We start from the raw sequence: 132,696 nt of genomic DNA, 5'->3' as shown, positions 1-132,696 counted from the left end.
GTGTGTGTGTGTGTGTGTGTGTGTGTGTGTGTGTGTAAGTCCATCATGGCTCCCTTCGTTTCCTTGCTCTCCCGTTTTGTGATGGGGTTTTTCGATGCTCGGAGAAAAATCAACCGAAAACCCCCTAACAAGGCTACGTTGTATCGAACCGAACGACGAAATAGGAAATAATAAAACACATTGCCAAAACACGCTTCAGTGGGTGTAAAAGAAACGGACGGAGTCAAACGCTGAGCATGAATTATGATTATCCAAAGTCATCGAACGGGGAGACGCGCCGGGTGCGGAAAGGCGCAGGCACACCAAATGTCCACAAAATGGGCCAACGGGGCATTTTACCCCAACCTTCGGCAAAGAGCAAAAAAAAGAAGGCGGAAAGGGAAAGAAAAACCGTTCGACAAGGCAATAAAGATAACGATAAGCACATAAATTACCTTTGCCAAGGGATCGCCACACGCACATACTCACACACGCATGGGAGGACAGGAATCGGGCGAAGCGATAAAGTAACGCATCGTTGGAATTGGAAAATCAGTTGCGTTGCGTTTTTCCGCCCAGTCAGGAAGATCAGGGTGATGCAGATGGCAAGGAAAGCGGCTAGGCTGGAAAGGCATGCAGGGGGGAAAAAGTTCGTTCCGATTGATAACGCACTGCCAGTGCCGGTCCGTCCGCTCAGCTCAACGGTTCGTCAGTGGTTTGACAGTTTCGGCACGGTAAAACTATCCTGCTTTTCCCTCGTGCCGTTACACCCCAAACCTGCTCCAATCTCTATCGAACCGGGGCACTAAATCTTGACATCCACGGCTACCACGGAGGGGAAGGACGGGGTAAACTTTCTTGCCCGATAAGGCCTGCCACCACACAGTGTCATTTGTTCGACGTGTGGTCACCTTTTCTGTTTTTTTTATTGTATCTCACACAACACTTGCTTCATCCTAAATTGCTCTACTTTAGAAAATAATGTGTCAACAGTTTTAGCTAAGGAGGATACGTTTATTTATTAAGGGGTTGACTTCTTGAAAGGTTGATTGAACTAGTACTGCATTACAATTACAGGCAATGTGTCCAGCATTAGCTCTGCCTGCAAGCCAACTCAATCAAAATCATCCAAAATTTCAATATTTTATGAATCTAGTAGCAATTGTGCATTTTTCTTCACAAAATCCCGACACTAATAAAGCATCCTGCGTTAACCAGCGGGCAAAAACAATCACAAACAATTAAAAACATTCTTCGCGAGCAAATCAGTATGTCAACATCCCATGCCCCAATCGAGCCGCGGTCGACCTTCGAACGAAGATTGGAAGATCGTAAATGACCTCTTGTGTCGATTAGCAAAGACAACAAAAAGGCTAGGCGGGAGATGACGTGCGCGAAATATCGCGCGCAATAGGGAATGCCGCCACCGAGCGAGAAACAGGCACGAAGCCCACCCAACAGCAGCAAACGGAAAAGCGTGGCGGAAAAAAGCCGTTGCTAAAATAAATACACACACACACAGCGCTCCGCCAGGACAGAAACAAAGGAAAGGATGGGGGCAAGTAATTAATAAAGCAAAGAAACGGTACGTGATTCCCGTGACAGCCGGAGGACTTAATTGAGAGTGTTTGAGCTTACGTGGAAGGTACTGCGGGCAAGTAGCGCGCTGGAGTGCGATGGAAAACCAATTAAACAGGAATCAAATGAGCATCATCACCACCGGGGACTAGGGGGTGGAACAAAGCACAAAAAAAACCTTCCGCTTGGCGTGACGGTAAGTTGGCGAAAAGTCGCGCCAAGTCACTGTTTTCTTAAGCGGGTTTGTATTCTTTTTTTTTTTTGCTTTCCTTCCGTTTTCCCGTTCGAGTGTGTTTTTTTCCCCAGTTCCGGACACTTCGACGAGTCCGCGACCTCGAACGCCAGCTTATCGGTTGATGGCAGCTCCCTCAACACAAGGAGCTGTGTGTGTGTGTGTGTTTGGGAATGTCCTTTCGGTCGGAAGTGTCCTTTGTGTTGCTTTGTGTTTTCTTATTGTATTTTTGTTGTTGCTTCCTTCCGTGATCGAAAATGACGGGCAGAGAGTTTTAATTACTAACAATACAGAGCGCAGCGGGAGAAGTCTGTGTGAGTGTGTAATGCTACACAAAATAGAAACACAATTTCCTGTTTCTAGCCGTGATTCGATCTAAATTGGTGTGATTTACATTGCACTAGGAGTGTTTTTAATGTTGCAACACTTTAAAAATGAAAAGCAAAGAAACACAATGACCAGTGTCAATAGGGAGTTGGTTACGTTTATATCTGTAATTGGCTGGACATTATTAGAGATGGACTCACGGTGTCGTGGTAAATGCTCATCCTTGTACAGGGGAAGTAATGAATTCGAATCTCGTCGTCAATTATTTCCATATTTCCATATTAGACATTTTTCCATATTAGTAACAGTAGTTGGGAAGGACACACGAAAGTTTTAGCAAGCGAACCGAACGTTGTACCTAATGTAACCTGCTGTCGCAATAAGGATGGAGATCTGGTTAGTAACCAACCGGTGGGTTCAGTACTTTGACGAATTACTCAACGACCAGTTTAACGAAAGGGTAGAGGTCCCACTAGCAGACAGAGTCATGCAATTGCCATTTAGCACAGACGATTCATCAAACTGTTACCCTAGTATGGGTAGTATGCGTCGATGCCCTGTGATCACGTTATCATCTACCCCATATACAGGCTAGACCACAACAACTACAGGGGTATCACGTCGTTGAATGCCTGATAAAACAAAATATTATCCATGATCCTTCAGGATTGTCTTTAGATCATCCCTCACGTTGAAGAGATAGATAGTCGGAAACTATTAAAGAGAATTCCGAAAAGGAAAATCAACCACTGATCAGATCTTCACCATGCGGCAGATCTGGGAGAAGATGGCAGAATACAGACACGACACATACCATCTCTTCACTGACTTCAAAGCTGTAAATGGTAGTACAACCAGAGTAAAATTAAACGACACTATGTGAGCTCTTGAGAAATCCCGCCAACGTCGCTTGTCAGGTGAAGGTGGATGGAAAACTCTCAGGGTCTTTTGCTACCACCAAAGATTTGCGTCAGAGAGGCGGGCTTGCCTATCTCCTATTCAACTTGGTGCTAGAGAGGGTCATTCATCTCCTATGTAGCAGAAGCTTATCAAGGGATCGAGCAGGCGGCAGAGAACCTCGGATTGCAGATAAAGGAGGCAAGGACCAAACTGATAGTGGTAACATCAGCAGCTCTACCAATAAATAATCCAAATTGACGTAAGCGTGACATACAGATAGGTGAAAGCTTTATTCAAGTCGTCCAAAAATTTACACATCTCGGGTTATTATTATTATTTGTATGATTATTATTATTAAATCTTTATTCAATGGACAATTACAGTTCTGATGAATTGTCTTAGGTGTAAACTTAACTTAGGATACAAACATAACTCGACTATATCCTGGCGCAAATGTTTAGATGTTGTTTAAAGACCGACTTTAGAGACGTATTAAAATCGAAAAATTGGTAGACGTCGTTAAAAGCCCTGCACATACACCTTATAGGGTCTCCTGAGCCACAGTTCGTTCGACGACGAGGTACATTAAGCAGTGGTCGCGGTCGTAGAGGGGTCGTTGGAGCATAGCTGTCCAGTCGTTGGAGTAGGGATGGACAGCCCATGATCCCTGTTAGAAGACCTCCAACAAACATTTGCTGCGCTATACGAGGCCTGTCACTGAGATTTTTCAACCCAAGAAGCTTTAGACGTGCTTTATAGGATGGATATTGACTGTCTGGTTGCCATGGGAGAAGAAGCAAAGCAAAACGGGCGAGTCTACGCTGTATTGACTCGATGCAGTCAGATAAGCGCTGAGAAGATGGCTTCCAAACAAGCTGCGCATATTCAATCACCAAACGGACTATACTGCAATACACAGCCTTTACACACATTGGGTCCCTAAAACCTCTAACCACTCGTTGAACCAATCCTAGAAGCTTGTTGCAAGGGTTTATATTTTGCTCTGCGTGTTGGTTAAAGGTCAGTTTCGCGTCAAGGATGATTCCAAGATCCCTAATGAGATCAACGGTTTCAATATAAATTCCGTCGATGTTGTAGCTGTCGATGTGTACCGAGAAGGCTCGCGAGCTCTACTAAACGATAGGACTTGGCAATTTTCGACACTTAACTGCAGATGATTGCGTGTGCACCAACGGTGAAAGTTTTTTATACGCTGCTGAAGTTCTTCGATTAACAGCAACGACAACAGCATGGAAGCTAAGTTGCGCGCAAGGATGCTGGTTGTCAACCGGTCATTCTACAGCCTGAAAAATGAACCTGTCCTCCAAGAACCTGTCACGACGGATGATGCTGTTGCACTGTTCAAATCTGACGTAAACTATCCAAATCTGAAGAAACTTTCTTAGCCTCGTTCGAGAGGAAGAGACGCAGAAGTATGATTTTACTCGTCCAAGGCCGCAAAGCGATTGTAGTATCGGATAAGTCAGTAAGTAAGTAAGTAAATATGTAGTTGAGCTAGATAAGAATTTATATATCCAAACCATTTCGATCAAACAACTCAAATTGGTTAGCACCAGACAAAAAGAAAAGAACTAAGAAGAAATACCCATTACTTTCCCCTCGCTTAAATCTGTATTTCCCAAGCGCGCATTTGTTGGTTCAAAAATTAGACACTGAATCACGTGGTTGTGTTAGAATTTAATTAAAGCTTTATCAATCGTGCGATTGAAAACTCTGATAGCACTGCTCTCATCACAAGACAGGGGAAACCCATCTTCGATTAACAACAAATCCTTCCCATTCCACCACCAATCCAACCACTCCTAAATTCAATCGCAATTGCGATCGACATTTATCTCCTACCCCCGGCGCCGATGAAATCGCGCGTGCATTCACCGAGCGCGCCGGGGACGGTGTGCATAGATTTCCCTGTGCATTATTGCTACTACCTGCACCACCACGGTTTCGAGTATGCGAACAGTTGTTACATTACTCCTCTCCTCTCTTCCACCACACACACACCTCGACGCTCTGTAACGCTCCGTTACAAGCGATTAAGTTCGATTGATGCGTCGGCGGAATGCCTAGAAGGGGGTGGTTGTTGCTGCTGTTGCTGCTGCAGCAAAGCAGATCGAAGGAGATTGCTGCAATCCCTCTCAAGATTGGGAAAAAAACCTTTCCGTGTGCCCTGTCGGGCTCATTACGGCCAGCTGGCAGGCAAGAGTAATTCTGGACGGGACCAAATCCGCTCTCCATGCCCATGCCAACCTGTCAATTTGCTAATGAATCTGTTTTGCTCAATTCCATCATTTGCTGAGAAGAAAAAGGAAAAAAAATATATGAGGGTGCCACTTCCCTCACCCCCGCTCTGTAGAAAAAAAAACTCACTCTATCTTGAGGCGGAGAAAAATCTCTGCAGAACGGTAAGTGAGTGTGTGTGTGCGTCGGAGATCCAATCCGGGGGCCGATATGCTCACGTAGATTGTAAATTTATTACTTTCCATATTTTCTTGCTCCGCTCCGTCCCCGCCGGCAGCATTATGTTAGCGCTGTAGGGAGGAAAATAACGCTGCCAGGTGGGGGAACGGGAAGAGAAGATTGTTCATCCAATCCCACCCACGGAAGAAAGGCAAAAAAAATCCCGGTACAGCACGCGCGAACGCACGCACGATTCGCGTAAATCTTCCCGTCGGTCGCCTCCTTTAACCTACGCCTTGGCGCCTCCCCCCCTACCCATGCTTTGGAGCGTGTTCACGACAACCGCGCGCTTGACACCGAAGGCATGCATCACTGCATACGAGCCACGGAGTAGCGGGTGTGTGTGTGTATCTTTCCACCCTCAGATAGATTTTTGTCTGTTTTTTTTTGCTACTCGATTGCCCTTTTCCCAGCTTTTTGCCTGTGGGTAGTGGAGCTCTTCCCTCCGTGGCCGTGTTTCGGGCGCTTCGTTTAGTTTCGTTCGGTGCTGCCGCGACAACCAAGGCAAGGCAATGACGGTGCCCAGTCCTGCCAGCAAAGCCGCAGAGAGGTTATGATTGTCACCCGTACCGTTATGATCGTTTTCATCGTTCAATCGAAACTGTGCGCAAGAGCACAGGCACGTGGTTCGTGCGTACGGTACAGCGGAACAGCAATAGCCATTTTTCCAATAGCCAATTTCCCGTCAACCCGGCCAGCGGCCGGAAACTTTTCGATTACAGTGTGCGAGCGGAGCAGGCGGAGAAGGGAAAGCGGTTCTATCTGTCAACGACAAGTCGACAACCGTCAAGGTTCCGGAGGATTAGCGCCGTCCCTGGTACCAGCGGTGCGAGGGCGACGGTGGTGAAAGTTTTTCGCAAATGGCAGTGAAAGGGATCAAATTTGGCGAAATGGATTGCTGGAAAGTGGTGCCCCCTCGCCATACCACGCCATCGTTTCGAGAGAGATCGGCCCGGCGGGACGGCTTAAATTGAATTAAACTGACGAACTGAGCTGGCGGTTCCGGTTGGTGCAGGATTGCCCCCGATCCGGGCCGGGCAGTGCGGGCAACCGTAGGGTAAGTGTGCCGTAAAGTAAGCAAACAGAGGGAGAGGAAAAACTCGCACACACGGCATGCAGGCGGCGGGAAGGGGGGGGGGAGAGCAGGTTGTATTCATGAGTGTAACGACGTCATCAACCTCAACCGTAGCAGTCGTAGCGGCGACGGTGCAGAAGTGGGGTTGAAAGATAAACAAAACAACACCCCCCACCCCCACCTGGAAGCGATTGGAGACGCAGTGGAGGAGGTCTCCATTATTAAGTGAATTAAATGAGAAGCCGCGAGATGCGCAGCCCTCAACCATCGCCGATTACCCGGCTAGTCGGGATTTTTTTTTATTATTTTGCCACTGGGTCTTTCGTCTTGAGCACCTGGTGTTGAGGAAGGGTGGGCGTGGACGGGACCATTATAGGTACATCAAAGCATCGGTGTTAAAGCGCCGTGAGAAACGGTTCCACGTGTTCCTCCATTGGAAACATTGTAAATCCATCCATCAATCAATCGACGCTAAATCTTTCGCTTCCGGCTCGGGCTGGAGGATTTTCCATCTTTCCAACCGGTTCGGGACGGTTGCTTGGGATGGTGAAAGGTGCTGCCAGACAGGATGGTTAGGAGGGCGTGAGTTGTAGTAGATATTATGCATAGTTTTAATTTCATTACGCTTCCGCAACCTTTTAAGTGGTACTTTTTCGCACAATTCAAATATTTTGACATTTAAATATTCGTTTATATTTTTAATGATAATGGATGAGTTTGAGTTATCTCCACTAAATGTAGCAAAAACAGTTGCTGATTTACAGTAGTACAGTGTTTAACTTTGTATTGTGCTCGTTTTGCGTGTGCCATGCACCAGCTATGGAAAACTCGTTGCAGTATTGATGGTTCGTGAAAAAAATGGGGTAAAAGTACCTAAGTGGTGGTACCTCCAGTAGTTGTTTTAGCGCACTAAAATATGTTTTAAATAATAAAAGGCATTTCTTTATTTATGATAACATGAAATGTTTTCTGATTTTTTGCAAAGGGTGTAAAAGTTAATTATTAAAGGAATTCATTATTTAACAGTTACAATGTCTGCACTATTCCGGAACCCTTAGCCTTAAGAAACTCGTGTTTTTTTTAAAGATATGAACACAAAACTACGATATTGCTGATTTTCTACCTTAACTCTTAACCTTTTGATTTGCTCAGATTAATTGTCTTTTGATCCGTTTTTTTTCTTAATTTTTCGTATGTTTTTACTATGATGCCCTTGTACGAACAAAAAACAAGCATGTTTCTACAGTGGTTCTATTCATTCAATCAGTAAAAACAAGCACAAAATCAGGAAATTTGTTACTACTCGTACTCGTTTTCATGAAAATATGTTCTGAAAATAAAATGAATGTTAATCATTGACAAAGAAATAGACAGATACTCGCATATCTAGCAGAGTGAAAAATTGACTTCATATCAAGCAGGCCAAGGGGTCGACTACAGTTTTATACAAAAATTAATTCAATATTTTCATATTTGAAAACAATACATTTCTGATGGTTGAATAACGTAAAAATACGATAATATAACAGTAAAATCCTAGTTATAAATATGAAACAAGCTTTAACACTCAGTTCCATTCAGTTATATATAGTTTTTTTGTGTTTCTTTGACTACCACCATATGACGTACGACAACTATGGGAATCATACTACCATAATGGGTGCAACGGAACAGTCAGCAATGATTGTGTTTGGGAAGATAATACATATTTCATTTATCTTATGTTAAAATATTTAAATTATTTACTTCATCGACAATTTATTTAAAACCAATTCGTTCAACTACTAATTGCAAGACTATTGGTACATTTACCCCAACCACTATATATTTTAACAGACCATACTTGATCTGAACTCATGCTGTGCTTTTTTCATAGATGAACTCAGATTTATTTGTTTAATGAGATAGGCTCTATAACAAGAAACAGGTTCCTTGTGCATTTTCAGGCCCACAATAGTTTTTGGAACAGTTGCAGGAATAAGAAGCTTTAGGAACCTGAACTAGCACAGGAATATGTTCGGAATCAGGGCCCGAATAGGAACACCCGAATATTTTAGAACACGATTATTTTAAAATTAGTCCCTAGACTGGACTTCTAATTCTTCTAAAGGTATGCAAGGAATCAATCGTACAATAATTTGGTTCAGTTTGATTAGTTAAATTACGGTTTTCTACTGAAATGTGCAAACATTTCAACGCCATAAAGCATTTGAATGTTGAATGAATATAGCCTCAATACATGTCCTTGTTACCTTGTTTGATTTTTGTCGTGACCGTGTGATTATTCAGTGACATAACATATTAAATAAGAAATCCATCTTTTAAAACATTTTAAATGTGGAATAATATGCATCAATTACTTATTGATAGACCCATAGCAGGATAGTTAATCAGACGTAATCTCCGTTCATAGGGAACTTGAACCCAAGAAAGGTATGGTGATAAATCACACGAGTGAACAATTGTGCCACGGGGTCCTCAAGGCCACATATTGAAATACACTCACATTTAATCAGTAAATGTTTATTTATTATATTAGAATTAATTATTTCCATGGGTTTCACAATGTGTTGTTTCTTAAATACGGAAGGAAGAAACCCCGGAATAGGAAAGAAATAAGCTCATAAATGCATTTAACAGACCAAAGCAACGGCAGCCGATTGCAAAACAAGAGGTAAATCAATTGATTTCAGGATCGTTACCTTTCTAAACATACGTTTCGGGTTGGAACGGATTACGTTATGCACCCAGGGTTTTTGCTAACCGGGAGTTGATAAGCAAGATTAAAAATAGTCACGAAACTTTTAATTGTAGTTGATAATTTGAAAAGCTTGACATTTGCCAGTGTTAGTAACTGCCAAGGGGTAAACAATATACAAACAAATAAATATTAAATAATAAACCACAAACCAAAACTGATGATTAACACTCGTTGTCATTACTACAGTAACTACAACTACCAATAGGAAAAGAATAACACCAACGCAACACAATTAAAATGTGTTACATTGTTCCAAAACTACCGCAACGGAACGGCTCCCGCTAAACGACACTTTTAATCAACCGCATGTATGTATACACACTTACACTCCCGCTCCAAAAACACTCACAGCAAAGCAACGCGTTTACTTAATTCACTTTTATTACGCAGCACACATCATAAAACTCGTGCACGGGCAAAATGCTCCGCACGCTGCACAACCGTATCCCACCCGATAAAAGAAAAGAAGTTTCAACCTCTAACCCTCACCCACATGCATCCCACCGTGAGCACCAGTGTGCCAGGCTTGTAAGCGCATGATTAAATCATTGCCACCCATTTTCGCCCCGCACCGATGAAAGCTGCGCTTGGCAGTGGCAACTGCGCCCGGCCTATGCAAAGCAAAGGATCGGCATTGCTTTCCCCTTTGCAGGAAGGGAGAAGGCCGGAGGTATATGCTCTTGAATGAAGAATGAAGAACAGCCACCAAACAACAAGAAGCAGAAAAAGAAGAAAAAAGCCACAGGAAAAACTTAAGAGATGGTGCGTAATTACAGCAAAGGGCCGCCAGCAGGAACCCGCACCGAGCGGAGGAAACGGCCTGCGCGCCGTCCATGTCTCTCGCGGCTAGAAGAGCGCTTGGTTCCACTTGGGCCGGGAAAATGTAATTACGATACACCTGCTTTTTTCCCTCGCCCGCCAGCGTCGGTCGCCCTCCGGGGCGGGAGTTTTTCTCACCCACCGCCGCACAGTGACAGGCCGCACCACTCATCATCTCACTCACCTTACTCTTCATTTCATTAGTGGTCCACTTTGCCGAACAAGAGCCGCCATAAAGGGACGGCGTGCTGCGTGTGACTGGATCGCGCTGCGAAAAAGGGAAGGATTCGTCTTTTTTCTGTTCTTTTTTTTTGCTTGTATCTCCCGCTCCTGCTGTTTTGCTTCCCCTGCCACCGTCTCGCTGCCCTTTATTAGGGCACAGTGGTGGTGCCACGGAGCGGCACAGGGACTCTCCCTGGCAGCAAATTAATATTAATAGCCCGGGCACATGTCGGCACTCCCGGGGCGACGGCAGCCACGGCGCTGAGGACGAACGGGCGTCAATGAACGCACCGAGAAGGTGATAATTGAATTAATTTTCAATTTATGCTGCACTTAGCAGCAAATGTGCGAGTACACACTCACACCAACACTTCCCTTTGTGTGTGCGTGTGTGTGTGTGGTTCATCATCATGAGTCATTAAATGGCGACGAATCGTAATGATACAGGCAAGCAGTACCGCCATCATCAGGGTTGTATATTGGCAACACATACTACACATCGCAAACTATAAAATGAATATTCAATCACGAAAAGTGAGTGCATGTGAGCGGCAGAGCGACTATTTGTGACGATAATCGATTTATTGCGCACGGTGGTGGGGTTTTATTATTATTTGTACTTCGAGGCGCAGCCGATCGCTGTAAACTACCGGGCTACCGGCCGATGGCCGTGTGCTTCTGGCGAGTGCAATAAGCATAAAACCCTCGCCCGAACAACCATTCCCGGCTCCGGACCAGCAGCTGGAGCAACATCTGGACCAGTGCTGTCTGGGGAGAGGATGGCCGACATTTCCACACCATTGATTTATCGCAGTTCAAAATTACCGCTTAAAGAGGAGCCAAAAATATATTAACAACAAACGCAAATAAAAATAAAAACAACGCACCCATAGATGAGGTTAGGAAAATGATCGACCAGGCACATCCGATTGGGTTTTGGAAGAGTCGTAGGCCAGCCCCCCCTCTGGCAGCAGATTTATCATTCCGTGCGTGCAGGCACCCTTTTTCATTTTTTTTTTTTACATTTGCTCATAAATTATTCCACCTCGAATCGGGCAGAGCAATCCAACTAGCTGGGGTTTGGAGCAATCTTCGAACTTTGGCAACTGACGGCCGCTGCCCGACAAACGCACCCGCCGGGCCAGCACTGCAAGAAGAAGCGAGCCTTTAAAACAACCCCAAGGGGATGGCGAAAGGAGGCTGCGTGGAAGTGGAGTGATAGCAGAGAAACTTTTTGTACCCGGCACAGTTGACTTACACGCCTGTTACACGCAGCTTCATGCCGTTGTCATCTTCACGGTTCGGTTGGTTGCGCGCTCCTGCACCGCTGTCCGACTCCCGTGCCGCGTTTCGGGGTTGTCATCTTTTGACAGCTCCACGCTGCCTGATGCCTGGGCTATCGTCCACCCACCCATCCGCCCGCTGCGCCCATTGTTTTCGGCCGCGGCCGTAACGCGGTGGAAAGGCGGCACCGGGGAATGCTTGAACTTGACAGGGACAGGAAACGCTGTCATTAGCTGGAAGCAGGGTTCGCCGCGACGTTGAAAACGGAATCCAAGTGCAACACCGGTGTGTACGTCCGGTACACTCGCCTATCTCTCCGCAGCAGTTGTCGGTTGCCAAAAAGGCGGAAGCGGGGTAAGGCAAAACAAAAAACAAGTAAAAACAAATAATACGCTCGCTTGCAACACGTTCGCTTGGAATGGGTTTTCTGGGGGAGAGGGGGGGATATCTTTGTTTTTATACTATGCTTGCTACAACTAACCTCCCCCACCACCTTTGAAGATCATCCCTCACAAACTGGTGTTCGCTCTTTCTCTCTTTTTGTTGTCTTGCTCACTCTCTATTACTTTCTTTCTTTGTCGTTCTTCTCTCTGCAGCGATAAAACGTTGTAAGAAAATGCCACAAACAAAATGTACACGGAAAGAACCAGCAATTCATTATCAAACGACACACACACACAATGAACGAGAGCGCGCGTAGAGCAATCCGGCTCGAAGGACCAAAACCTTGCTTCCAGCGCAGTAACAAGCGCACAGCGTGGTGCTGCAAACTAGTGTTGGGCCATACGACTCCACTAACGGAGCGACCGGGAGTCGGGTGCGGCTAGGCCAGAATCGATTCCGACCCGTGGGTGCAACGAGTTCGGTACGTGCATACGATAGGTTCATACGAGTTCGGTGTGTTCATACGAGTTCAATAGATTTAAAACTAGGTTTGTGGAACCCATCAATTAGACGGAAAAAATTTTGAAGTGAACTATGAATAATACCTTTAATTTAATCTGTTTACACCTATCACCATTTTTATTATTTTTATTGATTCAATTTTAGTGTTTAATGTTAAAAAAGGTATGTCATCCTATGTTTGCATCTCTTAGTAAGGGGTTTAATCTCCCTTCCTGTCAGATTTCAACCATCCTTAAGTATGGCTGTATACACTGGAATGCAACGAATATTTTTAATATGGGCGATGCTATGTTTGGAGGTAAAAACGTTTGCCGTAAATTATGTTGTAAAATTTAAAAACAGTGCAAAAATTTGCTCAGTCCTCACGATAAATCCTTTTAGAAGTTAGATCTGGCGATGCGTGTTGTACGACTCTTATGGACCGATATGGGAATTTCTGAGTGAACCACCTATTATTATAACAACAATCTTGATTATTGATATAACCAAAGCTTCATCAAACGGAATTGCTAACCAACTCTCATTTCCTCGTGCTCTTCGAAACTCAAACCGGTATCGTTGCAAAATGTGGCATCGAAAAGATATCGATTCTTGTGTTGGTGAAACAATAACGACTTTCATAATAGATAAGCAATGCACAAACCATTTTCTATCAATACCAACATTTTATATAAGACACATAATTTTGATGAGTTTAATTTTATTCATGATTTTAACTAATCCTAATACATTTTCTTCTTAAGCAATACGGTCTTCTCGGACCGTTTCTTCTGAAAAAAAAAACATTTTCTTATTCACAAATCATTGGAGGATGTTTTCAGAAATAGTAACATTGCATAACATAAGACTCCCTGCATTGAATGTAATGGTAAGACCAGAATTAAAACACTTGAATGCAACAAAACGTGCGAAGCTTATAAGTCTATTCGTAAATTATATAGAACTAATAGAAAATAAACAGATACTCCTGTAATGCGATGATCGTACAACTGTACCTCGAGTACCGTCGCGGTAGGTCAGTGTTTCGCTGACATGTATCGAGGTAGAATAACACTTTGTTCGAAGCGGACTTTTCGACACTTGATCGTCCAGGCGATCATAGAAACCTTTAGGAGGTTTCCCTTACTGGAAACGTTGGAGTTTAGAGGCCTTACCTTGAGTAGGGGGACTTAACTAAACTCTTTAAATGAGAAGTCGATAGATGTTGGATGGGCATAGTCCTATCCTGACAGTCCGAACGAATCTGACTTGCCATGGTCGGAATGGGTTTTATTTATACTCCAATGAAGTTAAGGGTTTCGCACATTTGGTTCCGGGTTTTATGTTGCGAAGTTATTGTTTTCACTCAGCTAGTTACGTTTGTCTTTTGTTAACAAGAACGATGGTTCTTGTCACTAAGTTCCTGTTTTGGGTTTAATGCATATACTGTTCCTGCTTTGGGTTACATACTGTTCCTGCTTATGTTGTACGTTTCGGTTGGTTCTGAAAAGTGTGTCACAATTGTTTTTATATGAACGGTGTGGCCTGAGCTCTTCCGGGTGTGTATGGTATGATCTGATTTACTGAATGTGTTGCAATGGTGTGGTTTGGCTTTTCAAAGTGTGTTACAATGTGTCTATAGCTGATAGTGTGTATTATAATAAGTTGTGTATAGTAGATATGCTACACTCCAAGTATCAGATAAACTTGGATTGAAATCTTTGATCGATTAATAAGTAGATAAGAACAATCTTTTGCATTGTTTTAATAAAAAAGTCATTGCAACTGAACTTGTATGAGCTCGTATGACCCTACCGAGGTTGTATGAACCTATTGGACTCGTTGCACCTACGGGTCGGAATTGCTTATGATTTGCTGAACCTACTGAAGCTACCGAGCTTACTGAAGCCAAAATAACGACCCGGAGCGCTCCGGGTCGCGTTTGGATGTCTCCGATCCGGCAGGTTCAGGTCGACCCGCCCATCACTACTGCAAACTGTCCCGCCGTTATTGATAAGCGCACCCTCCCCGTCGTTCGTCCGCTCCCGCGAGCTTACGGAAGGCATCTTCACCCTCCTCTCCCTCCACACTTACCCCGTGCCCACTCACTATGCCATGCAAAACTATCGGCATATCAGTAGGCATGAATGTTTTGATTGTCGTAACTGTGCAGGGTTGCCAATCCTGCAACACCCTTCAAAGGGCCAGCCAGACGGGGACTATAATTTAATTGATACACCAATGAACACACACACACACGCGCGCCCGCGCTAAGACAGCGATCTGCCAATCCTCTCCCCTTGGCTTGGCAGGGGCCAAGTGCTTCCGGCTGCCATGTTCGCTTCCACCATTTTCTGTTCACGCTTCACGGCGCGCGCAAAAGCGTGTGCATGCGGGATGCATTCGTTTCGCCCAGTTCGAACCGGTTACCTTACCCGGTGCGTGCTGAAGATGGACGTTTGGCGCGTTTCCGGTCGTCCGGTCGGATGTGCCTGTGAGTGCGACGGTGGTCGCGTGGCCCTGATAGGTCACTGAAGAGCACTGTGCGAAATCTCTGCACCGAGGGCATTGAGTGCCGCGGTGAAGTATGCGCTGATGGGTACAGGAAATTCTTGATAAATTGACGTCATTCCGAGAGTTGAACAATTCAAGCCAAAAGAATGTGGCTTGAAAACATTAAAAAAAAAAAACAAAGCTATGAAAGAAACTGTTTGACCGAACCGTTCGTAAGTGGACCCATTTTCCACCCATTTTACGATCACTTACCACTTGACTTTCTGGGTAATAAAAGTGCAGGCGCGGCCCAAAGCAAGTGCGCTTGTGTCACGGTAACGTACTGAAATTAATCACGTACCCTTTACAGCCGGCTCTAATAAGTTGAAAACAGTTAAATTTTCCAACGCCGATGCGTGAAATGAGAAAACGGACACGCACAGCATACGAAACCTTTTTTAAAATTAATAGGAAAAGCGCGGTGGGAAAATTCGGCCCGCACGAAATCGAACGCTTCGGCACCCCCAGCAAAGCGGATCGTAAAACTCGTGCACGGTTGAGTCATCCGGTCGCTTGCATGACTTATCGCTTGTTGCACTGTGAGGCAGCGTTTTTGTGACGTAATAATCGGTGCACAGCTCAAGAGCAGGGTAGCGGAGACACTACAATCCAGTGCACTGTTTCGGTGCAGAAGCAGAGGAAGGAAAACGGACGCGACAGAACGAAAACACAAATTGGGGGCGGGCCCCGAGAACAAAATCTTTCGGAGACGCGATGACGGCGCCGGGTGGAATGATGGAAAAGCCTCAGTAACACCCCCGATTGCTGGCTTCCCCGCCGTAGCCGAACCAAAACAAGCGTGCATTGTTGTCCCTGTGGCCTGGCATTTTACAATTTAACCGAATTGTGGACACTTTTACCACCGATCCCGGCCGGCGAGCCGGGAAGCTGTTGCGCTGTCGGCAGTAAATGTTAAAATTATTACTACCTACCGCTAACGTGTAGGTCGCCCGGGGTCGGATGACGCACGGGCGGGCGGGGTTTGAACAACTACATAAAAATATGATTGCAACGCGAGCGGGCGAGTGTGCGCGCGACTGGCGAACCGTAACGATGCTGCCGTGACACTCCAGCAGTTTGGGCAGCTACCACACGCAAACGACAAATCCCTTGCAGGCAGGCGGACGATTGCGCCACCACCATCACCACCACCGCGAGCTCAAGAAGCGGCATTAGGGCACCCGGGCACCCGAAGCACGGCCCGCGCATAAAACCCCAATTTTCAGCCAAATAAAACACGAACTCGATTTTCGATTTTGGACGCAGGCAGCAATGGCGAAGCAATCGAACGCGCGCGCCGCGGCCAGTATTTTAAAATTAGATTTTATTACGCTGGATGTAATGCGTAACGGCCGCGGTGCGGCACAGGGGGGGAAAGTGGAAAGGGCAGGCAACAAGGGCCAGCAAATTAAAACACAGGTTATCACGTACGACACTTTGTGAGCGGAAAGTAAAACATACACCAACTATGCCCCATCCCTTTTCCGTTTGATCGCTTGCACTTGGCCATAAATTAGACGACAAACCGGAGCAACGTTTGGACCCGAAATTATGACTTGTCAGACGGGGCAGGATGGAAGAGATAGATAGAGAGAGAGAGAGAGAGAGAGAGAGGGAGAGAGTGAGAGAGAGCAAACGAGGTGCGAGCAACAAGTGAATGGCGGAGCGACAGCTAAGTGAAAAGCGAAGTAGACGAGTTGACGTTAACTCGTTTGCGATGGGGGACCGGGCAGCCACAAGTTTGACAGCTGCGCTGTGTTTATTGTTTCGTTCCCCGTGGGACTAGTACAAAGTCAGACAGGCTGAGAGAGAGAGAAAATCATAGCAGGAATGTAAACAACGTTATCGATTTTCGATCGCGGCACTATAACGCGAAATGACATTCTTTAAATTCTTCCACGCTACTGCTGCTACTAGATCGTAACTTGCTTCACGCATACACACACAACAATCAAAGCAAAACACTACAAACAAAGTGTCACTATTACGGTTGTATGTTTACATGCGCGGGCGGACTGCTCATTTGACGCGGAATTTACGGGCCCGCAAGGATTAATGTGCATGTGTAAGCGATGGTTTATGTACCTGACAGACATTTAACGGTTATAGCTTGAAATGAAAGTATTTATACTAAAACGGAGTGGTTCCATTTGGACCTTTTTTTTTCAATGAAACAAAAAAAAGAAAAAAACATAAGAAAAGCAAGATCACACGAAAGCAAGATCCTCATAGCTATTTCACTGCTGCAAATCTCGCACCGTAGCTCTCGTAGCTGCCGGTCTTAATTGTCTTCTAACGTTCGCCTTCGCCAACTCGTTTAACATCTAACAACATAGAGACGAACAACAACAACAACAACAACAACAACAGCAACTAAAGATTATGAATGATCTTAATCCAAACTCCTACCCCCCCGAGACAGACATACCCAAGGTACTGCGGTGAGTAAAACAAAGCTACCGGCGACTTGGTGGACTGGACTGGAGCGCAAGTAGTAGCGAGCCGTCCTGCACGGGCACTGTTTCAAAATTAGCTCGAAACGGCTCGAAACTGTAAACAGGAAATGCACCTTGCCCAATGCAGCAACGGTGAGTCACGTACGGCCCAGTGGCACGGGGATGCAGAGCAGTGGCCCCATATGCATGCAGATGTTGCGATGCGAGCTGCGCCGTGTACCTTCGCCTTCAGCAACCCTTTGCCGCACAGCTGCCTGGGCAATCATTGTAGCAAACTCCCGAAGCAATCCGATCCGACCACTCTCCCAGGGGGCGAGATGGTCCAAGATGCTACGCCCAAGATGCACTCCCCGCCCGCCCGCCCGGCACGGTCTTCTTTGACCTGTCCGCTTTCTAAACAACAACAGCAACAACAGCAACCACAACAACACCAACCACATCAGCAATCGCCACGTCCAAACGCTGATGTTCCAAGATCTTGCTGCTGCTGGCCCTCTCGTCGCAACACAGCCGATTGGCATCTCGAGTGTCAGTGTGTGCCTTGGCTGTGCTCTTTGTTTGGACGTCTTCAGGGCTGCGGGAGCGCAAGGGAGGGTGGGGAATGTTAACAGAATGAATTCGAGACTGCTCGATTGGGCTCTACACTGCTGCGCAAAAAGGGTGCCCACACACCAGGCCGCCCAGCGTCTCTCCAGCCAGTTCGCCAGACAGCGCCAAGTTCACCAGCTTGAGCGGCGTACGTATGCGTCAGCCCGTAAGGCGAGCCCGTACGCGGAAATCGAACGCTCGTACGTGTTCCCTTCGCACCTTTGCAGTTCCGCACCGCACCCGCCCATCACACCACCGTTCCGACACCTCCGTGACCGTGTGTGGTTCGATTGCCTTTCCCTTGACTTTGTGCACGAGCGCACGTTTCTTGGGAGGTTTTCCCCCCTTTGTGCTGCTTAGCGTTGGCTTGCCTTACCATTCTTAGTAACCTATCACCGTGCTCCGTGCTCCCGCCGGCTCCTTCCCACTAGCTGCCAGCAAATCACAACACCTCACCAGAAAATAGATATTTATGTTCCTACAGAAGAGAAAAATGGAGGGGGGGGGAGGAAACACCAGCACCTTTCCACGTAGCTCGTTCGCTTACGAGATGAGACGTTCTCGAGACGTTTACCGGCAGCGAAACTGAACGCTGCAGCAGCAGCAGCAACAACAACAAAGCCCTCGTGTGCAGCTGTGTGCATGCTTTTTATAACACGGCTCTCGTTCCCCTCAGCCGTGCGCGGCTGTTCTGTTCGAGTCGCGATTTTCCGAAAAAGGTATTGCCTCACGTTCGATGCATCCGATTGTCGCTTCGCTTTGCACCTTCTTTGCACTGGAAACTGGTTGGTGTAAATAAACACGCGGCAAGGTACACCGGGCGGAAGTCTTTGTTTTGAATAGCCGAGACGAGTCAGAGAATATCACGCGCGGCTAGGTAGGGACCTGCGGGCCCTGTCACCTGCAAGACGACGCGCAGCCACACGTGTGAGAAGATGAGTCTTTGATCCAGTAAAAAAACGTGTGCGGATCATATTTAAGATGTCGGAGCTGCGTTGGTGACACACCGGGGCTAGAATACACTTGCTAGCACCCGTGTCTGTCAGCTAGCAAGATCGATTTTGATCAATGAAAACATTTCGTGAGGAATGCATTTAACGTCGTCTAGGGAAGATTCCAGGTTTTGACATCTTGGATTTCTTATTAACGACCACAACGACAAGAGCATTTTGAAAGATCAACAAGCATCAGCGAAACAAAGAAACGTTCATCTTCGCGATTCAGCTACTCTGCGTAGCGAAACACTTCATGGAATTTGCCTTTGACACTTTTGAAACATTCGACGAATTACCTAAATGATTACCTGATAGTGCAACGAACATCGGATAAAGATCTGTCACATGGTTTACATGTAAGATGTCAAATTTAGATCCAGCAAGGTACAAATAATATGATTGACATCAGCCCTGGGTATGGTAAGTAGGGAGACATCGTGTCTTTAGGATCTACATAAACATCGAAGTAAGACAAACGAAATGAGGCTAGAACTACTAGCACTAGAACTCTAGTCACTAGTTCCTTTGACTATGAGTTCATGTAGTTCGTGCGAGGTGACGACTGTACCATGGGACCGCCCCCAGAGTAATGGTGACATTAGCTTTTAGTTAACAAAAGATATTCTACATTCTTTGGGCGCCCTGTAGACAATGACATTACGCTTACTGTAGACTGGGCAAACTGATCATATCCATAACACTGCAGAAACGCTCGGAATTTGAAATCTGAAGCCGAAGGAACCTCTTTATGAAGACGCACTGAATGTGTTTTTGGAAATGCGATCTCCTATTGAGAACAATAAATGATCCCAGAAGAAGAAATCAAAGATATTCTTTATGACTGGAATCCAGACTCATCCTGCTATATAGGACCCAGTACGTCTGTCTATAGACCAGAGACTTCACACTCCAACCACTAAATATAAGACATCACACAGGACATCAAACGATAAGGATCTAGGGACACTTCTTGAGTCTCTTATACGGAGATTGCACCGACTCCATAACAAAAGCCAAGGCCCAGAATTCAATGTAATTGGAATTGAGTTCTTCTTCAAGCATGTTTTAAACTTCCTCATCAAAAAAAGTTGTTGGTCAGTTGTTGATGTTCGACAGGATTCAAGCGTGCCCCCCGATGTATTCCAAACCAAACATCAAGCAGCCATTCGTGCGGTTCGGTAAGCTGGCTGTTGATAAAAACACGCTACCTTTCAGCAATCAAAATGTCATAACAATCCATTTCAAAACGCTTGACGCATGTTTCTTGGAACCCATCCCCGTTCCCGTCCCACGCAAACAAAAAACGATTGATTGCGATTTGGCAATGTTTGGTTTAGCTGTCCATCATAAATTAAAACCACCCAGAAGGAAGGAAGCACAACCCCAGCGGGGGAGGGGGGCAAACGTTCCAGGCAGGTAACGTTCAAGCCAGCATAAGTGATTGAAATGCAAATGAGCCCGCTTTTTGGTAGTCGAGTTTCGAACGGAAAGATTGGATAATTTATTCCTACCGCTTCGTGTCCACCTCACCGCTTCCGCCGGGCTTGAAGCAGCCAAAGAATTTTCTTTTTAAATTAATGAAAAACGAAACGTGCGGCGGGAACAGGGGCAAACTTTGAGTGGTAAAATTAAACCAAATAATGGGTGGAAACGGCCCATCTAGAGCCTTGCGAGTAGCTCCAACGGAAACTCGGAACCTACGGGATGGAGGCTGCGAGTGAAAAGTGAAGCGAAATGATGCAATTATTCTAACAAATTGAGGTATTTGTCACGCTGCCATCCATCGTCGTTCGGGCCTTTTTTTTGTTACTGTTCTATTAGCTGAGGGTTCTTTTTTGTTAGTTGGTAATTTTATTCTTTTCTATCCGCGTCACGCTTTTTGTTAAGATTTTAAAGGGTAAAACAGCATTCTAACCAGCACAACAAAAAAAACACATCGTCTCCATCTGAGTGTATTGGCTTTGTGGCTGATGTTTGCCTTTTTGTTGTTGGCAGGTATCGCAGATCACTGCAACATATATCATCCGCCCACGAACCCACGGTAAAGTGTTTTGTTTATTTAGTTTTGTTTTGTTTGACAGAACGTAAAGGTAGCAATTAAAGACAGACCATTCGAATAACCAATAGGACTTTCTACAGCCAAAGACCCGTTGGAAAAAAAATTAAAATTCAAGCACTGTCGGCACAAACACACCAAACAACCGAGAGGCGAATAATTTCGAAACGCTAATTTAATTTGCTCGAGCATAAATATAAAAAGCATAACTCTTTCGCTCGCTTCGTTCCCGGAACACTTCGTTAGCGGACCCCCAGACCAGACAAATCAATTGTAACAACAATAACAACAGCGTCACAAAATCTGCGCAAGTAAGCATGAAAAAATCTTTTCTTGAATGTTGAGAGGTGACCGAAGCGAAGAAGCAAAAAAAAACCCCCGACCATACAAAACGGAAGTGTCAGCACTAATCAGTGGAAGTGAAAATGGGACGATATTTCTTATCCTCCTCGCTTCAACACGCTCCTGCACACCGGCAGATAAAGAAGGTGCACGGTCCGGTACGCCAAGAGGGGTGACAGGGACTTTTTTTTGCTTCGGTAAAAGAAAAAACACGCAACTGACGGACCTAATTAAATTTAATGTTTCTCAACTTATTTTATTATTTAATTTGTATTGCCTCCTTTAGTGCGTTCCCATTCTCGAAGGAGGGAAAAAACACCGTCCCAAACCCCTCAGTTCGTTTGATCTTATTTGCCCGGATTTACCCTTCTATTTAGAGGTGTGGGGGAGGGGGGACCGGCGCTGCATTATGATAATCATTCCCATAATATTGCCATTTCTTTCATTTATGTGGAAAGTAAAATGTTTGGCAAGCACCGGAATGGGACCAAGGATTTCGACCGAGATGAGAAGCAGAGAATAGAGCAAAACGCGAAAAGAAAAATCTTAAACGAAATAAAAAAGATTTTCACACCCTTGCTCCTTCGTCCTTCCTGTTCGTTCGCATCGCTCCCGCTCAAGGGTATCCCTGTTTTGCCCCCCCCTTCCCCCCTAAGCTGGCAAAAGATTGATAAATTAGGGAGCAAAACCGGGAAAAAAGTGACCATCGCTTGGCCCTCGCGCCCGGGGAATGAATATTCATCCAAATTTTGCTGCGCTCGGCAAAGGATTGAAACAGTGGGACAGAACAAAACAGCAGCGAAAGGAAGAAAAAAAGAACCGAACCCCAGGCGCTCGATGCCACTAGGCGCCGCAAGATGATACGATATGAGTGGCAGTGGAACAAGAATTAATTTCATTCTTTTGAGCGCCCGACCAAACGAATCTTTGTAGCGGACACCCTCATCCTCGCACTGTTCGCCCCTGTCCGAGAGGGTCAAGGCGACAAACATCAACACTTTGTGGCGCGGTCCACAAAAATTAAGATAGAACACTTCAGAACGCCCCACCACTCCAGCGAAACACGACCACCGAAGGAAACGAACCCGACAGTGGAAGCTACCAAAACAAAAAAAAAGATCCAACGGCTGGATTTAATTGTAGGAAATAATTCACCAATGTTTATGCGATTTGCTTCACATGCTTCCGCTTCACTCTACACCTCTCTACCTCCCAACACTCCCCTTTCTCTCCGGGTGGCATCCCGGTTTCTTCAAGAATGCGTATAAGTAAAATCTGTTATCTTCCAAATCTTCAATTGGAACCCTTTTTTGCGCCTTTTTTTTTCTTTTCCTACCAAACATCTCCCGTCAGCCGAAAGTAAATTTAATTACTCTGACCAAAGTGACGATTTTCGCCAGCCCTTGAGCACTGCTGACCGATGAGCAGGCAATAGAAGAAAGCACGCACACAACCACACACACACACACACACTCCTAAAATGGTATCCTTCCGCTTAGCAGTGAAAATTTGTTACCATTATTACATCTTGCACGAACGTCGCCGGCGGCGGCCCTGTGGTGCCACGGGCGGGGAAAAGTGACAAGCGAGCCGAGGCAATTGAAATTAGATTCAACTGCCATTCCAAACAAACCGGACGGCACCGGTACCGGGTGAAAGAGTGGCCGTAAGCGGACGATTGGGGGGGGGGAGATGATAGTGAATAAAAGACGAAAATGGTTTTCGGGTTTTCGGACCACCGGTCAGTTGCGGTTTGTGTCCGGGAGGGGGAGGAGATGCCGGATTCCTAATTTGTGACGGAGTTTGGCTCGGTGTGAACTTTCTTCGTGCGGCGAGCGGGATAAAAGTGTCTTCTAGCGGCACGGGGCATCGGAGGTAGGGCCAAGTTGCACGTATCAGTTTCTTTGATATTTTGTGATCCTTTTCCCTTCGGCACCTCCCGCGCGCGTTTCTTGAGCTGTTGAGGGTGAAAGTGTGTTTCATATATTTCACCGCTTACGGTACCCCGGGCTGGGCGAGGTAGGGTAATTGAAATAAAATTAATTTGGCTATTCTTTTTAATTAAACGAATGATTGCACACACGTTTTAAGTTTAATAGAAGTGAAAACAATAAAGAAGCAAAACATATTTATAAAAAAGAGTCAGCAAAGAAAGTGTTTAAAATAAAACTGTACTTAGTAATCAACTTATTATGCATCAAGTATATAAATTTGTTTTATTAATTGAATGGGAACTTAAGGATAAATGACCCGGTTAAGGCGTTAAATGAAATTTGCTGAAAATAAATCATTCCTTCCTTCCAATATTTTGTATTGTAATTATCTTTAAATCAAGAACATGTATAGTTGAATCTATTGAGTTGAGATTTTGATTACACTAGTAAATAGATAATAAAATATAGAAATAAATAATCAATAAATCAATCAATCCATTACCAAATAAATAAATACATCCATATATAAATATGTATAAAAACAAATCATAAAGAGCTAAGAAAATAAACAAATAAGTAGCAAATAAAAAATAATACTTCCAAAACAGTGTGTAATATCAATATAACTTAGTTTGGAAGCTATTTTCGTATGAATAGCAAGGATTACTGCCATAATATTAATTTCTTGCTTAAATTTATCGTAAAAAAATTTATAAGTTTGATTGATGAAACTATTGACTTAAGTACTGCATCACACCTGTCGTCAACCCACACTCGGAAGAGTGTGTTTGATTTGTAGTAAATATTTCATTCCGCGGAATTTGCGAAATTTGGACTTTTTTTTGGTAAATTTCTGACAAAAAACTCATTTCTGTTGCTTATTTTAATAAACAGTACAATATGTCAAAAATATTCTAGAAAAAATCTAAAATAACTTTTTTTATTGATTTTATAACTATTACCACTATAGGAACATGCTTGTATTGTGTACCTATAATGGCACTAAGGTAAAAACACTTAAAATGCATAAATATGGTCAAAAGGCAAATAATTTTAGTAAAACAATAACATTTAACATTTCACACTAACATGAATAATTTAATTATTTTTAATTTGCATATGGACTGCATTTTTGTGCAATACCACCCTGCACGATTGAATTTAACACAAACGAAACAGCTTTTAGGGAATGTTTGCGTTTTGTAGCGTAACACATGGATTTTTAAAAATAAATTGTCTTATTCGTGTATTTGTAACGATCGATATTTGTCTTTTACGAACTAAACCAAGTTGAGCCGTTATCTGGTGGATTATTTCTAATATCTAATAATTATATCTAATAAATAAATTGGGGCCGGTCTGGTAGTACAGTCGTCAACTCGTACGACTTAACAACTTGCCTGTCATGGGTTCCAACCCCGAATAAACCGTGCTCTCATACGTAGGACTGACTATCCTGCTATGGTAACAATAAGTCCATGAAAGCCAAGGTCACTTCACTAGTGGGTACTGGCAGGCCTTGACCGACAGCGGTTGTTGTGCCAATGAAGAAGAAGAAGATCTAAATAAATAAATACGTACATGAATTAATACATACATAAATAAATAAATACACAGGTACAAAAATAATTTCATAAATAAATAATGTAAGCAATGGACTTCAACAAGTACACATAAAAAAAACTTAGAAATCAATTGAATAAACATAAAAACTATAGTATTGCATCACACCTACAGTGGATAGAAAATCTGCTAACAAAACTAATCCGAATTTTTGTCTTGTTGATTTCGTTGTCGAAAAGGCTATATTTATGTATTTTTAAGCTGAAGATTAACCCTTATCTTTTCTCCGTCATAAAACGCTCCAAATAGTATCATTTTGTAAAAACATTTTTGCTTTGCTTTAGTATAAATCATGACAAATAAGTGCATAATGATAAATCATAATGCTTTAGAGAAAACACATGATTACAACGAGGCATCAACTATCAAAACTGAATGCGTTAAACACAAACATCGGTGACTTGCGGAGGCAAAATTAAGCAGCAACGATTGTAAATCTCTTTTAACTTTACTTTAAAGTAATTTCCAACCGTAAAGTGCACAATGTTTGGGATCAAACCTATTCCCCGGGACATCGGAAGCCTTGGAGAGGTCAATCAAGCACCTTATAATGGCGATAAAAGGGCGAACCGTTCTACCCCGTGCCGCCATAATTGCTACCACAAGGGTAGCCAACTTTCTTCCAGCACGGCACAGCGTTAAGAAAGCACCCTTCACAACCACGGCCGCTTACAAGCACGGTCAAGTAATGAAAGGAAATGGCACCCCGGGGCGGTCCGCATGTGACATTCCGGCAAAGCCACTACGTCCGACGACGGGCTTCGTGTCGATTTGTTTATGTGTGCCGCTCAAAATTGGATCATTGCAATCTTAAAAGGCGTTATTGAGAAGCGAGAGAGAAAGAGAGGGCAGGGCACAAAAAAAAACCCTCGGGGGGAACCCCTTGCAGTGAGGTCAACAATTTGAAAATTAAAATGCTCATCATTTGCTGGCAACGATAATGTAGCGCTTCGGTCGGGGGCGATTTCGGAATGCTTCTTCTTTTGCCAGCAAAAACAAAATGGGAATGGCAGGCAGAAGGGTTTTGTTTTGATGACCCACCGGGTGCAGGAGGAAACGGTCGGGCGGTACCAGGAGGTGGGGATTATAATTGAACCAAAGGCGCGTAAAATAAAACGGCCCCGGCACCGAGCAGCTGGACGCGTTTGGACGCACTGGAAGCTGGAGAGAAAATTCAATACTTTGTTTCGTGTTTTCTTCCCCGCTCGAGTGATGTTTAGCAATCAAGTGTGTGAAAAGTTTACGACAATTTGGCCGGAGCGGGCAGGGCGAGAAGGTTCTAGTGCCCATCCCAAGGATTCTAGCCCGGTCCAGTGCCGGGCCGTTCGCAATAAAGATTGTGATTAAATTGTGAAGGAATGCATACCGATGAACAAGCACCCAACACACACATACATTCCGCCATAATTGCTACCGTGGTGATGGTGGAGGTGAAAAATTGAACAAAGAAAAGTGTATGCAGCCGCTGCTTAAGAGCTGTGCCGGAAACCAGAAGTTGCTGCTTCTGGTGCTTTTGTTCTCCAGCCCAGTGTTCTGGTTTCTGGCCCGCCAAGCCACTCATTACCATGTGTGGACTTAATTATGATTTTTTTCCTTCCACCAACCTCCCCCCTCCCCCCCTCTCCCCCGCTCATGGTTTTCTCTCCGCTGCAGAACGGGTTTTAAGGTCGGCCCCAATTAATAATAGCTATTTGCTTGGAAAAATGATCGCGTCGCGGCCACATTCCCACGGGGTGGACGACTTGAGGCGGGCACGTTAAAACACATGCCCACCGCGTCCGCCCAAGCACAGTGGGAGGAAATTACATACGCACACACACGCGCACACACACACGCATTGACACGCTGGCAGACGGAGCACCACATGGCCTCATGGGGTTGCGCGACAAGTGACGACAATGTTGATGCGCAGAGTTTACCACTTTACGCGCCTCGAGTACCTAATTCTCACGTTTTGCTCTCTTGTGTTCCGTGGCAACGGCAAAGTGCACAGGGCTACGCAGTGAGAAATTTGTAATTGATGAAAAGGAAATGTGACACACACACACATGTTTGCAGGTGCGGAGGGGAATAGAGAGTTGCGAGTTGAAAGGAAATGAAGGGGACTTTTCCCACCGAACCCGATTCAGAACAAATAGTTCCGCTGCTGTAAGTCACACTTGTTCCCCTCTTTCTCTCTTCTGTATGCCTCTCTTTATCTAATCATTACTCGCAAGTCTGCCAGCAGGAAAACGGTGCTGTGTTTGTGTGGAACAGTGGAGTGGAAACCTTTTCCCATTTCCCTTTTGATCGTACCTTTTCTTCGCCCGCGCACTCCCGTGCAACGCGCTTGGAGCAACGGCTCGCCGAAAGGCGGCTGGCAGCGCTTTAACGACCTCTCTAAAGCTGCGTGATCGATTTTATTTTTCCATCTGGCCTGATCTCTGCTTCACTACACGCAGGGTTTTCCCCCTTTTTAGCCTGCACCACATGCGCGCACCGAAAGAAAAACATAAGATGCCGTCAGAAAAATTGACACTCAATTGCTGCCCGATCGCACACGACATAAAAGTCGTGCAAGGCAGCGCGGCGCGCAGCGGTCGGCGGGTCCCCCTCTTTAACGTTCACGAAATCACGAGCAAGGCGGATAAAAGGAAAACTCCCGCCATGAGCTGTAGATGAAATGGGACGATCGATTCGTTATTCTCGTTTGAGGTTTTTAGGGCGAATCGGGAGAAGCGCAAGGGTGATATGAATTTTGTGGGAAATATTTGTCCCCATCAGGCACCTAGAGCAGCATGAAAACAGGCACACACACACACACACAGGGCATAGAAAAACGGGTGGTGTGACAGTTTTGCGTCACACAACACACACACACACATGCACTTGCACGAAATGTTTCCATTGCTTGCACGCTGGCTCGAGTCGGTTGCACGCTTTGACGCGCCCTACAGCGCCCCAACAATGCCGATCGTTTGTGTTTGCGTTCGCCTCCCACATGAATTACGTGCCGCTGAAAGCAGTAGCAACAACAACAACAACAAAGCCTCATCTTATACCCAGCTACACACACACAAACACCCTGCACTGCATCATTTCCTTCCCCTTCAATCCACCCGGCGGGCTGATAGATAACAATTCAAAACCTTTTCAAACAATATTCACAATCGTGAACGAACGGGAAGAGGGGTGAGCGAGAAGAGATGGCAAAAGGCACAACATTATTTACGTTTTACCGATCGGCCACTGATCGGTGTCAGTGCGGCGTTTTTACTACTCCCAACAATCATACCATTGTGAATGTGTATGTGTGTATTTATTTACATTAAATCCATGGCTCGCAGCAGCCCCGGATCATGCCAAACCGCCCGTCAATCGGCGCATAAATCGACCTTCTTGTGCTTCGCCGTTAATGTGGCCCTCGGCGGTTGGAGCACGGGGCGAGGCGAGTGGCTGCTGCCGTGGCCTCACCCCGCGCCCAGTGCATTGTTTTGTTTTGACAGCGCATCTTGAAAATACTAAACTAATGAATTAACAGTGCATGTTTTGCCGGGCGAACGAACGAGTTTGCAGCACGTTTGCATGTGAACTTTGAACTATATAAAGATCGCCTTTACCCATTACTGAGTAAATATAATGCTAATCTATCGTCTCTATCACCGACTGTTTCTATAACAATGAGACCAAAAATGCACACATCTCCTCGCTGTTCGATCGATCAGCAAATGATATCATTTCGTTCGGTGCAGATTGTGGTTGACATTAAGCGCGCAGTGCTCAGTGGCGGTCCGATAGCGACGTTGGAAAGCGCTCGGTATTAGTGCACGTCAGATTGCTTGATCGAATCTCGCGGGGTTCAAAGGTGATTTGGCTGTGACAGTAAAAGTTAAATTCGGAATTTATTTCACCGTGTTTGTATTTCTATAAACACAAATTTAATAGAGCCTGATGTCAATCAAAAACGAAACAAAAGAATAAAAGAAACGTAACATGAAACATAATTAATTCATGTTTGATGCTCTCTCGATCACTAATAACGCCTTATTCATTCCATAAATATAACATACTTCATCATCGAAAACCAACATATTGTTCTTCGTCAAAACCATTCTCTACGCCATCCTTTCATGGCCTCTCGGGGTCTATTCAAAGCGTGTAGCCGGGTCCATTCCCGTACCCTTGTAGCTTGTTGTTGTGTGTGGAGAAAATATGAAATCTTATCTGGCCCTCTTCCGACCGCCTTTATGCTTTCATTTTTTCCTCTAACTTCTGCTCTTTCCCCCATCATCCACAACACCTTTATCCCATCGTACACCTTCGCTTGCTAAAACCACAGCACCCGCCTTTTTCGGGTGGGTGGAGCAAGTGTGCGAGCGAGCCCATGCCGAACCAGAGTGAAAGAGAGTGCCAAAGGTATATAGCGCACGTTCGCTTCGCTCGCACCTTGGCAGGTGTAGCTGATTGGCTCGCGCTCGGGGCCCTCGCTTCGGCTTCGGCTCCGCTTGGACTCGGTCGTGATGCGTGCAGCGACCGCTGCCCAAGAGCGGGAGAGCTGAGCGTTTGCTACGCTTTTTTTCTACCTTTTCTTGTGCACGAAAGAGCAGGTGAGCAGGTGATCGTACAGCTTGCCGGGAATAGTGGGGGGGTATCGAAACACCGATAAAAAGCAAACACCGCCCGCTCCAGCCGGTGTCTTCTCGGGCATATTATGCGTACAAACAAGCAATAAATAAACAAATAATAATAACACACACACAAATTGCTTTCGTCATCTTTAGTTCGCTGGTTGGTTGTTTGCGAGCGAGAGGCTCGGCGTACAAAATACCTTGTCCGCGCCATAAATCAGCCATTATGCAGACGGAGCGCGAGGCACGAAAAGAAAGGGGTTTTTTTAACACCGACCGGATGCAAGTCGCACGCTATACATCATGTAAAGTAGCGTCTATAGCACACCGCCGGCGCCCAGGCCAACCCCGAGCGACGCGCAAAACATCCGGAACGGTAGCACAAATGTCCAGGCACAAATGCGACGCGAAGCGAAGCGAACAAGATTAGCAGTGAAAAGCGGCAGTGGGAGCTACTGGAAGACAATCGAACCCGGAGCCGTAGCCGGGCCCGTGTTCCACTGCTCTGAAGATACAAAATGGACAGCGCCAAAACTTTATCTGCCGAGATCACACACAGGCGAAGTGAGTCCGTTGATGATGGGCAATTCTCCCTCTACCGTCTTTAATTTATACTTACTGATTATGATGGCTGTCTTGAAATGTGGTCTCCCTCACTTCATTTCTCTCTCTCTCTCTCTCTCTCTCTCTCTCTCTCTCATCTCTCTCTCTCTTTCTCTCTCTTCGCTTTCCAGTCAATACAAAATCCAAAAATAAAAAAGACGTTGCCGGAATAAAACTATCCAGTTGGAATTAAAACCATGCCCGAAACAAAATTGTGTAAAAATGTTGCAAAAACAGAGCAACAACCATCGCACGTCTTGTGGATTCGCTCGTCTGTGAAGTGTTTATGTCAAAGCCATAAAATGTGTACGTCTCCTTGCAACCGACCGACCGACCGACCGACCGGAACAGACAAAAGAAGGACCAACCAGGGACACACTCCACTGCTTCCTGGCGAATCCTGGCGAAGCGTTCCCCGCGCAACACACACACACACTTCCGGATGCTCCGGCCCGGGCACGGAGGGTATCGAATTTGTCAACCTCATCTACAATCTCTTCATCGTGTTTGCTTCGCCGTGGGGTGGGCGAATAGGCGCAGCATACATTTGCCCAGTGCCAAATTCAGACTCAGCCTTCCGTGCACGCTCTCGATTCGAAGTTAATTTGGAAGCGGTGGGGCTGGGATTTCTTTATTGCAAGCGAGGTACCAAGGGTTAACTGTACAGCTGTACGAACATACCAACATGCCACAGGAAGCTCAACCATCAAGCACACTTTGGCGCCTTGCTTTGGACTTGCGATTTTTTGTTTGTTTGCATTTTATGCCGATCGGCGACGATCGACAGGATCGTTTGCGAACTTTTCGCTTATGCAAAGCTAATTTCCTGCTACCAAATTTGAAGCAAAATTGAAGTACATTTTTATGCATGAAAGGCAATTTTCCAATTTTCGTCCGAGGAGCGGTGAAGATAAATTTCTTGCAAAATGCCAAATTGCTTCCCTTTTTACAGCACTGCTTTTTTTTCCTTCTCTAATGCTGCGCTACCATAAGTGCTGCCCCGAGTGTAATCCTTCCGATGCGTAAGGGCAAAGAGTACAAATGGAGAAGTGTTTTATTCAGTACGCTGTTGGCCGAGTTCCGTGCTGCCGTCGCGCATCATTTTACATATGCATGCGTAATGAAATTTGTTTTATTTTCGGCACACACCAACAACTCCGTTTGCCCACCCGCTAAAACCTCTGTCCCATACACCCACCCGTAGAGGCGAGGGTGGGGAGGGGTAGGCGGAGGGACAAGTGGACAAGAGCGACAAACTATCAAAACGTCCACCAACCATGAAGAAGGAAATCCATAAATGCTGCTGAAATGTTGGAAAAAGAAATCACAAAGCACATACACACACACACACACACACACACGAACACGAACTTTGCTACTTCTTGACTGGTGGAAAAGTGATTGGAAATAATTTACATAAACATACCATTTTCCTGCCAAACCAACACCAACCCCTTCCCTTTCGCGTGCCTTATGGATCGTTTTAGGGAGCATTTTTTGTTGTTGTCACGTAAATAAAGCACTTTCACTTTTTACCCCTCCCTTCAGGGCCTCTTCCTCACCGTCGTTTTGCTACACCCCACACCCACGTCCTTCTTTATTGTTTCCCATGCATCTCTCGAGATCAACTGTGACACTAGAAAGGGGAAGGAAAGAGGCTACATTCGCACACGCTGGTAATGTAATGTCGAGTGAGCGTAATCAATGAAGCTCGTTGCTCCATTTAGCAAATTGAATGCTTTCGGAGGCACCGCCACCCGCCCGCCCCGTTTGATATAAACGTACGTAAAAAAAATGAAGGACCCTCTTCACCCTCTCACCTCAGCCAGTGACCCCTTTTTGGCAAACGAAAGCAAAAAAAAAATGGGGGCGAAAATGTCTTTACAACTTAATACGGTACCAAACAATCCACGAGGGAAGCGCCGTAAGGAATACGCTGGTCGGCTAATAAGATGCGTACCGGCAGCACGGGAAGAAAATTACACTCAAACGGGGCACGGGCGCAGGGAAATGAATTGTGGACACAGTTCAGTAGGTTTTAATACGCTTAACATAACCCGTATATCACACCGTTGGCAAAGAGAGAGATAGAGAATGAGCGAGAGAGAGAAAGATTTATATATTAACGCCGGAGGTTCTCGCTCCGACAGCTTCACATTTTCGTTGATGGCCAGAAATCGTTCCGAACTGGCACAATTGCTTCGATTAGTTTGCTCGGCCAAAGTGGTTGAATAGTTTGGATGCTATTCATTCGTAGCATGCCGGCGGAAGGGGGAAGAGTTCTTTTTAGTAGATCTAGAACAAGTCTTCCAAAAGAACTGAACGAGAGCGGCTGACGTTCTCCTACCCAGCCTTTGAAGCGTAGATGAGCACAAAGCGATCGAAAACTGATCATTCAGTTCTTTCAGTGCGGTTTAACGGACCACAATTGTTTAAATACGTTCGTCTAAAAGTACCAAAAATTGTCTGCTGATCTGCGGACGAGCTGGCATTAATAGGATTGGACGAACATTAACAGGTGAACGTTGAACTTCTGTGAACGAGAGAGACAAAAATGCTCTATGAAACGCTTAACATTGGTAGACTTAAGTAAATAAATGCCTGAAAGAACTGCCATTTACGTTCAGCGCTTTAAAAAAACAATTTGAGTGGTTAACGTTTGTTTTCGTAAGAACAGCCTGGTTGGCTGTATCACTTGCCGTTCAAGTTCTCCAAAAAGGAACATTTTTCTTGTAGCATGCCTGCTATACATAACTTATTAACACACACTAACACATTTACGAAAGCCACAGCACACCATTATAACACATTCATTACATCACACCCGGAAGAATTCAGGCCGAACCATTCGTACAAAAACAATTGAGATACACTTATAGACAAGTTGGTGAATCAAGAACGCATAGCAACTGATCGCCGTTGTCTACGCAGCGTAGGCAAAGGTAGGCTCTCTGAACAATTGGAACAATTTACGCAACGTAACCTAACGCAGGAACAACTTATACAGTACAACCCGTAACAGCTTCAAAACTGTGTGAGGATATGACTGTATCCATCCTACATCTATCGACTTCTCATTTAAAGAGTTTGGATATGTCCCCCTGCCCAAGGCAAGGCCTCTAAACTCCAACGTTTCCAGTAACGGAACTCCCTTCAGGGTTTCTATGATCGCATGGAGGATCAAGTGTCGATAAGTCTACCACGAACCAGTATCCACCTCAGTTCTACCTATTTCGGCAAAAAGATTCGCACGAGTTCAAAGTTGCTACATTATAATCATCGAACAAATTCACAAAAACCTCTCTCACGAGCAATTACGCAATAAAAATGTGAGAAATGTAGTTCGTCAACGTCAATGTCAACGAACTGAACGGACTTATCAAGTCTCGTGCGCTCCTCTCATCTCGTTACATCAGAAATATAATCTCGTTACATCTCATCTCTCTTTTTGAAACTTCACGACTTTTTGAGGGATCGTTTGGACCCTACTGATAATTTCTCATGCAAGCCGTTTTGTGTAAGAAAAGCATCTTAAACACTCTTAGGGTAAATGTACCTATAGTGGTGGTATTGCACTAAAATATGGTCCATATGGCAAATTGAAAGTAATTAAGTTATTTACGTTAGTGTTAAATGTGCTTTAGGCTTTTACAAAGAGTTTAAAAGATAAATGGTACCATTCCGTTACTTAGTGACCGAAAAATCCATTATCTTGTGCAATGTGTCAACATTTTTCCAAAATCCTTAGGATTTCATAACAAAGTTCATATTTCTGTTAACGTTCTAAATGACCACATACCCACGCAATTACTAGTTTTTCGCAAAATAAGTATGTTCCTGTAGTGGTTATAGTTATAAAATCAATAAAAACAGGTTGTTTTAGATTTTTTCGACGATATTTTTCACATGTCGTACTGTTTTCACTAAAATAAGCAACAAAAATGAGTTTTATGTAGGTAATTTACCAAACCTACATAAAATCCAAAATTCGCTTATTTCGCTGAATGAAAAATCGACCTCAAATCAAGCTTTCTGTTCCGGGTCTGTGTTGATGACAGGTGTTATACAGTACTTAAGTCAGTAGTTTAATCAATCAAATGTATACATTTTTTTGATCAATTTTCGCAAGAAATAATTATTATGGCAGCAATCCTTGCTATTCATGCGATAACAACTTCGAAACTAAGTTTCATTGATATTATACAATGTTTTTGATGCATCTTTGTTTACCACCAGTATAGGAACACAATACGACGACTATAGGAACCATACCACCATTATAGGTACAACAATTCAGTTACAAAAATATGTATTTTTTTCGTAAATTTGATGTGTTTCATGGTACAAATGGTTTTAATTGCGAAGTTGAAACATATTGTAATTGCTATGTGTTAAAACATTCAGAAATTGTCCTTCCTGACACTTTAAATCCATTTAAACACATCTGCACCACTACAATTTGCATCACTATTGGCACACTTACCCTATTTAAACTTACATTTAATTTATTATTTATTCTTTTTATTTATGCTTGTTACCTGGCGAAGATGTGATCTCTCTATCATTCACTATTTCTCCAAGACTTAACACGTGATCATGCCCATAATCACAACCTCCTCAGAACTACGGGTCCTCCTCAGAATTGTACGACCGTGCGATGCCTTAAGCCCGATGTCAAGCATCTAAATCATCTGCCACTACCTTAACTTCCCTTTTCTTTCAAACTCAGATCCCCCCCCCCCCCTTCTTCCTTCAGCCTTCCCACGGACAGCTTCGAGCAGCGGAACGGGGATTCGTGCTGGTTTTATTTGTTTGCTTTTAATTCCCCGTCACTCTCCGCGAGCCGGGAAGGGAACGTCATCAGGCGGACGACACCCATCGGCACCTAGCAATCGGATTGCTACTGGTACCCCGGCCTTAAAACACACACACACATACACAGGCACAAATGGGTGAGAGAAAAAAACCCACATATATCACACGGGCGAAAACCGTATCGCGCGCTCCGTTCCAACCCAATTGAATCCAATTGAACGCATTTAAGAAGCGCGCACTCACGTCCTCTGCCACACCGTACCTCTTGCTTCGTGCACAGCCTGGGATGACGAATCGAAGCAGCATGAGGCAAAGAATAAGGCTGCCCTTTCCTCCCTCCCCCCTCCTCTCTTTCCGGGAAGGCCAGCATCGTCCTGTCAAGCAGAGAGTGCAAGTGGACACTCCTGTCCCTTTCCCAGGGGCCCATTTTTCTGAGGGCGCCGCTCAACTTTTAGTTCTTTCGCTTCGTTTTTTCTTCCTCTTCTTCTGCTTTCCGCTGTTGGGCTGATCGCACGGCCCCAGGTCGGATGGCTGGTTCAGGCGGGCCAGCTTCCCGCATCGTCCCAGCGCTCGCTCAGGTTCGCTTTGTCCGATCTTCCCTGTTTGCCATCGCGCGCCCGACACCCCCTGCCAGCCCTCCAAAAAGGGATCTCAATTTAGCTTCATCTCGGTGGATGAAAAACTCAACCACACACACACACACACACACACAGTGTTGCTGGTGGCACTTAATTTGGTTCAATTTAATGTACCTATGCGTGTGTTGGGCCGCTCGGCTGTTGTGTCGCGCAAGAGTTTGGCTAGGGATCGTTCCAGGCTTTTCCACTGGGCTGGTGGAGAGCGGGGGTTACCTTTTGCGTCGAATAAAAGTCACCCAATAAAACATACTGAGGTGCGCTGGGGAGGGGAACGGGCAAGAAAAAAAGAACCCCGAAACCCGCATGACCAGAAGCCGATCGGATTGACTACGGGAGATGCCGATGGGTCGGGCAGGATGACAGTGAGCGAGAAAGCGCGGTCGGACGATATTGAATCCTGTGACCGGACAGTCGAGCCAAATTAAGATCAACTCTCAGGTGCGGGCGTGCGTGTGTACGTGATCCATTTACCCATCGTGTCCAGGCTTTCTGACCAGCACACCAGCGCAGACCAACTGCTCTGAGAGCTTCCGAGGGTAGCACGAAGGGAGAGTCCCACAATAAATTGTGCCTCCGTCTGTTTCGGATGTTATCGGATGGATTGGAGAAGGGGGACCGGGGAGAGTTGAATTAAAAGTTTTAACAGCTACCACACGTTGCACTAAAGGTTCGCCAACTGACTCGTCCCACCCATGCCCGGAAAACGGGTAGGGAGCCGGCTGGTGGTACTGCTTAAATCTTTACCCCCATCCAACCATCGGTACCGCTCGGTAAAACGTATTGCACTCATGCAGATCGGCACGATGATGATCATTATTCAATTTTGAGAACATTTTTCACATACACACAGACACACGTTTAAAAGGGTGTATAACAGTGCCATTCATACGGGTTGGGTGTATTTAAAAGGGTATTCGTTTTTGCTCACAATTACCGTGCCGGAGAAGGAAGCCTCCCGTCGTCGAAATAAAAGGGATTATATTGTTTCAAAGGGATTTTTTACTTCTGATGTCACCTTCAAGGCAAAGAGAGAGATGGGAATGCCTGTTATTTTAAAACTTTGTTTGTTTTTTTATAAGCCCCACAAACAATGTTATTTATATTTGCGATGCACGCTGAAATAATAATGATACCCACGTGCGGGATTTGATCTCACAACGAACAGCGTGACAAGGAGTGCTGCTACTGATTAAACTATTCGATCGAATACTCCTTAACATTGAGGCGCTCTTAGCAACTTTTATGATGATGATGATGATAAGTTGTATCTCTTGCCACGATGCAGGTTTGAGAACGACGGAAGTATCTTTAAGATAATATTTCTCTTAAGGTTGGTGCAAATAAGTATAATTAGAGAAAGTAACGACATTGGATAACACTCAGCAGAACCTACCGAGTCTTACACACACCGAAAATTATTAACATAGAGATATGTAGAACTAAGGAAAAATGAGTCTAACTCCATCGAACACTATGGTACTCCTTAGCATCCTTAGTTCGCCAAGACCCAACTTGCAGATCTGGCTTACCACTCATCATTACACAACTGCGACATGCATATGGCCAGATCCACTGATATCACCAGCTGGCTTTCCCAACCTATAACCTAGTCTAACTGAAAATGACCACTTACAATCATCAATAGCTGAATCTCGTTGTGGCCTCCCAGGCCGTGTGCAGACAGTAAATTCCCCCAAATAGAATTCAAATGTCCTTTTTGTACGCGCACGTGTCACTACCCTGTATTGTATTATTCCTATATATTTGTTTCAACTCATTTTAATTTAAATATGTCGAAAAAAAATCTTATCATCATCATCAAGATCATGATGGCAAGTGCAGTTACACCTTACCTAGTGACATGGGACTTCTACACATATTTCACATTACACAGTTTGCGTGATATAAATGACGCGCTTACGTTTGAAATCCGGTGAACTTCTCGCATTCTTTATTTCTCCTGACAATCTGTTGTACCACTCGACCACCCTCGACTCATCTCCCATGCGTGTGCAGTACCGCTGAACGTCGGACTCCTCGAACGATGCGATACATCAGATACCCTGGCAACAGACCTTTAAACAATAAAAATGAAGATCATAGTCTGATATACAATCCTCTGCCCGACTGATATCCACTGAAGAATATACAGCATAACAGCGGACGGCGTCGACTGCAGCTCAGAATTAACCTCATAATTCGGTTTTGTAACCTGTGCAGCCTTTCGATTTGTTCTTTATTGCCAAGAAACAGAATAGACGAGCAGAAACCAAAGTGTCGTGTAGTCGGTACTTTAAAAAAATGAACTTTCTCAAAAAAAAAAAATCCTTCCCCAAACTTCGTATCACTCCTCTACTCAGTTGCAGTCGTAACTAACATAATTATACAGTAGGTCCTTAGCGGATTGGTAGAAACAATAATCATATAAATCTAAAACTTTGGAAAACTATAATGCTTCATCATTGAATGGTTAGCCGCAAGTTTTCTAGTAAAAAAGCGAGTTTCTAAGAATCGCCCCTCACAAACAAGCCCATAGAAAACATTTGTGCATAAAATTATTCGTTAAAAATATCTATTTGATAGGCAATATTTTCAAACTCCTCCAACTGTGCTTCAAACACCTCGTCCACCTCAAACCAACGCTGGAGCGTACTGTACAAAAAATAAATTAAAATCCCATTTTCACCACACAATGGGTAGTTTGACTCAAAAAAAAAACTTTGGAATTTCCTCCCGATGTGACTATGTGAGTGTGTCGATTAGTCAATCCATTGTTTTCCCATTAATCTGGCCAGCATCGCCACCGGCCCGCGCACACGCCCGAAACGGTTACGATGGAAAACCGTATCATGCTATTCGCACCCAAAATCCACCCATTTGTCGAACCGGGGGTGCCGCTCCAACCAACACTCTTTCCATCCATAAACACACCGTATGGATTTTATTAAATCACTTGTGTGTGCTTTCTCACACTCACGCGGATCGCGAACATCGCGCCTTGGGGAAGAAACATTCCACACAGCGCACGAGGCCAGCAGCGACGAATATCCTTTCGCGCTCGTGTGAAAAAGTCAGTAGTGACAAATACCGTGCGCGCAAGGTTGGGTCTCGGCCCTTTTTTTGTTGTTACGTACCGCCCGTCCGCACCACCGCCTTCCGCCTTCCAAATTGACGTCACTCTAATATTCGACGTATTAAAATCCCATTCGCTCGCGTGTTTTGTGGCTCACTGGAGGCAGCCGCGGTACAGCGCGACGGAAGGAAGTAGGACACCGATAGCAGGACGATGATCCGCGAGATCCGCTTGTTGGATTTTCATCCAGCTCCCGCATTCCCGCAGCGCAGGGGGCTTTGTGCCAAACCATTTACAGTTTGACTTGTTCCACCGGAACGATTTTCTGCCGTACTTTTTTTTTTGTATCCACCCCACATACGGTGTATCCTTTCCTTCACAAATTTCATTCGGCCAACGGAGTGAGATTCTTTTTTTTTGCTTCGTTCTTTTACCCTTCCGCCCGTTACAGATCATCCTTCCGAATCTACTCGAAAGAACCGTTTTTTATCTCCCATTTCCACCCCGGCACAACCACCACAGGGCCACGGGAAAATCACAAACCGAAACGAATCTGCTTACATATCGGACCCCTTTTGGCAGTTTGGCTCCTGCCAAAATCCACTACGGCGTGTGTGTGTGAACGAGATTCGAAAGGTGCGTTTTTTTGCTGTCGAGTTGGTTGGCTTCCGTATTGACACTGCTTCATCTTTTTTGCTTTTTTTTTGTTCTCTTCTCACTGTCTCATTTTATCTTCTTTTCGTCCTTCTAATTTCAATCGGCGCTCGCTAGAGTAGCTCACCTTTTTTTTTGGTTTGATTTGTTTCGCTCGATTCATTCTTTTCCACTCCCGCAGCATGCCACACACAACACACACACACGCACACGTTAGATAAGCTCGTTTTTGTGCGATGTAATTGTTCGCTCATTTCGCTCGCCAGTTTCAGTGCCGAAAGCGGGAAACTTTTTCTCGCCGGGGTTGCATGTATTAGCGCACAGCGGGGCTGTTTGTTTAAATGCAGTAGGCCGCCGCCATCCCTCCCCATGGCACAATGCCGGGTCCGGCCACGAACTGCACATCTGTGCACATCTGTGAACCCTCACCTTTTTTCGGCCGTTACACTCTCACCGTTAGTCGGTTCCCCCTCCCATGAAGTGCCCGGTTCTCGCTACCTGAGCGGTTCTGGTCGGGGTTTGATGGCGGTGGTGGTGGTGGTGGTGATGATGGTGCACGCATCATCTTCGCATCTCCGACGGGCGACGGGATTTGGCTCTCACCCTCCACAAAACATCGCAGCTTCTGTCCCTTTAACTCCCGGACAGGTCGGGGTTTTTAAAGGGGCCGCATGAACGGGTGATGGTGGTAGTGGCGGTCCCTTTAATTTTCGGTTTCGCTCACAGGCAAAGGTAATGCGGGTGCAGGTTTACCGTGCCGGCAATGGGATGATGGGTGAGGAATGGCGGGATGGGAGGAAAGGTGGCTTTCCGTTGCTCGGTGTGGCAGGGAGCGTGGCCAGTACCGCGGGCGATCCCACCCTGGGATCGGTTTGATGCCCGCAGCTAAATAAAACAATGATACAATAATACACAAAAACCCGTGCCAGCACCGGAGCAGCTGACTGTGAGAGGAAAAGTGTTTGGAAAGTGGGTGATGGATGTGCTTTTTTGTGTGTGTTAAATTCTCCGAAAGGTACGCTAGGAGCTGAGATATTGTACGACAGAAATTTTTGTTTCGAACAACGGGCTGCAACGAAGCAAATGTGAGATTTCAGTACGCGACCTTTGGTGCACAAGTCTAAAGCGCTAACAGTTCACCATACTTACCGACAAGCAAACAGACGTTAAAAGTCAATCATACTCTAAAAGCGGCACTCTTATGAAACATACATAAAAGTTAAAACTGAATATATTGTAAGAAATCATGTAGATCAATAAATAGAAGGTGTATTAATTTAACCTCAAGTCAAAATAAATTAATGGTTTTAAATTGCTATGTTAGGTCTTTTGCTTAATTTAAAAAATTCTTAACATCAATAATTTTATTTATTTAATAGGAAATGGCTTGGGATGGCTTTAAATTTAATTTAAATATTTTTCAGTAATAGATAATTGAGAACGTTCATAATACTAATATTTTTTTCTCTTAGTTTTGTGTCAAAGTTTTTTTGTGTAAAGTATGTTTTTTATGGCATATTTGATTGATTTGGTGTTTTTGTATTGATTATTAACCATTTTACTGTTTTAATGTTTTGCATTATGTGTTTGTTTACTTATAGTGTTTGAATTTTTACGTACTTTGTTATATCTTTTACATTCTATTTTTAAAAAAATAATATGCTCACTTTATATCATATAAAGGACCGTATTTTAACCCCCTTTTAGACTTTTTCGATAAAGAAAAATCAGATAAGAGGATTGTTATACACGGCTAGCATCTTTTCGAGTACCTCTGAGACATTACAATCACTTATATACAAAGTCTGTTGCATGGGTCTTCACAAGGATAATGCTAGAAAAAACTGGAAGTATTGCCAACGAAAATTCATAAGAAAATGAAAGAAAAAGAAATAAGAAAAAATGCATTCAGGTTCTACCACTAAAAACCAGTACATAATTTCATTGTTAGCTTATTGATGGGACATTGTGCGATAAACCCGATATTAATATACACCAATGGTATTTACACAACAGAGATTTTTGAACAAGTGCTTTAGTGAACGAGTATGAAGCGCTAATATTACACAATGCTCATGAATAAGCATTAAAGTGTCAAAAACTATGATGCTTGCTCATTCAGCATAAATCTAAAAATCTAGACAGCAAAATATGGTAATCGATTAATTAAATCGCACGTTCTACACACTTTTCAACGCGCCGCAATCAATCGGCGTTCGCTCGGCCGAAAAGCGATAGATTTAGGGAAAACACTTTTCGCCAAAGGTGTGCACCGATTGCCGGACGCCCCTCGGCCTGACAGGAGCAGCAGCAGCCACAGACGACGAGAGAGAGAGAGAGAGAGAGAGAGAGAGAGAGAGAGAGAGAGAGAAACAAAAACTCTCCGCCTGTCCGCACTATCCCCGGACCCTTCCCTCCTAGGGACCACCGTTTCAGCTCATCCCCTTGCTATCGCTCGGCAAGCAGAATTGGCAAGCAAGCATGAGTGAGGGATTTGTTCAATTATGAACGGCATTGTTGGCAGCACGCCATGTGCGGCCACGCTTCAGCCCCTCCGCCGGCCTCTGCCTTACGCGCGCGCTCTCCCTCTCCACCTCCGATAAACCTGATTTCGCCCGCCAGCATCAATCGTTCGATCAAGAACGGTTTCGTTCGGATTTGTGCCCTCTCCCGCTTGCTGCGACTCACTTTTACACGTCGGCAAAACCTGGGCAAGTGAAAAGTCTGCCCTAATCATACGGGACACCTCAAGCACGTACACACACACATATATATAATAATAATTTTAATGTGCTTCACAACCTGAGCGCATTCTCGCCCCCTTTTTGTGCCCGGTGTGTAACCTGAGCGGCTGGGATAATGGTGCACATGGTGCGTTTGTTATTTGTCTTCTCTCTTCTTTTTTTTTGCTGCTCTGCACATCTAAAGCGTCCAGCACCAGGGGGAATAGTGGTGGTCCGCTCAACACCTGAGGGGACGGAGACAAATTTTCCCTTTCGTACGAAAATCAGCGTCCTAGAGGGGCGAAAGCGATGATGAAGAAGGAAGAGGTGGTGTTATGCTGATGAGCAGCACGCCGGAAGGTGCGTGTGTGTGTGTGTGTGTGTGTGTGTATAGTGACCGTACAACTGTACCGATTTCGATTTCTCCGACCCCGGAAAGGTGATTCAACTTTTCTCCCTCCCTGCGAACCATCCCAGCGACAAGGGCGAATCCAAAATGCACCACAAGGGTATGGGAGAGGGAGAGGGGGCGTTGCCCAACTCTCGCGCTACAGTTTTTCCATTCCCTTTGTTCCCCGGGAACAGCAACTTCGGATCGGAGGGTCCTGGGCACCCTTTTTTCCAGTCGGGCATGGGTGAGATGCGATTTTTCGGCTTAACTTCCGTTTCACCTTTCACGTGTGCGTGTGCACGGAACGCGTCTCATCTTCATATCCCGGCCTAGCTCACTACCTCCCCTCCTCCCCACGGATCTCCCCTACGTCCCTTCGACAGGCCACAAAAGTCTCAAAGTCGCCCGGGCGTCGTGCAGCACGGCACAGAGTGTGGTGCACGCGGAGTTTCTCCCCCGAACCGAAGTCATCGCACTTCCGCTCGAGCGTGAAGCTGCGGGACATAAAGAGGATAAAGTTCCGCCGGTTGTCGGCCGCACGCCGCCGCATCGGTGTGCATGCATGTGAGATGTGACGTTCGGCTTGGAGATTTTCTTCCGATTCAATAAATTACCAACCGGCAGCGGCGGGCGGCAATGTAGAGCCATTTTGAAAGGGCTTTAAATCATTCGCCATTCACTGCTACAGATCGGCGATCGGCGGCACCGAGCAAACCGGACTGCGCGCTTTTCGCCAACCGGGCAACGGATGGCGATGGGGACGGGAAGGGGGGGAAGAAGAAACAACAGCAAACGAAATGGAATCTAAAAATTTGCATTTCTATAAACAAACTAATGACTAATTGAGTGACGGTGCCTTTCGGCCAGTCCAGCAGCACGGGAAAGGCTTACTACTTTCCCCACAGTTCTTTCGTCTCCCCGCGGTTAGCCAGGGATACGCAACCTTTGGTGTCTTTGGGCAAACAATGTCGAAGCTATACAGAGTGAAGTTTTAATTCTTCAAGTTATTTTGTTTTAAAGTATATTACATAAAGTAGCTTCATGGGGCGAGAAAAAATCTCAAAAAAGGTTTAAATTTAAATAATTTTCTTACTTTACGTACGGCAGCTTTATGTTCTTAAGTTTCGTTATTCGCGAGGGTAAAATACATAAACAAAATTGTTGTTGGGATGCAACAGCAATTGCGCTGGAAAAAAGGCTTGATTCAAAATGAACACCTTTTGCATTTTTTTATATAAAGCAAAGAACAGTTTATTGACACTCACAACAAAGGTGTCTTCTTTACCTGAAAAAATCTATTTTACTTCTTGCTTTATATAGTATGCTTTTCAAATTGGTTTTCCCCATACAATTGGTAAAATCCTCGTTAAAAATTAAAATTAAGTAATGAATAAACAATTACACTTGTTTTAGTTCTTTTTTCTTTATTTTCATTCATATTTTATTGATATATGGTTTGATGAGTTCATGCAATGTAGGTGTAATATGCATTTCGTCTTTGACTATTTCTGTCAATAATATCCATATGTTTTAAATCATTTTACTTTCTTTGAATATATGTTCAAGATCATCGATAATTCCACATTTCGCACAGTTTCGGTTTGTTTTCATTCCGAATTTAAAATTAAAATTTTCATTCACTAGGCTTTCATGAGCAAAAGATAACAATAGCTTCGTTGTTTTGACTAATTCCATTAGTTATTATTAATATTACGACACATCATGGTCTATTTCAGTGATTGTGATTGTTTTCAATTGAATATGTGGTAGTTCCCTTAATCCGAATCCATTACTTGATTTTAGATTTCTTTAGCTGACGGGTTATTTTTATATCTATCATTTAAATGATTCAGTTTAATTCAGTTCTTATTGACACTAGGCAGGGATAAAAAGATGGAATAAAATGATACCATTTATAATGGTTTTATACATGTATTTATTCATCCAATGATTATTGAATGATTTTTTTTATTTATTCATATATTGATTATTTGTTTTTTTATTGATTGGTTGATTTATTTATTTATTTTTATTGATTTTTTTATTTATATATTTATCTTATTATTGATTGATGTATTTATTTATTTATCTATTTGTTTGTTTGAAATTTATATTTTCATTTATTTATTTTGTATATAGCTATTTATTCATTTATTTTTTTTTATATTATTTATTTGATTATTTATAGAATATATATAGAATATAGAGTAATCTGCCAAATTAAGCCAAAAAAATAGCATGGAAAGGGCCCTGTGGTACAGTTGTCAACTGTAACAACTCAATAACATGCCCATCGTGGGTTCGAGCCTAGAGAGGAGCGTCCCCCCGTAGCAAGGACGGACTATCCGGATGCGTGGTACTGAAGTAAGTCTTTAAAGCCTGTATAGGTCGGGCATGTCTGCGTAAGACATTACGCCAAATAAGAAAAGAAGATCATACGAAATGACTACTTCAAGCGAGTCTTGAATCCTGTATTGATGATAACAAAAACACCTAAAATCCGTACATCGCTACGAAATTTGAGTTTCGTTTTTTATGCCAAAATTTATAACATCAATGTTTGGCGCAAAGGATGAAAAAATTAACATGATGTAATTAAAATTGAAATGCTTTAAAACCATTTTTTAAATTAATATACATACAAACTTGTTTTGTTTTCTTCTTCAGCTTCCATAAAGAGTTGCCCATCCCTGCGGAGCGCAAAGGAAGGACAGCAAAGCAAGCGAAAACGTGCGAAACGAAAGGATTCGTTTTGCACGAGCTAACAAAAAAAGCTAAACGAAAGATAAAAAACAAAGAAAACGCCCAGGGACGCTGAAATACATTTGTCAATCTAATTGTATTACGACGCGCCATAGTGCCACCACCTTCATCATCACCGCACGCAAATGTTGCGAGTGTCCCGTGACTGTGGATGGAACATTTTGTAAGAAGTTGACAAAGAAGACCGGCTACCACGGGAGAAAAACTGACAAGTCTCAGTGGAGTTTATTAAGATAGCACAGGCACCGGGAAGGCACAAAAAAGGATTAAGCTAGAGTTTGCAGGGAACTGCTTCTGTGTGTCTGTGTGTTTGTCTGTGGTGTGTGCGTGCGAGGGGGGATTTTTTATTACCATTATTATTTCGTCTTCCAGAGATAGCGCCCGCAATATGAAAGCACATCGCCCAATAATAATAATCATCAGCAACATCATCAAGGCGCTCGAAAGTCGCCCACAGTGACGGGGGCGGGTTCCGCAACGGAGGGAAAGCAAAACTGCCAAACTCTGCTGCCGTTTGTGTTTGTCTTTTTACCCGTTACACTCCCCCCCCAGCTTTCCGCTTCCACGTTTTTGCTTCCACTTTCTTCGCCAGCCCAAAGGTTGTTGTATTTTTCTTTCATTTCAAAGCACACTGTTCCGGTATTACCACCTCATCCCGCAAAGGCGCACACAGACTCACACACACACACATCGGTGTCTTGACTTTTACCGGCGGTACCGAAAACAACTTCCTCCGCTTCCGTCGAGCCACAAAAAAGAACGCGGCCCAAACTTCCCTGCGCTACAGGAGGAAATCTAATTATCGGGCCAAAGAGGAAATTAAAGAAAAACAAAACATCTTGCAAACAGATTTTCGGGCGCTTGTGCACACCCTGCCCCCTGGTACGTCGATGGCAAGCCTACCTGGCGCTTAGGGGCTGCTGTCAGAGCGGCCAAACCGGAGAGTGTGGGCGCGGCCGGCGCCTTTTTCCGCACTTATATTGCTTTTAAAAATAGCAAACTCAAGGATTGAAATGTGCATTTCCTGTACGTGCAATGGTCGTGTTTGCCGTGCCGTCCTCTCGTCTTGACCAATTTCACACCCAATGGTTTGTGAATGAAGCATTACGGCAGACCCCCGGTCAGGTAGCCCGGTTTGAACCTTTTTTTTTCTTCTTATTCGATTTGATACCCTTCTAAGCCTGAAACCGCCAGCAGATGAGCAACCCCCGGGGGTAGGGTGAGCTTCGAGATGACCTTCCGGCTTTGGCAGCACACGTGTGAAATCATTATCACACAAACACACTGCTTCGAGCATTTCTTATTGCTTGTTCCGCCTTTTGTCTCAGGTACGGGTGGGCGCCCCCTGATGCCTGTTGTTTCTTGCTTCATTTGCAAATTTGCAAATTTAATCCCACTCATCTGGACTGTTTTTTTTTTTTCTTTCGTTTTTCTACCCTTCGTGACTTACCCACAGTCTTTGTGTCTCCCGCTCTCGCTCGCTCCCTCGGTATATCTTTCCAATGTGTTTGTTTTGTCAGCATCTGGCTGTACCGGGTGCGAAGAGTGTCTCACACGTTAGCCAAGGTCTTAGCCTTGCTCTAGCAAAGTCCTGTTGTTTCTTTAAATGACTTACAAACACACTTTTGTCAGTGTCAGACGGTTGGTGTTGCGACGTTTTTAAGGGAAAAGTCTCGAAACGAAACTGATTAAATTAACGTGAGAAAAGTATCCCCCATCCAGCAGAGCGCCTGGCGTTTGCAGGGCCTGTACTGTGCTAAAGAATGGCAATATTGATAAGTGAAATATTTTCAACTTATAAATATGTTTAGTCGTTTAAGTCCAGCACAGGCAATTTAAAGGACAGTTTAAAGAATTATTATTTTAAAAAGGAAGATAACACGAAAAAAACATCCAAAAAGGAATAATCTTCTAGGTACCAAAACATTCCAGCATGAACACACGTGTATATACTTTCTTACAAAAGTAAGCACCAGTAACGAGTAAGGCAACTGGGTAGGCATTAAAATAAATTAATCAAGTCACAATTAAACGATCAATGCAGCGAAACAATGATGTTAGGTCCATAAAGCAATAAAAACACTTACAATGATACTAGACATCAAACAATTCAAAGGAACCCATGGTTCTATAGGAAGTTTACAAACCTCTAAAGTTGTACAGGGGTGAAAGATTCACTGGAAGAAGGAAAAAAAATAAAATAAACAAAGAGACTTTTCGCACAACTCGAAACCAACCATTCTATCATTCTATTTTATTCTTTTGTAGGCTATTCTGCTGTATTTTATCCTATGCCCTCTTTCTACTCTTTTTACATTCTTGATGTCTTCTTTTTTGCTTTCTTAACTCTTTCGGATTCTTAAAAAAAATGTTTCAAAAATATATTTATTTCTATATTCTTGGCTCATTCTTAACTAGTTTTACTAGTTAGTTATTGGGTAAGTGTTGCAATTATAGCTATAATATGTCATCAAGATACCGATGTTACTCCTGCGAAAATAGTTATTGGGTAAAATTGCAAAAGTCTTTGTTTTGTTGAAACCAATGATCATCGAAGTCGTCGAAAATTTCAATTGAGAATTGCATCTCAAGTTACCAATTATGGCTATATTGTTTCCAGCTTTTCGCCATAGTTGTACCAATTGTGGCTGTGGGTCAAAACTCTTGCATATGTACACCAAAAGACATTTTATGACATTGTTTTAACTCAAATCAAGTAATCATAAGCTCACTGCAGGTAAATAAGTATGTAAACACCATTAAATTGATTGCATTCCCTCTTATACCGCATCCCTTTGTATGTCCCTTCCCGTTCCCATCGCTCCTGTCCATTCCTAGCTGGTCTTCCGAGGCGTTCTCAATATGGCTCAAACGATGCTTTTCTTGTCTTTCTTCGGCGCTTCAACAGCCTGTATCACTTATTTGATTTCAACTCTTCCTAGACCTTTTGCCTTTCTCTACATTCTATTCCTTACAATCATGCGCACTTGGCTGTAAGCCCATACGAGTGGCGTTCAGATTTCGCTTTTTTTCATGTAAAAGTCATTCAAGACTGCGTTATTTTGATGAAATTCATTAATTTTTTTTAACAATTTACAAGTAGCTGATGCCTAGTACTGATAGTACACCGATGTTTAGTTGCACCAATCAGGGACATGCGGAAAAAGACACATTTTGGTTAGTGATTTTGGTGTGTAGTCGTTAGACTATTAACGTTTTGCTTCTAAATGATGAGTTTAAGGAAAACAAAGGTAATTCAATTGAAAATCTGTAATATCCTACACTGCTGCTGGCAAACACCTAGGCAACACATTTTAAAACTAACGGAAGTGGCCTGCACGGAACTAATGAAGCATAAATGTGTTCAAATGATCATTTTTGAGGAAAAAAAAACCGCCAACTGTTATCACAGTACGCAAATTGACTATTTTATAGCAAAAATATTGATAAGTTTAGCCATAATTTGTGCTATAGCCAGAATTGGTACGCTTTGCCTGATTGAAAATTTGGTATACGATCCAGATATTGCTGTGATATAATGTAATTAAACAGGTAAACAGGTACAAATTTGTGAAGTTGTATCAAAGAGTGTCAAAAAGTAAACTAAAATTAAATCATTTTGTACAATCTCATGTTTTGCCAAAATGAGACCAATGCATTGCAATAGGCCACGTACATCATCAATTTGAATACTAAATTGAGCTCGTAATTTCTTGTTGAGCAATCCATTCACCTTGTACCTCTTTGATATTCCATCAGGACACAGCCGATCTGGAAGGCAAAAGGGAATTAAATATCTCAATAAACAGAATTTTTGCACAGAAACGCCGAATACTAACGTGTAAACACCGTACACTAACGTCAATGCGACAGCACAGGCTTACATACTTACTGCTCACTACAAATGTTAGACGTACGTTTAGCGATCGCTCAAAAGCCCAACAGCCGGCACCAAGAGTCAAGGTAGTAAAAATATCTCCATTTATTCAATCTGCCCCCATCCATTTCCCTTCCGCTCTCGCACGTTCCCGCCCCCCGTGTGGTAGATGAAATAAAGCATTAAAATTCATCCAATCCAACGGGGCCTTAGAAACGAAGCCGGCAAGGCAGAGCAAGGTAGACTGGCGCGGTATGCCGATCGCGAAACAAATAATCTCCCAGTTTCCTAAATTTCCCTCTCCACCCCTTTCCCCCCATACATACACTCTCTATAACAACAAAATTAAGCTCATAATTGCACCGACTTTATTACCGGGGTTGTCGAGATCCGGGAGGAGGTAGAGGCAAATAAAAATTATACCACACGCTAGATGTCTCCCAAAAGCACCACACACACACACACACACACACACAAAGCAAAAACCCCGAAGAGAGAGAGAGAGTAAGAGAGTTCGGGGCAAAGCGCGCCATTGCATGTAAACATATGAAAATAAATCATTATTTTAATAGCCTCCAAAGATAGCGCCGCGGCCAACGATGAGGTCGGCCTCTCGGAAATGGCGTCGGCTGACATGATGCCGACTCCGGGCTGGCGCAAAACGGTTGGCCAAAAAGTGAAGATTTGCAATAAGACGTAAACAGCGCGGGACACACAGAGGGAAGCGCGGCTAGCACACGAGGAAGGGTTCAGAAACGGAAGGAGACGGAGGTCGGGTTTCGATGGTTGAAGAAAACTATTACTTATAATCAACATCCGAAGGCGCGCCTGGGATTATTTTATTATCCCGGGACGGATCCGGCCACCGAAATAAAAACCCTTCCCCTCCCCCTACCTTTCCTTCCAGCGCCTTGCCAAGTCACCCTTCCAGGGCCGACGCAAGTTAGCGCGCGGCAGAACCCCAACGCTGCGCTGTATCGGCCCCGGGGGCCATGTGTCAAATGAGGAATAAAACTCTTCCGCTTCGTCTCGTCCCGCTACGTTCTGCTACACTCCGCACCTCTCACCACAACCTCCAACTCACCCACAGCAAAACTCGAACTTCTTGCGACAGTTTTCCGATCCGCAACCGTCAAGAATGGGATTTTTCCTCGACGCGATAAAAATCTGTTTTATGTGAGCTGGCCAAGAATGGGTGCGAAGGGGGGCGGTGGTTGGGTACGGGGTCACTACGGCTGCTGCAAAACAAACGTTCGACTTTTCCCGAGTCAATTTCAACCCACCCAACCCCACCCGCGTCCCAAATGCACTGGCAGTGGGGTAAAACACAACGCAATGACGCGATTTTTGGCAGTTTTCACTGTGTGCAACTAATGAAATTTATCGGCCCATCAATTGCACCCGGCGGAACGGCGTTGCGGGGAGAGTAAAGGAGTGGGAAATGGGAACGGGCTGTACTACTACACCCCCCCCCCTCAACCCTTCGGTTTGAAGGACTCGCGCGTTTTCCGGCCAGCAAGCAGCAGAGGAACCCATTTTATTTCCTCTTCTCATTTATTATTGCTCATTTATCCGTCTCTTAAGCACGCGTAACTGTGTATGTGTGTGTGTGTGTGTGATGAAAACGATTACGAATAGAGCAGGGCAATCATTTTCATCCCTGTGTACAGTGCAATGGAGGTTTCCTCGCTCCACGTCCAAACACAGCGCACAGCAACGTGACGAGTGTTTATGGTGCTTTACTTTCTTGAAAATCGAATTTACACACCACGAATGTCGAATTCCGAGAAACGGGTGGGTCCAGTTTGGGGGGTGGAGAGAGAGAGAGAGAGCTGTGGTAGTGGTAGATAAAGGGTGTAAAAAGGGGGCAAGATAATTGAGGATGCCCATTAGTCGGATGGTTATTGGGTGGTTTCTGGAATGGTGCGCGCCAAGAGCGAACGATTCCTTTTTGTCACCGAAAATGCATCGCCTCCACCCAAAACCGGGTTTTCAGCTCCATAATCGTCAAGAGTAATGTGCAGCTGCACTTTTTGTTCGGGTGGGTGAAATAAAGAAGATGCTTGGGGCGGGGGCGCAATCATCTGACCGAAACAACCATTTCATCACGATGTGTGTTGTTAATATCGTTGGCCAGGGTTTCTTTTTTTTGTATTTGGTCGATGATTATGAGAGTTCAAGGAAAACGGCTGGAAAACCGAGCTGGCCACAAGTGCTGACCGGTGGGAGGGAAGTAGGAAGAGTGCATTATACCCAACCACCGCAGCACTACTTCAGCGATACATACACGAGCGCGCGCGCGATACGCGCACACCCATTGTCTGCCGCAAAACAAGGGCTCATAAATAAAAGCGGCGAAAGCAGAGTGAAAAACATAATTGCAAACCCGAGATAAACGCATTTAGCCTTTTTATTGACTGGCGTTCGTTGGCGGCTGGACCGGTTCGCTGCTGCTACCCGGATGCCATTTGCGACAACACGCCCGTTGTCAGCTCTGCGCTGGGCCCACAGCCTTGCCTTGCCGTGCGCTGGAGTGACATCAACCGAGCGCAGCATAAGGCCGGTCAAGAGCCATGGATAGCAAGGAGCTTGTCTTTCTTGTCGTGTAATGGTGCTGGTACGTGCGGAGTAAGTAGCATCCTTTCCGGAGCGAGGGCGGGGGAAAGCCCAAGAACACAATGTGACGATTTCAAACGGCTGGGGTTTGCACATTAATAGCGCACGATGACAGTAATAGTAATTGTGAAATAAATAATAACGGTAATATTAATGGGTAAGTAAATAAAAGCAAGATGCTAAACAAAACGCGCACTAACGAATTCGAGACGAGACGCGACAGGCGGAGGGCAAGGAAAGAGCCACATAAATAACTTCAAGCTGTAAGAAAATACAATTGAAAAATACAATAGACACGAGAAAGATTTTGTTTTGACGAGAAGGGCTTGCTTGGAGATTGGAAGCAGCAAAAGTCTTCTAAATATTACCCATAGCATATTGGCACAGACAACAGAAACATGTGAAACAACACACAACACATTTAAGCAGCCTGTAACACAATTTAAATATGAAAGAAAAAAAGACATTAAATGTAAAAGGATACATTACAAGGAATAGTTTTTGAACAGAAAGACAAATAATAACAAAAAAACGCAATAAAGGAAAAGAAAGCAATTCCAACAAGGATCTCAATAATGAATACAAAAACGAAAATGAAACATAAAAAAATATTTTAAAGAAAAAACATCTTAAAATCTACCACTACAAAGTTGTTGCCTTAAACTACCAAGCTGTGTATGTTGGAGGCAAATCCACCACCGACCAAATTTTTACTCTTCGGCAGATCCTCCAGAAGTGCCGAAAGCGCCTGATACCTACGCATCACCTGTTCATCGACTTCAAGGTGGCCTACGACACTATCGGAGATCGGAATGAGATATGGAACATCATGCAGGGGCACCACTTCGTTGGGAAATTGATCTGGCTGTTAGATGCCACCATGAACGGGGTGCAGTGCAAGGTGAGAGTCTCGAACTTGACGTCGGAATCGTTCTAATCTCACAGGGGTCTGAGGCACTGGTGACGGATTCTCCTGTCTGCTCTTCAACTTCGCCCTGGAAGGTGTCATTCTACGCACGGGATTAGACAACGACATTCGAGGCACGATTTGCTATCAGTTTCACCTAATTCTGAGCTTCGCGTATGATTTCGACATCATCGGCAGGATAACAGCGAAAATGTGTGAGGTGTACACGCGACTCAAACGAGAAGCAGCAAGAATTGGATTGAGTATCAGTGTGACGAAGACGAAGTAACTGCTTGCCGGTGACTCAGACCATCTGAGAAACAGTGTATTGGTTGACAGCGACAATCTCGAGATAGCAATAATAGGTAGTTCTGCTATCTTGGGACGATCGTTACTTCGGAAAACGTCATAAGCAGTAAATCAAGAGACGCATTGTGCATCGTAATTGTGCATGCTATGGGGTTCAGCGACTGCTGAGATCCATATGACTTCGAGACCGCACGAAATCTGAGATATATCGCACATTGATTCGAGTCTTGGAGTCTTGTTTGAGCGACACATCCTCCGGACCATCTTTGGCGGAACAGGAGAGGGATAAACCACGATCTTGCTGAGCTGTACGGCGAGTCGAGTATCCTGACGGTGACGAAGGCTGGCAGGATACGATGGCTGGGGCATGCCATGAGCATGCCGGACTCATGCCCCTCCAAAAAGGTGTTCGATAGCGACCCCGAGGTCACAAGGCGCAGGGGAGCACAGCGATCTCGTTGGCTGGATCAGGTGAAGCGAGAGCTGTTGGAGATCGGGTGTGGGGATGGACATGGATGAGAGACTGCAGTCAGTGACCGAGCATCCTGTGATTGTTGTCACAACACCATGCTCTATCGTGAGCAGGTCGACAAGAGAGAGAGAAAGAGAGAGAGAGAAATAGAAAGAGAGAGAAAGAAAGAGAGAGAAAGAAAGAGAGAGGGAGAAAGAGAGAGAGAGAGAGAGAGAGATAATAAAAAATGAATAACGAGGACAAAGTAAAATGTTGATGGTTGAAATACGAAAAATATTGCTGCAATACTTTTTAACTGAATGAAAAAGAATTTTGAAATAGTTTTGGTCAGACATGAACTTCATGTATGCAGCGCGTTGAACAACTTTAAAGTTTTCGAAATCGAATCGCAGTTTTGCGAATGAAAAATCTAGCATAGACAAACAAGAAGACATTCACTGCCAAAAACATTCAATCCATCGCTCAAAATCATTGCACAATCATTGGGTAGTTCATTTTATGAATCTGTCAAGATTTTAATGTTGATTTACATTCACAGATTTGTCACTGAATGAGATTTAATGCAAAATGAAAAACGGTCTGATAAAAAAGAGCTGCAGATAGATTCCCAAATGAAAATACCTTCAAAATATGTTTGGAATTAAGTGCACGAAGCTTTGTGTTGCTGTTTCGTGATAGTGGGCTGCTGAATGAAAGCACTAATAGTTAATTGAATGTCATATATCATTCGAACAGTAGCCTTGGCCAGCAAAACAAAATAATAATTAAAAATAGCAGCCCAATTGTAAGGCGCAAAGCGACGTGTCGTATCGTGATAGTCAGTATGACGTGACCTGTCATATCAGGATAGTCAGTCCTACGTATGGGAGCACGGTCTATTCGGGGCTTGAACCCATGACGGGCATGTTCGGGGATGACGGGGACAAAAAAATCAGACAAGTAATATTGATTCCAGGATAATTAGTCGGCGCAAACAGCGCAAGTTAATGTTAATCAAATCCTTAGTTAGTGAATTTTGCAAAGATAGATCATAAGCTTTTCTTTAGCAGTACTGTAACCATACTTGCATAGCGTTCACATATATGAATTAGTCTAAATGCTCAAAATTCATGAGAAGGAGAAGGAGCAGAAGAACTTTCATGTCGCCCGTCAACACGATTTTGATGCAAATGTAACCTGCAACATGAAAAAAGGCTGCTCATCCTTAGTGTTGATCAAACCCTTCGGAAAGATGACATCGAACAAAGCAAACAGAAAGGTAAAAAGGCTAAATAAAACAGACAAAGCTATCAACTAACTAGAGTACCAGAACGAGAGAGAAAAATCCTCAACATAGTGCACACAAGGTGCATGGCAAAAGCAAATGACAATAAATTTACACAATATTTAGACCAACCGAGCACCCGAAACAACATATTACCACCCACCCACAGTGCATTCCACATTCGCGTTTGCATTCGTTTGCATCTGTCGCGCGGTGCGCGTGTTTAGCCGGCAGCACATTAAATATTTACCTTGGCGGTTGTCTCACTTGCCCTAGCTTGTAACCGGGCGTCGTTAGAATCTCCCGCACAACGGCCGAGCTGCAACCGGTGCCTGCACGAACGAGTGCGTCCGTCCCCCTTTTCCGTGGAGCCCATTTACGCGGGGGGGGGGGGGAGGGACTGTTCGATCTGTCGTCGCCAAACCAAACAGTGCAGCGCGCTAACGCCGACCCTGCAATTTGTCCATAAATATCCAATCTCCAGTTGCAACACGCTCGGGCGTGCATTTTATTGCCGTTGCCCGCCTTCCGCCCAACGCCAGCCACCACATTCGCTTCCGTGCAAAGCTGCACACCTTTTGCTTTGTTCGGCCCGCTGCGCGGACGGGGGAGCCTGCGAGTGTGATGAATGTGTGTGCAGATTAGGTGAACAATCTTCATTGTAAAATGCCACCCACCGTACCGAGGAGGCCACACAGCACCATTTGCTTGTCGGCCGACACTGTAACCGTCCACGCAAAGGTAGGGCTTTGGTGTGTGTGTGTGTGTGTTTTTTTTTTGTGCATTGAGACTGTCGACATATTGAACGGTTCAGGTTATTATTTATTCGAAGCTGACAATATTTTAGTAGCGCCGAAATTGCAACAAAATGGACTGGAACAGCACGTCATTAAGTCGGATGTAAAATGTTATTTTGTGCCTCGCGCGCAAGAGAACACACGTTCCAAACAGCTTCAACATGGGCCACAACTGTCCAGTTTAAAAAAAAAACAGGAATAAAACGTTTTCCATGTTCAACAACGCTTACTTGTGCCATCTACAAAGCAAACATACCGAAATTTAACCCACGGAAACGAGAGAAAAAAAACCCTCCTCGATTCAATCTCAACTGCTCTTGGGCAAGCCAAAAAGAAAAGAAAAAAAAGCAGAAAAACTACAACCCATACACAGCCCGCAACCGTTCACACCAACACACGCAAGCACATTAGCGGTGCTAAACGGTTTAAATGCTGGCAGGAAGAGGTTCACCCGCGGATGCATCCCGGTCGCCTTTACTGGCGTGTGAAACACGATCGTAACAAGGTAACAAAAGGGAACGCACACACACGGCGAGCCGAAAAAGAAACAATTGCCAAAGGCAAGCCACGCTTCAACGGCACGAGCCACCGTCAACCCGGCGCACAAAAAAGAGGGACGCGCGACCCCTACTCACGCAAAGCCGAAAGCCCAAAAGGTGCATCCGAGCGGCCGCTTACCTTTCGGAGCCGGGTCCTTCATCGCAGTCACAATGCCGGGGTAATCTCTTTCGCGCGCTCGCACACAACGCGATGCGCGGTTGCGTAAAGTGTGCCGGCTATGATTTTAACACCCTCCACCCATCATTAGCTCCGTTTTTCCCGGCACCGCTTGGTACAACGTTTGGCATGCACGACGAGGACGACGACGACGACGACGGTGCGAGCAACAGTAGCGCAGGACCCGGGCTGATCCTGGTGCGGCAAAATCAACCCCTGCAGACAATGTTCCGTACCGCCGACGCTCGTCACACCGTGCATGCACATTACCGCTGCGTGTCCTTTGCCTCCCCGCCGTCGGAGCACCGCAGGACCAGGGCAGGAAAGGCATGAATAGCAGGCGCACGATTTATCGTCAATTGAATGCCCGCCTGCCCTGCCCGGCCACCCCAATAGCAGTACGCCGAATTTGTTACCTTTTTACCTTCGCTCGCGCACACACAGACACCGTGAAACGCATCCTCTTTTCCCACCCCAACCACGATCCGATTAACCTTTACCTTTGTTTTTCACCCCCTTTTTCAATTCACACACACACACACACATACACACAGAGACACAGGCCGTGGTTTCACCCCATCCCGTTTTTTGGTGCGCCAGGCACCTAGCTCAACGGCGACGGCATAAACGGAAACGGATGAGATTGAGATTGCAAGTGAAAGTCGTCCCTTTATGTGTATGTGTGTGTGTGCACAAGTGAGGCGTGGGTCTATAATCTCATCCCGTGTGCATTTTGCTAACCGAACCGAAGGGGGAAAAGCGCTTGATTCACCTTCACCTAGAAATTGACGGTTGCCTACTGTGCCTAACGCAAACACACGTCTGGTGAAGCTGGAAAACGTAGTTTTTTACCCAAGTAGGAGGAATTTAAAAAGCACACACACACCACTGTACTTCATCTCTTTGCGTGTGTGTGTGTGTGTGTGTGTGTGTGTTGTGTATGCAATCCAGGAGGGAACGTTACAGCGGGTGCGGTAACAAAGTGTCCGTTTTTCACAACACAACAGGACGGAGGCACCACGAAGCAGAACAATACCGCGTGCGCCGTTAGGAAAGCAACCGGCGACAACGAGAGGGCGGGAACGGGAAGAGGGGAAAAATAAATCATCGTCCATTTCGGTCCCGCCGATCCCGGCGGGTGTGGAATCGCGGTTTTTGGGCTAAGGACACACGCGTGCAGCTCACCCTAGCCAGGGTTTCGGCTGTGCAGAAGCGACCATCGCATCCCGCTGGAAGCGCGTTCAGGTCCTCACCGGGTAGGCGGCGGGGTTTTGGGTCCAACAACAACCACTTGCCCCACAGCGGCAAACGGTGAACGTCGGGCCCCGTCAATTGTCCCGCATCACAAAGCACCCGGGACTGCTACTCCGGCACGGGATAGCCAGAATGTGCAAGAGTTGGGGGAGGGTCTTTAAACCGGGACCTGGCCGGCCACTTTCCGGAGCGCTGGTTCGGAATTGCAAATCGCTCGCTTGTCAGATGCAATTGCAGAGCAGCGCTGCTGCTGGAACACATTTCCCTAATCTGTCCGTCGCTTCGGAAATGTGCATCCATTCGCCGTGCCCAAGGAGGCAACTGGAGCTTACTATTGGAGCGATGAAATACTGCCACGGTGAGGTCAGCCGGAAATCGTGCGTAGTGCCGCAAACGATCGGGCATTGGGTTGCACAGTTCGAAAAGGTACGTGCTAGCTCCATGCCTCTACTTGTGGCATGCGCTAGCTGTGACGCCGAAACCTTTCCAAAATTCAGAGGAAATGAACGCTCATACACACACCAAAAAACTCTAGACTTCTTACAGCACACCCAAAAACTGACTGGTGGAGATGCTTAAGCGAAAGGACAGATGTGTCTCTAACGCCGCCTACATTCCGCGTGCGGATGGGGCGCAGCGAGAGGGGCTTAATGGTGTGAAGATTGTACCTCCAGCAGCACAGCGGCAGCATATTTTTTTTTGCTAAACTTTTTATTTCATCGATCGTCCGCCGAGACGATCCACCGCGTGATCCATAACACACATGAGTGGGTTCATGCGTTTGTGGCGTGTCTGTGTGTTTATGTGTTGACTGTTTCAACTAATTTTGCTTCTCTTCATTTTCCCAAACTGTTGTTCATCCAACTCTTCTGCAGCCCCGTCTCTGTTCCAGTACCTTCAGCACAATCCGCGGTTGCTTGATATTCCCGAAGAAATTAATGACCTCAGTGATGGGCAGAGTTCTTCAACTTCTTGTGCAACCGGAAAGGGAACTATGAGCAAACTAAAACTGTGCTTCTAGATGTTTGAATTTCGGCTATTCTCGATGTTCTGGATAGTTAGCAGATAGCCACACAGTATTTTTTCAAAAATATATACAGCCAGTCCCCGAGATACACGGTGCCTCTTATACGCGGAATCGGAGATTCGCGGTTTTCTAAATTTGACAGTTCTTTGAGCAAATTGTACTGATTCCATTGATTCCATTCCGCCACATCCATTGTCAAATTCCAAATAATTTCCCTATTGATCGAATGTTAAAAACCATTTGAAATGGATTAAAATTGTTAAATTCAGTCAGAATCATATCAAATACTTAATTTGGTGGCTAAAACCACCTCCTTCTTGCAAAATTACACGAAGATTAGTGATATTTTTACTGGAAATTACGAGATTCGACTTAAGTGGAAATTCAAGATACTGGGTATTTTGTGGCCGTTTTCGGTCCCCATAAGCCGTGTGTCTCGGGGACCGCCTGTATATGACAAGTAAATTCTGACAGCGTCTTCAGACTCTGGAGTTGGGCTTATTGCTGGAACGAGTGTCGTTGGAATAGGATATTGGGGCCCTTTCCGTTTGAAGCTCGTAGGCTGAAATTTCAGCCTGTCAGCTGTTTGCATTGTATAGCAGTTTTCAAGCAGCTATCTAAGTGAGTATAATATACAGGTGGGCTTATCCCAAGGTGTATGAATTTAGAAGACTGATTTTTATCGCTTCTGCTTCTTAATGAAGATTTTAAGAGTGTTTTGAGTATTCATCAAGCCTCCAGAAAGCTCGTTGGAGCAAAAGTTTTCACTCGTTCTGTCAAAAAGTGATGTTCAAATTTGGTTATAAAAAATGCTATGAGACCACCTGGACTACATACACTTTGATTCCAGATTCGATCACCTGATTTCTTTAATGCACCTTGGGATAAACGTAAACAAAACCGTGTTTTCGAGCAGGTACTCGAATCTAATTCTAGCTTTGTGGCTGGAATAATCTAGACTGAAAATTGCAGGCTAGTTTTTTGTGTGGTTTTGTATGGAGTGTTTACATGATTTCAGCCTCCAACTGTCAAACTCCATACAAAAAAATAACTCCCATTATAGGCATATTACTTCTTGTGATACACCACAAGCACTTGAGCATCCCTGGCCGTTCTGCGATGCGATCCTCTCTGCCACACTACCGGATAGACCGGCTAGATGTTGACATCATCCACCGCGTATACCACCGCGAAGAAATCAACGAGCTCGGTCGAGCGTGAACACGAGACGGCGATGAGATTAACGAAAGGAAGCCTTTATGGGCGCATGATGGGAAATGTTGCTGGTGCTGCTGGTGCTGCTGCTGCTGCTGACCAGCATGAGCCCATCAGTGCCCGGCACCCAATCCCATTCGCCGTATCCTCCCGGCGACTCTGCATCCCTCCTGTCGGTTCGATTCTTTCTTCTTCGAAGGGGGATGCACGCGCGCGCCTGTGTGTGTTTGTGCGACCGAGACTGACGCAAATTAAATTCAATTAAAACTAATTTAGCGCGTTGCGAGATGAGATATGATGGTACTACGGTGACGGCGGCACGGCGGTCCGCCCGAGAGCGTGGTCCAGCCATCGGTGAGGTCACACCCGATCCGTGGTGGTGTGCGTGCGCGCGCGCGTGTGTGTGTGTGTCTTTCAGTGACTGAGCTGGATGACTGTAAGGGAGGCGAACGTCCAGGGTTATCGAGTTCTATCAACAGCATCTCTCTCACTCATGCTGTGCAGTGGAGTGATGAGACCATTATTAGCGCACGGCTGTTTGTGCGGACGCTGGTTGGCTTCCGCCTGAACCAGGTAGGACCCGAACACCGGCTCGAATCACCCGAGAGGAGCAACTAGAGAAGTAGCCGCAATAAAATAAAACCTTCAACTTTCAAGCTCCGGCGATAAGCGCACGCTTGAATAATTGATTCCGCTACGGGACGATCGTGCGGGTGAGTAAGCTGTTACACTGTCCCGCGTTTTTAATGTGCTCGGACAACGCACTATCAGCAACGGCGGAGTGCTCCATGGGGACGCATACACGCACCCCATTCCTTCCAAAGGCCCCCGGAGCAGTTCGAGGAAACAGGGACAACCAGGGCACGGCAGCCCTGTTAAAAGAAGTGCAGCAAAGATGATAGCGCGAGCGCCCAGCGCGCGGCCTCGCCGGTCGCCCTGTACGTGAGGGTAGGGCGAGGGGATTGGAGGAGGAGGAGGAGGATAAGAACGGAACGAAAAAAAACCCGCCAGGGACTGTAACCCGTGCACTGGAGGACGTCGAAACCCGTCCCGCTTATCAGGAAGCTGTGAATGGTGATACGATGGTGCTGTATGGCGTGTATGCGTGTACCTCTTGTGCCGTGGAACCTTCGGCACCTCCCGTAGAGGTTCCCGCTTATCATACACACACACACACACGCACGCTCTCGGTCCGGCTGTGGTGCGACGATGACCGCGCCGTATTAACAGGAACGGAAATGCGACACCGATAGCGAACCGTACCAGGGCTAAAAACCCCCAACCCCGGGGCGGTAGGTGGGAGGTGAGAATGAAGGCACATGGATGCAAAACGAGTAGGTGGCGATACGTGGAGTGGTTGTTTGTTATGTTTTTATTTTGTTTTATTCTTATTTTTTGTTCTGTACGCTTCAGAGCCGTTGAAAGGGCTTGTTTGTTTGGTGGACAAGTAAAGCATACTCTTCGCCGAGCATATCCTACCGCTACTGCATCATTATCAGCTCAACAATGAAGAGCTTTGTGCGTGTGTGTGTGTGTGTGTGTGTGTGTACATGTGTGTATGTCTGTGTGTGTGCTGGCAACTCATGAAACGCATTGCGCTAATTTGAAGTCGACAATTTCCGCACTACTGCCCTCCAGCTCGCTTCATTTCTGCACCAAAATCGCTGGTGCCGTGACCAGGATCCTACCTTTTAAACCGCTGTCATTCGGCGCAGCATTCAGCAAAACGCCTCCAATTGACCACACACATTGTCCGAGGGCGCGCAAACCAAACACCCTGCTCAACACTCCCTCCCCCCCTTCCCCTTTCCTCTGCACCATCGTTCGTTTCCCGCGCGCTCGCATGGGCCACCAACCACGGTGCGGCCAATTTACCGCACGCGGAAAGTCGAACATGTATACGTGCGATCGTGTGACCATCACTCTAACACACGTTATCGTACTCGGATCGATGGATCCGAATCGTTTGCATACGCAACAGGGCGGTCAGAAGCGACTGGCAACAGCAGTGGCGAGAAGAAAATTTGCCCACCAAAAAAAACACACACACACACAAAGCGATCACCAGCCTGGACCATTCCAAGGTCCGGTACGATCTCTGCAGGCACCCACACACACACACACACTCACACTCATATAGCACCGCACGCCCCCTTCCCACTACACTCCTGCCCGGTGTGGAAACACTCATGATGCTTTGTTTTGCCCTCATCGTCCATAAAACGCCAGAGGTAATAAAAGAATTCACCCTCGAAACCCACATGTGCGTCGCTGCTGCCGCTACTTCCCATTTCCACCCTCCAAGATCACGTTGGCCCCCGGGGGTTGCTTCCTATTTGAAACTCATGGTACAAAAGGAACGAAACCAACAGCCGAAAAGAAACGGCCAAATTTCGACCGAGAACGAGAGCGAAATGAAGAAGCAGAACGGGTCAAAAAGAAGGCCGAAGATCTCGCACACCACAGTACCCGGCGTACTGATCTGCATCCGGTATCGGGCCAATCTATTCCTCACAGACATACACACACACAAACACACACGCAAAGACAAGAGAATAACAAACACACGCACATGATTGCGAGTCCCGATTACGCATTATGCCGTGTCTGCCTGGGAGGGGTAGCACTGGCAAGCGGGCGGGTTACCGAGAGCGGCAAAAACATTTGCTGGCCAAATGTAGTTTTCTCGACCCTGCCCTTATGCGTATGCCGCTTTGTTAGTTTGTTTTGTTTCCGATACACTCCATGCTGATGCTGCTGCTGCTGCTGATGCTGTTGCTACTTTGCCTACCTTGGGTGGTTTTTTTCTGTTTCGGAAGGTTATATTGCTTCTGCCTCCTCCAAAACCCATTTTATTTAAAGTGGATCTTCAGCAGCTCCGGGTGATCCCGGGATCGTGGTTTTTTCGTTGCCATTCTTTGCCAAATACTGCACTGCCAACATGAGTCATACAACTTCTAGAAGATGTCTTTATATCTCTCCAATCTCCAACATTTGTCAAACAGGTGACCGTTTTTCCACACAAAGGTGTCGAGCCCGGTGGCAAACTTGTTAAGAGTAATGTTAGATAACTTCAAATGGTACGCATTACCGATAAGCCGCACACCCGCAAATGACACGTACGTCCAATGTGGGCGTTCTGTGAACTGTGGAATTGCGGGAGCATAAGTGCTTATCGGGAAATGGTTTCACACGGCCATCATCCCAACTGTTAGCTGAAAACTGTAAGATAAGACGCACCCGGGGCCCGCTGGGTTTGCGATAAGAAGCTGGAAAAGCACTTCAAAGTGTACGTACAACCCAATGATTCATGCCAAGGACTCCCGAACGGGCAAACCAACGGTCCCGTCGTACCGCGTGCATCGGCTTCGCGATAATAAACATTCCAACGGGCGGGCCACAAACGGTGTCCCAAAAACTGGCCCGATTGAAGTCCTTCCACACTTACCACGTCCCGGTCACCACGGCGGCCCAGATGTGAGCGACAGCGTGATCAAAGTTTGACAGCAGCTATGCAAATACCGCGCACAACCGTTTGCCGCGCCCCGAACAGTGGCTGGAACGGTAATTTATTTGCCTAATCTTGGACGGGTACCGTCCCGGTGCAACCGTTTCACTACGGGACGTCGTTTGGCCTTTTTAGTATCCTCGGCCAGTACTAATAAGCACCTCCAGCCTGCTGCAGCTTCCCCTTTCTACCATCTTGCTTAGTAAACAACAAATAATAAACGCACACGGGAAAGTCGTCCGGTTTACTCTCCTCTATCTCCCTCCCCTCTCGCTCTCTGTATCTCTCTTTCACTTCAACTGAAACGCAAAATGGCACGGTCAGTTCCGAGACCAGTTAAAATAATAATCAAACACCCGACACTGAAACACACACACACACACATACGCGACTGTTTGTAGGGAGTGTTCGTAGCTAATTTTATGTGCCATTCACAATAATATTTTTTGACGTTAGAACGCTTTGAAACCGCTGCATTCGAGCTAAGTTCGTCTCCTCCCTTCTAACCCATCTCCCTCCCCCTCCCCACACACTTGTGAAATCATGATGGATTTATTTCCACGAACCATGCCCGGCCGGGAAGCAGAAACAAGGTGGAAAAAATTGGTAATTTGTATTTGACCGTTGTGTTTGTGCCGCTGCGTGTCGATGCGATGCTACAAATGCTGACCTATTTTGAGTCATCGTTTTAAATGCCCGTTTAGGTCACGGTGTGCGAATCGTGAGCAATAAACTATGGTGCCGTGGCGCAAGTTTGGAGCAGAAATGTTAATTGCACTGAAAGCTGTGAACTGGAACTGAATCTGAATGAACGTGAGAAAATTTTACAATCGTCTAAGAAAAAGGGCGTTTTAGAGCTTTCTTGGAATGAACCGAAATGAAACATTTGTTCGTCATTTTTGGTTGAGCTTCTTACATATAGCTCGCTCATCTTAGCTCTAGCAAACGGCACCGATGGTGTAATAGATATATACACCAGGTGCTACAAAGACTGAAGAATATCAATTCCCGTCTGGAAATAGGCTTTCCTTGATCTTATTGACTGAAAATCCGTGTTAAAGTTGCCGAAAGAGCGCGTTAAAGTAATCAAGGAAAACAGGTAAGAAGAAGACAAACAGGTAACATCATCTAAAGTTGCTCATGTCAACAAAGTTTGTATAAATTAAGTCTTTGCGATTGCTAATCCGATTTACTTTCCCATATGATTTATAGACACATATCTTATTGACGTGTGACACTCTTGATCGATCCGTTGTCACATAGCGTTGAAGACTTCAAAGAACGTGTTAATGTGATAAACACACTCAGATACTCTTCACATTAAGCAAGAGACTATGTATAGTTACTCTTCTTTGGCACAACTACCATTGTCGGTCAGGGCCTGTCTGTACTAACTAATACTAGTGAAGTGAGCTTGACTTTCAGTGACTTATTGTTACCATAGCAGGATATTCAGTCCCACGTATGGGAGTACGGTCTATTCGGGGCTTGAACCCATGACGGGTAAGTTGTTAAGTCGTACGACTTGACGACTGTATCACCAGACCGGCCCTTATATCTAGCTTAGTTTAGTTACTACACTTATAAATGATAAAGACCTTCTAGAGACCAAAGTGGTCAAGTGGTTAGTTTATGAGTTATTGAGCTTAATTTGATTAGTTTCCGTTTATTAGTATTCCATTTTCTCCGTATATGAATTTTATAAACATATCTACGTAACTAAATAAAAATTATCAATAATTAGCAACCACATGGACCAAACGCCCCTTATAATATTATCAAAGGCATTAGATTTCTTAGAGAACTTGTCGACTTGCATTCAATCTCATAGAGCGGAGATCCTTAAGTGCATATAATTTGACCAGGAATGGTTTTTTGAATGTCAAAGTAAATAATTCGTAATTTTGGGATATTTGTATATGTTAAATCCATATCAATCCGTAACTTAACCTGTTATATCAGAAAGTTGTGGCCCGCGAAGTGAAATACTTGTATATTCTTCCGATGCCTTGTTATCAACCAAGTAAGTAAGTTTTCCAGTCAATTTTATTTGCGTAACAATATGCGCAATCAATACTTTATCAATCAATCAATCCGTAGTCTTTACGAAAAGGCTTCAAAACATATTTGTAACTTGAATTGTAATTGAACTGTCAAAAATCTCCATTCTGGTTTTCTCCTGAAGGGGAATCGAACTGCAGCGGACCCTGTTGGAGCGGGGTGCAATCCATCCAATAGACGACCGACCACCGATGGATGTGATTCCTGGGACCGCCAGCTTGCAAGGAATTGCGGTAAGGCGGCTAGTTCTGGGAAAACGGCCGCTGCAAGCTCTGACTCTACTTCCTGCTGCCAGCGTTCACCTCAGCGGAACGAAACGGAAGCGCAAGACAGGGCGAAACACTGACTGGCCAGATGAAAGCAAAGCGTACCACATTATGCGAAGGGTACAGCGGGCAACAAACTTGCAGAAAGCAAAGAAACCAAAAAAAAGTTTCCCCATGCACACGCACATTCACCGGAAATGGTGACGGCAAGCGCGCGGGGGGGGGGAGTAGGGAAAGGAAGCAAAGTGGCAATGCACGCGGAGCATCTTTGTGTGATGAGTAGCTGCATTTTTTTTTTTTGCTTCACTTTTGCATTTTAGTTTTCCATTTTACACCATCGCTCCCCCCTCCATCAGTATCCTTGATGGACACACAGACAGACACACAGCCACTTGCTATTTCACCTACACAGCAGTCCATCTCCTTTACAGTGTGTGTGCACACACACACACACACACACGCCCACCCAGAGACAAACACACTTACATGTCCGTTCGCCCTCATGTTTGACTTATTCTTTATGCTGCAAGGTTTTTGTCTTTTTTTCTATTCTTTTCTTTTCTTTTCCACCATAAAGTGCGTCCTGAGAAAAGCAACGCTCCCCACTCCAGCGCTCCGTGCGGCCACGGGCATTATCGGTCACTCACCGATGGAATCGTGCGCTCCACCCTTCCACCGCGCCCTCCACACCGTACGCGTTAAAGCAAATGAAAACCCTTCTAAAGGGGCAAGAAACACACAAACATCGAAAACAAGAAGAAGAAGAAGCAAAAAACGGCAACCGGGAGAAGCAGGCAGTACGGCAGTGTAATATTGCGATCGGATCGCTTTGTTTCGCCCTGCCTGTGGCCCACACACACAAGTGGATTATCACCGCAGAACTCTCGAAACACGATCATTCACCGCAATCGTCCGCGCCCCTGTTACCCGATCGCTCCTGCGTGCTCCCTTATTTCAATCCCATTGCGATTCGTTCCCTTCTACTCTCTCTCTCTCTCTCTCTCTCCAACGCTCTCTCGCTCTAACTCACCCTTTCTCCCTTGCGCGCACAGTTGCACAGCGCCCGGCACTCACGCAAGGAGAAAAAGGTTCATCCGAGCAAAGGTTCATTCGCAGCTACACTTCGCCCGTGTGTAAAAACGGACCCCGTGCGCCGTCGCGCTCACTCGCACGCTCCGTCTCGCTCGCGCCACCGCACCTGGCGCACGGGATGCTGCAAGGGGAAGCAAGGCCGCGCGGACCAGGGGACACTCAGAAGCCCGAACGCACATCGAAACGGCAAGCGCAGGCAGCAGCAGCAGCAGCAGCGCCGGAACGCGTTGCATACGATTGTTAGTCTAGCAGAAGAGTTCGTAGTGTAAACATGTGCCAGCCGGCGTCGACGCTTCCCGACGACGACTGAGAATATCCTACCCTCCCTCCCGCCCAACAACAACAACAAAAGAAAAAGACGAACGACGACAACGAAAAACGGTGACGACGAGGTGCGTGCGTGTTTTTGTGAATATGTGTGTGTGCGTGCGTGTGTGTGGGAGAATATCCAGTTTTTGTTTTTCGCAGGATCAGTGTTTGGTACAGTACATCAAAGGCACACAAACAAAGAGGATCTAGCCCAGACACACACACAAACACGTGATACGTGGAGTTGATGTAAAACACCAAAGCAAAAAAAAAACAAAAACCTTCGCCAGAAAACCGAAAGAAAGCAACGCGTCTGGGGAAAGCAACACAAAACTCTTCGCGTTCGATCGCGTAAAAATAAGAAACAAAAAAAAAAATCCCCAGCCATACCTCCGCAAACGGGCGACAAAAAAGAAGTACAATTCAAACGCGATCGCGCTTTGTCTGTGTGTCCGCGCGCGTTTTACCGCGCGGCTGGGCACGTGTGTGCACCCGTCCAAAAAGAAAATGCGTCATCGATCGCTCCAGCTTGTGTGGTGTAACGGTGGCGAGCTTCTCGGTGGAAGGAAGTGATTTAGACAGACATACAGATGCACACAGACAAGCACACACACACACACACCAATCGAAACGCTCCAGAGACCAACGGATGTGTGTTTCTGAAGAAATTTCGTTAGCAAAACAAGTGTGCCTGTGGAGTGTACCCACAGGTGCCCACACAGCCAGAGGATGCCTGCGGGGGGACACAGTAAAGCGGTGGACCGTGTTTTGTGCCAATGTGCGTGTACTTGTGCGTGTGTTTGTTTCAAAAAACAAACAAAAAACGGCAACTTATTATCAAACAATCACCATCAACCATTGCGTCAGCAGGACAACCACAGAGAACGAGAGAGACATTCGGCAAATGCGGCAGTGCATTCTACCGTCCACAAGAGACAACCAAAATCGATGTTATTAGTTCCCTTGTGTAGGAGAACGGTGTGTGCGCTTCGCTCCAGCCAGCAGCAACAAAAGAACTGATTTGCTTTGTTTAATTTAAGTTTGAAGTTTTAACCCATTTCCCGTCTCCTTCTTCCACTCTCTTCGTACCTGCCACCAGCAACGGAAATCCTCGATCAAAATCAATGTTAGGGCAGCCTGTAGTTTGCCAGCGCGGCTCGTTAACGGCTCAATACGGGCCGCGGGCGCTCTGTCGGTGCCGTTTATTCCGTCATATTTAGTTGGCTTACAATTTTCACATTTTAAAATATGTAATGCTTCAATTTTTTTTTAACCCAAAATCAATCTTTAATGCAATCTCTTTTCTTTTCTCCTCCTCCTCCTCCCCCCTCCATGTTTCATGGTTTACCTCCAGCCAGTGAGTTCGCGTGGTGATATGGCAAGTGCGTCCTTGTAGTGCAAGCAAAAGGGCGAGTTTGTGTTTGTGCGTGCGTGCGTGTGTTGTGTGTTAGAACAATTGGGCAAATTTCACGTGTTTGCCCCGCGCTCCCCCTCCCATCTTTCCCGTATCTATGTGCGCCGTGCGGTGTTGGTGTGTAACGCGTGCTGGTGGCGCGGTGCAACGGTTGCAGGGGTCGCCGGTCAAAGCGGGCTAAACGCACGATTGCCCCCCGTTTCACGGCCAACCTGCCCGTCCCCTGCGGGATGTGTGGTGGCCGGCAGCCGAGGGCGAGTGTGGTGCGCGGCGTACGCACACCTTCCTTCCCTCCACTGGTGGCCACGGGCCGCAGCAGCACACCGACGAACCGACTCTTCTTCTATCAACGGGCCGGGTGAGTGAGCTACAATCAAACAGAGAGAGAGAGAGAGAGAAAGAGCGCGCGAATGAGAGAAAACAAACACCAAAAAGAAAACGAGGCCCAACCCAATCCAAAAAAAAAAGTAGAAGAAGAAGAAGCATTAAAAACAGCCACCAATTGTGCAGTTCTGTGCTAGCGAAAAGGAAGTGTTAGTGTGCGCAAGCAAAAGAAAAAAGTTCACAACAGTGTGTGGTGGGTGCATCAATCAGGCGAGCAAGGAGCGTCGGCCCGAGCGAGAATCGAGCATAACATCTGCAACAGCAAAATAAAAAAAAAAACCCGGCCAGTTCCCTTCAAATCCCAATCAATGGTGTCCTGCAGCGTTGCTGTGTCGACGTACTACAACGCGGAAGGAAGTATCATGCCATCTTCGACCAAGTTTTCCCTGCAATGTAAGTGTGCCCGACCTCATCTTCGAACTAACAGTGTGTATATGTATGTGTGTGTGTTGTGTACGTCTATTTACAGGGTTTCGAATCATATAAGGGAATAGTTCAATCAGTTAGGGGAATGTTGCAAATCGGTAGGGGAATATTGCAAGCAAGCTGTGGATGTTTGCAATCACTAGGGGAGTGTTGCAATCGATTAGGGGAATTTTGCAAGCGTACTGTGGAGCTGTCATCAGACTGTGGGTGCCGCTGTAAATACCTCAAAATGTTTTCGTCAATCTTACTAACTTATCATGTTTAATTATGGCTCCGCAGCAGGATTTCTTTAGTTTATCATGTGTACATCAGAATCCCACACGAAAACAACTCCAAATGATGTTTTAAAAAAACATCATCGGTATCAATTCGAAGCTTTTTACACCGGCACCACCGTCTGATGACAGCTCCACAGTACGCTTGCAAAATTCCCCTAATCGATTGCAACATTCCCCTAAGTGATTGCAAACATCCACAGCTTGCATGCAATATTCCCCTACCGATTTGCAACATTCCCCTAACTGATTGAACTATTCCCTTATATGATTCGAAACCCTGTATTTGTTTGTTTTGTAACTATTTTGTTGCTACATTCAAAGTCCATGCAGAATCGATCGTGAGGCTCGCTTGCTGGGGCTGCCCGACCGTGTCGCTGATGTACAGTTACAGCTACAGCACTCCGCCCCTTAACAGTGGAAGCAAACACACACACACACACGCATACACGGGAACAACCCGAACGCCCGAATGGTCCAACCTGTGCGAGCATGGGCTAACCTTCCCCTTTTTTTTCTTCTCTATCTTCCTTTTTTGCTTCCCCGTTCGCTTGATTTATCTCTTTCCCGCTCCGTTCGGTATCCATTTTTGGTGCCCGACGCGTTCACCTTCGCCATCGCCAGCGGTGTGTGCCCTTCTCCTTGCGTCTCGGTGCCGCGCTTATCCTTTTGCACGAGCGGCAACCGAACGGGAGCCTTCTCGCTCCCGTACACACGGTGATACACACCTTTTCGCTCCTCCCATCTTGTGTACGTGTCTGTGTGTGTGTGTGTGTGTGTGGTTGTACGTGTGCTCGGGAAATGGTTGCACACAGAGGTGCGCAGCAGACCATCCTTACCTTTCCGGTTCTTTATTGCATGCCCTTGCCTTACCTTTGCCTTGGTTAGTTCCTGCGTAGTTCTTCGCATCCTCCATTAGGGACCCCTGCTGGGCGTTTGTGTGCGTGTGTGTGTGTGTGTGTGCTACACGAAGATTGGATCTTCCAAAGAGTGCTCTCGTCCACATCCTTTTGAGTCATTTCCCCCGCGCGTGCCCGTGAGATTATCAAGAAAACGACGGTGTGACATCCCTTAACCCTTAATCAGCGATAGGGAAACATCCCTCAGCTCGGTGTCGGTTATGACGCACTTTGACTGTCGAACCCGTGTAAGCATGTGTTTATGTGTATATATATATGTGTGTGTATGAGTTTGTGTGAGCCTATGTTTCCCTCTACCTGAGCGATAAGTGGTTTTACGAGTTTGAACACGATGCTGATACGAGATTAGACGTAACGATCCAGAGTGTTGCGCGATGGTGGATGTGCTGCGAACGCTTCGTTGATGTCTTGGATTAGTTTTTACAAGTAGAGTAGATTTGTAATTTACATACAGCAGCTGGAAGAAGATCTTGCAATTGATGCTTTCATGTACTAGCTGCAAATGTTGTAGATCCGAGGGAAAAGACCACGTCTAGTGCTCTTCAGACCATTATTGAACGCTTTTAGAATCTCCTACGCAACTGATGTGTCTGGTGTGAAATACCCAGTGGTATGGAATAAAACTCTTGCAGTACTAGCTCGAGGTGCTAACTCTGATCTCCATCTTGAATTAATTTGAATACAATGGAACCTGAAAGTTGATCCTGAGGTATAAAGTTACAGATTTTAGTTTCAACGTCTAACATTTTCTAATCCGCGACTGTTCAGTTCTTCTTAAGGTGCTAGCTCCTATTGTGTTTGTGTTAGAAGTACTGATTTCAAACCTACCAAGCTCCGGCAGCGCTGTCGATCACGTCACGGCTCTTCTTCGATTTCGTTTTAGTTGCAGTGTCAGTTGTACAGCGCCTTTGTGCCTCCTATTCAACTCCGGTGACTTCTTAACCACGTCCGAGACTGCAGATTAGTTGTCTAGGAAAATAACACCCCCCCCCCCACGAACCCATCTCTTCCCGCAAATTGGTGCAGGTATAGTCCGAAACCACACCGCCGCCACAATCACGGCCTACAATTGCGGAAGCATCAACAACTTGCGGCGGCGGCGGTAGTGGTACCCTTCGATCCCGGCCCCGGCCGACGCAAAACAATCAACAAAACGTGCTGGTTGCATCAAAACACCAAATCCATCGCCTAGCCCAAGAGTGCAGCGCGTTGCAGTATAAATCGAAGCCCTGCCCTGATCCTCCCCCCCCAGGTACCGTACAGCTTCCCTGCCTTTTCTGCTCGGGGGCTCTGGGGGTGACCTGTTTGCGTCAACGAATCGTAACGCGGTCGGGATGCTGCTGCTGCTGCTGGAAATTCCGAATAATCGGTAACCCAACCAGCCCCCGCCACCTACTGCTCAGGGCCGTACTGTTCGGAAATTAGACTTCCGCTTGTTGGTCGGTACAGAGCGTGTAACTGAAAAAAAAAAGAAAACCGCAATCACCGGACCGCGGTGTGTTGTGTCCGAGGGAGTAGGGCGTTGCGTGCTCACGCCGTTATCAAGCTTGAGTGGAATCATTCTCCCTCTTCCTACCCCGCTTCCCCTGTGTCTTAATCAAGCATTGTGTGTTCGGGTAGTGGGACGCTTCCCGTGGATTCTGCTGGCAGCAAGATCATCGTACGGAGTAGAGTGCCCCGGGGCTGCGATAAAGCCTCCACAGTGCCAGGGGGATGTTCCTTCTCTGCTGCCCAGACTCTAAGCGATCGCGCGTGTGTGAGTGTGTGTATATATGTTTGTGTGGTTATGAACGGGCAATTATCAGCACAACCGGGAAAGGAATGTGCACGAAAGGGTACCGAAAAGCCCAAAGGTACGCAGGGAGGGAAGCGTGTAGTGGCCCCGAGTGGCCTTCGCCGTCCCGCATCACACGCACCCATTACTGCTGCCATAAACCCTGGCTTGAAGAACGAGGAGATGGTTCCGGGGAACGCGGTGATAATGCCGCTAGGTACCAGTGCCCGAGCAGCGCGCGCGGGCCTTCGGAGTTTAGCGATAAGTGATTGGGATGTGTGTTGCACTGGTCCCTAAAGTTGGTCGGTTCGGCCGCACACACACACACACACACCATGGCTCAGAATTTATTGAACGTAAATTGATAGCTGAATAGCGAACCTCAAAGCCCGGACTTGACACACATCTCCAGGTTTCTCACATGGTACGCAGGTTGCTCCGGCTGGGTTTAGAGTTTAATTCCCTAAAGAGCATTCGGGCTTTTCCCTCATTCGGGCTAATTGGCTCCGGACGAACTCTTCTACCCTCTTGATGATGCTCTTATCTGTAACAAGAGGACTGCGGTTTCTAATATCACTTTTAAGAGGGCGTTGGTGTCTGGTGACATCGTCACAGGTTTTAGTGTGCCGTAGTGTTGTTGAAGCGTTCAGGGATTTTCACATAGGAGTTCTTGTCCGGAGATTACGATCTCCCGTCGGGAACCGTAACATAAAAGACAAAAAAAACACTTCAATAACATCTTTCCAAAAAGTTTTGGGTTTTGGTGACATCTTCACGTTGTTCTCTACCTTGAAGTATTCTTTTATTGCACTTCTTTTAATATTTCAACCAGTATCTCCTCCATAAAAAAACTTCACACATTATCGGGTGCTCCAAGTCGTCTACCAGAATGCCCTTATCATTACCTCCATTACCCTCCCCCTCGTTGTGGCTGCACAAATCAGATGACTCAGCCGAGATGGTAGAGTACAAAATGGTGGGATTGCCGATTGTGGATCTACCCTGTTCGGGCATTTCATTGGTCGAGCGGCGACCCGACCGCATGTGTTACCAACTCAATTACCGGGAGAGCAGGTGCGAACAAACAGAACAAACCCCTTATCGCGCACACCGCTGCAAAAGCGCTCCAAAAACACATACACACACGCATATACACCGAGACAAATGGGCGGGTTTCAGCGGGCGCTTTGGGGAGGGCAAAAAAAAACCAGCAGCTATAGCTGTGCGCGTGCTTCACCATTTCGCTCGCAATGGTCCGACATGAAACCGGTCGCCTAGTAGCTGATCTAAATCGCTATATATAGCCCAAAGCGAAGGAGCAGTTAGTGTCCGGTTGGATCCGACTAGTGCTCGGGTGTTTCGTTCAATCGGGAAGGGCGGTTTCATTTCCTACTTTTCTCTCTCTCTCACACACACACACACACACACACAAAGAGAGTTTTTTTTTGTTCAATTTTTTTCCAATTTCTAGGTAACCGAGCACTTACCGCGTGGCTCGAATCGGCACGAGAAAATCACTAACCATTCGATTGTGTGTTCATCCCTCTATTTGCAGTTCCTTCCTTGCCATCCGGACTACCGAAGGACAGTGAAAACGATGCACTAGCGGACAGCGATTGCTGCGTTCAGTGCCCTCAGTGCCACCAGACGGTTCAGGGAATCGAGGTAAGCATTTGTGAGCCCTAGCAACATACAAAAAACCCCTCCCGCCAGTTCGGTAGCATCAACGCCATTCTCTCCGGTCCAGTCACTTTGATGGCGCTCTGGCAACAACACAAAAAACGCCACCGGGTAATAGCTTTCGAACTGCATTCCGGTCACATATCCGTTTCGGGTCAGTCCTGCACTGGGAACAGCGCGCCCCTTGTGAGCGTGTGTGTGTGTGTGTCTGTGCTATATTCTGACCACATTCATTTCGGCCAGAGCAGGAGGACGCCAACGCACGAGGTCATATACATTTGGCAATTCCCATCGAAGAAGAGAAAAAGTAAAAAAACACTAAACCCCCAACTCCGTGTGCTCGAAGTCGATCGAAGAATTTCATTTCGATAAACTGCTGGGTGGATAACGGTAAAGGGGAGGAGGTGCATGTGCTCAGCCGGCGCCCCCGGGGCCCAGAATTTCCAAAATGTTCAATGTACGGTTGATCGATTGGTGCTATTTTTTTCGTTTCGCCGTACGCTCTCAACCGCCGGTAGGTTTTCTCGCATTACGCCACCTTTCGAGACGCGACGAGCTGGCCGGGTTTGTCGGGGTCCAGGCTGCGGGCCAGATACCGCGGGAAATAGAGCAGGAAAAATAAATCTAGTCCAGGTTGTTTTTAGTACTCGAATGCTCGATTTTGTTTTCCTTCATTTTTGCTGCTGCTTTCCTTAGCCTTGCCTGCTACCATTTTCTTATCTTTAATGTGCGGCGTTGTGCTGCTGACGCGGTACGGGAAACCCCATATCGTACTAAACGGCGGCGCTGTACTACGTGTGTGTCTGCCAGTCATGATCGCAGAGAGCGCACGAAAGCGACGTCGTACGTCAATCTGCCGCTCGTGGGGCCACGATATTTTTAGCTGGAAGCGACTTAAACCTACCCCAGGGAATACTGAACAAAAAAAATAGCCATTGATAAAGCGGATGTTTTACTAGGAAGTAGATAAGCGGCTGCTGAGTTGCTTGAGCTAATTAGTGGACAGCGCCAGCCAACGATCCTCGCCGCGGGTGATCCTCGACGAGGCACGAATTTGACAACGGAGAAACACACATGGCCCCATGAAACAACTACACGGGTGGGTGGGAGTTTTTAGTGGCAAGCTGCCGGTCGTGCTGTCATAAGGATTGTTTTGCACGAAAATGCTCTCTAACTACCTTGGGAAATTTTGAGCAATTGCAAAACCGGAATGAACTGGACTAAGAATTGCGTATGTTAGAGACGTAATATCCTGTAGATCCAGCAGCCTTGGATCACAAACCATTGGATTAAAATGATGTCCCGAACTCAAAGAGATACTAGTTTGCTGTTCTTTAATATGACATCAATTGAATTTTAAAACCGAAAAATTACTGGACACCCCAAACATTTGCTCCAAAAGACATCAAACAACAAAGATATCTTAATTCCAGTGATTTTGATACGTGTTCCGTGACAGCTCGTGCAAATGCCAAACGTTGATATTGATTTTTGACGTCGCGACAGAAACGCGTCGCAGACTTCAAGGTCCCAGGATAGAGCAGTAGACCTGCCACGTATATCTACGTACTCTGATTCTCCAAACGGTCCCATCATAGCGACAACCAACTCCCAGCCTTAGTACCCACTCGCTTCGATACTTAGTTTACCTGACAGCTCGTACAACTGTCAAATAATCGTTACGCGTTATTAGCGCGTACGCAGAGCGACACACTTACCGCTGTGCCAGGCAGCAGATCGCAAAACCAGATGGAACGAACGGGCAGCAGTAGCTGCTAGCTACTGCTCGCCCCAGTTTCGCCCGTTTCGTTCGCCCCACCGGTACGCAAAGCAAACACGCAAAAGCCAGCAACTCCGACTCCAATCTTTGCCTGCGTTTCAACACACAATTGATGACTGAAAATACAAGTCATTCCCCGCATGTGTGAGTGTGTGAGTGGTATTTTTTTTTCTCAAACCATCCGCTTGGGGCATCCGCAACATCCGCGGAGTTTATTTTGAGATGTGATTTGCCATAAAAGCCTTTGCCCGAAAACTCCTGCCCCATCAGGCATCTCCGTAGCGCAATCTTCCCAGCATCCAGGCACCGCGGGAGGAAGTAGCGACGTCTGACGACGCACAAGAAGAGGAAGAAAAAAAACCTAATAAAATCTCAGTCTCAATAAACAATTTACAATTGTCGTTTTCACGTCACGCGAGGCAAATGGATGGGATGTGGTTTGGGGGTTTGGGAGCAACACGGGAGGGAAGGGAAGGAAATGCAAATACTGAAGGCATGATTAAAAGAGAGCAAACACGCACACACACACACACACACACACACACACACATGTGCGCGCTCTGAAGGTACAGGTTTGATAAGGGGTACCAAGCCTCAACACAGGTCTGGCCAAGCCAGTCAGTCAGCCAGAAAGCGGAGCACCAGCGGCATCACCATTATGTCGTCTCATTGAAGGCTTGCAAGGTTTTGTGTTTGCGGCCGGCTATTAACGCGCAAAGGTACCCTTCGCCCGGCCTGGGGAGAGCGCAACGAGCGGCACAGTGTAAATGGTTGAGCCCGGCCTAGAAAGCTTGGCAGTCGATGAGCCGCGATGAGTTTTGTGATGGCCCCCGTTCGCGCCCGATCGTGATTAAAGCTCGCAGGCCCGCAACCACAGGTTGACGTTTTGCGGCGAAGTAGCAAAACAACAACAACAACACAGCACACATCACACGACCCGGCTGATAACATGCTGTGGGGGCTCTGGTACGCCGGCTTAGGGCCACGGGCAAATCCACAAGAGGGCTGAGGAAGGAAAAAAGGGGTGAAGGATGAGCACGTCAAGGATCACGCACCCGCCTGCGGATGTGTTGCGGCCGGGCGTATTGAGCGTAGGGATTTGTACGTTTATTTTTTCACCTCGACCCCCTTTACCGATGGCAATCTGATGGTGGATGGGGAACGGCTGATTGTGGCGACTCTCGAAGACTCGAGGGAAACGAGAGCAATTGATTGCAATTGATGACAGCACCGGGGACATCAACAGACACGCGGGGTTGTTCCATCCAGGCATTCAGGCAGAGCGAGATAGAGGCAGATAGAGGTAGAAATAAAGATTGAGAGGTATGGACATTGTCCAGGAGTATACAGGTCGTACATTAAACTGTTGTGCGCGGGTTTGACATTCGAGCGCGTTTAATCATCGACAGAAGACGCTCAGTCTGTGTGAATGCGAGAGCTGTCAAAACTGTTGTCACTGTTGAAGAGGTATTGCGCTACCTTCCGTTCATCTGCCAACGTTTACTGAAGTAATCTGTCAGTGGATGGCGCAAAGCAAAGGTCTACAGAGACAAGACAGGCACTCAAGAGATCTCCAGCGTAGTACATCTCGGCAACGTCAATCTTCGATTGCACTAGATACGAATCATGACTCATGGTTCGATCAAAGGAACCTATCAAATCGTGACACACACATACACACATCTACACTGTGGACACGAGCGAAATGCCCGATGAGTCATAATTTCCATGACTAATGCCCACATTTACAAGCAATATTGCCCCCCGTGAACGTGGTCCAACGTGGTGACTGGCGACTGGCGCACATCTCCATATACAACACTCTCCCCATAGCACAAACGCACTCACTCAACTTATGGTTTTTTCCTTTCTGTTTTCTCTCTTTGGTTGCTCCATCCACCCTCCCACCCATGGCCCATCGGTTCGGTTCATCGTTCAGGCACTGAAAGAACACATTCAGCTTAATCACAGCGGCTGTCCGAACGGCCGGAGGGCAAAGTTCCCGACCGATACTAGCGCACCGGACGACGACGACGAAGACGACGTAGAGGACGAGGACGACGAGCGCATGGCGGAGGAGGACGAACATCACGTCGATCCGGAGGCCGTGTCGCCCCTGCCGGCCCCGCTCGATTCGCTCGCGGCCAGCGCGGTGGCGGGCGCACGGGCCACCGGCGATCTGGTCGGCAGCCGGCTCCAGGCCAAGTGTGGCAGCCTGCTGCAGCTCCAGCAGCAGAAGCACCAGCTCGCCCAGCTGGTCGACGACCGGGAGGACGAGGAGGAGGAGCTAGAGGTGGCCCAGGGCGGCAGCTCGCCGCGGGATCTGCTGATGGCGGGGCTGGCCCCGCAAACCGTACCGGCGGCCGACCGGTCGTACGGGCCGCGATCGATGGTGATCAGCCCGGCGCAGGACGGCAGCAGCAACTCGAGCAGCGGGCCGAGCCTGCCGACCGGCGGCACCACCGTGAAGGAGGGCGGTGCCGAGCTGGCCGTGTACGAGTGTGCCCAGTGTCCGACCACGTTCGCCAGCCGGGATCAGCTGGAGCGGCACGAGATGCATCACGCACCGTCGGCCGATGCGGTAAGTTCTGTTCACGCACTCTTCTTTACGGGTGGGCATATCCCAACTACTCGCATCCAGTCTAGGCATTCCTGAAGTGTAACGAAGCAGCGCTAAGATAGGTGCTGCCGGTACCTGTCGTAGATGTGAATGTGCTTAACATATGACCGAGATGCACAGCTATAGCCCGGGCCCTACCGCGCGCTAGCTATAACTTCTCATAATGCACTGAAATCGATCCCGGATTATGGACTGCCTCTTATGCCCCTTCTGAATGTCTCCCCAATGTCTCTTCTAATGCCACCCGTGCTTCAACCGCCAGACGGTGCACTAAAAGACGACCCTCGGTCTCTATAGTAGCATCATCCGTTACACAAAGAATTCGAGCACTTCGGAGATTATGGCCATATTTTTTGTGTTGTTGCTTCTGCTGCTACTTTTAAATTATCACGTTAGTTGCTGCTCAAACTACGCCTTTTCCACGAATTCCAACCCCGCTATGGTACGCTTAGAACGCTTGAACGCTCGAAAAGGTTGAACCGATCGAAGTCGAAGTCTCGCACGAAGTCTCAACGAGCACTTCAGCCGCCCCGTTACGCGGGCATCTTTGATTTTCCTCCCCAGCCCCTGGTGACTCCTGGCACTGTCCACTCACCTCCCCCCTCCCTGTGATTCACGAGCGCAACCTTCGCCAGGTCGTGCAACCATACCCCCATCCATCCCCGTTCTAGCCGTTACCTTGTACACACACACACACACTCACGAGCTGTCTGGCTGGCTGTGTTCTGCTATCACCTTAAGCCGTCACGCAGTGAACACCCTTCATCTCCAGCCCTCAATGTTCGGCGCGTTTCCCCTCCCGATCTCCGTTTCTTTGTCCCGTTCGCCTGCTCAGTCCACTCGGCAAGCCAACAAGAGTCCGGGTTCTTAAGCTCCAAGCAAAAACAGATGCGTCCAGGAACCGGGGTTTCTCTTTGCCTTTCTTTGCCAAGCGAGCGAACATCTTGATTAACCGTGAATCGGCAATTGAAGCAGCCGCGCTATGGCCGCACATTTCCTGACTCGCGTCCACCAGCGCGTTATACCTCCAGTTCGGACACAGCCGCCCAAGACCTCCGTGCCTGGCGCAGGTTCACAAAGATGCACTCTGTTCCTCCCAGTCGCATCTCACACACATGCTCAGCAATAATTGTCACACAAAGAGGCAACTGTCGCCAGTTCTCTTGTGATGTGTGTGTGATCTGTGTGGCACGACAAAAAAAAACGCTTCTAAACATCCCCAAAACAAAGGTAGAAGCGAGCACAGAAATCCCTTCAACTCGATCGAAACTTCATGCACCGGGTGCTGACAGGCCCCAGCGCACCGGGGTGCAATTATACCTTGCGTGTTGCGCGGTGCGCATACAAGTCCTCACGCGTCCCCGCACAAGCGTACGCGCGACAGTGGCTCCTCCGGAGCATGCGGAGGTTTTTATTTTTAAACCGTTTCGGGCGCTCCTCTCGCGAGGTGTTTTGTTTTTTTTTTGTGTGTGTGTGTTTTTTTCCTACCGTTTTTTGTTTTCGCGTCGCCGCGGCTCTTGCGCGCCCCACCCGAAAACCATAATGTGGCCATGTGTCCTCCAAAAATGGAAAAACGTGAACATCTGCTTTCCCACCAGCCTGCGGCAACTCTGCAACCGCGTGTACATGTCTGTTACCGATTGTTGGGCGCGTGCACCGGTGTTTTCCCTACCTTGACGATGCGATCTTAACCGAGCGTACGGCAGCCAGCCGCCTTCTCTTTGTGCGCGGGAACAGGGGGAATTTCCGTGCTCATCAACTCTTCACTTCTTGAGCAACACACACCAACACATGGATCCGAATTCTGAATGCGTACTTCGGTGGCGTCGTCGCCAGACGCAGCTGCCGGGATATCTATCGCATTTCCTTTCTTTGGGGAAGATTCGGAGGTCCCAATCCACCCAACAACAGAAAACCAACCCCCCCTTACATACGTGCTCTCAGAGCTGCTGTCCAAAAGCATATTTTTGCAACGCGACATCGAATGGCGATACCCTCTAGCCGCCTTGAGATGAGTTACGAGCGATGTGGCGACACAGCGAAAGCCCCCGTTGGCATCGTGAAGGCGCCCTCTGCTTGGAGGGCAGGGTCACTCGGCGTATTTATCATTCTTTTTCGTCGATCGTGCGCCTCCCACCTTGATGCTTGTGATGAAAAATGACATCTTCCTTCTACATGACATCCGCCGTTAACCCGGCTTTAGTATGTATCGCCCACGTCATTTGTTTTTGCCTTCCTCCCTCTCTCTCTCTCTCTCTCTCTCTCTCTCTCTCAGGATGACCACTCGGTGGGCTTCTTCTACAGTAGTCCTCTAAAATGTAATACAACAAGCCAGCAGAAGCTTCGCGCTGCGGCGTAAACAACACACAGCGATGAAAATCCGCACCAAGCACCAGTTCGCTAATTCTTGGGTGAGAGAAATGCGCGTAGGAAACCACAGATTTTATGGCTCTCCATTAGAGAGCCCTAAGTGCGAACACCAATCAGAGATGCATCTTCAATTACACACCGGAAGCTGGCAGTACACTCTCCGGCACACATACACACACATGTGGTGATCACACCAGAGGTTGCTGTGCTGTGTTTAGCAGTAAAGTCGAGTCGCAACCACGTGATGATATTTTTACCTTACGGCCGTGTAGTAGCCTCCGCTAAAGAAATGACTGCAATATATTTTCTCTACTCCCCTCCGCACGCGTACAACTCGCTGCCTCGGTGCGGTATTCTGCTGGGCCGCCGGTTTGCGCGCTTCGCCGTCCTCTGGCTGTGGAGGCAGCGTCGACTACTGCCGGCACACATGTGTGGAAACCGAATGCCGTTCAAGAACGAAGCGCCCCGAAGTGGAAGCACTAATTTTGGGATCAATCCGGTCTGTTTTGTTCAACCGTTGTCGCCGTCGTCGTCAGTTGGTGTTCGTCTTCCGCTTTTCTTATTGCCAGCCGTATTCTTCACTCTTCTTTTTTTGTGATTGAATACAAATTTGTTTACCACACTTGCACGGGCAATGAGAACCGCTCGGGGAGGGGAAAGGCCACGGAGCTTCCCGTGCAGCTTCGGGGAAAGTTTTGCTGCCCGGGAAGGTTAGGTTAGGTAACGGCCAAATATGCTTCCGAGTGATGCACACGCATGAAGATCTATTTATGCGCTCCGGTTGCTTCCCGCGTTACGCATTATCGGTCATTCTAAATGACTGGCGGTCACTGCGCTATGACACCTTCCTCATTGGCCCGCTCACAAAGTGACACAGGCTGCGACAGGTTCTACCCAGCACGATCCAGCCAATACAGCTCGCAACGTGCCCTGTCAATCAGATCCGACAGACAATGAGGTGCTTTGCGTAGTGCGAGCATCGCGTCGCGTGCCTCACACTGCATACCTTGTTTTAGGGGTTGTTAGGCGTCTCCGGGTCTTTCGGAGTTCCTAATCCAGTATTGAAACTGCACTGGCAAAACTGTGCCAGTAGGCTATATTGACCAATTACCTGGATATATCTCTGGAGATTTCCGATCCGATGCATCTTGCGAGGAGTTCTTCTTGAGTGTCTCCCAGATGTTGGAAGGAAAATCCAAAAGAACCTTGTTGCGTGTCTCAGAATTTCAATCCTATTGCAACTGCACAGTTCGCCAAATAGATCATCTTGGTCGAACCTCAGTAAACAATTTGTTCGGGAAATTAACGTCTAAGAATGAGACAACTTCCAGACTTAGTCACTACTCTTGATATCTGCAGATACGATCGTGTGAACGTGCGAACGTGAGAGTTACCTTGACGTTTGTTTCGTATTAGTTGATCAAATATGTGTGCTGTCTATCTAGAGTTCCGAAGCCTTCGACAGTCCTTTATAGTAACTCAATGAACAAAATAGTTATTGTTTATGAACCTTACATTTTTATCTACCAATGTTTCTTTTTTTAATTATATAACTCTAGTCATATTGGAAATCCATTCCTTTGTTGAGTCAATAAATTCCATTCCTCTTGGCTTCTATTTCATCTTCGTCACCAGAACCACCTCACGTGTGGTATGGTACAAAACATATGCGCAATCACTGCTTTTGACGCCCCCTTTGGAACTACTCAAACTATTCGTTGCCATGACAGAACCCTCCTCAAATGACTCTCTCTCTCTGTCTCTCTGTCTCCCCGTCTCTCAAACAGAGCTGCAAGGTGTGCAACAAACCGTTCGCCAACGTGTACAGACTGCAGCGCCACATGATCTCCCACGACGAATCGTCGCAGCGGCGGAAATTCAAATGCAACGAATGTGATAAAGCGTTCAAATTCAAGCACCATCTGAAGGAGCACAAGCGCATCCACTCCGGCGAGAAGCCGTTCGTCTGCCCGAACTGCGGCAAGCGCTTCTCGCACTCCGGCTCCTACTCGAGCCACATGACCTCGAAAAAGTGCATCAATATGGGCATCAGGCTCAACCACAACAATAACAACAATAACAGTAGCAGCCACAACAACAATAACAACAACAGCTCCAGCCAAAACAACAACAGCTCCAACAACAGTGGTAGCGGCAGTGACAGTAACCACCGATCGCCCCAGTACCCGTTCCACGGTGGCAACGGGTTCACCGGCATCCCGAACGGGCATCCCAGTGCGATAGGCGCTGGCGGGCTTGGCCGTTCGCCGATCGGTCTGCGACCGCAGGCGGCCCTCCATCGCGATCTGGACATTGCCGGACGGCTACGCCTAGTGACGTCACCGTCGCCCACCTCCTCCTGTTCCTCCGCGACCAAGAACGAGCTGGACGCGATCGGTCCGCAGCCGGGCGGTGTGGACCCGCTGCTGCTCACCAAGATACAGCAGGCGTCCTGGCTCGCCGTCGCCATGCACAACATGCAGGCCATGTGGGATCCGAACGTGCTGCGCCTGTTTGACCCATTCCAACAGCAGCCACAGTCGACGTCGTCGTCTACTGACAGTGAAACGCACGAGCCTATGGAGGATGGCTTGCACCAGCAGCAGCACCAGCAGCAGCAGCAGGGACCGCCGCAACCACCACCACCGCCGCCAGCCACAACCTCGCTGCTTGGCGACGAGGATGAGCAGCGGCCGGAATCGGCCCGGCGGCCTGCTTCGTCGATCGATGTCGTCGCGATGCCGGAAGGTGTCGCCCAACAGAACCCGTCCGAACGCATGGAGATCGACGAAGAGGAGGAGGAGCACGAGGAGAACGAAAGCTGCGCGGAGGAGAAGGTTGAGGTCGTGATGGGCTCGAGCACAGCCGGTAGTCGGCAGTCTCCGGCCGCCTTTCACGAGGATGCACTCCAGAAAATCGCCGACAATGGCTCCGCTGTAGAGGAGCAGGATGGGGAGGAGTCGTCGCACCAACCACAGAAGGGCGAATATTCCGAGGAGCAGCAATCTGCTGAAAGCAAGCTCATTTTACCGCTGCTTCCCAAGCAGGAACCACTAGACGAACCAGCGATGGAGTCTACCAACTCGATGGAGTCGCAGCAGCACCAGCAACAACAGCAGCAGCAACAGCAGACACAAGAACAGCTGACGTCATCTGTCAGCCATGACACGCTGTCCGTCGTGAAAGATGAACCGTCCGAGGAGACTGCCATCGACCCATCGCTGGAACTGTCCGACGAGCCCAAACTGAACGAGCGGGACATGGAACGGGCGCACTTCTCGTCGCCCTCGGCCGCATCCTCCCTCTCGCCCTCGGTTTCTACCGCCCCGCTGCACTGCATCTACTGCAGCGAGGAGTTTGCGACCGAGCCAGAGATGCTGCAGCACGCACGGATGTTCTGCAAGCGCTCCCTGCTGCTCAACCCGTTCATGAGCGCGTCGGGTGCGCTGGGGCAGACGGGCAACGGTGTGCCAGCGGGTACGATCGCCGGAGGCGGTGGCATCAGCAGCAGTAGCAGTGGCAACAGCAGCAACAGCAGCTGCAGCGACGACGACACCGACTACGATACGGTCGCACTCAAGGGCGACTGCGGCGGTGCGTACGGACTGCACGGAGGCATGGCCGGCGGTGCACTCGGTGTCGGAGGACCGCACGGTGGACCGGGTGGCAGTGGCAAGGTGCGCGTCCGCACCTCCATCTCAGAAGAGCAGCAGAACGAGCTGAAGAAGTACTACGCCCGCAACAGCAAGCCGAGCCGGGACGAGTTCCAGGCGATCGCCCAGCACGTCAAGATGGAGGCGCGCGTTGTGCAGGTGTGGTTCCAGAACAACCGATCCAGGGAGCGCAAGATGGGTGTAACCGGTGCCAGTGGTGGTGTCGGTGTCGGTCGCCAGTATGCAGCTGGTGGTGGTCAGGCCGGCGGCCAGACGGTCGCCCCGGCTGGGACGCCAAACTCGCCGCTGCACGCCGACCGTGCACCGTCGGTCGTAACCGGGCAGGACGCGACCGGCGACCAGCCGCTCGACCTATCCGTCAAGAAGGGAATGCTCACGGTCGGTGAGGCGCTGCTGAGTGCCGCCACCAACTCGCAGGCCGCCGCCACGGCGCTGGCCGCCGGCTCGCTTCCGGCCGTGCTGCTCCAGGCCGACACCATGTCCGCGCTGAACGAAGCGATCAACCTCAGCATCAAGGCGTCCTGTTCACCGACCGCCTACTTCTACCACGACATACACCCGATCCACGGCGTTACGGCCGGACCGCAGGCGCACGCCATGCTTGGCCTCGGGACCGGGCTGCCGCGGGACACACCCTCGCCCCAGGACGGCCGGGGTCAGCACACGGCAGCGCCGTCGCTGCCGTCCCAGCCGTCGCCGCACGCGTACGGCAAGTATCCGCCGATGCACGGGCTCCATCCGCCGCACCATCCCGCCAGCCTGGCCGGCATGGACCAGCTGTTCCGGAAGTTCTCGCCGAAGCTGTCAGCGGCGGTGTCGACCGCGGCCGCCACCGGTACCATGGTTGGCCGGGCCAGCCTTAGCCCGGGCGCGCTCGACATGATGCCGGACGAGACCGGCACGAGCTACTACGGCGCCTTTCCGGACAAGAAGCACCTGCTGCAGTCGATGCTGAACGTGCCCAAGCGGATGGGCGCCGGATACGGGCTCGGTGGAGGTGCTGGCAATGGGGCAGCGACCGGTGCCGGCGGCAAGGATGCCGGCTCGCTGGCCCACCCTGCCCCGGATGCCGAGGGACAGTACGTCTGTGATCAGTGCGACAAGACGTTCAGCAAGCACAGCTCCCTGCAGCGACACAAGTACGAACACTCAGGTGAGTCACCGTTCCGTTACATTGTTGCTATGTTAGTGGTTACGTTACATAACATACAGATAACAGACACTTTAGTGTAACGTTAACGTTACGTACGTCTTCACTACACCACCGATAAGCTAGCGTTACGATTACGTTACGCAAGCGTTACTATAGCGTTATTTGACGTTAAACATGCGTTACTTTACGTTACATCTTAATCACACCATCGATGAGTTAGCGTTATGATTGCGTTACTGTAGCGTTAGGTTACGTTATGTTTACAATAACCATCATCTAATCTCTTGTGTCCGGTCCCATTTGTACACGTCTTGCAGGTCAACGTCCTTACAAGTGCATGGAATGTCCGAAGGCGTTCAAGCACAAGCACCATCTGACCGAGCACAAGCGGCTGCACAGTGGGGAGAAGCCGTTCCAGTGCTGCAAGTGTCTGAAGCGCTTCTCGCACTCTGGCTCCTACAGCCAGCACATGAACCATCGCTACTCCTACTGCAAGCCCTACAGGGAGGGCAAATAAGGCAACGGCCTGGGGCGGGATGTTCCGTCCCCCGGGGCCGGCCACGCCGCTCCATACGATCGCGACCCTGCTGCCGCCCAGCCCGCCGGCGCCCCACCGCCCACCCAGCGACTGCGGCGCGGACGTGGTGGCCGACTTGCCCTGGCAGCGGTCGCCCACGGCTACGCACGGTCCCGCGCAGCTGAGCAGAAGCAACAACCGTACCCTGGACCACCACCACCAACACCAACACAACAACCATTGCCACCTGTTACACTACCAGGTGTAGTGCAGACGTCACCGCATCTAGCTGTCAGCGAGATGGCGGCCGCCAGCAGTAATCAGCCCATCTTCCATCACCACAGTCAGCACGGTCACCACCAGCAGCACCTTCACAACCTTCACCACCACCATCATCACCACAGCGTACCAGCAGGCCCACCGATCTTACAATCAGTCAGCACACCAGTAGTAGCGCCCGACGCCGCCATACTGCTACCTCCGCACCGGCTGCTCGCCCCGGCGGACGGTCCGCCCGCCGCACCGTACCTCAGCCGGCGGCTGTTCGTCGACCGGTACCTGAAGTCGGCCGGGTCCGGTGTGCCATTCCTGTCCGAGCCACACCCGATGGCGCTGGCCAGCAGTAGTAGTAGTAGCAGTGTTGCCAGTGAAGCTGCCAGCAGTTTACACTGAGTCGTTTGGCAGATTCGCCCAAGATACACACACACACACACATACACACACTTACACAGAAACACACTCAACCAGTGCAGTGCGTAATGCAGTGTTTACTTAAAGCCAAGGTAAAGACTTGACACATTTGTTGTAGGAAAGCGGGCTGTGTGCAGAAGAGCTGCTCAATAATCGGTAGAAGTTGCGGAACGCGGAACGCAGAAAATGAGAGGAAGTAAGAGGAAGAACCCAAAACTTAGTTGCAAGCGAAAACATGGCACAGCAATGGATAGAATGGAATGGAATGCACTGCTAGGGAAGGATGCAAGTAATGCGCCCTCGAAGGGACTCAAGTTATTATTTTTTCGATATTTTAATGCTAGTTTTCTATGATAGATTTTATTATTGCCCCTCTTAAAACAGCCCGTAACGCTCCTGTAACGTATAACACACCCGTAACGATTAATCACCAATACTTCTATTATTATTATTATTATTATTATTATATTTTGTTGCTTGGGCGGTGTGCTAGCTTTCAGCGGAGGTGTCTGGTGACAGGAGAGTTCAGTATCCGCCCACAGTACCCGTGAATAACGTGCCACAATTCACTTACTCTTTAAAAAAAATCGCCCATTCGCCCAGAGTAAGGGAGAGAGAGAATGAAAAAAATCCCTCGGTCTGACGTGAGCGTCGGGTAAGACGATTAGTATTATTATCATTGCCCAAGAGGCATCGCAGTTTTTGTTCGTTTGTATTTTGGTTCATTTCTATTAACCTTTGTTTCTGTTTCTTTGTTTTTATTGCGTTTAAAAATGTATCTCTCGCTCTATCTTTCTCTCTTTCTCTTTGTCTATCGTGCAAACACGAGACAGAGATGAGGACACTTGAGTCCTAACTGGTGGTGGTTAGCTGTTCTTAACTTTTAACTTGTTTAGTATTTCCCGAAACAAAACAAAAACACACCGGAGCTGGGATATGAAGACAGGCGTTTCGGCGCGTACTCAACTAGTGCTCGAAAACTGCTTGGAAAAAAACAGAAATAGTTCCCAAAACCAAACTCTCTTGCGAAGCAGTGGCGGATGAAGTCGATTGGAGGTCTCCTGGTCCGCCACACCGTTAGATCCGCCGCCGCTTGGAAGCAGCAGTAGTATCGCACTTTCCTCGCGCCTCCCGCCCAAAAGTCGTACTTAACGCAAATGAACTTTTTTTTCTCCCTTGGTTAAGAATTGGGCCATCTCAAAGCTCGGAGTGGGAACGCTTTGGTGTCCGATTGGAATATGCGCTCACTAACAGAGCGGACAGAAGACAGAGGATGGGATGCTTGCCATACGGAAGTGCCACACGAAATGCATTTATTATTATTATTACTATTAATTTACGACTATTTTAGAGGGAAACGATTCAAAACTACTTCTTTAGCGTCAGCCCCGAACGAGATGAGGGCACTGTATATTAAAGTTGTTTTTTTTTTATACTACGAATACAATTAGTTATATAATCTATATATTTTTTTACATTATTTTCTGGAAAGAGAGGAAGACAATTGATAGCTAAGGCTGTCGGGCATTCGCAGTTTGTTTCTTCTCTCCAATGTCTCCAAAAAGTTCTACTCCATCTACTACTCACCTACTACTAAAGAAAGTGTACGGAGTAGAGTGAAAAAAGCGTACTCCACGCTCGAGACACACAGTACACCGGCGCCTTTATTCTTAATCCCGAAACATTGTATCTCATTCCTATTAAGTCTAGTGTATCTAGAGACTATTTTCCAAAAAAAAAACACAAAAAAACGAAACACTCACACACAAACAAGAAGTGCTCGTTCTTTCCCTTGGGGAAAAAAAGCAACAACAAAAAGAACTCGATAACATGCACAGACGAGCCCGAGGAAAGGTGTATTCAGTTACTTATTATTCCCATTCTACCTAGGTTAAATTAGCCGGGGCACCCTCGGAAACACTTCACGGGCAAACCTACAAGCCTAGCTCTAAATGTATAAAGCGGTCAAAGGGACATCGATTCTGTCAACGCATAGCCATTAGGTTTAACGATGTAGCTATTAAAAATTGTTCCCGATAAGTTCGATGTGTCTACTGTTCGTCTTAGTTGCCTTATTATTATTATAGCCCCCTTCCCCATTGAGAGCTATCTTGCACCTTCCTTTACCTATAGCTTAAGGTTACGTTCCGCCCGTGCCATCGCGCACACCACTCAAGGGCGCACTCATACAGGCTAGGACCAAACCAAATCTTTTACTACACTCCTTCGTGTAATTATTGTTAGCCTCCTTTGTCTCCTCCCTTCCTCCCAATCGGGGGTTTTGCATGGCCTGATAGTAAACGTCGTCCAGTATGTGGCCCAAGATGGCCCAAGGCTCGCTAGCACACACTCGCTTAGTGAAACTGCTCACCCAACCCGGTTATACCACTCCCACAATTTTTGAAAAGTGATATTGACAGTTGCTGAGCTCCTCTTTCGAAACGCTCCGCAAGCTAGCAACTGTGGCTTGACATGTTGGTGCGTTCGTTTGTTTCGGTTTTGTTTTTTTTTTTGTTTTTTTTCTGTCTGTTTGGACCAGAAAGTGTTAACTTAGACAATACACAGGCTAAAACGGTGGGACTGTAACACGGAAAGCAGTCAATATTGTGCCACAGGATTCCACTTCGTTCGTAAAAAAAATCAAACACACACACACATATGTTGATAAAAAAAAGAAGGAAGAAAGCATACAAAAGCATGTGTACACTAAACTTTAACCCAAATTATTGTATCAAAGTTTCTGCATTCTCATCATAAAAAACACTATAAAATCTGCATCATTGGAGGTTGGCTACAACTACAACAACCCCAGCAACAGCAACAAAAAGTAACACACAATTTAAGAAAAACAACAACAAACACCTACTAAAGATGACACAAAAAAAAACATTTACAAACAAAGAAAACCATCTATTAGGCATAACATGGAGCATCAACGAGCGATGCTAAAGGAATGGAACAGGAGAAAAAAAGAACAAAAAAAGCTTCAATAATATCCCTACTTCACTGTTACACATTTATATAAATCAAATATTATTAAATGAAAACGAAAGCAAGAGAGAGAGAGAGAGAGAGAGAGAGAGAGAGAGAGAGAGAGAGAGAGCCAGGAAAATTACTGCGAACATTTCTCTAAAGGGACTACTCCAAACACACGCGAATGGTTAAACAAACAAATGGTATTGGACTATTTTCTCAACACTTACAGGGGGGAGGATAGTGGAAAATCCCCTTTAAACAAAAAAGGCAGACTGTTTGTGTTGGTTTTAAGTTTCTTTTTAGCTAGAATGTTGTAAGACTTAAACCCAAACGACGCAACGCAGTAGTGGAGCGGATCAACAATGGTGGGTTTTAAAAATGCATCACGAAGCGGCAAAGAGACAAAACACATACACACTTTATAGCAAGGTTTCATGGTGGACTTAAAAACTAGCAATGAGATAATTACTAAAACAAAACTAAAAACACACAAAAAGGTAACAAAAGGTGGAAGCGCTAGAGAAGGATGTAACGGTTAAAAAGGGAAGGAGAAAACGAAAAGAAACAAAAAATCACTAGACAAACAACAAACAAACAGGCAAGCAAACACAACGCTAGGGCAAATGTATAGGGCGGAGAGGCGTGAGAGGCCACGCATGAATTAGAAAATAACATAACTACTGCGCAGTAAACTATATCGATATCGACAAATTAAATTGGTTAAACGTCAGCTATATAAATCGAACGCTTTCTTCCTCGCTTCCTATTCCCAAAACAAAACCAGTTCTTTACGACGAAGAAGAAGAAGAAGAAGAAGAAGAAGAAGAAGAAAACATAATCCTTTGTAAATCAAGCAAAACAGGCCAACACATTTAAGACGAACACGTGCCAAAACCAGCCAAAAATACGAGCAACGAGATTTTACTCCTTTCTCTTTTTCATGCCTCCACACACACACACACACACACACATACACCTATGCCTGGGATTTACAAATCTCTCCGTTTACTGGTTGCGGCTCCCCTTTTGCTGTTTTGCTAATTTGTTTGATGGACCGTCCCTGGAGTCGATCGAGAGAGGGCTGACGGCGGGTGCAGTATTGTTGAGGAGATTCGTTGTTAGTAACACTTGTACATACCAGTAATGAAGACGTTGCACTTTCCATATTAAGAAACACCCCGAACCCTAGTCTCTATCCCTACCTCGGGACCGCCTTCCCAACCTTCCCCATGAACTGTTTTTTCGGAAAACTGGAAAATTGGAATTCGACTTTTACATCAAAAGCACATAAAACAAACAATCAATAAAAATGTTGCCATATGAGCAGAACAAAAACAGGCAAAAAATGTAACACACAGCCAGGCGGATGAAAATTATAATCATAGCACGTCCAAATGGAAAAGGCGATAAAATAAGCTAAAACAAAAACAGCAGCATTGGGCAAGGAATAGTAACGAAGGGAAAAAGGACTGGACAGTTTCTAGCAGAGAGTATAGCATCAATTAAACCGCGCGTTTGTGTTACAATACAGCAGAGGATGAGATTTTTTTATATCTATATACAAACACACACACACACACACACACACACACACACACACACACACTGTAACCGTACACCACCAGAGAAGAAAGCAAAGGGAAAGAGCGAGTGAAAAGAAAGCAAAACCAAACCGGCTAACAAACTGTTGACAAGCGAAACAGACATTCTAGTTGAAAGTGAAAACAAAGGCAAATCTTATTGAATCGCGCAAAACAAAACAACAAACCAAACAATCCCAATACGAGAAACGTCGCCACACCGCGCCAGTGCAGCCAGTGCAGGTTGAGCCAAAAGTTGAGCCACTAAGTGCGGCACTAACATTCTTTACTACTTCTCCTTTACCTTACTAAGTTGCAAGCGGACGTGGACGAAGAGACAACGAAAAGCCAAAATGCGAAGCCCCTCCCTCGTTCATGAGTGGTCTTTGTTGCAAACCAAAAAAAAAGCAAATCGTTTATATATACATATTATATATATATATATACTATACATTAATATTATAATAACAAACGAACAAAAAGTGTCTTTAATTGAATTTACATTAATTGCAAACGCCTATTAATTAGTGATTTATGGAAAACCGGAATAATTTAGCTATTGGAATTCTTGTAAGAGGACAACAAATTATTGAATCGTGCCATTGAACAAAGAGAGAAAGAGACAGAGACAGAGAAAGAGAGATAAAAAAGTAGAAGAAAGAGAGCGAGAGATAAAGAGCAGAAATGTGTAGGACGCGTTAGTATGTTGAAGTAATGAAGCGGCTTAGTGTAAATCGGAACGGATCGTTAAGTAGCAAGCGCTCTAATCTGTCTGTCTGTTTATTTTTGTGAATGGTACACGTGGTCGATTGGCCGCCGCCCCAAAATGTGCCCCTTAGGCAGAAAAGGATAATGTAGTTAAGAAGTAACAGCGTTAAAAGTAACGCCGGAGACATACACTATTAGCAGCAAAAGCAGATGCCAAGGCGCATACGGGGAAACATAACGAAACGTGAACAGTAAGGAATCGTGACTATTGTTAAATATTTCTATTGAAAACAGAACACTCACACACACACACCCACACACACATTCGTACGAAGGAAGAGAAATGCGTAGCCAGGAGGGGAGAAGAAAAATTAAAGTAAAGAAATAATTAAAACAACGAACTATGAATGCTAAATTATACGTATCGCAAAAGGGTGCGATCCATGCTTTCGAGAGTTATTGCCAAAGTAAAACAAAAATAATAATAATAACAAGAAAGACACCCATCCAATCGAGCAAGAAACAAACATAACTCCTTATCCCCAGGTCCCCCCTTTAAAAAAAACAATCCCAAGCACACACACACACCAGAACATACATATGGAACAAAACAAAACAGACACAAGCAAAAAGCATACAATTAATCATTCCAAACAAGACAACCTAAGGAAAGAAGGAAACGAAATGGAGAAAAGTAGATATAGCTAAAAGAAGAAAATGAAGAGATAAAAATGGCGAAATACCGAAAAGTATATATATATATACATACTTATATATACAAAATATATATACAACGGGAAGCAGAAGTAAACAGGCAAACAAACAAACGAAAAAACGCACACACACCCACACACATACAAACACAGTCACACATAAGATATTACCAGCGCAGTCAGCTCTCGTACACATGTGTTATATTTACTGATTTGACTTGTTACATCCTCAGTTAGAGAAGAAAACAAAATAAATAAGAAAAGAATCGTGGAAAAAGAGAAAGAGAAAATGAAGAAAAAAAAAGCGATAAAGAATGCGAATGAGGTAGACCCAGTAGTAGCACAGGAGCGGACAGGCGAGAAGCGTAAACATAACACAGCAAACACAACCAAATGTGGAAACCAAACGACCAGAGATTTTTTCTATGCTATTCGTTAGAAAAATACACAGAAGTACCAAGTCAGACAATAAAAATGAAAACAAAACTTACCAATATAAGTTAAAATCTAAAATTAAATAACATCCCGGTGTACCGTGTTTTACTTACTTTTGGGTTCTGGGTCGCTGCTCGTTTTCACTCCACTGGCGCATTATTTTGTGATATTTGTTGCCGCACTTCAGAAAAGCATCCGAATTGTTGTTTTTTTTTTACTATTTGAGAATATCTGTTTAATACGCAACGCAAATTTTAGCAATGTTGTATTGACCAGTCAACTCTTAACTTAATTATGTAAAGGGCGTTTCACCACTTTCAGAAACAATTCAAATATAAATTTCATGATCAATCGAATTGCATAAAAGAAACAGGTAACAACAAAAAGAAAACGCCAGGCAACTACCAATGCAACAGCAGCATAGCAGCAACAACAGCGACATCCATGATGAGATTTCGAGCGCCATCAAGCAACTTAAAAGTAATAAGTCTGCTAACAGTGATGGACTGGCGGCCGAGCCCTTCAAGATGGTCATTACCGTCAAAATGCATCAGCTGATCGTGAAAATCTGGGAGCAGGAGGAACTACCGGAGGAGTGGAAGCTGGGTGTCGCTCACGCAGTCTATAAAAAGGGTTACAGGCTGGAATTCTCGAATTTTCGAGCCATCACAGTCCTCACTGCCGTCTAGAAGATCCTGTCCCAGATCCTGTTCCATCAATGACCAAATTTCTACTCTTCGGCTGATCCTCCAGAAGTGACGAGAGCGCTAGATCCCAATGCTTCACCTGTTTATCGACTTCAAGCCGGCCTACAACACTATAGATCGGAATGAGCTATGGAACATCATGCAGCGGCACCACTTCGCTGGGAAGTTGATCCGGATGTTAGTGGCCACCATGAACGGGGTGCAGTGCAAGAAGAGAGTGTCGATCTTGATGTCGGAATCGTTCTAATCTCACATGTGTCTGAGGCACTGGTGACGGACTTTCCTGTCTGCTCTTCAACATCGCCCTGGAAGGTGTCATTCGAACCGCGGGTCTAGACAACGACATCCGTGGCACAATCCTCGATCTTCCAATTTCTTGGATTCGCAGATGACATCGATATCATCGGCAAGACGACAGCGATGGTGTGTGAGGCATACACCCGACTCAAACGCGAAGTAGCAAGAATTGGATTAATAATCAATGCGAAGAAGACGAAGTTTCTGCTTGCCGGAGACTCAGTCCGTGATAAGGCTCAACTGGAACGCAGTGTATTAGTTGACGGCGACTACCCTGGAAATGGTAGAAGTGTTCTTCTATCTTGGGATGGTCGTTACTTCGGACAACGACATCAGCAGCGAAATCCGGAGACGCATTGTGCAGGGGAATCGGACATACTATGGGCTTCACCGACTGCTGAGATGCAGAAGACTTCGAGCCTGCACAAAATCTGAGATACATCGCACATTAATTCGCTCGCGTGATCCTCTATGGACACGGGTCTTGGACCATCCGAGTGTAGGATGCAAATACTCTGAGCGTGTTTGAGCGACGCATCCTCCAGACCATCTTTGGCGGTGTGTTCGTGCATGGAGTTTGAAGGAGAAGGATAAACCACGATCTTGCCGAGCTGTACGGCGAACCGAGCATCCTGACGGTGGCGAAGGCTGGCAGGATACAATGGTTGGGGCATGCTACTAGGAATCCGAACTCATGCCCCACCAAGAAGGTGTTCGACAGCGACTTCTAGTTCGCCACGAGACGCAGGGGAGCACAACGAACTCGATGGCTGAATCAAGTGAAGCGAGACCTGTCGGAGATCGGGGTCTACATGGATGGGAGGCTGCAGCCAGAGAGCGAGGATCCTGGAGAATTATTGTTGGCCGGGCATGTCACGACATGCTCCATAGTGAGCAGAACAACAAGGGAGAGAGAGAGAGAGAGAGAGAGAGAGAGAGAGATAGAAAATGAGAGGGAGTATTTTGACCCCCTGAGAGTTGTGCATTTAAACTTCAGTTTTTACTTAACTTTCGAACGGCTTTACTTCAATTTCAAGCTCTTCAACAATTTTGCAGAATAGCTTCCAGTTTTACCTTTTTACATCATTATTTTAGCCTATGTTGATTGTTTTCAATTCAGCCACATTTTTGCCAGTTTTGATTATTGTATTGTTAGATTGCATTTCAATTTCAACCCCTGTGTCTATGTATCCTATAATTCATAGACAGATACCAGATACCAGAATTCATAAATGCAGATACCAAAAGCTTTTTTTTTCTTGACTGTTGCGCTATACATTATACAAAAAAAAAGAAATATCATCTATTATTTCACATTCTTTTACAATTTTTCTTCTAGTTTTTTTTTAAAGCTTCAGCAGTAAGAAGGCGAAAGCTTCAATTTAAAAACTGTATTCGAGCAGTCTACTGCAAGCTTTCACTGTTCGCCCGCTTGTGCTTTGAGATACTAAAGTTTGCACTGACTGCTCGAAAACGATCAATTCAAACACTAAATCGATAAATAAATGCCACTGCAGTGTGTCGTCTGTCTGTGTGTTGTACATTTTGTTTCATTCATAAAAAATAATAGTAGACTTACAAGCTGTTTTTCATATAAATTTACATGTGAAATAATCCACTGCTTCTTGATCACCAACCGCATACCATGTAACGTACATAAATATACAATTCCACAACAACAGTGTTACAGCAAGTTTACATTTTCGCTTGTCACACGCATGCAAGCGTTCCTCGATTTTTTCCCTCTTCTGTGGGCTCTGCAGGGTATGCGCATGCTCCGTGTTGGCAGTATCCGAAGCGACCACGGGGTTTCGCACGGACAGAGGACACACAGTGCAACACAAAACAGTGGCTCTCATCCCGCGTGTGCATCTGTATGTGTGTGTGTGTGTGTGCACCCTCTCCCTTTCTAGGCAGATAATGTGAACTAATTGCGACGTCGAAAATCATTAGTCCACGAAAAAGGTACAACATTGCAACGTGAAGTGAAGTGTAACACGCGCAAAACTCGAAAAACGGCACTGTTTGCATAGCCTCGACCGATGGCAAACGTGTGAGGAGGCGCAAAACATCTTTTTTGAGAGCCGAGTGCGAGCCGAGGCAGCAGTGCGGGCTGGCACGGCTCAACATCAACATATTTAACATATGTCAACACGGTACGGTGTCGCTCGTACCTTGCGCTGCCCGCAGTAGCTGCACCAAAGTGCGCCAGACGGCATCGGAATCGGGCACCACCGGGCTCAAACCCAATCAACCGCAGCAACCACCACCACCACCAACCGAACAATAGGCAGGTCGGTACGATGGCTGCCTCCAGCGCGTCCAAACCGCCGGAGGATGCGTCCAAGCTGGGCTACTCGTACGTCACGCCCGCCGGGATGTGCCTCCGGTTGCGCCAGAGTCTCGCCCAGTTCAGCGATCTGTTCAGCGAGTTCAACAAATACATCGCTCCGGCGTACCACCACGACCGGTGCGAGCGGTCCGTTCACATGCGGCTGTACTCGATGAACAAGCGCGAGTTCGCGACCGTCTTCCTGGCCTTCTTCGCCTGCTTCGGGCTCGGCATCTTTATCGGGCTGGCCGGCCCGCCCATCACGGTGATGAGCAAGGTGAGCGGCGGCTCGCTGCAGCCGAACGGCACGGTGGCGGCGGCCGGCGATGGGGCACCGGGCGCCTACCTGGCCCGCGGCCCGTTCGTGATGCGCACCCCGCTGCTGACCACCTACTCGCAGCAGCTGTGGATCATTGCCAAGCTGACGACCGACAACACGGACGACGAGATGGTGGACAAAAAGTTCCACCTGAGCGTGCAGATCGAGGGGCTGACGGTCGACCACAAGCCGATGCCGGTGTACGGCGGCGCGCACAATGGCGGCACGGACGTGCGGAACCGCACCCGCCACCTGTCCTGCAGCTACGAGGAGTGCGACGAGTTTACCGTGCTGCACATCGGCTTCCTCGACTACGCGCACTACATCGTGACGGTGCAGTTCTACGGGCTGGAGGCGTTCCACCAGCGGTACAACATCCGGACCGTGCAGTTCTACTTCAAGTCGTACAATCCCGCGTTCACGCAGATCGAGATCTGGTTCCGGTTCATCTTCGTGCTGTTCACGTTCATCATCACGTGCTGGTTTGCTCACACGCTGCGGAAGTACCCGATGGGCGACTGGTCGATCGAGCAGAAGTGGCTCTCGATACTGTTGCCGCTGCTGCTGCTGTTTAACAGTACGTACAACTTTTTTCGTCTCGATTATGTCGATTAGTGCTTCGGGTAACCTTTGTTGTACTCAGTGCTGTAAAATGTCATGTCCATGAGCTTGATGTGGTAGCTTGATATTCATTGCTGATACTCAATGAAAGTGCGTCATGGCATGCCGAGCGCTAAATGAGAATACTTATGTTCAACGCGATACTCTGATTGACAATGCCGGCGCAAGCATAATCATGAACTTTTTTTGGCTGTGAACAATTCTGTCAGATGCCACTGCTTCAATCATCAACTCTCATTCCTGAAACGAAGATCAAATCATCACACGTACATAACTGTGATGATCAGTGGTGAGACTCAAACAGCTGGTGAACCAATCACATGCTTGGTGACATTTTTTATAGCACTTATCTCTTGGTCACTCACTTGATCATGACATTTTCTCCCAATGATAATCACGAGCTTAAAATATACTTGACGTGTGGTCCCGAACAGCAAAATGAGCTTGCTTTCTCGGCCTGTCTGGATTGATGGACTGTCGGGTCAATCAGAGCGAGAAACCATGCTCATTTTGTTTCTTAGAACCACTCGCACGCATCCCATATATGGCCCCATGACTATCGTGATGATCACCGACAGAAAGTGTCGTGACCAATTGAATTTGCAAGAGTTGGTTGCACAAATTGTCACCAAGCATGTGATGGTCTCACCTATGATCATCACAGCAGAGCTCGTGACGCTGACATGATTTTGTTTCAGTCGGAATTAATCATGACTATGTCAGTTACATTTTGCAAAACTGATCAAAGTAAAAAAAATCATGGCTTAGTGACTGACCAAGCGTTGGTTGCTAAAATGTCACAAATAATGTATTGAACACACGAACTTGTTGAGCATCACCTCTGATAATCACAATTGAGTACGTGACGCTGACAAGGTTTTTGTTTCAGTCAGTATTGTGCCATTGACAGTGACATTTTGCAGCATTGGTTGCACTTTTAGTAGCCTGATAGCATGTTTTACATGCTTTAAAAGTAGCTAAAAAGAAACTGGACGTACTAGCAGTAGTAGCACTGTCATGCTTGCTATTGAAATGAACCACTGAAAAGCATCAACAGATGAGGGCGATGCTATCATTTACATTCAAACTCCCTTCCCCGTTACAGATCCGCTCTTTCCGCTCATCTTCATCGCGAACAGCTGGCTGCCGGGCATGATCGACGCCCTGCTCCAGACCACCTTCCTCTGCGGCATTCTCATGTTCTGGCTGTGCGTGTACCACGGGCTGCGGCAGAACGAGCGCAAGCTGCTTACCTTCTACCTGCCGAAGCTGATCGTCGTGCTGCCGATCTGGCTGTGCGCCGTGGTGCTCGGCATCTGGGAGAAGTGCGACGAGCTGAACGACCCAACGTACAGCCATTTCGAGGACTCGGAAAACTACAACGTACGTCGACGGGAGCGGAAAACCGACTTTAAAGCAAAGGAGAGAAAAAAAACGATACTAATTTTGCTTTCAAATATTGTTTCTTCTCGCGTTGGCCGCATTGCAGGGTTTGAAGGTGTTCGTATCGATTGCGGGCGCCATGTACTTACTCTATCTTGGACTGCTGATGCTGAAGGCGTACTCCGAGCTCCGATCGATGCCATATTTTGGTAAGGAGGGGGGAAGGGAGTTCATCCTGCGTTGTCAAAACTGTTCACCGCGTTCATTTTGGGGTTTCAAATGCAGATATGCGACTAAAAATCCTCACCCTGCTGATGCTGATCGTGCTGTCAATTTCGCTGATCGTCACGATGCAACACTTCGGCTTCGACACGCTCGAGGACAACTTTATCGCGCAGCTGTACACGAGCTACAAAAGCTCGGCCCAGTTTATGTGCTTCTACGGTTTGCTGAACTTCTATCTGTACGCGATGGCCTACGTCTACTCGCCGAGCGGTCCGGCCGTGCACGGTAAGCTTGTCGGCTCTTTGCTCACCCCCTAACTAACACGCCTCTCTCGCTCTCTCTTCCACATGGTGCCCTTGCAGAACCGATCATTGCGAAGGATAATCCAACGTTCTCGATGATCAACGACTCAGACGAGGAGGTGATGTACGGTTCGGACGAGGAAAGCCGCCGGCCGCTGAACTCCGCCTGCAGAAAGGGGAACGATTACGATAGCGATTAAGGCGACTGGCGACACCAGTGGCGCAGATTACGCGCAACTTACTATTCCCATCTCTTCCTTTCTTCGGCGGCAAAAGAGTCCGTGCCGCCCAGTTCATTTGGTTCGTGTTGTTGTCGGTCCGGGTTGATGCGCTGCCAGCGTGGGTGCCACCCATAGTGGGACATTTTCGAGCAGGGTAATTAATTAGGTTGACACCACAGAGAATACGTTGTGAACGCGTCAATTAGTTTCAACCACACTCGGTTTTATGCATTTTCCGCGCGGTTGTTACACGATACGCGGTTGTTTACAGGGACAGCCCGCTTTGTTTACGTTCTGTGACAGCTGGTTTTCGTGGCGGAGGCGCGCACGCGCCCGTTTACTTCAACCCGGGTGCGTTTCTCACGCGCCATCGAATGGCAGCCGGCGTGCAACGGTGTACCCAACGGACGACAATTTTGGCAACACAGGCATTTTCCTCCCTTCCCCTCGACATTGCTAGAACGATTCTAATCAATCTTTAATCCAATTGCAGCCAGCTATATGCGTGTGCAGGTCTAGTTGTTACAAACTGTGTAAGTGTACGTATGTGTGTGTGAGTGTGCGTGTGTGAGTGTGCGTGTGAGTCTGAATTTCTTTCTGCCTAGTAAACGTTAACCACCCGGTTACTCCAATTCCCAAAATTTTAAGGCAAGAATAAACATTCAAGTACGCACGGGTTGGCATGAATACATGAAGTTCGTTAGCGAAACTAAGATAATAATCGTTTGTAGAGAGTCCAGAAAGAGAGCGAGAAAAGGAGTAAGAGAAAAAGAAATATAAAGAGAGAGAGAGAGAGAGAGAGAGAGAGAGAGAGAGAGAGAGCAAAAATAGGAAAATAGAACAATTAAACTTCTGGTATGTGAATTCTTCCGACTCACGTACCAAGGTCCAGTAATATAAAAATATCTGGTTCACGGTTGCGATGTAATCATCAATTAGATAATGTATGAAATAAAATAACGACTATACTAAGTGGTGGATGGAAGTTGTTTCATTTGTATCACACCGAATTGATATGGTTTATGCAGATTGCTTGCAGAGCGTTGCTTCAAGTCATTTGAAACTTAGGCTGCGCTCTGGCACCAAACGAACACGACATCCGACTCGAACAAACCCATATACAGTAAAACGTCGATTATCCGGGGGCGGATTAACCGGCGGGCGGCTTAACCGTGCGCATAAATGTGACAGATGTTCAAACGTACGGCGAACATTTGCAGCGATAGTCAAGTGGGGAACCACCCAAATAGCCTGCTCGTACTCCATAGCTGATTTGGGGCTGTTTAACGAAAAATCGTTCCGATGTCGTACTTTGTGGCTGATTAAGAGATAGACGGTACTTTGCGGAACTATGGAGCTTTTTAACAGGCACATGGTACTCTTGGAACTTTGCGGCTGATTAGCACTATGTGTAGGGTTCATGATGGAACTTGAAGGCTTGTTAAGAAAGGGTACTGAACTTGATGGAACTTTATAGCTTTTTAATGCATGACATCGGTACAAAGTGGCTCTTGTCAAATTATCAAAGTCTGACACCGGCAATAATCTCATTGCTGCTGCACAAGTTAGATTCATTAATTGAAGAATGAGCATTGAGTGGAGTGATTGTGAATTATCAGTAAATTGTGTAAAATTTGTGTAATTCATCAATACAAAGGATTTAAAAATATACATATGTGTTTAAACGAAACAAATCTTGTTATTTATTTCATCGATGACGCTTGCTTGAAAATAAAACACAAAGAAAAATAATCCCTGGCATCGTGGCATAAGGAAGCTGCTTAGGCGCTGTTTGAAATACCCACATAGAACTTTGATGCTGTTTATCTACTGCAAAAGGCGAATTAGAGCAGCGATCTTTAGCGTGCCAAAATGAGCTGCTTAAGCAATTCTGGCTATTTGGGATGATTGTGCTGTCACCTTTCACTATTTAATTTATTGATTTTCTTGGCTTCATCCGAAAGAAACCTTCGTTCCCAAATAGCCAGCTCGTACTTTATAGCTGATTTAGGGCTGTTTAACGAAAAATCGTTCCGATGTCGTACTTTGTGGCTGATTAAGAGATAGACGGTACTTTGCAAACTATGGAGCTTTTTAACAGGCACATGGTACTCTTTGGAACTTTGCGGCTGATTAGCACTATGTGTAGGGTTCATGATGGAACTTGAAGGCTTGTTAAGAAAGGGTACTGAACTTGGTGGAACTTTATAGCTTTTTAATGCATGACATCGGTTCAAGCCCAAATAGCCAGAATTGCTTAAGCAGCTCATTTTGGCACGCTAAAGATCGCTGCTCTAATTCGCCTTTTGCAGTAGATAAACAGCATCAAAGTTCTATGTGGGTCTTTCAAACAGCGCCTAAGCAGCTTCCTTATGCCACGATTCCAGGGATTATTTTTCTGTGTGTTTTATTTTCAAGCAAGCGTCATCGATGAAATAAACAACAAGATTTGTTTCGTTTAAACACATATGTATATTTTTAAAACTTTTGTATTGATGAATTACACAAAATTTACACAATTTACTGATAATTCACAATCACTTCACTCAATATTCCTTCTTTAATTAACTTATCTAACTTGTACAGCAGCAATGAGATGATTGACGGCGTCTCTCTTTGACACTTTGACAAGATCCACCTTGTACCGATGTCATGCATTAAAAAGCTATAAAGTTCCACCAAGTTCGGTACACACTCTTAACAAGCCTTAAGGTTCTATCATGAACCCTACACATAGTGCTAATCAGCCGCAAAGTTCCAAAGAGTACCATGTGCCTGTTAAAAAGCTCCATAGTTCCGCAAAGTACCGTCTATCTCTTAATCAGCAACAAGGTACGACATCGGAACGATTTTTCGTTAAACAGCCCTAAATCAGCTATAAAGTACAAGCTGGCTATTTGGGAGGTGGCTCTTGTCAAAGTGTCAAAGACGGACGCCGGCAATAATCTCATTGCTGCTGCACAAGTTAGATTCGTTAATTGAAGAATGAACATTGAGTGAAGTGATTGTGAATTATCAGTAAATTGTGTAAAATTTTGTGTAATTCATCAATACAAAGGATTTAAAAATATACACATGTGTTTAAACGAAACAACCCAAATAGCCAGCTCGTACTTTATAGCTGATTTAGAGCTGTTTAACGAAAAATCGGTCCGATGTCGTACTTTGTGGCTGATTAAGAGATAGACGGTACTTTGCGGAACTATGGAGCTTTTTAACAGGCACATGGTACTTTTTGGAACTTTGCGGCTGATTAGCACTATGTGTAGGGTTCATGGTGGAACTTGAAGGCTTGTTAAGAAAGCGTACCGAACTTGGTGGAACTTTATAGCTTTTTGATGCATGACATCGGTACGAGATGGCTCTTGCCAAAGTGTCAAAGACGGAAGCCGACAATAATCTCATTGCTGCTGCACAAGTTAGATTCGTTAATTGAAGAATGAATATTGAGTGAAGTGATTGTGATTGTACAGTAAATTGTGTGACATTTTGTATAATTCATGAATATTAAGCATTTAAAAATATACACATGAACACAAACAAAACAAATCCTGCTGTTCATTTCATCGATGACGCTTGCTTGAAAATAAAACACAAAGAAAAATAATCCCCGGCACCGTAGCATAAGGAAGCTGCTTAAGCGCTGTTTGAAAGACCCACCTAGAACTTTAGTGCTGTTTAACTACTGCAAAAGGTGAATTCGAGCAGCGATCTTTAGCGTGCCAAAATGAGCTGCTTAAGCAATTTTGGCTATTTGGGAAATCTTGTTGTTTATTTCATCGATGACGCTTGCTTGAAAATAAAACACAAAGAAAAATAATCCCTGGCATCGTGGCATAAGGAAGCTGCTTAGGCGCTGTTTGAAATACCCACATAGAACTTTGATGCTGTTTATCTACTGCAAAAGGCGAATTAGAGCAGCGATCTTTAGCGTGCCAAAATGAGCTGCTTAAGTAATTCTGGGATGAGATTATTGATGGCGTTAGACTTTGACAATTTGACAAGATCCATCTCGTACCGATGTCATGCATATAAAGTTCCACCAAGTTCGGTACGCTTTCTTAACAAGCCTTCAAGTTCCACCATGAACCCTACACATAGTGTTAATCAGCCGCAAAGTTCCAAAGAGTACCATGTGCCTGTTAATAAGCTCCATAGTTCCGCAAAGTACCGTCTATCTTTTAATCAGCCACAAAGTACGATATCGGAACGATTTTTCGTTAAACAGCCCTAAATCAGCTATAAAGTACGAGTTGGCTATTGGGGATCTTGCCTTATTACACGTACGAGAGGTATTTTTAAGTCAAAGCCTAAATTTGACAGATGAATGCCGATAAAGAAATGATAGTATATTCCTCTGTCTAACAAGGCCTTTAATTACCCACAAAGTTCGACATCGGAACGATTTTTCGTTAAACAGCCCCAAATCAGCTATGGAGTTCGAGCTGGCTATTTGGGCAGATGAACGGCGCTCAACTGTAATTAAAAGGATAAAGCAGTTTCCATTTCAATAAAAAAAAACTGCATTAGTTTATTCAATTTTCATCAGATAATTGCATCGATATTTCAAATATTATAATATTAAAATAGAGCAGCGCACTTAAAAAAAATCAAACATCACCAACAACTGTTCAAAACATGAATCAAGAAAATGGCCGCGCCCGGAACTGTCAGCTGGTGCCCGGCTGGCCCAACCTGCTGGTCCTGGCGGCGCTGTCATCCAGCTGTCACTTTGCTCGTTAGAACGGGGCGGGGAGGGGGAATGCCTTCGTGGAAAGTTTTCACTGGCTTACTCGCCGTCCCGTTCATTCGTACGTTTCGGCTTCCGGAGGTTAGACGCGTGCGTGTCTCCTCTTCGCGGTGTCTCCCGCAGCGGCAACTGTGGTGCTGGTGCTGGCCATATTATTGTGCCCCTTTCTTATTTCTTAGTGGAAAACACGGCTTCCATCGTCCGTGAAGTATGTGAAGTAGCAGCCCCGACACTGACACACACACACATATACGGATCGCGGAGCGAAACAGCTGCTGTATTTTGCTTTCATCTGCCCGGTTTTTGGTGCACCGGTGGGCGTCGGGGAGGGAGAAGAAGAACCGCGAAGGAAAACAAGTAAACGGAGTGAGTTCTGTGCCGTTCTGTTGTGTTTTGGGTTTTTTTTTGTTGCTTGCGTGTGTGCGTGTGTGGGCAAGTAGGTGGAGTCGTGTGACGCGTTCCGGCTTCCAGGGGTGTTCTTCCTGCTGCCCCAGCCGGTACCGATTCCTGCCGTGGTTCGAGTTTTCCGAAAACAGCACCAGCCTCGTAGGGCTTCCCACCTCGAAGGCCGGGCTGCCATCGTCCCCGCATTCTGTGTCTGTCCACTGCACACCACCCCGCATCGAGCCATTTTCCATCAATCAACCGCCAACACACAACACGTACACAGCTATACAGCGAGCACCACGCACACACGCACAGCCGGGCCCACACAGGGCTGGTTGCATTTCCACCGGGCCCAGGCAGGGCCTTCCCCCACATCCACCCGGGTGCTTCGCTGCATGACTAAACTGGCTTCGGCGAGAGAACGGTACGGCTGCAAGTGTGTGTGTGTGTACTGGAACCGATAGTGGAACGGGAAACCGGCCGATTCGTCCCGGTAAGAAGGTAAGCGAAGCAATTGCCGTGCCAAGTAACACATATGATCATAAAAGTAATGCCCTATTTTCCCGAAATCCGCCCGCCATCAACCCACCCCGCTCTTTACACCCGTTTTTGTGCTCTCCATGACAGGGTTTGCTGTATGCGTGTATGTGTGTATATATATGCTTGTGTATGTACGTTCCCCCTATTCCCCCGGGATTGGGGTAGCGTTTGATTGTCTGACTTTTCATTCATTTCAGTTTTCATCTTTTTAAAACCACCACACACACATATGTCCAGCGTATCGCACCATTGCTAAAGAGACAACCGGGGAGGGGGAAAAGCGGTTGGAAGAAGTAGCAGTGCAAACGAGAGATGCATTATCTCCCATTCCGTTCCCCACACCCGACTCTCCGGGGGGGGTGGGGGGGTGTTGGAGGGGACGGGTGGTAGGTGGAGGTGGTGGTTGAAGAAACCCTTTTCGAGTGGCGCCCCTTCTTCGGCTGCATAGAGACCTGAGTCACGGCGGCGAAGAGAGTGGAGAACGGCAACAAAGCCCTTCAAAGAAAGACGGTCGATTTCCTTCGACGGCGGGCCCGGCGGGTAATGTTCTGGAGCCGTCGATGGTGCATGTGTGTGTGTGTGTGTGGTTCCCGCAAATTGAAGTGGGACACTAGTGGCTCTATCTTCATCCACACTAGTGATGGGAACAATTAAGTTTTCTGAAATCAGTTCTTAGGTCCGGGATCTGTTTCCGACATTAATTCGGGAATTGGCTCCGGAATTGAAATCGGTTCCGGAATCGAAATCGGCTCTGGAATCTGAATTGGCTCCTAAATCGGAGTTGTTTTCGCCATATTCATCAAGAAAAGGCGTTTGGCGTCTAATGCAGCTACATATTGATAGCCGCAAAGAATCAACATTTACTTGTAAACGATCCAATCTCATGGAGATTCCCGGACTGATGTCGCTTCTGAAACTTCTTATTTCAATTAAAGAACTGATGCTCATTTCAGAGTTAATTCCAATTCTGGAGTCAATTCTGATTCTGTTACCGGAGCAAAATGCGATTCCCAGGTCGATTCTGAATCCGGAGCCGATTCCGATTCTGCAATCGATTCCGGAGCCAACTCCGGAATCGTAATCGCCTCCAGTGTCATCTCCGGAATCAACTCCGGAATCAGAATCGATTCCAACATCAGAATAGGCTCTGAAATTGGCTCCAGAATTGATTCCGAACACGGAATCGGAATCATCTAGGTCCGATTCCATGCTCCCACCACTACATCCCACACCCAAGTCCTCATACACACACACACACCAACTCCCGGTAATCGGAAAGTCAAGTGGCAAAGTGGTACGGTACGATCGCTTCCCAAACCCCCTCCCCACCCACTGCGCCGCTGGTGGGCAGCAGGGGGTGAAAGGAGTAGGAAACAGCCGACTGGGGTTGACACTTCTGCGGACTGGCCACCATCACATCATCATCATCATCATCACCACGTTCGTCATAAAGATTGTACCGTGTGCGCTTCCTTATCGTGGAATCGCGAAATACTACCGAACGGTCGGTCGGCGGGAAAGGAAGGGTGGGACGGTTGATAAGAACAAACGGACTCAAGGAGGGGCCCTTACACACCTGCCCGCCTTGATAGATAAGCGCAAAAAGAGAGCGACTCAGAGCGACGAAGGCGAAGAACTGGAGAACCGGGAAGAAGCAACCCGCGATGGTCTTGCGATGGGGAGTTTTTACGACCACAAATTATTGCTGTTCAAAGCAAATTGTTACATTTCAACCCAACTTGTCTGGTACATTGTCGGGGGTTTTAGCAGTTTCGCGAGACGTTTTTTATGTTCAGTTGTTTCCACATAAATAGGCATACGGGGCGCATGAAATCTAGACATCCGCCAATCGTTACATTGAACGAGAGAAAGACGAATGCTCCCTGAGCTCATTGTCACAAAAACCACAATAACTGTTGTGAAATATTGTTAGCAAAAAAACAGGGAGGCCCTTTCTGACCAACGATCGATGATGATCGATAGTTTGCGATGAACTTGATGAACAAAAATGAACTTCAGTTATATGCATAACACGACCCAGGAAACTAAAATGTTATGAAATGGATAAAAAATTAACCAAAATGAACAATAATGATTCAGAAATGAACAAAAACGAATTTCAACGGTCCCCCAGTGGCAAATTTTGGCTAAAAATGAACCAAAACCTGTTCATCGGTGAACCATTGCACAGAATGAACTATCGGTCGTTATCGATCGGTCATTGGCCCTTTGAGGTCCAGAATGACCAAAATCAGGTTAAGACGGTCATAAAACACGGGTAGTAATTTCTCTATTACACCTGAGACATTGATATACATTGCATACTTTGAAAATATACAAAAATACAGGTGTCCCCGAGATACGACTGTATTTGGGACCGAAAAAATGTCCCAAAGCAAGGCGTAAGTCGAAAAAGTCGTATGTCGAATATCTATGAATACTAAGTTTATAATCGAATTTGAAGAGTTGGAATTTATGATATCGTGTATTTTATTCAAAATAATGTTCGATAATGTAATAATTATATTTTAAAAGCCGTACACAATATAGATATTCAAGATAGGGTAATTGTGGAATCTTTGGAAATGTGTGTATAACGATTATCAGCCCAGAAATTCAAAAAATACATCAATTTCTTGTCACTGACATCTTTTAACTGTCAAAATCAAAATCGTCGTATCTGCGAATCGTCGTAACTCGAGGAGGTCGTAACTCGGGGGACGCCTGTAGTCTGGTGTATGACTATCCACAAAGATAATACTGGAGAATGCAAAGAAAAGCAAAGAAGTTTGGAAACTGAGGAAACAATTGATCGCTCATACAAAGAAATAATCTTTAAATTGGTGATTCAAATCCTTAAAAAGGACCCCCTAAGGACCCCTAGGACTTGCTCAGTAAATACGAAAAGAACACGAAGGTACACTGAACTGAACCCTTTGTACTTGTACTAGAAATGGCACGAAAGGCAAACAAATTTGATCTCAAATAGATTGGTAGTCAGTGCTGCATAATGACATGAGCATTACGTGACCATAAACATATTTCGTAGCTTTTTTTTTTTTTTTTGAATGAAAGTGCGGCATGCGAGTGCTTGAGACCAACGCGATACCCTGACTGACAAACTGAGCTGTCTGCAAGCATAATCATGACTTTTTCTCGCTGTGAACAGTGCTGCCAAATGCCACCGTTTCAGTGACCAACACTCATGACTGAAACGAAGCTCAAATCGGCTCACGTACCCAACTGAAACGATCAGGGGTGAGAACAGTGGGTGCGACCAACATATGCTTGGTGACATTTTTTATAACACTCAAATCTTAGTCACTCACTAGATCATGACGTGTTCTCCCTTGATAATCAGTGGCGCATACTTGGCGATTATTCTTAAACAACAAAATGAGTGTGCTGTCTCGCTCTGTGTGCTTTGATGGTCTGTTGGGTAGAATGATCAAGCATTTGAGCAAAAAAGAATGCTCATTTTTTGTCTTGGAACCACTCGCACGCTTCGCATATCTCCCATGACTATCGTGATGATCACCGACAGAAAATGTCGCGACCAATTGAATGAGCAAGAGTTGGTTGCACAAATTGTCACCAAGCATGTGATGATCGCACGAACTGTTTGAGTCTCGCCATTGATCATCACAGTAGAGCTCGTGACGCTGACACGATTTTGTTTCATTCGGAATTAGTCATGACTATGTCACTATGTGACATTTTGAAGAACTGAGCACAATAAAAAAGTCATAACAAAGTGACTGACCAAGCATTGATCGCAACGAAACATGTATTGATCACACCAATCGTTTTGAGTATCACCTCTGGTCATCACAGTTGAGTCCGTGACGCTGACATATATTTTGTTTCAGTCAGAATTATGACATTGACAGTGACCAATGAGTAGTATTCACAACGTGTTGGTGAGGTTGAATTTTAGAACATCGAAAGTAAAAAAACTTTCAAAAAATATCGTATAATTCAACAGGGGGGTCGTTATACACGCTAAAATACGGTACCTCTATTCTAATAGCTTTTAAAAGCGGCTTTTAGGTATCTATAGAACATGTAATGGAGTTTGATGCATGAAATTGTCTTTGTGCTTTATTCGATTCCATAATTTTGATTCAAGCCAGTCGTTCTCGATTTTATTTGGCTTTTTATCTGTAGTAAAAGTTTACACTTTTCTCTGCTATAAAGAAAATAAAGATTTAAAGACATAAAGGCGATATTTTCAACACGAAAATAAAAGGGATAGTTCGATGGAATTAGATATGAATAGATAAAAATTCTTATTTTTTGGCTTACTGTTCAATTCTTTGAGCATATTTTCGTACCTCCGAGTGTTCTGGATATTTGGGCGCCTGCTGCGTTATCGTGTTCCTGTCTTGATTGATTTTACCCACCAGACTTCTTACATGATAAGCATATTTAAGAAAAAAGCAATCGATTCAATTTGCTCGACTAGACGCGAATCCAGCAAAACAATAGAATCAGGCCTAATATCGGATACAGTTGTAAACAAAATTGGTTTACTTTGCTATTTCAGTACACCGTTGTCATTTGCAAATCAACCCTTTTGATGATACTTACCCAACATACACACTCATCTATATTATCAAAACTGTCTGCTTGTTTTTTTTTTTTTAATTTTCTACACAAAAAGCAGCTTTATTTATTTGTTTGTTTGTTTTCTTTCTTTCTTTTGTTTGTATGTTAGTTAAACTCGCTAAAAAAAGTCTCGTTTTGAGGTCGGGGGAATTGGAGGGGTCGGTTTTTTTTTTCAGCCGACCTGTATGTTATTATTTAATTTGTTCAAAATTAAACCCATCAAGCCGAAATAACGTTCGCTTGCAGTGCAAAATATTATTATTATTTGTTAAATTCCCTGTACAGTACGGGGTGCCGAAGTGAAGACGGCTGGGACCCACCGCTTCGCCCAACCGCGTTGCCCAACGTGTTACATTAACAAAATGAAGAAAAAAAAAAAAAACAACAAAAACGCACCATCAAATGATTACTTCCTATCTCTCGCACAGTTCGGCGGCGTTGCGCTATCGACAGCCCAAGGCCCAAGGCAACAATCGGGAAAAATCGAAACACTTTGGGCCGCGCGCTTTCTTTCGGTCACCGTCCGTGCCATCGTTTCCGCCCCATCGACTGAACGCGCTCGGGTGCCGAATTGGCCGCCAAAAAAAAAAAAAAAAAAAAAAGAAGCAAAAACCTGCTCCATGTGCCCATTTCCCTCCTGAAAATTCGGTAGAGTTGGGGAAGGTGGGGGATGAAAACGGCAAGAAAACCTAGCGGTGTTTTTTGTACCGCGCACGACTGTATGGCGCATAGGCCGGTTCAGTACTTTCTTTTCTATCTTTTTTTTTTTGTTATTATTTTACCCAGTTTTTTGCTTTTTGCTTTTAGGGAAGCCCGTTTTAAACGGGGCTCTCCATATACCGGCCGGACGAGGAGTTGAAGAATGCTGGGGCTCCTCCCCGGGATGATGATGATCGCCCCATAACGCTCTCTTCCCCATTCCAGTGTGGCTGGGTGGCAGAATGCGAAAGTGGGGGGGGGGGGGGGGTGCAGAAATTGAAACGACTAGCGGAGCAGCATTTTTCGGTCGCTTCCGGTTCCTTTTCAGCCCGGGTGGTGGTCAGCCTTTGTTGATAACGCAGGGGGCAGGCCGCCAATAGGCTCGCGGCTGCGAACATGTGATCAAGATACAGTTGGCGGTGCTGGTAGCATATCTTGCCTGTCAATTTTTCTTTCACACATCACCAACGAAACCAAATAACGGCAAACCACCATCCCGCAAGAAGGGCGGAAGGTACAAGGCACACAATTTCAAAGAAACGAGATTCCTGTAACATGATTGTAACCCTTTATCTTTTGCCGATCGACGTCATGCGCCTAGTCTGCGCCGGAAGAAAGGGCAGAGCGCGAGAGAAAGAGAAAGAAGCAAGCAGCGATAGCAGGAAACCACGTACACACCAGGTCGGGCGCGGACACACAGCCATTGCCTACACTAATTGTTCACCACGGCAACTGGAGGGCCTGCCGGCTCCACTAGCTTGCCTAGGTTGTGTTCACGTGGGAGTTTCGGCTTTGTTTTGTGCGGCTGCCCCGAACAACATGCGAAACCAGGTGCAGCGCAATCATAAAACAACAGGGCTGCGGGAAGGAATGAGCGGGAACCGGGGGCGATATTGTGGTTTCAAACACCAGAGTGAAGGAAGGAGGGCGGGGTAAGAACGACTCAGTGAAACCTTTTTTTTACATAAAATGGGGCAATCATGAGCTCTCTGGAGAGCAACAAAAGAGAAAAAAAGCACACACACACACATACACAACCCCCAAATGTACTTACATGGGTGTCTTGTCCGCGTGCGTGTGTGTGTGTCTCGGGCCCATACAAATGCACATCCAAATCCGGTACGCGCACTCCTCCGGGCCTGCCAATTGTTTATTATCCTATATTGTGCCCTCCTAACCGGTGTGTGTGTGTGTGTGTGGGTATGTTGTTTTTTTCTTTCTTTTTTTTTCGCTCCTCGCACACTCGCATTCAATTTGCCTCGCTCCCCACAATGGCTGTGCTTGGCCGCTCGCGCGCGCTCCAGCAAACCCATCCAACCGTGTCGGGGTCGGGTGGCATAAACGCGATGCAATAACAGCAAGCCGACGGTTGCAACGGCCGGACGACGCGGTGGTCGATGAGCGATTGAGAGCGGGGGCAGCGTGGGAAGGAAGGTGGGAAGCATTCGTGCGTCCCTCGCCTCGGAGGGATGATGTTGCCGCTGCTGGTTGCGACTGAACTTTACGCCATTATACCTTACGCCCCGAAATGGCAGTGGTGAGCAACTACCCGCCAGCACGTGGGAGCACACGCGCAAGAATTGACCATTAGAAAGAAAAAAAACTAGTTTGAAGCTAGACCGAATTGTTTTGGCGGCTGCTAAATCAAATTAACCTACCAAACCTATCCTACTTATACCTAAGCTTCCAATTATGGGGGCTTTTACGTTATCAACCAGCTGTTTGGTATGGAGTTTGACAGTTCGCGACTGAAATCATATCATCACTCCATACAAAACCAAACGCAAAACTACCCTCAGTATTTCAGCCTGAAAAATATTAGTTTATATTTGTACTTTTTTAACGTCATTATGTTACAAGCATGTTTCCAATATTAGGGTCGCCTTGAGTCAGGATAATCATTTGGTTTCGTCAATTGGCGTGTGCATGATGCGCAATTATGCAATTTAGTAAATTTGAATAATCCGCAAAGCTTGAATTTTGAAGTTCTAAAAGTTCCGTGTCGGACCGGTGGTACAGTCGAATCGTATAGACTAGTGATGGAATAAAAACTTTTGCTGGGAATCGATTCCGATTAGCTCCGATTATTTGTGGATTCGATTCCGGGTAGTAGTGCTTGAATGAGATTCCTAAATTGGTTCCGATTCCGTAGCTGATTTCTATTCGGGAGCCGATTCAAATTCCGGAACCGATTCTAATTCGGGAGCCGGGTCAAATTCCGGAACTGATTCCGATTCCGGAACAAATTCCGATTCCGGAACCAATTCCGATTTCGGATCCAATTCTGATTCCAGGACCTAGTCCGATTTGAAAGCTGATTCTGAATCCGGAGAGAATTATAATTCCGAACCCAATTCCGATTTTGGAGCCGATTCCGAATACGGAGCCAATTCTGATACCGGAACTTATTCCGATTTCGGAGCCTGAACTCCGGAGTCGATTTTGATTTCGGATCTATTTCGATTCCGGAGCTGATTCTGATTCCAGAACCTGTTCCAATTCCGGAGCCAATTCTGATTACGGAGCCGATTCCTACTCCGGAATTAATTCGGATTCCGATTCTGATTCCGGGATCTAGTCCGATTCCGGAGCTGATTCTGATTCCAATACCGGAGCCGATTCCTATTCCGGAACCAAATCGGATTCCGGAGCCAATTCCTATTCCGGAACCAAATCGAATTCCGGAGCCAATTCTGATACCGGAACCTATTCCGATTTCGGAGCCTGAATACCGGAGTCGATTCTGATTCCGGGATCTAGTCCGATTCCAGAACCGATTCCAATTCCGGAGCCGATTCCGGGGTCGATTCCGGAGCCGATTCTGATTCCAGAGCCGATTCCCGAACCTATTCTGATTTCAGTACTGGAATAGAAATCATTTCCGGAGACGAAATCCAAATCGGGTAGTTCTGATTCCGAGCTCCCATCACTAGTATGGATCTAGCCCTTCATTACAGTCAGCCACTAAATTAGTTAAATTAATCTGATTGCAACTGCAGATTATAATATAGTACCTTGACATTTTTTAATTCAACCAATAAAGAATTTATTTGCATTTCACATTGAATGTGTCAGTACAACGTGTTAAAAGAGCTGTAAAGTTTAAAATCACGTAATAACGCGTATAGCGTGTATCAGGGAATATCTGTAGGTTTAAGTTATTTACTGACGTAATATATGTTTTGGCGAGGTAAAGGCCGGTCTCATAGTACAGTCGTCAACTCGTACGACTTAACAACATGCCCGTTATGGGTTCAAGCCCCAAATGGACCGTGCCGCCATACGTAGGACTGACTATCCTGCTATGGAGGGGGATCAATAAGTCACTGAAAGCCAAACCCACAAGTAGTGTGGTACAGGCAGGCCTTGAACGGCAACGGTTGTTGAGCCAAAAGAAGAAGAAGAAGAATATATGTTTTAAACTAAGTGATTTAAAGGTTTTTTGTGTTTAGTTTTTTTAGAATTATTTAATATCTAAATAGCTTTAAATCCCATTTAAAACCCAAGCTCGAAATCACGCCGTGTGTAACTACTTTTTTATTATTATCATTTGATCTTTTCCATCCTGGGTCTTAAAGCAACAAGTAAGCCAAGATAAACCAAGAAGATCATCAGCCAAACTTTACCAAACTCTTAAAACCTGTCAGAAATACACATTTATGAAGATTCTTCAACTACCCAAACTTGAATATTTATATCGTGTGAACGACTTTTGGAATAAAATTAATACATTGTCGAACACTTGACTTTGATTAGACTTGCTTTGACACATTGTTTTGGTCCCAAATACAGTCGTATCTCGGGATCTTCTTCTTCTTCTTCTTTGGCACTACAACCGCTGTCGCTCAAGACCTGCCTGTACTCACTTAGTGAAGTGAGCTTGGCTTTCAGTGACTTATTGATCCCCCCACAGCAGGATAGTCAGTCCTACGTATGGGGGCACGGTCTATTTGAGGCTTGAACCCATGACGGGCATGTTGTACGTCGTACGAGTTGACGACTGTACCACCAGACCGGCCCAAACTCGGGATCACCTATATTTTCATAATATCATACTAATTTGTTGATTCCAAGTTGTATTTCGAAAGATATTTTTTAGTTTTTTCCGCCTTTATAATCCTAGTGATGGACGATCAATAGCAATTACGTAAGAACGGCAGCACGTAGAGTATTTTCTATTTCGTATTATTTTGAATAAAAGTTAAAAAAAAAACGAAAGCTGGTTTAGTGTCCGCGGTCACTAACGGGTTCCAAATGACTCACCTCAAACAGTTGAGTCTATCTACCCAAAAACGCGTATGACGTATACGGAATAGAGACGAATTGTATTTTTCAAAATCGAACAAAAAATTGTTGAAATTATTTGCGAAACAAATTACCTGTTATTTACCATCACAATTTGCCACCTGATTGCGCCACAACGTTGCGACCACTGGCGACAGAGCTACTGCTTCACTGGTTCTCGCCGTTTGACAGTGTTGCATTGCAGTTGTATCCATATTGTAACACCTTCCCGACAGCACCGGTAATGGTAATGATGATGACGATGATGATGATGATGATGGCGATGATTCACCGCCCATTTGTTTGCGGTCCACAGCATCATGCTCCGCTGAAAAGATCCCTCCCGAGCGTGGCCCGGCCAGAACAGCGCGCTATTACTTTGCGCTTGCATGCGCAATAGGAAAATGGGTTAGTTTACGGCATTCAATTTATAGAATTAAGCTCACTCACTCACACGATCTGAGCTGACACGTTTCCCCGAAGATCATTATGAGTCATGTGTGTGTGTGTGGCTGGAGAAATGTAAGGGGTTATATGCAGAGGGCTAATTGTGCAAAACCGGTCGAAGAGAGTCGCTGTTCCGTTCCGGGCTACGATGTTTTTTGTGGTGCGGCTTGTGGCATTATGCCCTAATCAGGTTAGACTTACCATGGCTCCTCTTCCTCCACCATGCCTTACGGTCTCTAACTCTCTCTCTCTCTCTCTCTATGGTGCCCTCTTCCCTGCTTATTCACTGTAACCTTTGGATGCTTCTAGAAATGCTTGATCGATGAAGGAGCAATTTTCGGAGCATAAAGCAAAGTCTTTATGTTTCTTTTTCCCCCCTAACTTCAGTGCCTTATCATCAATCCTAACCATCTTCATCACTCATTCAGCGAGGGGAGAGAAATTTTCTCTTTATATTTTCGACATATTTTTTTCAATATTTTTGTTGTTGTCTTTTGGCCCCCTTCTCTTTCTATTAAATTGCATATTGTGTGTGTGTATGTGTTGGTGCGCCGCGTGTGATAATAGATCGAGCGCGCGATCCCTCGCCCAGTCCAGCGCGATGCAAGCGCGAGCGACCAAACGCGCATGAATATTTGCCCCATTCACAGGTGTGCAAGGGTTGCACACCCCCCTTATTTGTGGCAGTGTGGAGCACAATCTACAGGCTCGTTGGGTGCGATGTTATAGGGGAGGGGAGTTGTACGGTTTGAAAGAGAAAATGAGGAAAGAAGCGTAACCAATATCGGAAAAGTATGCTCATTTCCCTTAAAAGCGAATGCTTCCGTGTATATATGTGTGTGTGAGCTTAAAGTTTGTTTGTGGTAAGCTTTTTTGTTGTTGTGGTTTTGGGGGGGGGGGGGGGAGTGTGGTGGAGGCGGGCTGTTGGCTTTTTTTTGTGTAAACGTGTTTTCACTTCCGCAAAACCCGCAACAAAGCAAGCAAACGACCTCTCTGGTGCGACCGCGGGGGATGATTGGGGGTATCGCTTGTGGAAAGGGTAGAGGGCCGGGGGGTGGGGGCATGTGGGGAAACTGTATGTTCCAGTTTTCCGCCACCGTTTGAATCAAGTTTTAATTTCAAATGTGTGATTTCTCTTTTTTCCTCCCTGTCCGCCGTGTACCGGGCCGTCGTCGTCGTCGTCGTCGTCCTCATCCGCATGTGTAGTGCCCACCGCCCCCCAAAAGCGACCGGGGAGATAGTAGCTACAGTTCAACAGTGACTAAACAGGCAGCTGCCCAACTGGTCCGCCCAACAAGCGTGCAGTTGCAAGTAAGTAGTGTGTGACCTTTACTGCGAGCCTTGCTTGCAGTTGCTGGCTGCGTACAGCAACAGAAAATCACAAACATTCCGATTGGAAATTGAAAAGCGATGGTCATCTCGTGTATTTAAAGCTGAATTAGTAATTATAAAATTATTTGAAAAAAATGAATAATAGAGAGCTTTCCATCATAATAGAAATAGATTATTTGGTAAATGAAATGAGCAAACACATAAATCGAACAAACAAATGTAAAAATCAACAAGTGATACTACAGATACAGAGTTTTCCAAGGAATATTCGAATATGAACATCATTACAGGTTTTTTCGAATTCACTTTCGATTGTAAATATTGTTATTAACCGCGTGCGAGATGTTTTTTCACATGGATCTTACATTTCATTTCCGTTATTATAATTTTTAATTTCCTCAACATGATTTTCAACACGTCTCAAGCTGGATTGAGTTTGACAGTGGTTTGTGATGTGTGGAAAATCATGTGTAAAAACTGAAATTTCATTTCCGAGCAAATACACCATTTGATAGGTGTTGAAAAACATCTTGGAGGCGGACATCTACGAAAGAGACTGAGCAACAGTATTAGTCAAACTGGTAAAAATAACAAGAAAAAAATACACTCACTCACGGAAAATAAAACTATCACTCCGAGGAAAAAAATAAACACACCAAAACGGGAAAATATGTCAAAAAATAAAACATTTAATCGTAAATAAAACATTCGGTAAAAGACCAATAATAAAAACCAAAAGAAACATATTCCAAAAAAATAGTTTAAAAGAAATATAAATAGAAATAAAATTAAAATATAAAAACAGAGTTGCGATAAGAGCGTTGAAAAATACATAAAACCATGACAGGAGAAAAAAAGAAAAGAAAAGTTTTTACTCTAGTCTCCGTTCTATTTCTATATAGACTCCGTTCTATTCCAAAAATGACAGTCATAGCTCTGTTTGTGGAATAACCTGCCACAGGAGCATACAATCGGTCAACTAAACATTAGAAGAAGAAGAGGCGGTGAACAAATATATGCACATTCGAAAGTGACTTACAAAACCCGGTAAAGTTTCAGTTCATACACATGATTTTCAACACCCCACAAAGAACTGTAACACTCAATCCAGCTTGAGACGTGCGGTGAAAATCATGCAGAAGAAATTAAAAATTATCATGATGTAAATTAAATATCCGATTTATATTGATTAACATCTTGCACGCGGTGGATAACATAGCGTGTACATTCGAAACTGACTTGGAAACCACTGTAAGCCGAGTAACAGTAAGGAAACGAGAAAAGAGTAACATTTCAAATTATATATAAAACATAAAATGCATAAATTAGAATGTTTTTGAAGTAGTTTTAACATTTGTAAGCCCAAAAAAAAGAAAAAAGGCAAAAGTAGCGTAATACGTAATTTTCTAAAATGGTTCGGTTGCCTTTTCCAGAAATGCTGGACTCACAGCTGGTGTGGGCCCGCGACATACAGGATGGCTACATACAGGGGCGCATCACCGAGATCGGTGCGTCCGAGTACGACGTGCAGCCGGTCGACAGCAAGCTGCCGAAGCGAAGCTGCATCCCGGAGGACATCTTTCCTTCGTGCGAGCGGCCCTCGGACAACGATGACAACTGCGAGCTGATGTTTCTGAACGAGGCCACACTGCTGGACAACATCCGGAACCGCTACTACAAGGACAAGATCTATGTAAGTGTGCTGCGCTGTTGATTACTTCTTACTTGCAACAGAGATTAATATTGTTTTTTTCTTCTCGTTCAACTTCTGCACAGACCTATGTGGCGAACATTCTGATCGCGGTCAATCCGTACAAGGAAATACCGGACCTGTACTCGACGGCCACGCTGAAGCGTTACAGCGGCAAATCGATCGGCGAACTGCCGCCACACGTGTACGCAATCGGTAAGGGCGTGCGTCTTTCGCTGTTCACATTGGCCTATCCATACCCACGCTTCGTTTGTTTCGTTTCGTTTCTTTTTTTCGGTTATACCCAGCCGACAAAGCGATTCGCGATATGCGCGTGCTGAAGATGTCGCAGTCGATCATCGTGTCCGGCGAGTCGGGCGCGGGCAAGACCGAAAGCACCAAGTATCTGCTCAAGTTCCTGTGCGATTCGGTCGCGGCGGCCGGCCCGATCGAGCAGAAGATACTGGACGCGAACCCGATCCTGGAGGCGTTCGGCAACGCGAAGACGACGCGCAACAACAACAGCTCGCGGTTCGGCAAGTTCATCGAGGTGCACTACGACAAGCGGTGCCAGGTGGTGGGCGGCCACATCTCCCACTACCTGCTGGAGAAGAGCCGCATCTGCACGCAGAGCCCGGACGAGCGGAACTACCACGTGTTCTATCTGCTGTGTGCCGGCGCCCCGCCGGCCCTGCGCGAGCGGCTCGCCCTCACCAAGCCGGACGACTACCGGTATCTGTGCGGGTGCACGCAGTACTTTACGCACCCGCACACCGAGTCGCGCATACCGGCCGGGCACAAGTCGCGCGTGCACGCGGCCAAGGGCCCGCTGAAGGACCCGATCCTGGACGACTACGAGGACTTCCGGCAGCTGGACGAGGCGCTGGGCCGGCTCGGGCTGAGCGAGGCGGAGCGGACGCAGATCTACTCGCTGGTGGCGGCCGTCCTGCACCTCGGCAACATCCGGTTCGAGGAAAACCCGGAAGACTCGAACGGGGGCTGCCGCATCACGCAGGAATCGCAACCGTCGCTGAACGTGACCGCCCGGCTGATCGGGGTCGACCCGTCCGAGCTGCGGCAGGCGCTGATGTCGCGCGTGATGAAGAGCAAGGGCGGCGGCATCAAGGGCACGGTCATCATGGTGATGCTGAAGGTGTACGAGGCGAACAATGCGCGGGACGCGCTCGCGAAAGCGCTCTACTCGAAGCTGTTCGACCACATCGTGTCGCTGATCAACCAGAACATCCCGTTCCAGGCGTCCAGCTACTACATCGGCGTGCTCGATATTGCCGGCTTCGGTACGGCCTGAACCCGCCTGTCCGTGTTTTCGTTTTCTTTGCAGCTTAAATGATTTTCCCGGGTTTTTTCTTTCTCTTTCCTTCCAACAGAGTATTTCACGGTCAACTCGTTCGAGCAGTTCTGCATCAACTACTGTAACGAGAAGCTGCAGAAGTTCTTCGACGACAACATTCTGGCGGCCGAACAGGTGCTGTACGCACGCGAAGGTCTCAACGTGCCGGAAATTAAGTACACCGACAATCAGGACATCATAGGTACGTACTGGGGACGATGGTTGAGGGCGCGATGATTGTCATGAATATGATTTGACTAATGTAAATTAAATTGTTACTACCTCTCTAAATATTCCACATTACTCGGGCAAATGAGGATATCCAATAATTTATCTCGGAACATTGCGAATACAGTAGAACCACACATAACGTGTATACGTTCCAATGATTCACTCGTTATGTGGGAGGCTATTTGCCATATAATTTGTATGAAAAGTAAACGTATGGGTCCACCCACGCAAATCTGCTGATATCAAGGGCATACAAGAAACTGAAAAAAATGAACAATTGTGTCTAGGAAGAGCTTGTTGCACATTTAGACATTTCCGCTAGATTTATTGTCACCACAATTGTAAATGTCTGTGTAAATATGAAGCGAATTCATTAGCATAATACTCGTCAATATACCACACACTTCTCCACCTGGCAATAGAAGTGCAGTGTTTTCGGAGTCAATCTAGAATGTCAACAATAGTTTTCATTGCTTGCGAGATATTTTTCAACAGCTGTCAAATGTTATATTTGCATCACAATAATAGTTCAGTTCCTGTACATGATTTTCAACACGTCTCAAGCTAGATTGAGTTTGAATAATGAATAATTGGGTGTTTCTAACACACTGATGTGCAAAAAGGTTATACGTGCAAAAAAATATTCAACCCCATGTCCTCGGCGTGGAGCAGTGTGTTCGAGAAATGTGCCGCAGATTCAGAATTGCATCCGATGCATTCAGGTATCACCAACGTTTTCAAGCATCATACCGCAGTCTTGGCATTGGCTAAGACAGATTCGGGAAGGGGTCCCGCGGTCTTGAGATAAAGTGTGAAACCCTGTAAAATTGAATGCAGAACAACGGTTTAATTTCGCACATCGCTTTTCCACTTTTCCAGAGCTGATTGAATCTAAGTCGAACGGCATCTTTACGCTGCTGGACGAAGAGTCGAAGCTGCCGAGACCGTCGTACGCACACTTTACGAACGAGGTACACTCGGCCTGGAACGGGCACTACCGCCTCTCGTTCCCGAGAGCGTCCCGGCTGAAGGCGCACCGTTCGCTGCGCGACGATGAAGGATTTCTGGTGCGCCACTTTGCCGGTGCCGTGTGCTACAATACGGTAAGGATTGTGATATTTTTTAATACCACTCTTGTCTGCTCCTTTCTCTGATGGCTACAACACCATTTATAATTCGCTTATTTTTACTACCTACCATCTTCAGAATCAGTTCATCGAAAAGAACAACGATGCGCTGCACGCGTCCCTCGAGGGGCTGGTGCAGGAGTCGGAAAACGCGCTGCTCAACGCACTGTTCAGCGGGGGCGGCGCCGGCAAGTCGCCCATGAACGTGGGCAAGCTGTCGTTCATCTCGGTCGGGTCGAAGTTCCGGTCGCAGCTGGGCGAGCTGCTGGAGAAGCTGCGCAACAACGGCACCAACTTCATCCGCTGTATCAAGCCGAACAGCCGCATGATCGACCACGAGTTCGAGGGCAGCCTGGCGCTGGCCCAGCTGAAGTACTCCGGCACCAACTCGGTGCTGGAGCTGATGGAGTACGGCTACCCGTCCCGCGTGCCGTTCAACGAGCTGTACAACATGTACAAGAGCTACCTGCCGCCAGAGCTGGCCCGGCTGGCGCCGCGCACCTTCTGCGAGGCGATGCTGATGTCGCTCAAGCTCAACTCGAACGAGTTCAAGTTCGGCATCACGAAGGTGTTCTTCCGCCCCGGCAAGTTCGTCGAGTTCGATCGCATCATGCGCTCGGACCCGGAGAACCTGCAGGCGATCGTGGCGAAGGTGAAGAAGTGGCTGATCCGCTCCCGCTGGATCAAGTCGGCGTTCGCAGCGATCTGCGTCATCAAACGTAGGCAGCCTTCCATCCCATCAGCATATGATTTGTTTATTATTTTTTTCTATCTCTAATTTTTGCTCTTACTTTTGTGCTTTTATTTTCCTACCGGTTCATTCACCGCGTACGTACGAACCCTAACACTTAACACATTGCGTTTTTTGTTTGCCCCCATTTCCCCACCACTGTGCAGTGAAAAATCGCATCATCTTCCGGAACAAATCGGTCGTGCTGCTGCAGAAAACGATCCGCGGCTACCTGGTGCGCAAGAAGCACCAGCCCCGCTACCGGGGCATCGCCAAGATCAAGGCGGTCGAGGACAACCTGCGCAAGATGCACGCGATCGCCGAGCAGCTGAAGGCGGACCGGGACAAGATGCAGGCCAACATACGAGACGTGCAGGCGTCGCTGACCGCCGCCGTCGCGAAGATACGGGCGAACCCGTCGATCGGGGCGGCCGCCATCGACCAGCAGTACGCGGACATTATGCGCAGCATCGACACCAACATGAAGCTGATCAATGCCCGCCTGCAGGAGCAGCGCAATGCCGAGGAGCAGGAGCGGCTGAACAAGATCAAGCTCGCGCTCGAGGCAGAGCGCCGTGCGAAGGAGGAGGAAGAGCGGCGCCTCAGAGAGGAGGAAGAAAACAGGAAACGGTAAGCGAAATATAGCACCAGGCCACTGCTTTTGGCATGTGGTTTATAGGGTTTGCCGAGTCAACTTCCAATGTATGCAGCATTTTTCATTCCTTGCGAAATGTTTTTCAACAGTTGTCAAATGTTTTTCGTCATTAGTATTTGCATTGTTATAAGTATTGTTGTTATAGGGTTTTCCAAGTCACTTTCGAATGGGCCGAATTCACCGCCTCCAAGATATTTTTCAACAGCTTTCAAATGGTGTTTTTGCTTCATAATGAAGTTTCAGTTTCTACACATGATTTTCAACACATCACAAAGTCAAACTCAATCCAGCATGAGATGCGTTGAAAATCATGCTGAGGAAATTAAAAATTATAATGATGAAAAAGACCTATAAGACTGATGTGGAATAACATCTTGCACGCGATGAATAACAACGGTTACATTCGAAACTGACTTGGAATTCCTGTAAATTGTTATTAGTATTTGTATCACGCTTATGTTTCAGTTCTTCCACGTGATTTTCAACACGTCTAAAGCTGTATTGGGTTTGACAGTTCTTTATGATGTGTTGAAAATCATGTGTAAGAAATTAAACTTTATTGTGATTCGAATACAATGCATGACAGCTGTTGAAAATCAGATGTTCCAATTCGAATCTGGCTTGGAAACCCTGTTGATTCTTATACTAAGAATGTTTAACGATTCTTAGTATAAATGTGGAAAAATATTTAATATTTTTGTTTTCATTCCACTTTCGCCGCACAGCAAAACGGAGATCGAGGCCCGCCGCAAGGAAGAGGAAGCGAAGCGCCTCCGCCAGGAGGGTGAGGACCGGAAGGCCGCCCTCGCACTGCAGGTACTGTCATCCGCCCTCGCGTTCAATATGGCGGCCAAAGAGCTCCGGTCGCTGCTCGACCAGGAGGAGCGCGCCCGGCAACTGACCGGCACGAACCGCACCGAACCACCACCGTACGCTAATCGGCACTCTGTTCTACCACCTACTCAGGCACAGCTGGAAAAGGAAGCGCAGGAGGACATACAGTACCGGCAGCAGCTGGAGCAGGAGCGTCGCGACCACGAGCTGGCCCTCCGTCTGGCGCAGGAATCGAACGGGCAGGTCGAGGACAGCCCGCCCGCACTGAGAAAGTATGCAAACCGCGATCGCCGCCGCCGCCGCCACACCGCCACGCTGGGTTGGAACCGTGTCCATCCTCCGTGTGTGCGTGTTTGCGCGTGCGTGTGTGTGTCTGTGTGTCTTTAGCGCTAAAGCACTAACCATTTTGGTGTGGGTGGGGTGGACCATCTTGCGCATCAATCGGTTGTTCGTTTAGTTCGTTCTAACATTTGCTTCGCTCTAACAACGGCTGCTTCGGCGTGTACTTGCGTGTTGTCCCCTGGGTCGTATTGCTTCCGCTAGTTCTGCTTTTTGTACATTTTATTGGTGTGGGGTAGCTAACGTTGCGGTATTTCGGGTCTGTTGGTTGGGTAAATGTGTGTTCCATTTGTATGTAACGTAGGTTCCTTTCACGGCGTATCATTCGGTAGCAGATTTTGGAGAGTTTGGTGTCCACCTTTCCCTGGATAACTTGTATCTAGCGTTTGCGTAGCTCTAGGAAGAACTCTAAATTGCCTGCTCCGCTATCTCTGCCTCCCTTCTCTTCACTAACCACTGTGTAATTACCACCGTACCTTTGTCGCTCTTAACTCAATCACTATTCGTTACAATAACACACCATCTCACAATCCCCGTCAGACCTCTTTGCATCTGCAATCGTTTACCGGATAGTATTTGGGAGTATACAGAGCCGCTCCACTATTCTAACCAACGTTTCGTGTCCTCTAAGGCGTCATCCATCAATTACGTAACGCAAAAATTGCAAATTTTCAACCCCCTCCCCCTCTGGTGTAACAAACTGTAACGTTGGAGAAACCCACCTTCCCCCTAATTACGTAACTGCTGGACCCCACCTCCCTCCAATAGCTTAGTTTATTGAACAAAATATTGTGTAAACTTTTTTTCTGGTATATTCTCAATTTTTTAAATGAAGCAAAAACAAATTGCATTTTATTTTATATAGAGTAAAGTTGTCCCATGCAGCAATCAAATTCAAAAGTATTCTGATAATCGGATCCTCAGCACGGTTTGCATTGTTCTTGCCTCACAATCATAAGAAGCGTTTATCATCCAGCCATCTTCCTGGTACTCCATCAATATGTCCATCTTTCCAGAAATGTTTCTTTGGCTTTAGATGTGACTTTAAATGTTTCTTTGTTGTAGATGTTAGATTAGATCATCAAATTAATTATTCTATTTCACATAACATGTTACGCATGTCTTTTAAACTACGAACAAAAGCGGTAATATTTGTAAGATAATCTGCTTCATTTTCGATGTATTTATAAAATTACGACTAATGATAAACTCTGACCAAAAAACGACTGACTGCAACAACTCCTTCTCCAATTTGTTTGAAACGATTTGGGTTTGTAAGGAGTTGGATTGGTATAACATCTGTTTACAGCGTTACAGATGATTTTTGTGCCATTTGTTTCCAATCGCGTGTCGTCACTTGCGAATCGCATGCTACTATCATCAAATGCCTGCCTGAACAATCAAGTGGCACGCACACTGTGCGTCGTCACAGTAACGGAATACAACGTTACTGCGACGACCTTGTGTTAAGTTTTTCCGTCCAAATGAAGGACTGTTCGGCAACGTAGTACATATAAAGTAGCGAGATCTCTTTTAGACCGGCATAACCGCGAAGGTTGTGAAGTCGCCCAGAAGAATCATCGTTTATTCTTCTTCTTTTTGGCTCAACAACTGTTGTCGATCAAGGCTTGCCTCTGTACTACTTATGGGGTTGGCTTTCAATGATTTTTGGATTAACTCCCCCCTCCTCCCCCATAGCAGGATAGTCAGTCCTACGTATGGCGGCACGGTCTATTTTGGGCTTGAACCCATGACGGGCATGTTGTTAAGTCGTACGAGTTGACGACTATCCCAAGAGACCAGCTCAATCCTCGTTTATTACTCATTTGTTATTCGAAACAAAATCATACATTTTATTTTGCGTTACGTAACAACAGTTAAACCCCCCCCCCTCCTCCCCCATGTAACAAATCGTAACGTTTGACGACACCTCCCCTACCCAAGCCTACCAACGTTACATAATTGATGGATGACGCCTAACGACTGCATACTGTTTCTAACTCCACTACTCGGCGCCGCTCCTGCCATCTGGGTCGTATTGTATGCTACTAGCTGTACGCAATAGTTTAACAACAGACACACGCACACACACCGACACCTACACATTTCTAGCTCTTCGCACCGACCCCGCCCGTTAAAAAAAAAACACAATCACCAGCATTTCTATTTTAACTACGTTTTGTTTCAATGCGTTTGTTTCAACTCCCATTTTCTCCAGCGGTACGCCAGAGGTCACGCCATTGGGCAACGCAAACCGATTGATAAGGTACATTTGTAAAATACTACATTACACACACACACATTATCTCTCTCTCTCTCTCTTTATCTCACCAAAACACACACACTCATACATGTGCACCTTTCGTTCCCGTTTTCCTCTGTCCCGTGTTTTCCTTCCTGTCCATCTTCTTTTTTTCCTCTGTTTGTTTTTTGTGCAGAAATATTTTTCATACTGTTTTTGTACCATTTAAGTTCGATTGTTTATCTATTTTTTGTAATTTTTCTTTACTGTTGTGTTATTTTTTCCACTTTGTTTTACTTATTAAGGTTTTACAATGTACGATATGGTTTTGTTTTGATTTTATTGAAATTTAATTGTGTACATTCAATTGGAGAAAACATAAAACGCTTTGTGTCTCCTATTTCATTTGGAGATGTTTTGCTGCACAGTTGTACGAAATTAATATTTTTAAGTGCAGGAGCGCTCAAGTCTTTTCCGCTCCCTTTGCAAATGTGTCTCCTGTACAAAAACAAGACTGTACATACAAAAAAAAATGTTAAAAAGCGAGTGTTTTTTGTTTGATAAGTTGATTTTTTGTTTTTCTTTTCATTCCTTTTCATACAGCTCCTATTTTGAAAATGAATTATATAAGATATTTTTTACGTCCATACCCTAATCTAATTCATTCATCTTTTTAAATCCATCTCCTTTCATCTTTCTCGCTCTCTCACTATCTCTTGTTTTCTCTGTCACTCCCAAAACTCTACGGCATCTCTTTTTTTTTGCCTAATTTATTGCAAATTCTAAAAAGGGTGCCGTATGGTTTGTGACATCTCTCGGCAACAAAGTAGTGAACAATTGTCGCTAATATTTTTCTTTTTCACTCCCCTCTCTATTCCATGCCAATGATTTTACGCCAGATCCGAAGCGATCCGTGCACAACAGCAGCTGGTTGAGAAGCAGAAGCACGACCTGTCTAAGTGGAAGTACTCGGAGCTGCGGGACGCGATCAACACCAGCTGCGACATCGAGCTGCTCGAGGCGTGCCGCCACGAGTTCCACCGCCGGCTGAAGGTGTACCACGCCTGGAAGGCAAAGAACCGCAAGCGCACGACGATGGACGAGAACGAGCGGGCACCGCGCAGCGTCATGGAGGCCGGTAAGTGGATTGAGAAGCTGTGAGAAGCTCTTCCCCCAGCAAACCACTAACGGAGGGGTTGTTTGTTGTCTTCTTCTAGCGGCCCGCTCGCCGCCGAGACTAACGCCGAAGCAGGAAATCGTGCCGACGGGCAGCGTGCATCGCTACTTCCGCATACCGTTCGTGCGGCCGAGCAATGGTGGCGGCCCGGCCGAGATCGGCACGGCGGCGGCCAACGCGGACGACAGCAAGCGCAGCTGGTGGTTCGCCCACTTCGACGGCCAGTACGTGGCCCGCCAGATGGAGCTGCACACGGACAAGCCGCCGATACTGCTGGTGGCCGGCAAGGACGACATGCAGATGTGCGAGCTCAGCCTGGAGGAGACGGCGCTGACGCGGAAGCGCGGGGCCGAAATCCTGGAGCACGAGTTTAACCGCGAGTGGGAGCAGCACGGCGGCAAACCGTACAATCGACTGAGCGCTAGGAAGTAGCCGACGGGCGGGCGTTCGAGGGACTGGCCCTGGTGGGCGATTCCGGTTCCCCTGCTCCCCAGGGCGCCGCCAACCCCATCTTGCGAAGTTCCGCTTTTTTTGTGTTTTAGCTAAATTTAAGTCAACCCCTCCCCAGTTGGCGTTTGCAGAAAACAAAAAGTTGCTGCACGGGCACACGGGCTGACTAATAATATGATAATCCGCCGACCCGGTCGCAGACCCGTTGCGCCTAGGTTGACTTCTAAATATTCTTAATCAGTATCCTTTATTCCTTTATTCCATTCCGCCAGCATTCACTAACTTTTACTACGAAAGAATGGAGTATTATTAATATTATAATTACTATTACACTGCAGCTACTTGGCGCGCTGCCTGGGCAGAATATCAGTTTTCCCCCCCCAAACCAATCTGTGTAAATGACGTGCAACATTCTGGTCCTTAGAGCGTTTAAAAACAAAACGTATTTCCCCGGGCCCCTGCATATATTTATACGCATATTATACATAAATATGTTATTGCCTGTATGCAATTTTGTCTCATTCCAAGGTCCTAACAACGCCAAACCAAATGGTGCTACTGGATAGAAGAAGAAAAATTCCAATCCGTTTCCCTCCAGGGAAAAAGTGTGTGTGTGTGTGTGTGTTACAAGGAGAAGAAAAGTACCTTAGTAGCGTTTTCCACGCCAAACCCGTTGAAGCGCGGCACACTTTTTGCGAATCATCAATTTGATATCATTTCGAAAGTTGCGCAATAAACGCTCCAGTGCCAGCGTGCATATTAACTACTTGTGTGTATGTGTGTGGAATAGCTTTAGGTGCTCTTCTTCACCCATCGCCCGGTTCAATCCCCGGGTAGGTGCGTGCGAAGTGTGTGTGTGTGTGTGTTGGTTTTGGTGCCTTTTTTTAAAAAAATCAGTAAACGATGATTATAACAACCATACAGTTAGCTAACGTTACTATTGGCATATGAGAATGCAGGGATGAGATTAAACAGTATATTTGCACGCACCCCTGTAGCACACTATCAAGACACCAGGCAATACCAAACGGACAGTCCCAAACACGTGGGTAGGGTGCAATGTGGTGTTGTTTTTTTTTTGTCTGGACCGAAAGCGCGCATTAACTTTGGCGTTTTGTGAGGATAATCAAAACAGAAGACAAGGAACTGCAGTAGGGCAAAGGGAGAGTAGAAACAAATTCGTTAATGCAAGAGAATTGAAATGAAGCAACTAAGAGAAACAAACAACAACAACTACAAAAAAGAACTATAACCAATAACGTCAAACGTTTCCATCGAGACTGGTTTTTACTACTACTGCTGTTGCTGCCAGGCGCTGATGAACCCTTTATTATATTATTATTCTATACATATATTTACTTGGCGAAGGGAGGAGATGATGCAGATGCGAACCAGAATTTAATAGGAGAATTTATTTTGAATGCCTATATTTAACACGGGAGAGGCAAAACGCAAAACGGCCGTGCGAAAGGCGCTTGCCGACAAAGTCTAAAATACGGAACTCTAAAAACAAATAAACGAACCAACACTAAACAATACGGATTTAGAGCGCGAGAAGGAGTGTGCGAAAGTGATTTCCAAACCTCCCGGCGGTGGGGGTTTTATTCGTTTTTGTTTTTTTTTTTTTTGGTTTTGTGTGTGGTGTGAATGTGTGTGCAGTTTTATGTTAGTTAAAGAAGCATTGTGAAACGGTTTTTTTAGTTCTTGTGCATTTGAGTGAAGCTAAAGGGAAGTCTTATTTATTTTAATGGTCTGTTTGTGTTCTAAAACGGTTTTACACTAATCTATTTCAACATGTAATTCAGAACCATAATAAAGCCGACGAACAGTGGCATCGAAGAGCTCTCAAATAAGAATAACCATATGATTTGCTTTTCTGTTTGTAATATTGTTTACACCAAAATTATTATATTCTATTGATTGCTGATGATTCTTGATTGTTCATATAGTTTTCTTGTTCAAATATTTGAAAGCTGAATGAATGGATCAGGAAAACTTTCGATAGTTTCAAAATGGATTGAAATTTTAATTTATTATAATTTAAATTATTTATATTTATTATTATTATTTATTTATATTTCTTTGCTGCAACATCCTTAGTCTGTTTAAGGCTGCCTATATATTACAGATGGGTTTAGTATCTATCCTGATTTATTGGTCCTTATTGGACTAATCTATTATAGGACAGTCAGTACCAAAACGTGGGAGGACGAGGGGAGGCTCTCGGTTCATAGGAGGCTTGAACTTACGATGGGAATGTCGTTAAGTCGTGCTAGTCGACGACTTTGCCATTTTGTGAGCGGCTCACAAGTTTGTAAATAAATTTTGACAGATAACATAACATTTACGTAAGCATCACTTTTAGCAAATAATTGTTTCTTGTTTTGAGGTAATATTTTAAAATGCGAAAATAGCTGTTTTTAAAACGTGCGAAATTGCAACTGTCAAAGGTTTTACTCTGTACCCAGCACGATTGCGAACACAAATTCACAGCACTTCAATATCAGTTACAGTCTGTTCCCGAGATAAGCGTGCCCGAATCATCCGAATAACATTCATTTTATAAATCGACCTGATTTCACACACAAACGGTAAAACCTATTGTTGAATTCAATTTATCTTAAAGAAACAATTTATTTTTTAAATTGAATTAAAAAATAGGCTTTACCGTTTGTACATTTGAACATTTTGACGATCTCGTTATATTCCAAACATGCTATGTCTCTTCAAGATTAATATCGCTCGAATGTGAATTTTCGAATTGGCTTCCAAAATTCTCTAAGATGAATTTTTTACCAATAGTTATGTTAACTGTCGATCAATGGACAGCTAAGCACGGTTTTTTCTCGTAATTTTTTGGATACTTCATATCACTTTCATTCACAGCAGGTATCTGAATATCTCTCCAAGCTAACGGTACCTTGAAGATTCATCATAAAGAGATTTCACTGTATGTGTCTATAGAACTAGATAAGTGTTGGAAATAATAACAAAATAAAAAAAGGTATAGGAATTCTGTTATCATGCGATGGTCGTTACTTCGGACAATAACATCAGCAGCGAAATCCGGAGACGTATTAAGCAGGGGAATTGTGCATACAATGGCCATAGCCGACTGCTGAGATCCTGAAGATATCAAGACCGCACGAAATGTGAGATATATCGCACATTAATTCGCCCGGTGGTCCTCTATGGACTAGTATAGTAGACTAGTAGTAAGTAGATAATCTGATTCAGACTCATGAATGTGACTTAATCTTTGAAATGATTCGATGAATCTCAGATCACAGATCTCAAAGGTTCTCGAATCTCAAAACATTCATGTATCTCGAAAAATTTATGAATCTCGAAAGACTCATGAATCTCGAATGAGTCATGAATCTCATAACATCCATATATCTCTTAGTTGCTTACTTATCCGGCGCTACAACCGCTTTGCGGTCTTGCGCCTTCGTCTGCCAGTCCGTTATCCCGGCATTAATGGCGGACGCCACCACGCCAGCTTGCCACCTCAATTTGGGCTTTGTGGACGGTCTAAAAAGACTTTACGGGCTGGGTCATCCGTTCCGTGCGAACAACATGGCTAGCTCACTGGAGCCTGGCGAGCATGATACGCTGTACGACAGTGTAGTCGCCGTACATCTCGTATAGCGCGTCACCACAGTGGTTCCTCCATTGGGTTCATCAATCTCCGAGGATTCATAGAGATCAAGCTTCTTATTATCCTTCTTCTACGTGAAACATCCTAAATGATCATGCCAGCCTACACAGACTTTCTAGACTTCTTGGCATGTACAACACAGCCGGATTTAGTTTGCTTTGCTACGGGGAGACGGTTCATGCAAGGTTTGAAACCACAACGAGCATGTTGTTAAGTCGTGCGAGATAGCCACTGTACCACTGTATGGAAACGAGGAAATTCCATATGTTTTAAATCACACATCTCTAAAGATTCATGGAATCTTGGATAGAGAGAATCATGAATCTGTAGAGAATCAAGAATCTGTAAAGATTTACGAATCTTTAGAGATTCATAAATCTTTAGAGATTCCATTCGAGATTTTAATCACTCCTCCCTGAATAATTATATGAATGAATCTCAAAGAAGGATTCATAAAACCCAACAGTATCATGGACACGAGTCTTGGACCATTCGAACGCTAACGCACTGAGCATGTTTGAGCGATGTGTTCGATCATGGAGTTTGGAGGAGAAAGAAGAAACCACGAGCTTTATGAGCTGTACGGTGAACCAAGCATCCTGACGGTGGCGAAGTTTGGCAGGATACGATGGCTGGGGCAGTGGCGGATTAAGGGTATCGGTATCGTTTTGCCCTAGGCGGAAAGCCGAGCTGAGGCCCTCTGTAAAAGGTACATGTTGTTGTGGCCGGGGGGGGGGGGGGGTGTTAGCGGCACTGAACTTGCTGTTAGGAAATTTAAATGTCGTCGGGGGTGCAAATGATTCGCCAGCCTTGGGGCCCCAACGGCCATCCTTCCGGGGGCCCTTGTCGCTAGTACTCTGTCCATACGGCAAACTATAGAATGGCGATCTACGGGGCCCCTAAATCGGCGGGACTCCAGGCGACCGCCTAGTCCGCCTATCGTTAGATCCGCCACTGGGCTGGGGCATGTCATAAGGATGCTGTACTCATGCCCCACCAAGAAGATGTTTGACAGCGATCCCCAGTTCGGCATGAGGCGCAGGGGATGGAATGGAAGGATGATGGAATGGGATGTCGGATGGAAGGTTGCAGCCAGGGACCAAGCATCCTGGAGAATAATTGTGGACCGGATCATGTCAAGAAGACGTGTATCGTGATCGCGAGCAGGCCAACAAGAGAGAAAAAGAGATGTGTTGGAAATATGATTTTTATCTATAGAATGCATGCATTTATAACAAAAGTATTTCTATGTGCCAAAAACAATTAAAAAATAAGTTCGCACAACGGTTGTATTCGACCGGTGCGTTTGAACATCCAAAATGCGTCCCTTCAATTAGCGCGTGGTCACGGAGGTGACAAAATGTTGAAAAAATTTTCAACTTCGTCAAAATTGCTTGTCAACTGCAAAAAAGAGCTTTTCTCGTGGCCGCATCAAAAATATACACAAGAACGACAAAAAGCTCAAACATCTGAATATTATTGATATTTTATTTAAGAAATACAGAAGAACGGCGATTTTCCGGGGACGGATTAACCGGCGGGCGGCTTAACCGTGCGCATGAATTTGACAGTTGGTCTGTCGTGGCGAACATTTTCTGCGATGAACCGGTTAGCAAAAACA

General features: G+C 46.0%; 3 protein-coding genes across 5 annotated transcripts; all 3 read left to right on the top strand.

The window, feature by feature from the left end:
- The first annotated feature begins 66,942 nt into the window (after window positions 1-66,942).
- On the top strand, window positions 66,943-92,542 carry LOC121587958 (zinc finger protein 1). 2 transcript variants are annotated; one of them, XM_041905372.1, is made up of 6 exons: window positions 66,943-67,128; window positions 68,404-69,236; window positions 73,794-73,903; window positions 77,638-78,279; window positions 82,476-85,515; window positions 85,833-92,542. In XM_041905372.1, exons 2-6 carry the CDS (start codon window positions 69,152-69,154, stop codon window positions 86,030-86,032), a joined length of 4,077 nt encoding a protein of 1,358 aa, XP_041761306.1. In that variant the 5' UTR covers window positions 66,943-67,128; window positions 68,404-69,151; the 3' UTR covers window positions 86,033-92,542. The 2 variants fall into 2 exon arrangements, with proteins under 2 accessions (XP_041761306.1, XP_041761298.1); XM_041905364.1 differs by having other exon boundaries at window positions 68,400-69,236.
- Window positions 92,543-95,799: 3,257 nt separating this feature from the next.
- LOC121593294 (transmembrane protein 181) lies at window positions 95,800-100,517 on the top strand. Its single transcript, XM_041915542.1, has 5 exons — window positions 95,800-97,366; window positions 98,516-98,793; window positions 98,900-99,002; window positions 99,079-99,303; window positions 99,381-100,517. Exons 1-5 carry the CDS (start codon window positions 96,442-96,444, stop codon window positions 99,518-99,520), a joined length of 1,671 nt encoding a protein of 556 aa, XP_041771476.1. The 5' UTR covers window positions 95,800-96,441; the 3' UTR covers window positions 99,521-100,517.
- A 3,771-nt stretch (window positions 100,518-104,288) lies between these two features.
- On the top strand, window positions 104,289-129,273 carry LOC121587921 (myosin heavy chain 95F). 2 transcript variants are annotated; one of them, XM_041905271.1, is made up of 14 exons: window positions 104,290-105,179; window positions 116,463-116,567; window positions 118,022-118,281; window positions 118,365-118,494; window positions 118,587-119,576; window positions 119,667-119,831; window positions 120,740-120,963; window positions 121,067-121,706; window positions 121,885-122,347; window positions 123,098-123,188; window positions 123,339-123,478; window positions 125,764-125,811; window positions 126,687-126,925; window positions 127,005-129,273. In XM_041905271.1, exons 3-14 carry the CDS (start codon window positions 118,024-118,026, stop codon window positions 127,394-127,396), a joined length of 3,780 nt encoding a protein of 1,259 aa, XP_041761205.1. In that variant the 5' UTR covers window positions 104,290-105,179; window positions 116,463-116,567; window positions 118,022-118,023; the 3' UTR covers window positions 127,397-129,273. The 2 variants fall into 2 exon arrangements, with proteins under 2 accessions (XP_041761214.1, XP_041761205.1); XM_041905280.1 differs by lacking the exon at window positions 125,764-125,811 and having other exon boundaries at window positions 104,289-105,179.
- Window positions 129,274-132,696: the final 3,423 nt, after the last annotated feature.

This window comes from Anopheles merus, chromosome X, assembly GCF_017562075.2.
Source record: "Anopheles merus strain MAF chromosome X, AmerM5.1, whole genome shotgun sequence".
Taxonomy (NCBI): domain Eukaryota; kingdom Metazoa; phylum Arthropoda; class Insecta; order Diptera; family Culicidae; genus Anopheles; species Anopheles merus.
Note: the sequence above shows the minus strand (reverse complement) of the source record. Positions and strands in the feature narration are given on the sequence as shown.

Coding starts and splice junctions, on each gene's coding strand:
- LOC121593294 (XM_041915542.1), top strand. CDS start 96,442: ATGGCTGCCTCCAGCGCGTCCAAACCGCCGGAGGATGCGTCCAAGCTG. Junction 97,367..98,515: donor GCTGCTGCTGCTGTTTAACA/GTACGTACAACT, acceptor TCCCCGTTACAG/ATCCGCTCTTTCCGCTCATC. Junction 98,794..98,899: donor AGGACTCGGAAAACTACAAC/GTACGTCGACGG, acceptor GCCGCATTGCAG/GGTTTGAAGGTGTTCGTATC.
- LOC121587958 (XM_041905372.1), top strand. CDS start 69,152: ATGGTGTCCTGCAGCGTTGCTGTGTCGACGTACTACAACGCGGAAGGA. Junction 78,280..82,475: donor ACGCACCGTCGGCCGATGCG/GTAAGTTCTGTT, acceptor TCTCTCAAACAG/AGCTGCAAGGTGTGCAACAA. Junction 85,516..85,832: donor ACACAAGTACGAACACTCAG/GTGAGTCACCGT, acceptor CACGTCTTGCAG/GTCAACGTCCTTACAAGTGC.
- LOC121587921 (XM_041905271.1), top strand. CDS start 118,024: ATGCTGGACTCACAGCTGGTGTGGGCCCGCGACATACAGGATGGCTAC. Junction 119,577..119,666: donor GCTCGATATTGCCGGCTTCG/GTACGGCCTGAA, acceptor TCCTTCCAACAG/AGTATTTCACGGTCAACTCG. Junction 126,926..127,004: donor GCGCAGCGTCATGGAGGCCG/GTAAGTGGATTG, acceptor GTCTTCTTCTAG/CGGCCCGCTCGCCGCCGAGA.